This window comes from Diplotaxodon limnothrissa, linkage group LG20 (assembly GCF_057381915.1).
Source record: "Diplotaxodon limnothrissa isolate DT_005_m linkage group LG20, D_limnothrissa_male_GT1.1, whole genome shotgun sequence".
NCBI classification, from domain to species: domain Eukaryota; kingdom Metazoa; phylum Chordata; class Actinopteri; order Cichliformes; family Cichlidae; genus Diplotaxodon; species Diplotaxodon limnothrissa.
In genome coordinates, this window is record NC_140615.1 from 17,370,505 (window position 1) to 17,500,320 (window position 129,816).

The 129,816-nt window shown below is 41.4% G+C and overlaps 4 protein-coding genes across 7 annotated transcripts; 3 read left to right on the forward strand and 1 right to left on the reverse strand.

Moving 5' to 3' along the window:
• The first annotated feature begins 1,740 nt into the window (after nt 1–1,740).
• pard6b (par-6 partitioning defective 6 homolog beta (C. elegans)) lies at nt 1,741–22,071 on the forward strand. Its single transcript, XM_085344548.1, has 3 exons — nt 1,741–2,090; nt 3,368–3,590; nt 20,493–22,071. The coding sequence occupies exons 1-3, from the start codon at nt 2,028–2,030 to the stop codon at nt 21,410–21,412; spliced, it is 1,206 nt and encodes a 401-aa protein (XP_085200674.1). The 5' UTR covers nt 1,741–2,027; the 3' UTR covers nt 21,413–22,071.
• A 2,590-nt stretch (nt 22,072–24,661) lies between these two features.
• Nucleotides 24,662–49,105, forward strand: arfgef2 (ADP-ribosylation factor guanine nucleotide-exchange factor 2 (brefeldin A-inhibited)). The gene is made up of 39 exons (XM_085345533.1): nt 24,662–24,976; nt 27,338–27,368; nt 28,601–28,724; nt 30,455–30,601; nt 31,369–31,548; nt 32,394–32,703; nt 32,818–32,955; nt 33,077–33,204; nt 33,604–33,737; nt 34,155–34,389; nt 34,547–34,646; nt 35,021–35,160; nt 35,568–35,676; nt 35,766–35,955; nt 36,083–36,194; nt 36,284–36,489; nt 36,633–36,717; nt 37,818–37,989; nt 38,094–38,245; nt 38,455–38,583; nt 38,733–38,891; nt 39,010–39,157; nt 39,297–39,393; nt 39,479–39,519; nt 39,622–39,791; nt 40,604–40,755; nt 40,939–41,111; nt 41,281–41,441; nt 41,550–41,680; nt 42,462–42,591; nt 42,702–42,837; nt 44,389–44,527; nt 44,680–44,737; nt 44,937–45,045; nt 45,152–45,291; nt 45,657–45,825; nt 46,129–46,267; nt 46,702–46,819; nt 47,551–49,105. Exons 1-39 carry the CDS (start codon nt 24,808–24,810, stop codon nt 47,719–47,721), a joined length of 5,532 nt encoding a protein of 1,843 aa, XP_085201659.1. The 5' UTR covers nt 24,662–24,807; the 3' UTR covers nt 47,722–49,105.
• An 849-nt stretch (nt 49,106–49,954) lies between these two features.
• bcl2l1 (BCL2 like 1) lies at nt 49,955–83,168 on the forward strand. 4 transcript variants are annotated; one of them, XM_085344879.1, is made up of 4 exons: nt 49,955–50,038; nt 51,046–51,161; nt 53,795–54,567; nt 78,874–83,168. In XM_085344879.1, exons 3-4 carry the CDS (start codon nt 54,010–54,012, stop codon nt 79,015–79,017), a joined length of 702 nt encoding a protein of 233 aa, XP_085201005.1. In that variant the 5' UTR covers nt 49,955–50,038; nt 51,046–51,161; nt 53,795–54,009; the 3' UTR covers nt 79,018–83,168. The 4 variants fall into 4 exon arrangements, with proteins under 4 accessions (XP_085201005.1, XP_085201004.1, XP_085201006.1 ...); XM_085344878.1 differs by having other exon boundaries at nt 49,955–51,161; XM_085344880.1 differs by lacking the exon at nt 51,046–51,161.
• Nucleotides 83,169–85,315: 2,147 nt separating this feature from the next.
• On the reverse strand, nt 85,316–90,798 carry cox4i2 (cytochrome c oxidase subunit 4I2). Its single transcript, XM_085343828.1, has 5 exons — nt 90,637–90,798; nt 87,250–87,343; nt 86,312–86,476; nt 86,085–86,216; nt 85,316–85,709 (listed from the first exon to the last, which is right to left on the reverse strand). Exons 2-5 carry the CDS (start codon nt 87,341–87,343, stop codon nt 85,576–85,578), a joined length of 525 nt encoding a protein of 174 aa, XP_085199954.1. The 5' UTR covers nt 90,637–90,798; the 3' UTR covers nt 85,316–85,575.
• Nucleotides 90,799–129,816: the final 39,018 nt, after the last annotated feature.

The following is a 129,816-nucleotide window of genomic DNA, read 5'->3' on the forward strand; positions in this document are numbered from 1 at the left end:
TGGGAATATGTATATGGTTAAACCTATGATGGGTCCAATGAGGTTACAAGTGTGTAAAAGAAGAAAACCCATGTTTCAATAATTTTGATTTACAATTTTTTGTTGTTTTTAGTGGAACACCATCTGTACTGAAAAGCACATGACTGTATCAACACAAGCTACCCTGTATTTGCCTTCTGTTTTCCAGTCATGTGAAGAATCCTTTACCTACATGAAGCAGGTATTATACAGAAGGAGGAACTCCAACTATTTCTTACACACATATAAGCCTTGAAAAAAAAAGTTGTGTTTTGTGTCTTTCGGAGGACGATAAATCATTGCTGCTTTTTCCACTTAGTCAAATATGTGTATATTTCAGCTTCAAATCGAGACATTTGTAGTTTTAAAAACAAGGACATGCATCTCCCTTCGCAGTCTCTGTCTCCCTCTAGTGTCTACATGTAATATAGGAGCAAACGTCGAGATGCAAGTTTGTTATATGCTTAGTACAACTGTGCAAGTTATCATTTTTTTAATTTTCTGAACTAAAGTGAGTGCTTTTAGCTGAAAGCAGAATAGCAGAGGGAGGCATTTTTTCTTGTTATTTGATCAAGTACATGTGACTTCTAAAGTTGTTGTTGCTTTTTTGTTTGTTTGTTTGTTTTGAAATAGAGATGGATTTTAGGATTTTATTCATAGTCAAAATGTTACTCTGTAAAGTAACTTTAAAGGAATACTTTAGTCGTTTTCACTCACTGATAATAATCCTGCTAAGAATCATTTTGCTGTATTCAGCTAAAATAGTTCTTTAACTGTTTATACAATAAATTCCAAAAGTTCCAGAATGCCAGTTTCACTTTCAATTAAATATTTATTTCTAATACGTTTTTATGTCTTATGTAAAAAAAAAAAAAAAAGGGTGATGGCATTGCGTGATAATAGATGTCCTTCTCCAAAGATGAATGTTGTATAATGTAAAAGCTATGCTTTGTCTCGGAAACAATAATTAAGCATCACTAAGCCATGTAATAACGTCAGATGGGCTGTTTATACATTGTAAATTAATATGTCTACAACAACAAAACCTTGTAGACATTTATTATGATGGAATTCTTGGTCTGGGTCAAAACGGACCCGAAACATACCAGGCATGTATTTGCATTTACCGGGCAGGTAGCCAGCAGCTGCAGCAGGTACATATTGCTTTTGGCCATAAGATGTCACTATAAAATTAAAACAATCACAAGCCAGTGGCAGGAACTACAGTTTATTTTTTGTACCCATACTAATTTTACATACGCAGGTAACACTTCATTCAACTATCATAAAATCTCTGTTACACACTATCTATTAGTTTTTACCGAGTATAGTATAACTGTTTAAATGATTAATGCACACGATTTTAATTTAGGGTTTTTAGAGATATGGTCATCATTACGTTAATAGAGTGAGAAAGTGCAACATCAGTGCTTCAGTTAACATGATGGCAAAAAACCACGTAAAATGGGTATTTTGTTTATGAATGACATTAAAAACAAAAAATGAGGCATTACTGTTCATTATTGTTCGAGCTATTTGGAGCATGGTTGGCACACCGTGCCAGGACAGAGTGGGCTATTCCTGGTGAGGTGGAAGGTGCTCTTATTTTGAAGCCACAGAGTATTATAGAAACCATGCCTTTTATTTTGAAGTTCCGTATCTCCGGCTCTCCGGGCACGGGCAGGGAGAGAGAGTCGCAGGCAGAGGTAAGCCAGAGACGGTACGGTGTGGGGCTGTAGCTACGGTGTCAGCGGCAAGTATGAGAGGAGACAAGTTTACGAGCTGAAGCTGGCTGATTGACAGCCTCTGTCGCATTCTGTGGAGGGACCACTTGTACCGGCGGACGTCGAGAAGACGCGGTGTAGCCTGTGCGACTAAAAAAACCTAAACTAAACCTTTAAAAACAACTGGTGGACACACGGGGTTTGTGGATAGACGTTGGCAGCGGCGGCGGCAGGAGCAGGGAGAGAGTGTGAGTGCTTTGGCGGCGTTCCCGCTGCTAGAGAAACATGAACAAAAACCACCGAGTGCCGAGCAGCCGTTCTCTGAATGCAGTGGAGGTGAAGAGCAAGGTGGGTACGGACACTTATTTGTCAGGTATCCTTCCAGTGTTTGTACTCCAGACAACCTTCGTCCTCATTAAATCCACTCTTGCTAATTTAGCCTGCTAAAGAGGCTTGATAGCGGGTTATTATGAAGCAAGGCTTATAAACTTTAAGAGGAGCTAACAGTTTTGGTTTTTTTCCACTGTGACCACCCGAGAATTTGGTTACAATTCTTAAAACTTTATTGGTAACCGTGGCGTAGTTTTTTGGTCGTTTTACGTCTAAAGGCTAGCTAGTTTGTGACAAGGTGGAAGGTTTTTGTCAGCTGACTGCGCAGTGAGCCAGTGTCACCTGTCACAGCCTTCTCCGCCGTACTCTCCTGCTCGTTTACCGAGTACTGACTTCAAGTTTGACCCAACTCTTTAACTTAATCAAATCTGCGTGAAAAGTTTACTCAAATTACCAAAAGTTTATGTCAAATTACCTCGGTTAAAGGTGATAGTCGTTGCCTGTCGCGTTATTTGCCTGCGGTTACAGGTGTCACACGGCCTGCGTCAGGCTCGTGGCTCCATCCGCGCCCTGCTGAGGCTTGACCACACATAAGTGTAATGAATAATGACTATATTGTTCTAGAAGTTTTTGCACGCGTCGACACAAGCTGTCAAATATTTTCAGCTACAGCACTAATTTTGCCTCCCTACAGTAGTGCAATAACTATTGTTATTATTTACTCAGCTATCCCGGGTTATTTAAATTCTTTTGACTCTTCTGAGTTAAGATTGTCTTCCTTATGTCCCCAACCACTTATTAAATTAACTCTGCTTTGCACTGATGCATAAAATAACTGATTAAGCTGGGAGATCATCTTTTGTCAGCGCTGAGCAACAGTAACCACAACAGCTGGTACCTCTCACTAACGCTACCAATGAGGCATTGTGCTCTGTCTCAGCTACAGAGCTGCCTAAAGATTAGGCGTCCAGAGCCATTGATCCAGTCAGTCCACAGGCTTAAACAGGTAAACCAGCAACATGTTTGTGGGGATTGCTGAAAGCACACTGTCTTTGTAATAGCTGCAGGATAAATATTCTGTGAGGTAGCTTGATAAAAGCTTTATCTGCAAACCTAGAGATACACAAAACACGTGAATAATTTACCACACGTGGTGTGCTTTGGCTTACGCATCAGTACAAAGTAGGCTTATCAGGCACTGTTTCATACCCTGGTTTCGGCCATACGTCACACCTGTGTGTGTATTTTTGTGTTCATTTGCAATCACATGTGAACGCCTTTCTGTCCCATCCCAGTTTGGTGCAGAGTTTCGTCGGTTCTCTCTGGAACGGTCCAAGCCAGGCCGCTTCGATGAGTTCTACGGTCTCCTGCAGCACGTGCATCGCATCCCCAATGTGGAGCTGTTGGTGGGCTACGCTGACGTGCACGGTGACCTACTGCCCATCAACAATGACGACAATTACCACAAGGCCATCTCCACAGCCAACCCTCTACTCAGGCTGTTCCTCCAGAGGAAAGGTATGCACAGAGGAAGTGTTTGGACAAAGTGTCCCAAGTTTTCATTTGTTTGCTTGGTTACACCTGCTTTGCATTGGAAATGCAAATACAGTCATTAGCATTGAAAAGCACAGCTTAGAAATATGTGATAGGCTATTGACTATAGCTGTGACAGAGTTATAAAAACTTAAGTGTCACTTTACATTGTCAGTTTTTAGGCTACTTGTTGTATGTTTCCATGTTCAGCTAAACAAACTACTAAACCGCTGGCCTCTATTTTTTTCCTTATTGATTTCTAGTTAACTAAGGTTAGGGGCCTTTTCAATTCAATTCAATTTTATTTATATAGCGCCAAATCACAACAAAAGTTGAGAGGAAGAATGCACTTGAAATGAGGAGCTGAGCAAAACAACAAGAGTAGACGAATGGAGTTCACTTTGAGTTTGTCCAGTAGACTGTTCTGTATTGCAGCTTGGTAGCTGCATGGCAATTATTTTTTTACGTGTCTGACTGTTTTGGAAATACGGGTTTCAAGTATTTCGAGCAGTGTTTCTGTAAACACTGCTGCTGCAGTTTCTAACTTCCTTTGCTGGCTCTGGTGTAATCATTGCCAATATTTCTGCCATAATTGCTCTGCTTTTGCAGTTCCCCTTGTAGATAAGTTTTTTATCTTTTAGCTAATAAAGGAAGAAGTTGTGGCTGCTCTAAATTCATGCTCTCAAGTATGGCTTACCTTTATTTCATGTGTATGATTACTGCAGGTCTTACTATATCAACCTTGGTGTCTGATATTGGCATATTGCCAATTAACATGGCATTTACTGATGTCAGTGGTCGACATTAATATGTTCTGTCTCCAAGATTTCACACGAGCTAAGTGATTGTGTTACAAAAAACTGAAAGGGTCAGGGTTTTTTTTTTTTGTTGTTATCATGGAGTAAATGAGGTATAAGCAAGAGCAAAAGTAAAGTAAATAGATTTGAAAACAAAATGCTGCTGTTGGCCCATAATTTCACAATCAGTGTATCCATAGTGATTACATAAACATGTTTCTGTCAGAGTATGCGTACAAAGGTTTAACCTCTCCTTTGATTTTGGAGTGTATTCCGAATCACTAAGTTGCTAAATGTGACCTGTTGAATGTGGGGAGGACCACAGGGTCTGCCTGTGCCTGTTGTGTTTAAGCCTGTGCCATATGACCCTATAGAAGCTAAGCCACTTTGTCAGAAGAAGATTAGTGGGGTCAGTGTGTATCGCTGCATGGGACTGTGTTTCAATTACATGCTCCAGACACTAGCCCCACACTGGGCTCACTGCTGCTCACATGAAAAACGCATGAAAACACCGCCTCGGCAGGAATCCCAGCCAGAACAAAAACAGAAGACAGACGCATTAATGCAGTCATAACCCCCTGCAGACCCCCTGACCTGAAACCCTGGTTTCCCTCCTGATTTGTCAGCAGGGAAACCCCCTTACTTTACCGTTAAGCACCAGTTGGTCTGAACATATAAAGCCGTGCATTGTGTGGAAGCAGCAAATTCGCAGCTTATAGATAATTTATTAAATCATATATCTGCAGGCACTGGATCTCATCTCTGATGATGGCTCTATAACAGGTTAATGGCTTGTCCATGTTGGGGCCAATGCGGAAGCTTTTTAACACTCAGTGCTTGTTTATCTGGAAAGCTTCTTACATCTTTTAGAACCCCGATCTTTTTGAAATGAGATGTCTTGTGTTCCATTTTGGATAAATAGTATTACTGAACTTAATGATCTTGTTACCATATCTGCATGTGACCCAACAGCCAAATGAAAAATCTTCATATGAACAGGTAGTTATAAATAGCATAAGGATCATGAGGTCATGATCCCTACCACAGTGTTTAGTTGTGTTTGTGTTTAGTGTACCTCACTGCATCAGTTCAGAAGTTTAGCAGTCCAGTCATCAGTTCAATTCGAATGCTATTAGACTTCCGTGTCCTTTAAGACTGCAACTGAGTAATTATGTAAATGTCTCAGTCAGATGTGATGTGATTGGTCATTATTGCATAAGAGCAAGGCTTCAGACAAAGTAGCAGTGGGGGCCAAATTATGTTCCAACTAGGCTGGTGTGGAATAGTGCAGTGAAATCCTGCTGAACTTGGACTGGGAAAGAAAACTTGGAGCTAAAAGAACAAAAAACTGCCCACAATCTCCACATTCAGGGATTTGGATGATTTGTGTGTTTATTTTAAAAGTGTGTCTAGTCTGTGCACTGTAGAGCTCATGCGTATAATGAGGGTTATTTTTGGCACTGAATTTTATTTGTCTCAGAGACTAAATCTAGGCTGTGTATACCCTAGGCTGGGCGCTTTAGGTTTCATCCACTCGTCAGCGTGCAGATGGTTCGATGGATACTAGGCTGCAACTGTATGTAGTTGTCTGGTTGTTAAATAATGGCTACATTGTTGTTTTCTGCCTCTGTGCTATTCAGCCATTAATGTCTTATTGTTCACTGCTGAGAAATGGCTGAAATGTTTGTGCCTCTGTTTTTGACTACTGGTCATTTTTGAAATCGCTTCAACGCACAACAAATACAACCCAGCAGCACTGGGTATTCCCTGACACCCTCCACCCCCACCCCTCCATCTGTGAACAATGTGTTGATGACTGTTGGGCTGGCAGTGAGTTGTCCACTGTTTACTGGTTGTCATGGCACCCCTAAAGAGGCCTGCTCATAGGTGGATTAATGCTGCAAAGCATGCTGGGAGCATGATTGCTAGCATTTGCAAAGACTGTCTTTGTTGAGGTTTTTTGACGACTTCACTTGTTATTAATATATCTCATGCAGTTGTAACTACTTAGAGGTGTGTCTCTCTCTCTCAGAGACTATGTATAAATGATAATGGGTAAAGTTGGGTTAAAGTGAGTGAGTTAGTGATTAATGCTATTAGTTGTTCTCATGTAAGCACTTTCTGTCTTGGTTGCTGACAAAATGCAGCTTTTGGTTTCATTTAGGCTTTTTGTAGCATGTGCAGCCATGTAGGATGGTGCACTGTTCTGCTGGAGGAGACAGCTGCCATCAAGGAGTGTTGCTGCCATAAACAGGTGTGCCTGGTATGCACAATAATTAGATGGGTTGTATGTGCCAAATTAACAGTTTTATGAATGCCAGATTTCCCAGCAGAAACATTACACTCCAACCAGATAAGCAACAAGATAATCAGCCTGTTTCACATCACCTCTTAGTGGTTTTAATTCAGTGTGTAGCCTAGCCTGTACTACATTATTAACCTAATACCACCACTCTTATAAAGTAGTAAAACAAATTGTGCACTGATGTAGGTGTATTTGCAGTAAGACCGTTTTAGCCAGTACATCTGCCTGGATGCCTCATTATTGTAGCTCTGTTTTACATTTTCAGAAGCCCCAGGATGTTTCAGTCTTGAACTGCTCCAGTTTATAGTTGGGTTGCAACTTGCTCAACAAAATGATGTGCTATTTCAGTGGTTTTGTTGGCCTGTGTATATTGAGTTAGCATTATTATTAAATACTTCTTTTCAGGGAAACAGGAAAATGAGACACACGTTCAGCCTTGTGTTTAATTGTCTTTAAACATGGCTGACAGAAGAAGTTCTCCCTCAGTTTGACAACATGTTTGTCTGTATCAGTCATCCAGAACGCCTTTTGTGCTTGTATGCACACAACTTTCAGAGTGTCCAGGTCGTCATCCATGTAGCAGTAGCAGCTTTCAGGCAATCCCAGGGTGTGTGTTTGTTCAGTGATGTTGCTCACTGCTCTCACAGTTTCAGCTCCTAACTCTTATCCATTAACGTAAAGGGGAAAGGTATAGGGAGGGACAGAAATGACTGTATTTGTGTTTCCCAGCAGGGATTGCCTTTTAATTAGTAACCAGTGAATGAGTCACCCAGCCAGAGATGGAATATGTTCAGTGTGAAAGTACACCTAGCCTGCAAAACATGCAAAGTCTCTGAATATGATAAGAACTTGAACCTGAATCTGCTCGGCACTGACAGGGAGTGATAATGAAAGTGCACTGAGACAGACATGGAGTGGGAATGTGACATTCACAGAAGAAGAAAGGAGAGATAGACTAAGCATAGGATTTCAGATTAAGTAAGGACACCACAACTAAAGAGATGCACTTTTACTGTGGGTTTGAATAGAAAGGATATGCTGAAGAGAGATATGGTGGCAGGTGTGAAGGATGCCATTTCCCTGAGGAGCTCTTTCTGTAAAAATAACAGAAATTAGCCACCCTTGATCTGGATGTGAGGTTTTCTACAGTGCATGATGTATTCCCCAGGATGCTGTCTGTGATGAGTGAGGGGATGATGAATTTGTAGATCTTAAGGAAGAATGTGTGGAGGAGGAGCAGAACTTGAGCTTAATAAGAGATTGGAGGATGAAAGAGAGAGGGACAGTAAACAGTACTAAAGAGGGAGTAATGTATAAGGCTTTGTTTGGGCAATGCATGTAATTAGAGATGTGGGGAGATGAGAGGGAGTAGTGTTAGTGCGATCGGAATGCAACAAGAGGTAGCAAGAGAGGGAATAAGTGAGTGAGGGAAGAGGATAGCGGGAATAGTATTAGTGAGGGAGGAATGTAGAGTGAGGCCCACGCTGGGGAGGGTGGGCGAGAGAGAAAGAAATGGAAAGGAAGAAGGGAGGAAGATTGAACGGAGGGGGGTTTGGTGGAATGTGGCCAGCTTCTGATCACGTCTGCTGGCTAGATTAGACAGGACAGCAGGCCAGGCTGGACCCTCAGCTCCACAGCTCAGCTCAGTCAACAAGGTAGACAGAGGAAGAGCAGAGAAAGGATAAGGAGATCAAATAAAAGTAAGCAGGGACATGGAGGACAGAAATGAGAGAGGTGAGCCAGATCCCTGCTCGGTCTCTCCTTTGAAACCTGACTGAATGAGACTATGCAGGCTGCAAGCAGATGGAGGAAGAGCAGTGGTGACAGCAGGAGGCCAGGCTCTGTTATATAGAGGCTGTCAGAATTCTCAGCTTAGGGTTGGTTAAGGAAGATGAATGAATAAATGAATGGGTAGAAGGAGGGAAGGAAATGTGTTGACTGCATGAGAAATATGAAGAAGGGAGAAACCGCACATTCAATTAGGAGAAGGAGTTGGATGACGGGGAGGGTGAGGGTTGGGGAGTTGGGAAAAGTGGACTGTTTACTGTTACAAACCACAAAGAGTAAACTGATATGGAGAGGTTATAACTGAACTGTACTAGTCGGAGAAAAGATCAGGGAGATACGCACACTGTGTTATGAGATGTGATTGAACTTTGTCGGCTTGGCACATTTTAGAAGTACGTGATGATATGTTGTAGTTGTTCTCATGAGTTGAAACAGAAACTTCAGACACGCGTGTTTGTTTATGGTTTTCAAATAATTTACACAAAGAGAGAGCAGTTATTTTTGTTATAATGTGAATACCATGGATGTACTATGAAATATGTTGTTTTCCACTCAATGTCAAGATAATTTCCCGGATAATTTATGATCTTTAGACTTTTAGTTTCACTTGCAAGCAGAAAGATGTGCTTTCCCGATTTTTAATTAAGCCATGTGTCCCCCTGGGCTTTAAACTACAGAGATATTGATCTGAAGCGTGATAACCAATATGCTTATCTGTGATTATTATTATTATTTAAAATCTCACCATTGTAGCATATTTACCCTGGCTATGTTCTGACATGCAGCTCCCAAAAGCTGTTGCCTAACCACCTTCACTGTTTGTATTCTTTCTTTCTTTCTTTCTTTCTTTCTTTCTTTCTTTCTTTCTTTCTTTCTAACAGAGTTATATGGAAGTGTTGATATTATAGGATAGGTATGAGTTAGGGGTGGGCGATAGAAACGATATACGATAGAAACGATATAAATTTGGCCAACGATAGAGATTTTGACTATATCGCTCTATCGCGATAGCGCATGTTGATGATGTCATCAAGCTTCGCCTGTTTTGGCCGAAAGCATCGCAGCGGCTACAACCATTATCATCTGCAAATTATGGCGGGCGACAGTCATAGCAAAGAGATGAAGCACTTTTGAAATATGGGGAAAGCCAAAAACTGCGCTTCCTCCACTTCCGTAACATTGATTCATTAATGTTGAATTCTCTCGCAGCTGTTCTATTTCCATGTTTTTGCAGTATATTAATAACTAACCTCGTATTGTGGATGAATAATCTCAGTTGTTCTCCTGACTGAAGTTTGGCCCGTGTATAGCATCCTGCTATGCGATTGCATTTGTCCCTGACCACCAGAATCCCTCACGTTAACTTTTATGGAGTGGAAACAAAGTTGGCGTTCATCCTCCAGCTTCACTGTGCTAATGTTATACTAACATAGCTGTGTCGCAAGCAATCACGTAGCACAACATTATATACCAGGTAGTCCAACTTCAGTAACCCTGCAAACGCCACTGCTGTTTAGTTTTCTGTCTTCATTTATGTTGGAAGTGGTAGCAGAGCTGTACGTTTTATTTAGGTTCAAAAATCTCTCAGTCAGAACATGGTATGTCATGTTTAGGTGTAAACTAGCGAGCTAACTTCCTGTTAACTTTAACTCCGTTAAATGTAATAAATTCTGTTTTCATGGATGACTGGATGTTAAACTTAATTGTTACACCCGATAAAGCAGCAACACTGATCATTTTATTAAAGATGAAAGACTTTAGACCGTTTTTAACTCTCGGTGTTCGTTTGACTTTGGGACCTGAAGATGACGGAGTTTTGGACCCAGATTACTCCGCGAAGCTCCTCACTACGGCAGCCGTAATGCTCTGACAATCCATCAAAACATTTTTAACAGATTTCTGCACGCCAAAATCGGTTCGAGGTCAGTAAGCACAACCAGAATTCATACATAAGGCACACTCTCGATTTTTGAGGTTTTAAGTGTGCCTTATAGTGTGGAAAATACGTTATACAGAAGAAAAGAATATATCGTGATATATATCGTTACCGCACATGCTTCAAATTATATCGCGATATGAATTTTAGGTAATATCGCCCAGCCCTAGTATGAGTCTATCCTAAAATAACACTTGAATGACCATAACATAATGGAAGATTACATGTCATTTTTTCCCTGCACATGCTGACTGTAATGAGATCCCTTTGTAACATGATTCCAGCACAAACAATATTTCCCACAGATTGACTTTGAAAGGAGGTAGACTCACTTTTTTTATGTTATGAAATCATTCCATTTTTAAGTTTCTCTTTTAAGTAAATAGTCGCTAGATAACACTTTGTGAAACAACGAGCAGTGCAATCATCTGCTTCTCCAGTGAGTCTCTGACAAGCAAATTCCAAATCTCCACGTTTTGTCCTTGAAATGGTTTGTACTTTGTCACAGCATAGATTTTTGGCTTGTCATAGTAGAGAAAGTCAAATCATGACTAAAATTATTTGTGATTGGTCCCTTATTTTCATTTGAGCCAGCATAAACAGTCCCCAGACTCTGAAAGTGAATCAGCTGAATTCGTCACTTGTATTTTTCCTACAGTGAGATCTAAAACAGTCATCTGTAGAAAAAAGTCCCGTTTGAGGCCCTTATCTAATTTGATTCTAAGAATATATCCTGTTTATATGTTTATATATCCGGAACAGTCTGGACCTCCTCCACCCCACACCATTGAGGAACGCCGGTGGGGGAGGCGGCGGTGTCGGTCAGGACCGTATCCCAGCTGCCAGCTTCTCAATATGACGCTCAGTCTGGTCCTGCTTTTCTTCCCGCCGGCGACGTGACACCACCGCCTGCTCCTGTTGTGTGGCCGCGAGTTCAGCCACCATTCAGGCCAGCGCCTTCCCTGGCTGACCCAGTCCTGGGTCTGCCGTGCCCCCTTTCTATGTTTCGGCACCACTGTAACAATCACACGGCAGACATATCCATAGTTTCATGCTTTTCAGTGTCTTGCTTTTATTATCACTCACGGTTGCTTGTTTACACACTGGCTGTAGCTTTTTAGCTCACAGCCACACACTCCAACAACAACAATAACCAGACCTTTTATGCTGGTGAGGCACGTTTGCAGATGCCGTGCAGGTGTGTCCATCGCCCCTGCAGCAGCACCATGGCCCGCCACAGAGACAAAGAAGGACTCAAGCTGAGAGATGGGCCGCAGTGACTAAGAGACATGTTGAGTGAGGGTAACAGGAATAACATCTGGAGGACAAGGTCAGGAGGTATTACAGGAAAGAGAGAGGCATCTGTGCCAGCACAAAATAAATTGATGGAATTGCTGAATGCTGCAGGAACAAGACCAAAGCACGCATACATGCATACTGAGAGTGTGTGAGCTGGCAAATAAAGTGTGTTAATTCTGCATTAAACCTATTAGTTGTACAGGGTGTGGGCCATTTATATGGATACACCGTAATAACATGGGAATGGTTGGTGATATTAAAGTCCTGTTTGTGGCACATTAGTATATGTGAGGGGGCAAACTCCTCAAGATGGGCGGTGACCATGGTGGCCATTTAGAAGTCGGCCATCTTGGATACAACTTTTGTTTTTTTCAATAGGAAGAGGGCCATGTGACACATCAAACTTACTGGTAATGTCACAAGACAAACAATGGTGTGCTTGGTTTCAATGTAACTTTATTCTTTCATGAGTTATTTACAAGTTTATAAAATGTGTTCAATGTGCTGCCCATTGTGTTGGATTGTCAATGCAACCCTCTTCTCCCACTCTTCACACACTGATAGCAACACCGCAGGAGAAATGCCAGCACAGGCCATTCCCATTTTATTACGGTGTATCCATATAAATGGCCCACCCTGTACATTGCTTCATTACAGCTGATTCCCCCTCCAGTTTTGGTCTTTTTGATAAATGGCTGCTGTCAAGACAGGGTAATAAAGCAGGGCTGATGTGTGTAATGGAGAATTCATGACAGATCGTATGAAAAGGCTTAGGAGCAGGCAGTCATGTTCATGACTGGAGTCTTTTAAATAATGGATCTAATAAGCAATTACTCAAATTGACAACTCAATTCTACATGAAGACTTCCTTTGCTCAAGCTCGCCTCATACCTCTACAAGTCTGCACAGCCTCCCTCCTTCTATTTCTTTCTCCTTCCCTATCAGCAGAATTAAGGCACTTTTTATCTGAGCTGTGCCAGGAAGGTATGCTCACCACACCAGGAATAGCAACCCTCTGGGAATTTACTCCTTTGAAAGTATTTTTTTTATCACCTCCTGTCCTCTTTGTGTTTTTTCTTCTCTTTTTCTGCATTTTGTGTCTCTCCTTCCTGCTTCTTTTTTCTGTTTTTGGCACCATCCCTGTTTTTTCTCATCTGTCCAAGTTCACACTGACACACACATCATGTACTCCCCCTCTCCTCCCCCTCTCTTGTATCGTTCTGTGTCGGGAACAACGCAGCACCAGCTGTGTGGTGAACATCCAGGCTTGTCATCAACAAACCTGACTGTTTCCAGAACACCACAACCTTCACCTGCTCGTCTTTTTCTTTGCGCTATTCTTACTCCTATCCTTGAGACATGCCATACGTTTTATATGGAGGGTTGGCTTGATGGACAGCACTTGTTAAACAGTTTTACTCTCATCTGAACCACTGATGAGTGCACAACTATCCTTTTAAAAGAATATAAACATAGAGCCAAAAGTGTTGGCTACAGTAACTGGACTGATGATGGCAGCTCTTGTAGCTCCTTCCTGATCTTGTTCTTCCACCCGAACATGGTGTCAGGTTTCCCTGACGCTGCACCTGGGACAACTAATACAAGGAAGTAATGGATTTAATGTCACTGTTGTAGCAGGGAAAGCCTCTTGTCCTCCAATAATGCTGGATAATCATAAGTATAGTCACTACTGAACAGGTCAGCATCATTAGAATAAATGCAGTAATGCTTTACTAAAGACAGAAGTACATTAATGTCCATAGAAAAAGGTGCAGCTCAACAGATGCACCGATGCATAATTGTGTAATATAGCCTATTGTTTTTCACCTGTTAGAGTCTATAATAACAATAATAATAAAGCTGGAAATTCTGGTGTGAGCGGATATGGCATGTTGTGATTGCCCACACATATCACTTCTGTGCGAGTAATACGGTCAATTTGAGAGTACAAAGGTGGAGCATGATAGATCCAGGGCATTTAAAAGTAGAGTGTTAGGGCAATGATGCAGTTGACCTGTGCGTGCCATTTGAAATGAGTGACCTCCTCTCCGTAGGCAGAGATGTCATAGTTCTTTCAGTGTCAGGATGAAGATGCATTCGTTGTTCACCCTGTGCGTGCTTGTGTGCGTTAGTTACATGCTACGGAGAGGGGTGACTGAGCATCACTGCATGTGTCCTCACTTGTGGCTATGTGCTGCTGGGTTGTCATTTTCTCCTCCACTGCTTCGCTTCCTTTGCTCCTCACTAACTCCATTCAGAGTGTGGGAAATCAAAGCAGCCACTGCATATTTGAAATACCTAACCTGTTCAGAGCCATGCCAAGTGTGGGGATAGTGATTATGCTTTCTATTCAGAGTTTGTGAATCATATCTCAAATATGAGCGCTGATACCAGTTAAACTGCATGATTACTGAGCAAGGAATAAAGCTAGGATAGCACCGGTTTGAAATTCTGGACCGACACTTGTCATACATTTCTAGTTTTGAGCCAGGGGAAGCAAAGAAGCTAGTAAAGAGCTGTTTTAAAATCTTGAACTTGTCTATTTATTGTTTTTTGTTTTTGTTTTTTTTAATCATGTGTGACGAACCCAACTGTTACCTTATGTTATGGAGAGTAGCAAAAAGGACTTGGGAGGACATTAAAAGAAACATTTTGATAGCTTAGCGTTAGGGACTCAGTGATGACTTAACTGGAAGTCGACAAGCCTTCACAAAGCTTTGAGCTGATATTTTTCATAATGGAACCATAAGCAGCTATAACTGACATCTTCCAAACATTTTCCCAGTATGGTTAGTGTTGGAGTCTGTCTGTGTAGTTCTTTGGCTGAGAATAGGAGATTGTGGGAAACCAACCAGTGCAGAGGCTACAGAAGCCCATTTACACACAAAATCTTCCAAAATCTAATGGTGCAGCTCAGTGGCCATAATGTTAAGTGGAATGTTGATTGGTTTAAATGGCTGGCTTGAACAGAAAGTGGAGTTTACCACAAAAATGAAGAGTGTCCTCTCTGCCTACAGGACCACCAAATCACAAACATCCGAGTAGCTCACATTACTGGTTGTTCCATGTATTTGTCACACGGCCACAGATGACAGCACACAGCTGCGCATGTTGATGTGGGTCTGTATGGCTTTGTGTTGCACTATGTTGCAAGGACCTCAACTTGATGCAAAAAAGAGTGTAGTGCCTAGAATATCCTCGTAGTTGAAAGATCATTCAGTAAAAAGCTAATATTCCTAGAGCATGACTGATATCAAAGATTTTTATGCTCCATAATGATATCTGACGATTTAATAATCACCAAAATCCAATATGTCAGCCAATGTTTTTTTTCCCCCTTCTTCTTTCAAACATACCACAAAATCCCAAAACAAATTTCACTAACATTTTTTGTGTTTACTTTTTTAAGCCATATTAAGATAATATGAGGAGTTGCAATAGAGGGTGGCTCAAGAGTTGGGCAGGTCTACTTATCCGTGGCTCCTCCAACATCCATGCTGAAATGTCTTTGGGCAAAGTACTGAACCCTGAGTTGTCCCTGATGCATCTGTCAGAGCGTTTGAACGTTAAGTTAAAGGTGCTTAGTGTTGTATGAATGCGTGTGAATAGATGAAATTTGAAATCTAAGGCTCAAACCAAGAACCCAAATATTCAAAGTTTTGACTGCCAAATCATCTTTTCTCATCATTTTAAAAATGCATACCCGTGGTATGTGAAGACTGAAAACTTGATCAACTTGGCAATGAATATACTAGCATGTGTTTCTCATTCCTGGCTGCACTGATTTATTGCCAATGTGTCCATAAATTTTATGAGTTTAAACAGCAGCCTTGTGATAAATATCTTCAGAAATCTGAACATTATAAAATATTTCTGTTTCCTGCCCTTATAGTCCACCTCCAATGGTTTAATCATTAGCCAAATCAGTCACATACCTCTACGCACTGGACCACTGTCAAGCTCAAAGTGTTTACCAAGGACTGAGGGAATAAAAGTGATGTATGCTCAACATATGCAAACACACTCAACAGCAAACACAGAACTACCCTTCTGAATTTCTTAAATAAAGGAAGGAATGGAGAACTTTGGGATATGGGTGACAGACCCAAAATAGACCCAAACCCTTTGAAGCAGCTGTTCTAGACGTTGTCCTTCTTTAGGTATGCTCTAAATATTTAACTATACACTATTCCCCAAGCTCTGTGGTGAGTTGTTCTGGGCTAGCCAGTTGTAATTGTCGCTCAAGCTAATTATTATTATTTAAATTATTTCAACAGACATAAATATGATAACGCATTAGATTTTTAGATTTTTAATATACACCATATAACCCACTTAATATATGTATATACATAACATAATTTATTTTTTTTAAAAGTGTGGACATTTTGTAAAAAATGATTATTATGTTGACGTTATATCGGTATCTATGAGCTTATTTCCGAAGAATGCTCATTACCAGCTTTTTTTTCTTGAGCTCACAGTTAAAAACTATTCTTATATTTCTTATATGAGGGGAGTTATTATTTCATGTCAGTGCAAGCCTTAAAACATCAAACCCATCTGAGCCTAAACAGTAACACAGGAAATCACACACAATATTTTTTAAATACTTTTTAATAGTATTTTTTAATACTAATATCTGTACTTCTACTTAAGTACAGAATCTCTGTACTTTTTCCACCTCCGGTGACCTAATAATTTTAAAACTTGGTCATGTTTATTATAAACATCCACCTAATTGCTCGATTGAACAGTCTAAAACATGTTTTACCAAATCCTGATTTCTTGTTTTTTTTGCATATTTGTCACAATGAAACTTTCATGAAACTTAATTTTTTTTTTATATTAGATAGAGAACCTAAATAATACAAAATATGTTTTTTAAATGATGATTTCATTTTCATTTAAGTCGACAGGTTCTTTTTAAGTGATTTCTTGATACAGCAGGTCTGGCAGTAATCAGGCCTAGATCTGGCTAGTGAAATTGGTGGATAAGCTTTCCAAAAATATAGTTAATGACAGGTAATTCATCATTTAATAAAAGGGGGGAAATTACTTCTTTCACACAGAGCCATGTAGGTTTGGATAAAAACAAAATAGGACCTCCTTTTACCCCCATTACCTTATATATTATTGGTTTAGCAATACTCTATTAAAATTTGTTTTGATACCATCCATGTGGCATCAGGAAGTTTGTTCTTTTGAGTATTAAATTAGACTAATCTGGGAGTTTTACTCTAAAAATAAAAAGAACAATAGAAGATAAATTCCGTAAACATGAAATGCTGTGTAGTATATTGTCTTGCCTTTTGTGCCTGCTTGTGTTTTTGCAGATTCTTGCATATGTTGCATACTGGTGATCTCAGAAAGCGGTATGAGTGTCCACCATTTGATACCAAAATAGCGTTTCTTAGTTGTTCTGAGGGCCTGTGAGTGGCCCCGAGGGACCGCCATATTCTTTTTACTCAAATATAACTCTATTGTCAGGTCTGGTCCTTTCATATGGTGCAGATGGAGAGATGGTTTAGATGAAAAGAAGTCTAGAGAGAGTGAAATGAGATGTGGAGCTGCGCATGACTGCACTGCAAGAACAACCTCTGTGTCGGCTGTGCAGGGACGTGCATATATGCGCACGCGCAAGTGTTTCAAAACATCCATCTGTGCACTATTTGCATATTGCTCTTTGGAACAAGAACCTAGCACGCATGATGAAATGTGTTTTAGCATTTACCTAGTTCTTCGAAGAAAGCTGTATTTCTTCTTCATGTGGAAATGAGCCATAAGATCAAGCCTGGCAAAGATATAGTAAAAGTGTATACACTAACTCTTGCCTCATGGGAACTGAAACATAAGACAGCCACTCTTTCTCGGGACAGTCGATCCTTTGTTTTGGCTTTCGGGATGGAGAGGGGAGTGGTGAGGTGTGTACCTGTCAGAACCTGAGAAGCTGAATCCTTATCAGACACCCGAGTGGATTTTTTTCCCAGATTATTCAAATACATGTTCAGAGGGAGAAACAAACTGTGAGGGGAGAGGTATTCAGTGTAAGACTGACAGTTTTTTTCCCTTTTTTTTTCTTTTCTTTTATTAATAGCGCTCTTTTATCTAAAAGCAGAGTTTACAAAGTGCTGTCAAAACAGGAAAAAATTATGAATTTGGAAAAGGTGGGCAAGTTAAAGACTCATTCAAAATAGAGATGATAAAAATATCACCAGAAACAGACAAAAATAGGGACTGGAGAAGAGGCGAAAGAAGAGTATGAAAGATGTTAATGTTTAGCTTCTTGTATACTGGTTAACTATTCGAGAGCCAAGGGTCATATTTTTCCCTCTGTTACCTTGGCCAGCCTTGGGCCTTGTTGTAATGCCACCCATGTCGGGACTTTTACGAAAAGGCAAGCATAAATAGTGCCATTAATGTTATTGTTTGTATTGTTTTTATTTTAAAAAATAAAGCCTAAAATATTTTTTTGCCATCTTTTGCTCCCCACGGCATTCAAAATGGTACTGAGTATTTTACTGGTTATCAAGTTTGAAATTATAGTACTGTTAAAAAAAACCCTACTCCACAGATGCCAAACTTATTTTACATAGAGGTTCACATACAACCCACTTTGATCTTAAGTGGGCCAGACCTTTTAGTCTGTCACAAAGTTTAACCATGCATTTAACTCATTCACTGCCAGGGTTTTTGAGCATTTTTACTCATTTTTGAAGAGCCACAGAAAACTGTGTGTTATGATCACATAAACGCTGAACCTACCAAAATGAAGAACAGACTCTCTTCTTCCATCCAAAAAAAAAAAGCTTGTTTCTACCATTTTCCATTCTTTAGTAATCAGCTGTAGAAAAGAGGTGGGTTCCACCAAAAATGCCTGTTTTGACCAAAAAAAGGGAGAAAACGAGCTTTTTGTGAAAAATACATTTCAAGCAGTCTGATGTTCACTGACAAGCTGCCCGAGGTTGTATTCTAGCCCCTCCCATTGAAAACGTAATTGACGTCTATAGACGTCAATGGCAGTCAACGTAAGTTTTTCAATTGACGTCTATAGACGTCAATGGCAGTGAATGAGTTAACTACCCATTGTAAAAAATAAAACGACAACAAAAAAACAAACCTGAAATTTCTATTTCTTAATTGTTTTCTGTTATATAATATATTATTTACTTTTTAATTACTTTGGTGATTCTGGCCCCTGGGTCTTGTATTTAGCATCCCTGCCCTACTCATTCCTGGTTGTGATTTTAAAAGTGATAACTTACCAAATTGTATCAAAAGAAAAAAAAAAATTAATCTAGAGCTTGTCTAACATGCTAGTCTCCCATCAGTGTCCTTTCAAAGATCACAAGCATTTGCAGACAACCAGAAAAAGCTGCTGGCCTCAAAGCAAAGTTAAGCCTTCTTCCAAAGATAGTAGCTGACTGCAGTTACAGAATGGCAGTAGTTTAATGGATGGCACAAACAGGCAGAAAGGGAAGCTTATAGGTTGTAATGCTGTTTGCAATGCAAGGACAGTGATTGCTTTCACTTTGGTTTTAATTGAGCTCTGTTTTTAGATTTCATGAGGCAAGCAGTGCCTGTCTTGCTTGCCGTGGTGGAATTGTACTGCATTGTATGATGGTGACAGCCAAAACACAACAGTGTTTTTGTTTCAAATGTGACCTTTGTGTGTTAGACGGTCAGCATTTGCTTTTTTGTAAGTGACATGATAACATTGATATCATTTAAGCCAGGAGATGCTTAGCTCGTCTTAGCTCAGCCTTGCTTAGCTTAATAGTTAAATATGCAACCTAACAAAAATTTGCCTACTAGCACTTTTAAAGTTTGTTAATTAAGATGTAATATTTTTTAAATTTATTTTTTGAACTTTGGTATGGATTGGATGGAGTCCAGGAAGTCACCACAGCAAGTAATCCATAGTGTAGCACCCCATACAAATGTGTACTACAACTTTAAGTCCCCAGCCTTTGTTCTAAACTCGCTGTGGATCAGGGCCTAGCCTACTGCAGTGCACTGACAGGGTCATGGCTGCTATGACTCCTAAAGCATCTTTATCATAGCAGTGGTGTGTGCATAATGAAATTAATGCATCCATTAATATTATAATTATAATTTAGAATTGCATGTTCTCTTTGCAAATTAATACAATAATTATTACATTACTATGAAAATTAAATTTCTTCCCTCCAGTGGTGATAACAGCATAACTGAATGTAATGCTTTGTTGTATGCCTGTACTCTTCTTTGCTCATTTTAATAAGGGCACTCTATTTATTTATTTATTTTCAATGAAGATGCATATCCAAGGCTGAGAAAACAGATGCATGTTGACGATCTGATACCAAGAATATGCCGATTAAAATCTTGTGTGTAATATATTTTATCTACTCGGTTCATGAGATTGTATGCAGCATAAGTAAGCTCATTTGTGGGTGGCTGTGTGTCAGAGAGAGCTGATGGGAGTTGACTTGAGGTAGCTGGTGTGCCATTTTGCATCAGTACAACCTGAGGGGAGCTATAGGGATCAGTGTCTTGTGTATGTTTAGCACAGACGCCCTGCAGGTATGCCTCAGGCTGAGAGCAAATCATTATTCATTCTTCTAAACTGCATGATGCAACACTGTGTCAGCTTGAATAACAATTTGATGTGTAATGAGCCTAGTGTGGTATTACTGAAAAAATTAACCAGCTTTTATTAACATCCTCTTTGTTTCTCTGTTCCTCTTCTATTTCTCTACTTCCTGTCTTCTACTTAACAGAGGAAGCTGATCATGGAACATTTGGTACCGATTCCCTGACCAGGAAGAAGAACACTGTGCTTTCTGCGGTTCTTCTGCGGCCTGATCACAACAAGAAAAAACCTCCAGTGATAATCAGCCTCCCTAAAGACTTCCGGCCTGTATCGTCCATCATCGACGTCGACATCCTCCCAGAGACGCACCGACGTGTTCGTCTGTACAAGCACGGCCAGGAAAAACCACTGGGTTTCTACATCCGCGATGGTTCCAGTGTACGGGTCACCCCACAGGGCTTGGAGAAAGTCCCAGGAATATTCATCTCTCGCTTGGTGCCAGGCGGGCTTGCGGAGAGCACCGGCCTACTGGCGGTTAATGACGAAGTGCTGGAAGTGAATGGTATCGAGGTTGCTGGGAAGTCGCTGGATCAGGTGACAGACATGATGATCGCCAACAGCCACAACCTCATCATCACCGTAAAGCCTGCCAACCAGCGGAACAATATCGTTCGTAGTGGAGTAGGCGGAGGAGGGGGTGCAGCATCTGGTAGTTCAGGACGCTCATCAGACAGCGGCGCCAGTTACTACGGCTACTCGTCACACAGTGCTGCAGCCTCCATACCACCACACATCATCCAGAACTTCCCTGTTGGGGAGTTGGAGAGCGATGAAGATGAAGAGGACTTGGTAATCGAGGCTGGAGGCGAGGCTGAGCCAATCAGACATGTGGCCTCCAACCACAGCATGAGCTCACTGCCTCGTTACGAACCACACCTCAACCTCCGCACCGCCACCACTTCCACCTTCTCCATTAACACCAATGGGACCCTGCCCACCAGCGGCAGCAGTAGTTCCCTAAGCAACATCAAGGCTACAACGCCGTCCCCAGACAGAGCCATGGAGAGGGGGAGTTTGGAGGAGGACGGTACTGTTATAACGCTGTAGACTGGACATTCTGGACATTTTACACACTACACACTGGAGACCAGAGAAATAAACACTCTTGTACTTTAACACACATGGAGGGTTGATGGAGAAATCAAATAAAACCCAGGAACGTACAGTTCCATCTCACAGTGACTAAACCTGAGAAGCACAAACATACGTCTGCGTATTACATCTCGACCTACTAAATTTGTCCTTTCACATCAAACACTACACCCCCATACTTTGCTCTTCTGAATGCCAATGACCACATATTTGTGCCATAGCAGTGACAGCCCCCATTCCTGGTTCTGCAGCCACAAAAACAACAACAGAAAACCCCCTGAAAATGTCCACTGTTTCTGTTTATTCTAAACGCACCTGTTTTTAATCCCATAACTGTTATTCCGCCGAACTTCCTTTAGCGGGCAGAGATAGGAAGCCCATCCATACCCATTACATATTTCCTCTTTTTAAGTCGTGCTAACAAGCTAATATCACCCGTAAAGCAAAAACACTGTTTTTTCTTTTTCTCTTGTCACTCTGAAGCATGCTTTGATCGCCTGCCTTCTCCCAGGTAACCACAGCATGAGTGCAGAATTTTCCCTCACAAGGCACAGCAAACAACTATGCTGAGCTCTGGAAAAAAAAAATATACGCACGCACACACACACACACACACACACACACACATACACACACATATATATATATAAAATTATTTTTTTTGGGAGGAGAATCCCATATAGAAGAAGTATTGTTTTCTTTGTGCTGGCTCAGATGGCATTAAACACTGCTGTCTATACTTGATGTGACAATGACTGATAATGAAAGATTGGTGATTTTGATAAATATTTGCACATCTTGTCCTTGGGCTTTTCCTATCCTGTCTTTATTATTATTATTATTATTATTATTAATACTTGGATCCCGCAAGTGACAGTGCTGTTTTTTATTTGACCAGTTAGAAGTTGTTGGACTAGGAAATCTTCTAGTTAATTTCCCTGTTGTATTTCATTCATATTGAACTTTTCCTTATCACGACAAGGGCTATTTCCCCTGCTGCATGTATACAGAAGAAACGATGTGAATGGGATTTTTAATTTAGTTTGCAATAGTGTTCCCCTCTTCCTTCTTTTTGGACCATAACTCAGTACATCTAATCTCAGTGCCGTCTCATTGCAACATGTCTTGCTTTTCATTGTATTATTATTGAATTCAGTTAATCACTTAAGATAATGTAACTTAACAACTGTCTTTACAGTGGCTACTAAGGACCCCAAAGCACTTTACACAACCAGTCATCCACCCATTCACACACACATTCACACACTGGTGATGGCAAGCTACATTGTAGCCGCAGCTGCCCTGGGGCGCACTGACAGAGGCTGACATGAAGGAGTGGGTTAAAATGAATGGCTCACATAGTCAGAAGTGAAAAACTTCCTGGTTCCAAAGTACGCCCTTGTAGGACTGAGTCACGGTGAAACAAACACACACGCAAGGCAAAAGCTGATTCACTCTCTGTATTTGATAAAGGTGAGGCAGGGCTGGCTTGTGTACAGAATATCTTGGCCCTGACCTGCATTTTTGTGGTTTCAGTAGGATGATTTCTTGTCTGTAATGAACGTCCGTTTACTTTGATTTTTTTCTACCACTCAGACATTTCACAATGTCTGAGTGAAGAAGTAACTCTCACAGTTCCTGTTCATAAAGCAGATCCACAACATTTATTGAAAGCACACTATAGATCCACCATTACCATTACAAGCTGCTGCCTCCCTGAAGTGAGAGCAGATGGTCTATTATTTCTTTCATTGATTTTTTTTTTTCCTGTTAAAAGTTTTAACCCTGACTTTAGCATGGATTTTATCTCACCCACAATATCATGGCTGGCACACACTGCACTTCCAGTGAAACACCACTGCACTAATGTTTATCATTTATAGCTCTGTTTATTGTTTATTACACAGTGAATCATTGACTAGAAACCTTCACACAGGTTGTGTATAACCACCCACTTGTTTATTGTAACTTATATGTGTAAGGTACTGTGTTTTGGGCCTTTTTATGGTACAGCACATGCTGGTGGGACTTGTCTTCTTTCATTCCCGATCTTAAAGCACAGCGATGAGTCGTACTTTGGATGGAAGGCTTTTAGAAGTCACTGTTAATTTATTTCCTCTACTTTTACCACAGGACACTGGGATTGTAACCACAGCAACATTTTTATTTATTCTCTAATCAGATGTCGGCATATTTTTCTTTCTTTGTACACATTTTATGACTTTATTTTTATAACTGATATATTGATTATCTGTGATTGTTGTTTTTGGTCATAAATCTCACGGTACAGTAGATTTTTATTGTCCATTAGAGATGATTTCAGTAGGTGATTTTACGGTTCTGGCTGAAGCAACAGGAGAGTCTGTGCAAGACATGACACCATTATTGTTTTTGTTTTTTTTCATACTGTGAATTATGATTTCTGTGGAATAAAAACATGTATTAAAGCAACCTTGAAACAGGCTAAATGTTTTACTCTGTCAGAAATTTTTTAAGTGATCGAGCAATGATTGTTGCTTGCCAGATAAATTCTATGTTTTAGACTTGTAATGAAGATTGTCTGTCAGTATTTTTCATATTGATGCTTTTATTTATCTATATATATACCTGTAACTGCTGATTGGAGGAACTGGATAAAATATAAAATAAACTAATATGTAGCAATAGTCAGTGGTTGGATTTTGTTGCGGCCTAAATCAAGGTTATGGAAGCTGGGGGTCTGTCTACAAATAAAAACTGTTACAAGTGGCTGAATTTTTAACCAATTTGCAAGCAGGTCTTATTAAAAATTCAGTTGCTGTTACATCCTGCTTGGTTCTTGTTCCCTCCTGTGCTGCTCCAATTTAAAAAAAAAAATAAATAAATCCTGAAGATGCCACTGACCTGCTTTTCAGGTAGTATGTGCGGTAGATGAACTGAGTAGCATTCATATAAATACTTTGTGGAGTTTGGGCGCCATCTGCAGGATATTCCAGGACGTGAGCGAGCTTAATATTCAACATGAAAATGAGTATTTTAACTTAAGTTACAGAACTCGAAGTCTTTGAAAACGGAATGTTTATCATTTATTATGTCTGATTCGAACAATATACATTTTTCTTCCATTGATATAACTCTATTTAACTAGGTTTGAGCGATTACCTGAGGTGCCGTTGTCAAAATCCACACAGCTGAGAATCACGTGATGTGACATGACGTGTACCCAGCATGGCGGCGCTGAGTTGAGGTAGCAGCTCTACTGGACGTACTGTGATAGCCTGGTTTTCATTAGCTTTTCCTTGTCACCTGCTAATTCGCAGGACCAGGCCGAAGATGACGGCCTGAGAGAGGAGCGGCAACAAGATCGAGAGATGCAACAACACCGGCCACCGCAGCAGCAGCAGTACTCGCAGTCGAAGGCAGAAAACAGCAAAACCAAGAGCATGTTTCTGTCCAGGGCGCTGGAGAAAATCCTCTCGGATAAGGAGGTGAAGAGGAGCCAGCACAGCCAGCTGCGTAAAGCCTGCCAGGTGGCGCTAGGTAAGTGGGTTTGTTATGAACATTGGCTCGCCGAGCCTTATGTTTCTGTCGCGTTTCATTGAAACAGTTCGCTCTGAGGTCTGCCTTTATGGTAGAGATACCCAGTTAGCTAGCGTTAGCAACTGAATGGCCTTTATCGCCTGTTTGGTTCCCCGTTGATGTTTACAGACATATAATTATGTGTTGACACCATTCTCACTCCCAATTATAACCTTTGTTATGTTGATATCCGGCCACAGCCGCATTCTAAACGGGCATCGGCAGGGTAACATGCTAACGTAGCTAACTGACGTTAGCTAGTTGTAGCTAGGTTAGCTAGTTAAACAGACCAATCCCTGTGTTGTACGTAGCACTGTCAACTAGCCAGACAGCCTGGTCCGGCTCTACACGCACACACGCTACCTAACTCCAGGATATTCTGACGTTCGTTCTTTTCCATTCAACCCAGTCACAGATAGTGTTGCACACGCCGAGCTGTTTACTTAATTACGGCACTGCTGTGTGTATTTCAGCTCAGACTGCTCTGCCTGTTTGTGTGACAGTCAGCGACCAGTGTCTTATTGGACTTAAAGACATTAAAAGCTGCCCGGAGTGTGGTGTTGCTTTCTAAGGTGCTTGTCTCTGTCGGGTTTTTTTTTTGTTAGATCATTGAGAAATTGGGGAAACAACTTGTGCCACAATATTAGGGTGCAGGCAGTTTAAGGACGTGTTTGAGTGGTGGTGGGCGAGGCGGGGCTGCTCTGTGTGCTCTCTGTCCGTGTTTGACTCTCATATGTGACACTTGAACACAACACGTGTTCCCTCAACGCCTCACGGCTGTGTTTAGTGTGTTCCCGATATTCAGTCAATGTGGCCTTAGGCAAGTCTCATGAATACCTCAGTTTTTTCTCCCTCACTGCCACAAATACCTTGTTCAGAAAGCTAAGCTGTCTTGCATTAGTTTATACAGTACTGTGCAAAAGTCTCGAGCCACCCCTCATTTCTTTATGTTTTGCATGGGAAATGGGTGCAGCAATTTATTTAAACTTACACAAACATAAATAAAAACTACAGGATATAAGGTGGAAACAGAGTTTGTGCAACTCTCATGAGCTTAAAAGTCACTATTTGCTATGACCATCTTTATTTTTCCACGCTCTCTCAACTCTCTTAGACGAGCTTTCTTGGCATTTCTCTAACCAGTCTTTGGGAATAATTGTCCAGGCTTCTTGAAGCGTATTCCTAAGCTCTTCTTTGGATGTTGGCTGCCTTTTGATCTCTTCTCTGTCAAGATCATCCCACATTCCGAAAATAATGTTTAGGTCGGGTTTTGTGGAGGCCAGTCTGTGACTGATAGTGTTCCATTGTTTGTTTTTCTGTCCTGATATGGGTAATTTGGCAGCCTTTTCCACTTAAACCAATTCTAATGAGGCTTCAGCAAACAGTAGGTGGATTAACTGAAGGGTTGGGGTCAGGTGTATCTCTCAGGTCTTGTGTCAGGTCTGTGCTGCAATTTCTCATTTTCTTAAGGACATTATTGTCAGATACTGTTTATTTTTTAGCCCTCCCACTTCTTTTGTCCTCTACTTGTCAACTTTCCTCAAATCCTTTAAGGACACAATGCACAACATGGTGAAATATGCAAAGTTTTTGGGTTATAGTTCTGTGGGAATTCCATTGTTGGTGCAATAATTCTTTATGTCTGTCAAACTGTGGTATCATTGGCATTTTTCATAGATTCCCCTAAAGAAATGAAAACAAATTGTGTTTTTGGTCCAATTTAAAACCGGTTCTTTGCTAAGTTGTCATGTGTAGACAAAAAGCTAGTTCATCCCTTGAGTTAGGTGCCTTCTTATGCTTGAATAAGTCACTGGTCAGTGTTAAGTGTCTTAACAAACAAAGGGTTCAGTGGTGGCTCAAAACTTTTGCACGGTACTGTATTTAATGATGAACTAGGTATGCTGAAAGAGACGATCGTTGTCAGCAGCAGCCACGTGACTAAAAAAGCGTGTGAGTATTATTCATACCTTTTTATATATTTATGTGTAGTACTAATTTATACACTTTGGAGGAATGAACTGGCCTCACATCACATTCTTACTGTGTGAAAAGGAAGGAGAATCACATGTTTTTGTCACCATTTAAAGTATATTAGTCTAGAATAATGATTATGACATTTGTAGTGAGTGTTGCACATACTAATTTCCTGTGTGTAGCATATAATGCTACTACAATTTATGCTCAACTTAGTAACCCCTGGATCAAGAGTCACACTTATGTGCTGCGGCACGCAGCGGTGTGGTGTGGTGTGGTGTGGCAGCAGTGTGCTGCAGAGCGTTCAGACCTCAGTAACATTTAATCTCCTGTGCTTTCCTCTAACAGATGAAATCAAGGAAGAATTGGAGAAACAAAAGTGAGTATTCCTAAATACAAAGCTTTCTTTTTCTCTGAAAGTTTTTTTCCTCCTTCTTGGTATTTTGGGTAAGAACTTGAAATAAGGATTGCTTGTGAATTTCATTGTGATTTGACTGCAATAGTAGGACTGCTTGTAAACAATGTATTTAAAAAATCTATTCCTTATGGTAAAAAGGCAACATATCAAATGTTAAAAGATGACATTTTATTGAAAGAAATATGGGAAGTGACCAGTTGTTTTCCAGTTTTTGCTTGGTACAGACTTTCAGCTCCTCAGTTGTTCAGGATTAATCCAACTGCACTCCATCATTTTGAAAAATAACCTCCACATTGATTGATCAGATCACAGGATGGTTTACTATTTTGTCCTGTTTGTCTCAAAGTAGCTCAGCCAACATTTCTGTTTTACTTTCTGGAAAAGCCTGCAGCCATGTTCATTTTCAAAAAGAGTCCATGTTGTGATTTCCACTGCAGGATTTCTGACCTACAAGGTCACAGCAATTTAATATTGTTGCTAACAGACTTCTTTGGATTCTTTGAATCTGTTGTTAATATTTTGCACTGTAGACGAGAAAATCCATAAAGAAACGTTTACTTTAATTTAGCAGTAAATACGTGGAGCATTGGATCTCCCTCTGTATTTACTTTTAAATGAATCAGCCTTTGTGGGATCCTGTCTTTATACCTAATCAGTTTACTTATTGCAGTTAACACAATTACTCCATCAGGGAAGTTTTTTTCTAAAGATCTGTGGAACTTGTCCAGTCCTTTAATGGCTCCGTCTCAGTTTATTGAAACATATTGCTGACATGAAATTCAGAGCAAGGGTGTGTTGGGACAACAAATAAAATCCTTGTTGTGTGTTTGATATGATGTCTTTTTTGCAGCTTTTTTTAAATATAGAGTTTGAATGATTTAGAAATCATTGCATTCTATTTTTATTTAGATTATGGGATAGTGTTTGCAATGCAATGTGCCTTCTGCCGTAGACGAGCCACCTGTTCGACTGAATGTCGTTGTGCTGTGAGAGTTCTGGACTATGATAATAGGACTGCAGAATAAGAGATTTGACATAACATTTGAATTATTCACATAATCTGTGTCATTATCATGAAGTTGAGGATCTCCAGCTTACACAGCTTACACTCTATACATTGCGTGTATAGAAATCTGCTCTTGATGCAGCTTTGCCAGGTCTCTCAGCTGTTTGCTCTCCTTTCCTTCCTCCAGGGATGGTACCGTGGTCCCGCCCAGAGCCAACTACATCGAGGCTGATAAATATGTGCTGCCTTTTGAGTTGGCGTGTCAGTCTAAGTCCCCCCGGATAGTTAGCACCTCTTTGGATTGTCTGCAGGTTAAAGTTCACTCTCTCTCGCACACTCACACACACAAACACCTGTCACTCTCACTCTTCTTGTGCTTATGCATTCAGTAAGTAAAACACAGCAAGGTTTTTTTAATGATTATATAACCCAACTGGAGGTTGCAAGGTAAAATCTTGAAACACCTGTCTGACATTTACGCAGAACAATGGCTCTGCATTCCACGCACACATGCACATGTGCCACGGAGATGGCATGGTATTTGTATAGCGCTTTTACTAGTCTCTAAGGACCCCAAAGCGCTTTACAGAACCAGTCATCCACACATTCACACACTGGTGATGGCAAGCTACATTGTAGCCACAGCCACCCTGGCTACAATGGCGAGGCTGCCGGACACTGGCGCCACCGGGCCCTCTGACCACCAGTAGGCAACGGGTGAAGTGTCTCGCCCAAGGACACAACGACCGAGACTGTCCAAGCCGGGGCTCGAACTCCCAAGGCGAACTCCCAACTCTTGAGCCACAATCGGAGATGTCAGGAGATTTTCATAGTAGCTACACTTGTATTGTTGTGCCAGCTGTAACCTGTGAAGTACGTTTACTCTGCTTTTGTGGAACAAAGGTACTGACTTGCAACAGCCTAAGCAAGCAAACACAGACTTCCTTTCTTTTTCTTTTTCTTTAAACTTGTTATGTGCTCTGAGTTATTGAGGTGCTAACATCATGTGAGGTATTTGGGCTCATGGTTGTGTCCAAAATATGACCCTTCACTCGTACAGTGCTCGTACATACTGAGGTTTACTGCTTATTGATCAGTAACACAGGTTCTTAATTGCTACATTCAAATTAAATTGTGGACAGTAACGTGTAGATATAGAAGTGCTTAATGAACACAGACAGATTTTGAGAGAGAAAGGCATTTTGCTAGATAAACTGGTACTTTATTGATCCCAGGGGAAATTCCAGATTCTCCACAGCTCACATTTGACACAGGATCTCTGATCTATATTTATATATAGTTTAGAGTTCAAAGTGTGTGTAGATCTCTTTCAGTTGTAAACATTCATAGCTTCAGTCATTTTCAAATGTATTTGGAGCGTTACTGAGGAAAGGATGAACAGACCTGGGTTGATGTCTGTTCATCCGTCCATATACCAGTGGTTTGTATAAAGAGGTGGCTACATAAAGGTCCATATAGGGATCGAACTGTTCAATTCATGATAAATTAATGGTTAAATGAGAGATGGATAGATGGATATGTCTGCATTACAGAGCGACGCGCTATATCTACCTATTGGCAACCCAATTGATGGGGTAACGTTGTAGTTTTGGTGTTTTTGGTATTTAGAAAAAAAAGACAGTAGGAAAAAAGTAGATTTTGAAAACAAATAATTATCATTTCTAGCACAACTGCACTTCGTGCTTTCATAATAAATGATTAAATCCGTTTGTGAATATTTTAATCATTTAGCAAAAGAAAAACTACATTCGTTTGTGCCCCGCTGTCAGGATAGATTTTTAAATTCCACAATTTTCTTTTTTTTTTCTTTTATTTGTCTTTAGTTCAGTTTTGGTCAAACGTCCCACATATAACTTTTCATTTATATTTGCATACTATTTCAATGAGTCCTTGCACCCATTTCCCAATGAGGGGTGGCTCAAGACTTTTGGACAACACTGTATCCAAAAGGGGAATAACACTAACTCTAGCATTCCACACCCTGCTGCCCTGACCCACACACTCTCTCTCGCCACTGCAGAAGCTGATTGCTTACGGCCACATCACAGGCAACGCTCCGGACAGCAGAACTCCTGGGAAGAGGCTGATCGACCGACTGGTGGAAACCATCTGCAACTGCTTCCAGGGACCACAAACCGATGAGGGAGTCCAGCTACAGATCATCAAGGTATACCCAGTGCTTCACCTCACATCTGGCAGCCTTCAGATCATCCAGCTGTCGTTGTTGTTGTTTACTAACATGTCAGAGCCCAGACCGCCAAGCTCAAAGGCTTCTTTCTCTATGCTGTGTCTCTAATGTGAGTTAGGAGTAAGAGAGGATTGGTTATTGAGGTAAAACTGCAGACACATTTGTGTCTTCATCATTTCAGGATCAAAGAAAAGACAAAGATGAATAGAATACCTGCTGTTCCAAGTTTCCCCTAGCTTATTTAAACACTGTCAGATGTCTGTCATTATATTTTTTAAACTTATGTATCTGGACCGTTGTTATAGGAAAGATGATGTCAGCTCACCCATGATATGTCACACATCATTTTATATTTTCTCATCTTTCTTAATATTTGCGTTTTAGATGGTAGGTTATCATTGCTGCTGCTTGTTGAGGTTCCGCCCACCTCCTGAAATAAACATCCTGGTTGGTCATAAAGGACAAAGTCTACTGTAAGAAGGAATCTGTTTCATCACTGTTGACAAAAGGTTTATAGGACAGATTATCAGCATCTGTTTGCATAAACTGTAGAAGGAGCCTTGACCGTCATTACAGCCCATTTACACTGATCAAGTGAAACTGCCTTTAAAGATTTTAATTCTGCACCAAATATGGAGGAGACGAGTAGAGAAGCTGTAGTAGGGAAGTCCAGCGATGATTCAGCAGCATGGTCTGAATAAGACATCCTGTGTGATAAGTCTCAACTTCCTCTTCTGTCTGTGCAGGCCCTGCTGACAACGGTCACCTCCCCGCACATTGAGATCCACGAGGGCACAGTCCTCCTCACCGTCAGGACCTGCTACAACATCTACCTGGCCAGCCGCAACCTCATCAACCAGACGACGGCCAAGGCCACCCTCACCCAGATGCTCAACGTTATCTTCACCCGCATGGAAAACCAGGCTGTCAGTCTAACACTGTTACAAAGTGCTGCTGCTCATCATAAAACAGTTGCAGCCTGAAGTTCTAATCTTATTGTTCAAAAAGTAAAGTCTCTGTTAAACAGTGTAGGGCACTGTGTGCTTGCTTAAAGGATCACTGTACTGATTAGTGTTGGATTCACTGAAAATAAGTCATCATCACAGTTTTAATTATAGAAGCCTCAGCCTTACCTGCAGTAGTAACCAGAGTCCGTACAGTTAAGCCATGTGTACCTAATGAGCTGTAAACAGCTGTAACCTTGTCCTGTCTCAGGCAGGAACAGTAATTAGTCTGTAATAATTAGCTTCCAATTAGCTGCTCATTGGACAGGAAATTATATAGCACTTTTCTGGCCTTATTGACCACTCAAAGCACTTCAGACTACAAGCCACAGTGTAGAGTATTTTATTTATCCACTTTAACTACCTCAGATCCATTAAACTGCAGTCACAGGGAGAACATGAAAACTGAGCGCAGCCAGGAGATTTGAACATGGTCGCTGTGAGGGGACGGTGCAAACCGCTATACCACTGTACTGGCCAGAAAAACACGACCAAGACTTATACCATTACCCAAGCATTCATTTGTCCTACTTGTGGCAGACAGACAAAATAAACAATAAATATGAATATTAAATATATATATAAATAAATAAAATGTCACATCTACTTTGATAACACTACATTCAATGCATTTAGACTCGACCACCTGAGACTGTTGCAACAGTTACTCTGTGTCAAAATGTCTAAATGTCTTAGCTTATCCAACCCGAGGATTGATAAGCTTGTGTCACTGTAGGGAGTCCCTTCATCGTCTCCCTCCTCCACAGGCTTTGGAGGCTCAGGAGCAGGAGAAGGAGCGCCTACGTTTGCCCCAGCAAAATCCATCTCCTGTCCCAAGCAGCCGGAGGTCTGGCTCCCCCCGGTCTGACCATACGTCAACTCCTGAGCCACAGAACTCCCCATCCCCGGCAGCGAGTACTCCAGATCTCACCACCAATACCAGCAGCTCCACACACCCATCTCCAGCCCCTGATCTGGACCAGGACCAAGAGCCAGACACACCGTCAGTCAATGGAGAAGTCGAGAGTGAAAATACTCCACCTAATGGAGAAGCAGAGCAGGTCACACCATCAACAGGTTTGTGTAATAAAAGTCAAATCTAAGAAGCACTTCAAGAAAATCCTCAATGATTCAAACAGATTAGCTTCTTGAACCTTTGAATCTATAAATTCAGTTATCTCTTTATGTCAGATTCAGTGTTTGAGGAGGAGGGTGCTGAGACTTCTCCCACAGCAGCTCAGCAAGGTGACGAAGGGGACAAACCAGAGAGCAACTCGAACCCAGCAGAGAAGGGAGAGCAACAGCCAACACAGACCCATGTTGGAGCAGGTGGGATACTCCTCTAATATTCCTATTCTCTTTTTAGTGTATCCTGCATCTTCTGTTCTTCACAGTCTGCTCAGTTGTCATTGCAATGACCTGAAAACGTCTGTTCTGGCTTCTTCTCCAGGAGGCGAGCACCCACCGCACCCTGCCACCGAGCAGACAGAGGTGGCTCCCCCCAGAGTCAGAACAGAAGGTCAGCAGATGAATGGTATCATCGAGGACCGGTCTTCACTGTCCTCCACAGACATGCTGGTGAGCAGTGTCAGTGTCATCAGATGTTCATTAGTAGTGTGCAGTCTCGCTTAAAATCCGAGTGAATAGCATATTTCTTAATTCAGGAAAAAAAGTTAAGCAGTGTGACTGAAACAAACTAAATCGGAACCTCCATGTGTGCATTTACATCTTCTTAAAGCTTCTTGGGCCCTTTTCTCGACTTTGGGATTTTATTATGTTTCAGTTCGATTCTGCTTTTGGAGCTTTGTTTTAAAGTTGTTCCCTAAATGAAGCTATCATTTAAAACATTAATGTAGCATCTTGTGCTCTGCTTTGAGCCTCTTTTAGTATATAAAGGCTTGAGGCTAGACCAATTAGAGATTTTGTTGCCTTTAAGGTATGGTATAGAGTGTGATTAACTCTCTTCATCTGTCTCAGGATGCTGAGGGCCTGCAGGGACCCCACAACGCTGCTCGCTTCTCTCACATCCTGCAAAAAGATGCATTTCTGGTGTTCCGCTCTCTGTGTAAGCTTTCCATGAAGCCCCTTGCTGATGGCCCTCCAGACCCAAAGTGAGTCATTTTTATGACTTGACTGACATTGTCACATAATATTTTAACTTAACCTGGATGCTTGATTATGAATTTTAAGTTTATGTAATCCCCATGATGATATCATTAGATCCCCTGCCCTGACACTTTATTTAGCATCTACTTGCCACACTGTAGTTTGCCCAGAAAAATATCACCGCCTCTGGCTTCTGCAGAGTGAACTTACCCTTTTCCATCCTGCTGTGACCCTGTCTTCTCTAATTACTGTAACATTAGTTGCTGGGCCAGTCAGTGTGAATAGGGCAGAGTAAAATGAGCCCAGGTAGATTAAAGAGAAGGCGTCCTAGCCTTTATCAAATACCAGGTTGAGATGAACCCCTAAACTATACATCGTTTACGTGTATGAACTTGTGTCTTTACCCTTCCTCTAATCTGCAGGTCTCATGAGTTGCGGTCCAAGATTGTCTCCTTGCAGCTGCTGCTCTCCGTGCTGCAGGGCGCCGGGCCAGTGTTTCGCACCCACGAGATGTTTGTGAATGCCATCAAGCAGTATCTGTGTGTGGCACTGTCCAAAAATGGCGTCTCCTCTGTACCTGAGGTCTTCGAACTCTCATTGGCCATCTTCCTCACCCTGCTTTCCCACTTCAAAGTCCACTTGAAGATGCAGATTGAGGTAAAACACTTGGATAGTAATATGCATTGTCTCCTGGATTGAGTCGATTGGCACAAAAAATCTTCATTTAAAAGTTAATTTAATCACCTTGAAGGACATTTGTCCACAGCAGGTGCTATATCTTTAAAGCCTGAGTATCTCATTCTCCTCGATTCAGGTGTTTTTCCGAGAGATCTTTTTGACCATCCTGGAGACGTCGACCAGCTCCTTTGAGCACAAGTGGATGGTTATCCAGACGCTAACACGCATCTGTGCAGGTACAGGTCCACTGATACAAGTTCATTATACTTAAGTTCTATGACTAAGATGTAGTTGAAAGTCGCTTATTAACAAGAGCACAGGCTTGACATTTCTGTAACTGCAGAGAGCAGTAGGAAGTGGTAGCAGAAATGCAAGTCTCAAAATAGCCTTGATAAATGATGATTTGCCATTCTCTGGGTTTTTGTTACCTTTTCATCAAATGCAGAAATTTAGCTGCTATTTCAGTTGGCACTAATGAATTTAGCACAGCATTAGTTTAAGCATTTTATTGTAGCGAGGGGTTGCTCAAGGCAGTCCAGAATTTTTCAAGACATATGACATAAAAACCTTTTTGAAATGTTTTTCTTAATTCGTTTTGCCTTTCTCCCAGATGCTCAGTGTGTTGTTGACATATATGTAAACTACGACTGTGACCTGAATGCTGCCAACATTTTTGAGCGTCTTGTCAATGATCTGTCCAAGATCGCTCAGGGCAGGAGTGGTCAGGAGCTCGGGATGACACCCCTGCAGGTATGTGTGCACTGTGTTGCATTTCATTAGGATAATCTGTGCCAAAGTAGGATCTCTCTGCTTAGCAACACCTGAGTGTTTCAGAGTTATGTTTAACAGCCTAGTTATTAAAAATTTTAGTTGTAAGGAGGCAGAGCCATAGTGTTATTAGAGAAGAAGGATGTAGCCCATAGATGGCACCCATTGCGATGTAATGGATCAAGTGAAAAGTAGGGTCAGTTTCTCAAAGACTGTATTCACAGCTTGATTTGTCCCCTGCTGGCCATTAGTAAAATTGCAGGTATTTCAGACCCAGAAGCTTTATCCTCTGGACTTGGGTGTGTCCGGTCTATAGGATTTAGCTATAGCATTGCAGGCCATATTATATGAGTGTGTGACCATAATCATGAGCTTGTATTGTTCCACAGGAGCTGAGTCTACGTAAAAAGGGTTTGGAGTGTCTGGTGTCCATCCTTAAATGTATGGTGGAGTGGAGCAAAGACATGTATGTCAATCCAAACCTTCAAGCTAACTTGGGTAAGTGTTTTTTCCAAAGTGAATGTAGTAATAATGAAAATCAGAGTGGGTAGTTTAGATGCATTTATTCTTGTGCGTTGGGTTTGCAGGTCAGGAGCATCCGTCTGATAGCGAGGGGGCCGAGCTGAAGCTCCCAGAGCAGCTGGCGGGACGTCGGGACAGCATCAGCTCGCTGGATTCTACCATCTCTTCCAGTGTTGCTGTATCCCAGGCAGACCACCCAGAGCAGTACGAGGTCATAAAACAGCAGAAGGACATCATTGAGCACGGCATTGAACTGTGAGCTCTTTTTCTCAGCCTGCTTGTGGTTTAACATGCGAATGGACCTGCGTGCAATGTTTGCACTTCCCCTTGTTCTTGTCCACTCAAAAGTTTTGTTGATTTTTTTTATTTTATTTTCCTGCAGCTTCAACAAGAAGCCAAAGCGTGGTATCCAGTACCTGCAGGATCAGGGCATGCTGGGTCCTAAAGCTGAGGATATCGCCCAGTTCCTCCACCAGGAAGACAGACTGGACACAGTGAGGGTTACACAGATTTACAGACTTGCACACTTATTGCTGCATTCTTAATTCAAGTTAGTAAATCCCCATCGTCTGTGCATCCACAGACGCAGGTAGGCGAGTTCCTGGGAGAGAACATCAAGTTCAACAAAGAAGTGATGTACTGCTACGTGGACCAGCTGGATTTCTGTGGCCGGGACTTTGTCTCTGCACTTAGGATGTTCTTGGAAGGCTTCAGGCTGCCAGGGGAGGCCCAGAAGATCGACAGGCTGATGGAGAAGTTTGCTGCTCGGTACCTGGAGTGTAACCAGGGGTAAGAGCCACTGTTTCCTACTACTGTCACGGGTTGCTGTCAATATATTTGTGCTTGAAAGATTTACTTCTGTTTATTTCTGGAGTTTGCATTTAAATAGAACAGAGCAACCACTAAATGTTGGTATGCGTCCTCCTTTGCAGACAAACTCTGTTTGCCAGTGCCGACACTGCGTACGTGCTGGCATACTCAATCATTATGCTCACCACAGACCTGCATAGTCCTCAGGTGAGAACTGTTGATTCTTTTTGTGTCCTTGCACTCATATTATCACCAGTCATTGTCACACAGTCAATTTAACTGCTTGTGGTAAATGTTCATTAAGGACTTGGATCCCTTGTGTAGGCACTGAGGAGTAAGAGACAGTTTTGTGTTGTTGTTTATTGAAGGACAGCAAGGTTATCTGTGGAGAAAATGGAAGAAAAGAAGCATTACTCAACATTTTTAACATGTTATCAGGATTCAAAGCACAGAGGATCATGACCAGATTTTAAAACTCAAGCAAGCTTCACTGTGAGCTGTCCCATCAAGCAGAGCCCAATCCTTTAGCTCGCAGAGCTCCGTTGTGTCATTGTAGTAGCATCATTCAAATGAATGTGGGTGCTGTGCCAGGCAGTGTCTGGTTTAATGCTGCCTTCATTAAATAGCTACCGCCCCAAATTATTGCTGCTGACAGACCGCCGTAACAGAGGAAACTAGGTTTGAAATTTAAACTCTGAGAGAAGCAGGCGAGAAATATGGTGTGCAGTGATGCATGCAGACTGAAGACTGAGAGCCAGAGACTGTAATACAGCATCAGACAAAGAAAACAAAGGTGTATTGTGTTTCCTGCAGAATCTGCTATAACTTACTCTTTTTTTTTTTAAATACCCTAATTGCAGACGAAAAAGTTATTTTTTTTAACTTCAGCCATAAACAGTCCACCACAGTGTAATCACTAAAACGTAATATTGTTTAAAATATACAATAAGGTTCTATTATTTCGAGTTTCAAGTTTTTCAGTCACTCTGTTGATCTGACATTCTGACTATTTAATGTTTTCTTGTAGATATTCTCTAACTGGATGATCATTCTTAAAGTATCTTTTGCACTAATATTCAGACTGAATCTTTAGAAAGCACTTCCTCTAAGGTCACTGCTTCCAGATATGTATATGATGAAACTTGTTCATTTACATGAAAATTATTTTTGATGTTACATTTTAGTAACCGGTGACAGGCTTTGCAAATGTTCCCTGAAAAGTAGAAATGTTCTGTTTATATGCAATTAGATGTTCCTTTTAATGAATCCCTTCCTACTGTCTGCCCTGATCTTCTTTGTTTACATAGGTGAAGAACAAAATGACAAAAGAGCAGTACATTAAGATGAACCGAGGTATTAATGACAGTAAGGACCTGCCAGAGGAGTATCTGTCCTCCATATATGATGAAATTGCAGGCAAGAAGATAGCCATGAAGGAGAGCAAAGAGTTTTCAATCACTCCAAAGTCCACCAAGCAGAGTAAGTACTCCAGGATTACTCACCAAAATAGTAGAAACAGTAGTGACGCTTTATTGTTGTGCATTTTTAATCAGTCAGAAACATTAAAGTCGACCTTCCATCAGGTGTGGCCAGTGAGAAGCAGCGTCGTTTGCTCTACAACATGGAGATGGAACAGATGGCGAAGACCGCCAAAGCTCTAATGGAGGCGGTCAGCCATGCTCAGGCGCCCTTCTTCAGTGCTACACACCTGGAGCACGTCAGGCCCATGTTTAAGGTATTTCTAATTGATTCCTCATTTGCATAACCAAGGAAAAGTTGTCGTGTTGTTCTTGCTCAGTGGGAATATTCATTCAAGCATTCACATGCTGAGTTAGGAAATGAAATGTGGAACAGTTGACTTATAACATCAGCCAAAGCCAATCTAATCAATAAAGAATGAAGTTGTAACTTGTAAAATGAGATGATACTTTGTGTGTGTTCCAGCTGGCATGGACCCCACTGCTGGCTGCATTCAGCGTGGGCCTGCAGGACTGCGACGACCCTGAGGTAGCATCACTGTGTCTGGAGGGCATTCGGTGTGCCATCAGGATCGCATGCATCTTCAGTATGCAGGTCTGCTCATGTTTACACACAGTTTGTAGAAAACTGTTCCAACTGGTTATATTTCACGTATGATCATATCTCTAATATTTCCTTTGGAAGCAATTCAGTGCAGGCAGCGTGAAAACACGAGTATGTGTTCACTCCCTTTCTGTCTGCAGTTGGAGCGAGATGCGTACGTTCAGGCTTTGGCCAGATTCACCCTCCTGACAGCCAGTTCCAGCATCACAGAGATGAAGCAGAAGAACATTGACACTATTAAGACTCTGATCACTGTGGCCCACACTGATGGAAACTACCTGGGCAACTCCTGGCATGAGGTGCGAATTAAAATTTCTTAACAAGCGACAGATGTAATTTAATGTCTGCATGTAGGCTGTTTCTTCGTAAATGTCTCTATAATGGTGTATTTTTATTGTTTTAATGCCTGTTTTGTAGATCTTGAGGTGTATTAGTCAGCTGGAGCTTGCCCAGTTGATTGGGACAGGGGTGAAGACGCGCTACATCTCAGGGGTGGTCCGGGACAGGGAAGGTGGCATCAAAGGCTTACCCTCCGGCACAGAGGAGTTCATGCCCCTGGGCCTGGGTAGGATACAATGGATTACGTAGAACATATGCTGCATTCAAACTGGGTCTTTAAAACATATTTTGGTGTGTCTATGGGCTGCCTGTGCGTGCGTGTGTGTGTATATATAAGTATGTGTTAAATGTCTTTGTTGTTGCAGGTAACCTGGTGGGAAGTCAAGATAAGAGACAGATGGCTCATATTCAGGAGTCAGTAGGAGAGACCAGCTCTCAGAGTGTGGTGGTAGCTGTAGACAGGTGAGTCAGAGTCTTCAGACACTGCACACACACATCATTTGTCCATTATAACGATTGAATGTTAAAACTACTTTGATGTTTGCAGGATCTTTACTGGTTCCACCAGATTAGATGGAAATGCCATCGGTGAGTGTGTCTTACTTTGCTGTGTAAATGATCCCCGTTTGGTTTTTCATGTTTGATGTAAAGAAAATAATTCAAAGCACCTTCCCATTTAATTGTTTCCAGTGGACTTTGTGCGGTGGCTGTGTGCAGTGTCCATGGACGAGCTGGCCTCGGCACACCAGCCAAGGATGTTCAGCCTGCAGAAGATTGTGGAAATCTCCTACTACAACATGAACCGCATCAGGCTGCAGTGGTCCAGAATTTGGCAGGTCATAGGTGACCACTTCAACAAGGTCAGTGTCGCAAAGCATCCACAGAGCTGGAATTTCAAAATGTTTATCAAGTGCAGAGCCTTAAGGCTTGTCTTGAAGTGTCCTTTGGGTGGTGCTGCCATCATTCTGTGCACCGCCTTTTGTCCTGTATTGAACCCTTGATGACACAAATTTATTACCGCCACAGTTCTTGTTGTTTGCCTGCAAATTTTGTGTATCTACAGAATGTGCCGACAATGACGTTGTCTTTCGGTAGGACGGTTTTCAAGACTGACATTTGTCATTAATGACACTATGCACTGATATTACCCCCTAATCTCAGTCATTATATTAAGATCTGTTGCTTCAGAGTTGCACTCACAGCCACTTTATTAGGTACACCTGTTCAGTTGCTCGTTAATGCAAATAGCTAGGCAATCTCATGGCAGCAACTCAGTGGATTTAGATAACCCGCCGACATTCACAGCATCAGAATGGGAAGAAAGGTGATTTTAAGTGGCTTTCAGCAGGGCATTGTTGATGATGCCAGACAGCGTGGTCTCTAGGGTTTTAAGCTGAAAAAGAGGAAAATGTCCAGTGAGCGGTAGTTCTCTGGGTAAAAATGCCTTGATGATGATGATGATGATGTCAACGGTCAGAAAATGACCAGAGTAACTCAAACGTAACCACTTGCTACAACCGAGGTTTGCAGCAGAGCATCTCTAAATGCTCAACACATGAGACCTTGAAGTAGGTGGGTTCAGCAGCAGGTGCCAGTCCTGTCGTGTTTGCCACCATCAGTATTTTTGTAAAACATAACTGAACTGATAGCTATCTATGGTGTGTCCTTGTAGGTGGGCTGTAACCCTAATGAGGATGTTGCCATCTTTGCTGTGGACTCACTAAGACAGCTGTCCATGAAGTTCTTGGAGAAGGGAGAGCTGGCTAACTTCCGTTTCCAGAAAGATTTCCTGAGGCCTTTTGAGCACATCATGAAGAAAAACAGGTAGCGAATGCTTCTATGGAGTCATGTGAAACTGTACTTTCTCGTTTTCATAAAAGGTTATTGAAGTAAGAAGGGTTCAGAGTGGTTTACATGAACCTCTTATATTCATCAGATATTATGGATAAAAGAGGAGTAGCAGTTTGCTTACTTGCTGTGAGGCTAACAGCTCTAACCCCCCCTCAGATCCCCCACTATCAGAGACATGGTGATCAGGTGTGTGGCTCAGATGGTAAACTCCCAGGCGGCAAACATCCGTTCAGGCTGGAAGAACATCTTCTCAGTGTTTCATCAGGCAGCGTCGGACCATGATGAGACTATAGTGGAGTTGGCCTTCCAGACCACTGGCCACATTGTCTGTGAGTATGTTTACTCAATAATAATAACAAGGTAGCAGGATGTTAACCATCCAAGTGCTCATCTGACAGAGACATGAGGTGTAAGTGCTGCTTTGACTTTAGTTGGAGAAGAGGGATTTCAGATCAGGACCTTATCATTCTTACTTTGCATGCTTTTGTCTTTTATCAGTGAACACCTTCCGGGAGCACTTTGCAGCTGCTATCGACTCCTTCCAGGATGCAGTGAAGTGCCTGTCAGAGTTTGTGTGCAATGCGGCTTTTCCTGACACCAGCATGGAGGCCATCAGACTCATCCGACACTGTGCTAAATACGTCTCTGACAGACCACAGGTGCTCACCGCCCGAGCTGGGAAAACACCAGTTTTGGTTCTTGACTCTGTTGTTTTATTTTTCCTTTTTTCCCCTCATTTCTTGACTTCCTGCTGTGTCCATGTGCAGGCCCTGAGGGAATACACGAGTGACGACATGAATGTTGCCCCTGGCGACCGGGTTTGGGTTCGCGGCTGGTTCCCTATCCTGTTTGAACTTTCTTGCATCATCAACCGCTGCAAGCTGGATGTCCGCACCAGGTCGTAGAGTTTGACCCAACTATAAAACGCACCCATAAATCTGTGCAGAGATCATGAAGATAAAATGCTCACTTTAACTCGACACCGAGCCCAGTCATACAAAAAAGAAAAAGAAAAAATTAATATAGCTGGCTGTTTTTCAGTGGTTACAATGCAATACTCTGTGTGCTAGTTGCTAAGGAAACAAGGCTTTTCACAGTCATACATTTTCCAAATGGTAAACAAATATAGACTAAAAATACAGTGCTCAGGGTGTAACGCACAGCTAACAGATCCACCCCAAACCTCCAGGAGTCAGAGCTGAATACTCGCTCTTTGGGCTTACAAAAACACACAAGACACTGCCAGGATTGTCACATGAATACAGACAAACCTTGAAGTCTATCGGGTACTTTTCTTTCTTTTTTAAATAACCAAATAAACATAGAGCCTCATTCCACCAGTGACTTCTATTCTTTCGATAACTTGAGCCTACCAGTGAACAATACCCACACAGTTTTCAAGTAATGTGATGAAACATGAAGGAACACATGTGACTGTCAGACTGTCCATCAGATGGAGGTCATATATTTGCAAAGTACTTTAGATGTATAAATAAATGCTAAATGGAACAAACCAAGCCAAGTATTATTCTTTCTGTCACACTGCAGACCTTTACATAAAGACTCACAATGTTGGATCAGCTGTTTTAATGCATCTTTTGCACTTTATAGACAGTAACAGTTCTGTTCTGGTTGCGCCATGATGCAGTAAAACTGACGTTTACCGTTTCTCCCGACAGAGGTCTCACAGTCATGTTTGAGATTATGAAGAGTTACGGTCACACCTTCGAGAAGCACTGGTGGCACGACCTCTTCCGAATTGTCTTTCGCATCTTCGACAACATGAAGCTTCCCGAACAGCAGACAGAGGTCAGTGCTGTGTGTGATTTCAGCTGTTCAGCTATTTATGTACAGAGGAATTAAAGCAATAAAAAAAGTAAAAAAACAAAAACCCCTGCTCCTCTATTGTTTGCTTCCAGAAAACTGAGTGGATGACGACAACGTGTAACCATGCCCTGTATGCCATCTGTGACGTGTTCACACAGTTTTATGAGCCTCTCAGTGAAATCCTACTGGCTGACATTTTCACCCAACTCCAGTGGTGTGTCAGGCAAGGTAGGTGTTCATCATAGTCATCGCTCATTACACGCCTCTGTCCTGACAAACAACCTTTAAATGAGGCAGAGCGCTAACACCTGTTCTATTTTAGGTGTACAGGCTGGTGTCCTGATGATATATCTCACATGTTGGAAGAATACTAAGCGGTCAGAACATCTCTGCCCTCTGAAACAACATTTATTTTCTTTGGATTATTTTATTGATGAGGAAAAAAACTCTCCTAAAGCATACAAATACCAATCCATCTTCCAAGTTTTATCAACCATTTAAGAGTCACAAGGGGGCTGCAGCTTATCCCAGCTGTCATAGAGCGGCAGGGGGAACATTAATGAGTTGAACCTGTTTGGTTTGTCAGTATTATCCCCACCCTAAACTCCAACTAACTGAGAGTTCTGGGACTACACCCATAAAAATATAAAATTTTCAAGCTCTTCTACTCATGTACCTCTGCAAACGTTTCCAATAAGCTACCATCTCTGTCCAATTGATAGTTAGTAAACATCATCTGTTTCTGACCTGACCTTCAGGTCAACAGTGGTTACTTGTGATCAGAGCCAGGTCCAGCTGCAACCAGTAATGAGTTCTACTGTTAAAGTTCTGAGTTCTCCTGAACAGTAGAAAAGACACAAGGTGTATTTTGGCCACACCAACACAATCTCCATTCACTATGTGCCACTTGTTCATCAGATTAGGTTCCCTGTCTCTGTTCTCTTCCCTATGATTAAAATTTACCTTGAAGGGATTGCTGCTTTTTGGGAAATAGTGTTGGGATAGTGGTTAGCACTGTGGACACATAACAAAGTCAGTGGTTCAAGTCAGGGCAGTGGAGTTTGCATGTTCTCCCTGTGTCTCTGTGGGGGGTTCAGTGACATGCAGTTAGCGAGGACTGTCAAGACTGTAGCCTGCTTCTCACCCTACAGCAGCTGGGATAGACTCTCCAGAAATCCCGCGACCCAGAATTGGATAAGTGGAAGAGGATGGCTAGCAGTTTCAACTTAACAGGGATACAGTAGACTTTACAGAGGCATAAAGTGTAAAGGGTCAGAGTAGGACTTGCAGAAAGATGCCTGAAAACTAGCAGAGCTGCTGAAAGGCATCCATAGGTGCCAAAGAGAGTCTGCAAATCACATGGTTTTGAATTAATATAGTTTTGCGTTTTTTTTCTCTCTAATGGACAGAGACTCAGAATTTTATGTTCACAGCCCAGAGTTAGAGCAGGTGATATTTCAGTTATGTGTATGAACATGAATAAATGAAATAAAAGTGAGTCTTCTTTTTTGTATTTTGGGATTTTTTTATTTATTTATTTATTTTTTATTAAAGAAAACTCATAAAAATGGTGGCACATAAAGAGGTGAGATGCAAACAAAGCTCCCCAGCCAGGCTCAAACTACAGTTGTCAACCTCTTAGGCCGCACAGGTTCACCTTGGAGCGGGCAGAATTTTCTCCTCAGTTTTTACTTCATGCACAGCTTTAAGGTTTTGACAGGCAGCGCACCAGTGTGTGTGAAGCACATGCGTTCTGAAGTTGTTCTGTCTTTTCTGCAGACAACGAGCAGCTGGCTCGGTCCGGGACAAACTGCCTGGAGAACCTGGTGATCCTGAATGGGGAGAAGTTCAGCCCTGAGGTGTGGGACATCACATGCTCCTGTATGCTGGAGATCTTCCAAAACACCAGCCCTCAAGCGTGAGTGCTGGTCCTCTATACTCAAGTTCAGTTGAAGTGTCAAAGATGGCATCACTGAGTTAATGGGGATTCACAACTTGGTGTATGTAAAAGTTACTCTTGTGTTTATGCTGTCACATGTTTGTGGTTTTTTGTTTTGCTTTCCAAACCAGTTTGTTGACTTGGCGACCGGCTGGACAGGATGAGGAAGCAGCTGACGCAAAACACTTTGTAAGAGGAAACAAAAAACCTCATCAAGTTCACCCTGTGACTAAACGATGACTATGCACAGCAGCAGCTCTGCGCATGCTTCATACAGTTTACTTTTAACCAATGAAAAGAACTCTCCTTTACACACAGTTTCCACTATATCAGACACTAACCTGTGTCTGTGTTCATGGTGTATTTTGTCGCTCCTGTACATTTCCAGGATGCTGATTTCGACACTCAGTCACAGAGCAGCTACGACCGAGCGCTCTCCGAGAGAGGACACAGCCAGATGTCCAGTGACGACACCTGGAAAGGCAGAAGCAATGCCAGTGAGCACACGAGCGCATGCTTTTTTATTCAATCTGTAAAATGAATAATCGCAGCATGAATTCCAGTGCTCATATCTCCACACCTTTATACTTTTCTCTGCTGCAGGAGTTTCAGACCAGAGGCTGTTTGCAGGCCTGCTGATCAAATGTGTCGTGCAGCTTGAATTAATACAGACCGTCGACAACATTGTCTTCTACCCAGCCACCAGCAAGAAGGAGGATGCTGATAATATGGCTGCTGCGCAGGTAAAGCTTGGCACCTCACCCACTCTATCAATGTGTCACTTTTTGGCGTAATCACAAAATCATAACCCGGAATGAGCTGAAGAGGTGAACCAAAGAAAAGAGAGTGAAAATGCATTACTGCTCTTCACCTTTACAATTTTAATATAAGGTGGAGCAGCCACAGACAAATGTTTCAGGAAAAAAATTGTTTTGTTAAAAATTTGTAGTTAGCTCGAATTCATCCAATTAAGTGTCTACGTAGTCCCAGATGGTTTCAGTAGGCCGCCAGTGGCCTAGGGACAAGAAATGACCAGTGTCCCCTTGTACAGCCTTATTTTTAAAACTATTATAAAATCATATATGCTAAAGTCTTTTCCTCCTGCCAGCGGGATGCTCTGGAGGAGTCGGAGGCTGAGTCGGGTCCAGATCAGGGCATGTACAGACACATGACGTCCGCACACCTCTTCAAGCTGCTGGACTGCCTGCTGGAGTCACACACCTTTGCTAAGGACTTCAACTCCAATAACGAACAGAGGACGGCACTCTGGAGGGCAGGTAAAAACCAAGGGAAAGCCCCCAGGATTCTCTGTCCTGTGCACGTTAGAGTTCAGAAGGTTCTTTGTTTATAGCTTTACATTAAATAGAGGAGAACTATCAGTAAATTGTGGGAAGAGTAATGTTATATCCAGCCCAGTGTTATTTTCACTTCCTTTGTTTTTTTTTTTTTGATAAACAATAGATATACAGAAAGGAAAGGCAGTGTGGAGGAAACCGTGATATGCAGTGAAATGGGACACGTCTTAACTACAAGCCTCTGTTACCGCTTTAACAGCTGTCATTTCTCTGGTGACCTTTCAGGGTTTAAAGGGAAATCTAAGCCCAACTTACTGAAGCAGGAGACCAGCAGTCTGGCCTGCAGCCTCAGGATCTTGTTCAGGATGTACTCGGACCCTCAGCTGCAGGACTCGTGGCCTGACATCCAGACACGCCTGCTGCTGTGAGTGAAGCACTCTCCTGCACTTTCTCACAGTGTTTCCTGTGTGTCATCACCGGTTAAATGTTAAACCTTGGATAAATAAGCACCGAGTGTGTCACTGGCAGAAAGGGCAGCGCTGCTGTTTGTTCCTGTGTTTTGACACACAGCTCATACCTCATTATAAATTTATGAATGTACTCTGCGTGCGCATTTCGTGTAATATATTGGCACGCTAAAGCCGGGCACATATCACCTCGTCGTGTTTGTCGCTGTAAGAGATGACTCATGTATTGCATCAAGAACACACATGTGAGACGTTTATCATCATGATATAGCTGCTTCTACGATAAAGATGATGCGGATTGATAATCAGTTTCGTGTAGCAACGCTGATACTGACAGCTTTGTGTTTGTCATAATCGTCTATGTGCGTCTGTGTTGTGTCATCTCTCTCAGGGTGTGTAATGAAGCTCTGGGCTACTTCATCAGTCTGACCTCAGAGAGCCACAGAGAGGCTTGGAACAGCCTGCTGATGCTGCTGCTCACCAGGACTCTGCGGCTGCCCGATGACAAGGCAGGAACGCGCGCGCACACACACACACACACACACACACACACACACACAGAGTACACCTCCAAATACACAATAGTAACAACTTGGGGAAAGAGTATTAGTAGTAGTTTAGTGTTAGATAAAGTATTTGTTCAGTAAAGCTTTACCTGTGCTACACTCCAACTCACGCTGCGTCCTCCCCACTGAATTGAATAACAATAAAAGTACAAAAAAAAGATCAGTTCTTCCCAAGCAAAAATATGTTATTAGTTCAATCCTTTTGAATTCATGTCATTTTTGTGAGTACATATGAATTATGTATTTAGAGAATGTGCACAACGATTCATGGCAGCGCATGACTTGAGGTGCCTTTCCAGGTCATTTTAGACCAAAACCAGAACCGTGCAGCCACAAGTAGTAGGAAATGTTGGCGCCGTGCAGCCAGCCAACAAACCACTGCATCAACAAAAACTAGACCAGTATTGTTACAGTGGATTGGCCGGCACCGCTTTCTTATGCAATCCCTACTTTGCGTTTTGGGAAAGTTTCATAATTCCGTGAAATTGTTGTTAAAGGCAGGAAAAAACCAGGAACAAACATGCATCACTGTCGACATATTAATTAAACAGCCTGCTGTGAACGTAGTGGTCAGCAACCACCCCTCCTTTTGTATATTTTTCCAAATACACTTTTTTTTGGTTGGTTTTTTTGGTCATTTAGTCTTTAGTTAAATGTTCTCCTGTTTGTTCCAGTTCAAGCCTCACGCTTCCTGCTACTACCCCCACCTGTGTGAGATGATGCAGTTTGACCTGATCCCTGAGCTGCGGGCCGTCCTCAGGCGCTTCTTCCTGCGCATCGGCTCCGTCTTCCACATCGCTGCTGCTCATCCAGAGGGCGCGCCGGCCCGGACTCCCGCATCCTAAGAAGGCAGGTGAATAGGGAAACGGCGAGTGCTGGTGAGAAGGTGGACACAGCTCCCGAGAGACACTATACCTCTGATTGGATCGGATCACAGATGGCTGATAAAGACAAGCTTTCCTGCTGGGACTCTGCATTGAGTGTTCCTGTTTTTGGCTGCGCTCGGCAGCCAGAAACGCCTTCGCCCGGACCCCTGGCCGTCCTCTTTATCTCGGAAATGAACAGCACTGTGACCGGCACTCTCTGCTGACTGTAGTCATTTATCATCCCCCTGACTCTCATCTCGAAAAAACTGTAAACAAATAATTTATTGATATTATTGCAAACCCTTTCACAGATTTTGAGCGTTTTTTTTTCCTGCCTAATTTTTTAAATACTTTAAAACAAAAAGAAAAATGTCTATATGCTGAAAGGAAATGAAAAATCTCATTGAATTTGATTTCCTTGCATTTGTTCTAGTAAAAGATGAAATCTGGCCACCTGTGCCTGTTTGGGGAAAAGAAAAAAAGGTGATCTAATCAAAATAAGTTCCTTGTGTTAATGTCAATCCTGAAGCATTATTGAACTCTCATATCTGTGTTAATATCAAGGAGGTTGTTGAAAAGGCTGAACCTCACAGCTGCAGGAAAAACCCATCTGCGCCTCTTATAACACTATCAGCGTTCTTTAATTGGGAGATCTGTGTGACACGGCCATCCCGTCACGTTTGTCACCTCTTGCCTATCAATGAGATTTTACATATTTATTTGGCTCACTTTCTTTAGTTATTGTTTGGATAATTGCTGGTTTACAGTGTACGGATGGTTGATATACTGGCTGCTTCCCTCTGCTGTGCATTCCCTCGTGTGTTGACCCAGTCAGCCTTACACTGGGGTCGACTTCTCCTGGCTGTACAGTGGACTCATAAAACCTCCACACATCCATCAGTTGGACTAGAATACTAGAGTTGTCCATATCTTTATTTTTTACAGTGTGTTCAGGTATTAACATGACACAGTGTAACGACTTGCACTGGATGCCTAGAACTCCCTTTAGTGTTGACCCTCTTCCACATTAGTTTGACAGAGCAAAACCAAAACTTGCATCCACAGAGGCTCCAGCATCTCTGCATCCGGGATCATTTCGAGTTTGTTCCATGCCTTGTTTTTTAAAAGAAGGATGTATGTAATTATTTAAAGTGCATTTAAATATTTTTTGAAAAGCATTCCTTCCCTCGCAACTATGGATGTCTACTTCCCTAAATCTAGGGAATATATAAATATATATAAATATATACAGTAAATGAAAAAAAAAAATACAGACTGTAAAGTTTTCAATGTAAGATACATAGAAATGAAAGTGATCTACGGTTCTATACATAATATTGTGATGTAATCTTCTAAGCATTTGGTGACGTAATCAATAAACCTGAGTTCTGATCTACTCCAGTGTCTGTTGCTGCAGTTTTAAAGCTGTTTAGAGGGTGACCAACACAGGTGGTACCACCTAACATTAAGCGCTGAGTTTGCTGACCTCCAGTTCTAATGGTAAGGGAAGCTGGTAATGCGGTGTGGAATGGAGTCGTCATTAAATTTGCTGTTATTGCACGTGCTTTTTATGATATGACCAAATAAAGCCAATTTAAACACTAAATGTTTAAAAACGTAGAAGTGTGTGGGTATATCAAGATGTCCACAGGGTGGCACTGCAATCAAACTGGTAGTCACCTTGAAGCCTGCTAGGCTTTGGGGTAACAAAGGTTACTATGGAGACCTCTCACGTCTTTTGTTATCTAAAGTGTAAAATGCCAAACAGCTGCTACATGGGCCCTTTTATGAAAAACAAAAAACAAAGTAAAAAGAAATGAACCTTAAAGTTAATATGTAAACAATGAAATGTGTGATAGTTGCCATAAATAGTCGACTTAAATAATTTATGTCTGTGTGTCAGATGTGACGCTTCAGCAATACAACTAGCGCAGTTTTAGCAAGTTAGCGCTAATATTAGCCGGCTAGCGTTAGCTGATGCTTCCTACAAGCTAGCCTTGGCTAGCTCGTAGTTCACGCTGGGAAGCACTCGAAAATCTCAGCGACACTGGCACGGCTCAGTTAATGCATTTGTGGCGGAGTGTTGACGTTAGAAAAAAGCAATGATCCCGCTAGTTGTAGTGAGGCTTGACTGGCACCGGTTACGTAGAAAGCGTAGCTGTGGGCGGATCTGCGGTAACCAGTAGCTGAGCTGGACCTCCTCCGCAAGACGGGCCAGCAATGACGGATAGGGTTGATCCAGCCGGGGTTTGGATTCTGAGCCACCAGACATGATTTTATGAAGACCACCCTACAAGTAAGAGTTCCTGCTCGATGTACAAGTGTAATTCTGATCCCTCTGCTGATGGCGTCGGTGAAATAACGTGAGGAGGAATGGCAGAGGGTGGATTTTCCTATCTGAATCCTGCGAGAGGAAAGAGGTCGACAGATTAGGGAAAAAACGCGCAGCGATACTTTCGTTCCCTCCACAAAGCTTTCGGGGTCAAATGTAATTCTGCTTTGTGCAAACTATACGTGTTCATTGTAGTAAAAGGGTTTGCCTCGGAAAATATATGTTTTTCAATCTTGCAGTCTGCGAATGTGCGACTACATGTATATGACAGTGACAGCCATGTTCACAAGCTGGCTACAGCCGCGTTAGTACAGGCGGAGCAGTCTCTGTCATAATGGCTTACTTAGGAATTTTAGTGTTGCAATGCTAATTGCGGGGGTGGTGTCGTCTATATAAAGCAGGGTGTTGTCGCAAAGTGGCATTTTTTCTAACGAGACGCGATTAAAGGTCTTGGAATGGAATTGTGTTGCGTTCACGGGATCCCCTACAGTTTTCATTAGAAACATCAAAATGTATGCGGAATACAGAGACAGAGTGGAGTTTATTTAAACTACGGTGAAAACCGGTACTTCAGGTTTGTTATTTATATGTAATTTATTGTGCTAAACGCGTTAAGGCAGATACATGAACAACTAGTGACAGTGCAAAGAAACGTCCCTTTCAATTGAATCGAATTGAAAAATGTAATAAATTGCATCGATCTTTCTAACGTGTTGTTAGCTGTTAACATTTAAAATATCTAACGCCTGGATTATCTCTAAGAGGTTACTGGAGCGAGTAATAGCATACGTGTACTGTTTTTAAGTCGTGCACGTACGAGAATTTTCGACACGATCGTGAACAGGCATCCATAAAAGCGTCGGTGTTACGCAATCGGGGGAGGGCTGTCCATGCAAAGAGAGGAGGGGGACGTAGGAGGATACGTGCAAATACAGTCCTGAGCACAAAGTACCTATCTTGTGTTCTGACAGCTTTTGTACACGTAAAGCGACAGACGGGCTTGTCTGACTGATTCGGGACGTTTTCACCGAGAGGATCCGTGTACGGAGAAGAGCACTCCCCCCGGGTTTGATATCAAGAGTTGCTGGTAAGACGCTCGGGAATGATCTTTAATTATTATATTTACATCTTTGACGGTGTTAAAACGCCACTTAATAATAAAAATGTAAATAATAATCAATATCCTGACGGTGGGGGAATTGACACAAGCTTTAAGTGCGCCACCAGAGGGAGTAGCATGTTTCAACACTGCTCTGACTGGTTAATGTGTAAAAGGACAGTTTAAATTCCACCGTAAAAACATCAGCAGTTTAACTGAAACAAGTTAATGTTTGAGTTAATGTCGCGTTCGGGCGCTACATTTGGTCACGACTCGCTGGTATTCCTTGAGGAGCTGTGTGGTGTTTACATCAGTGCTGGCCCATTAAAACCCGAGCCACGTGTAGGTAGCTGGGGACCATGTGGCCATTGTAAACACTGCTGCCTTGTGGGTCTTTATGTGCTGTAACGGGCTCTTTCTGTTACTTTTACCACCCAAATGCGGACTAAGTAGTCAGCTGGGTGTATTTCAGTGAGTTTTTTTTTGTGTATGTGTGTGTGTGGGGGGGCAGTTTCTGCCATAGCTCGGAGCCAGCTGACACTGTATCGTGCTTCTATTGTGCTGTTAGGAGTATATTGTATTATGTAATGACACCAGCGCTATTTGCATGGAACTCCTTCCCAGCGGTCGGCCACCCTGATTATTAGGTTCCGCCACGTATCAACGTAAATGTCAGTATTGCTACAGGAAAGGTCAGACTCCCTCACGATAAGCAGACAGTTTGGGATCACCGGCGGGTCACGTCCCTCCCACGTCTTTTTGTGTGTACCAGTGAGTGTGGTACGGTGACAGCAGAATACAGAAGGGGCTGACCAGTCAACTGCTCTCAGAGTCTTTATTTCAGGGACCTAAACTCAATTTAGAGGCTTCAGGACGGGAACGGAAATAATTAATAAAGCAGTTTGTATTACTGAACATCGCTAATGTTATTAGGCTGCTGTCAGGGATGTGAAAGTAATAACTGAGGCTGCAGGAGCTTTTCTCCACGGACTTTCTTATTCACATATGAATTGTGATTTATTTATTTATTTCTGTTAATGTAACCTGACAAAAAAGCTGATATATCCTTGCCAGACTGTATTTTCCACAACCCAAATGTTTTTATTTGGAACAACTCCAGATATATTCAAATTTCTGTTATACATGTGAATAATAAAACATTCATTCCCCACATTATTGTTGCTGGAAATCGGTTTTGCCTAAAATGTTAACTGGAGAAGATTTGATTTGATAGAAACGGATGTTCATTTCCTCCTAACTTGGATATATTTCTAATCAAAGCTGCTTCTTCTTTTTTCTTTTTTTTTGGGGGGGGGGGGGGGGGGGGGCTGTTACTCTTTAATATGGCTGATACTAATGTTTGAAATAAAATTTTGGCTGATAGCTAATACAAATATTTTGTTATTATTATTGTAACTTTTTGTTTGCATTTTGTTCCAGAAACACAAATTAATTTATCTTAATTTTTAAACTTAACGTTAACATAAAAAAAACAACAACAACAAAACGCATGTTTTAAGGTTTGTCAGCTAAAGATAAGTATCGATATTGATATCTGTAAACTGATATGAGTCAACAAGGCCAATTCAAATATGAAGCTGATCTGTGGGTGCGTACCTGTTCGGTATGCTGACCTTTCTCCTCGGTGGTAGTTCACATGTTTTAAAAATTCCTTCGCTGACAAAGTAACCAAACATGTGTTTGACCTGTGCGTAACCTATCTGAGCAGAATGTTTTAAGTAAGAGCAGTTTGATACATCACTGCTTAAAAGAACCAAATTACTGAGGTTATTGCTGCATGTGTTTGCTAATAGTTTCCCAGAATTTGAGTTCAGAGGAAGTTTATGACATTTTGTATATTTAACAACGCTCAGGCTGTTTTTAATCAGCCGCTGAAACATAAACGTAAGTTAACTTGATGAGAACAAACCTGCCGGCGGAGAGTGGCAGCACGGCATCTCCCATACAGTTTTTATTACCACATTTTATTTTGCAGTTCAACACTGTCACCACACGTTCATGCTAAAGCTGTCAGAAGAGCCCATAATGCAAGCTCATATACATGCATCGTTAATGCTTTCTGCAACCTCCAATGCCAGTAATGAGGAGGAGGCTGGAAATATGACAGAGTCAGTTTTGTGTGAAGATTTAAGGGCACGTGTGTGAGCGAGAGAATAACGGAGTACTTGGAGATGGGATAAACAAGATGTGTGAAAGCTTCCCTCAGAGGTCAGAGGTCACTGATTAGGATGTCTACGTGGAGCTTCAAGCCAGACTGTCGTTCTGATCTCGCTTCACCTTCCTCACACCTCCTTTAACTTTGTCTCTCTCTTTCTCTCTCTGACACACGCGCACACACACACACACACATGTGTGTGTACACACACATTCTCTCTGCTGTCGTCTCATTAATATCATCGCCATCTGCTTCATATGTAACAGCCCAATTAGAGAGACGCACTTTGACCCTACCTGTCCAAATTTAATTTGAAGGTTCACAGTCGTCCCTACGCTCTCCACTCTCCTTACACGGTCTCACACACACACACACGCGCGCACACACACGTAATCCTGGATATAAGCAATCCAGACTTTGACCTTTCATCGTTGTGTCTCTGCAGGGCCTGAGCTGTGCAGCCTTGTATAGGTTTGGTTTTCACCCCCCAAGTGTCCCGTGGATATCAGCTGACCATGGTGGTCTGAGCAGAGAAAACGGGAGGAAAAAAAAAAGCCTGGCGCAGTGTGTGTACACTCTAACACAGCGAGGCTTGACCAGCAGAGAGAAGAGCCGGAGCAAAGAGGAGGGGAAAACAAAAAAAGCACATTTAAATACAAAATGTCTCAAAACAGAGAACTTGTGCTTTTCTACATAAGGTATAAACTCTCCCAGAGAAACTATCCTCTCAACCACATAGTACTCAACGAGCCTTCGAACAGGACTGATGGGGGGGCAGCGGGGTTGGATGAGGAACAGCGAATAGACACACACGCCAATGGGACTTTTAATGGCACGAGTCCCGGGACCCCACCGGCATCCCCGCAGCGGCGGCAGCAGCAGCCGCCATCAACGACGGACCTCGACGCAGTGAAGGAGGCGCTCCGGGACACGGCCAATGAGTTCGAGCTGCGATACGCTCGTGCCTTCAGCGACCTTCACAGCCAGCTGCACATCACGCCGGCCACGGCCTACCAAAGCTTCGAGAACGTGATGGACGAGGTGTTCCGGGACGGCGTTAACTGGGGCCGCATCGTAGGGCTTTTCGCGTTCGGCGGGGCACTGTGTGTCGAGTGCGTCGAGAAGGAGATGAGCCCCTTGGTGGGCAGGATCGTAGAGTGGATGACGGTCTACCTAGACAACCACATTCAGCCCTGGATCCAGAGCCAAGGAGGATGGGTGAGTCACACACACAGAAGCGCGCATGCCATTTGCTTGTATAGCCTCTTTCATATAAGGGCTCTTTAACATTGCGGCCTTTAATTACACAGGCAAGGTAAGCTCAGGTCGCCAGCATGGAAAATTTCCTTGCTGCCACTTTTACTATGCAGTCAGGTGGAAAATAAGGTTAAAACCTGCCCTTACTTTTCCCATCTACGCCTGCTTTTGTTGCTATAGTGATAGCGGTGTTTTTGATCATATGTGCCGTTTCCCTGTCAAGAGCAGATTTGCTCCATTGTGCTAGTTGTGAGGCTTTCCTGCCTGTGTGGCTTGACCTCTAGAGGATCGTTTTGTTGTGTCTCGGTAATCTAACAAGTCGACATGAGACAGTGGCTGGCTCCATAACCTGCCAAGAAGAGACTTGAGATTGGATCTGATGAAGATGGAAATTGGAACACACGTGGCTTCAAGAAACATCTGTCTTTAAAAGCAGTAAAAACAAGCGTGCCTGTGTGGTCAGCAGCTAGTGCAGCTGTTTTCTAATTGATCAGCATCACGCTGCTCAATGAGCTGAATCGAAGTGGGAGATTAACAGCCTAAATCAGGGTTCTGGGAGTCTCCTGCTGCCTGCCTGGGGATCGAAGTTCTGTCATCACAGGGCAGGATAAAGTCCAAGGCTTTTACAGATAGCCCTTTTGTTTTGCTCTGGTCAGTTTATCGGCTCTGTGCTTTGTTTTTTTTTGTTTTCTTTTTCGTTCTTCCACTCTCTGATCATTTTATCTGTGCAATTTTTTTTTTCTTCAGTTGTCTTTCACCGAGGCAGCTGCATGCAGATGAAAGCTCAGGTTCCCCCCCCTCCCTCCTCCTCGGGTTAGTTTTAAAGTCAGCCACACTGGTACGGACAGTACCAGCGTGTGTTTGTGTGTGCTCGTGCACACTTTGAGGACAGATAAGGTCAGCTCTTTCCCTTTGTCTCAGCTATTTGATGGTATGTAATAGAGCGGGAGAAGAGGGGCTGATTATATTTATACCAGTGCTCTATAACACCAGGTCAAAGGTCGACTCTATAAAAACCAACATCCCTGTGGCTGAAAAGCTTCCAAAAAAAACAACATGAAAGATCATTGCTCTGCTGTTTATACTGTAGATGTTAAAATATGCATTTCTTTCACCACCTTATCAAGTGGTGTCAGGTTATGGAAGCGACTGACAAGGATCTGATTTGTAAGAGCTTTGCTGCTTTTAAATGCTAATAATGCAATTATTTGACTATCTGCTGAGAGATCCAATGACAAAGCACCTGTAGGTCTGAGCTCAAAATGACACCTTTTTTTGTTTTGTTTTTTGTTTGTAGCCACGTGGTGTGGCACAATATCTCATTAGCTTCTTGATTGAGTGCTATGAAGTTTTCCGCACTCACTTCTTGCTCCCTGTCAAACTGCAATAATGTCGCAATATCCGATTTTATTTGACAGTTATAGCCAAACTCAGTCATGGAAACATTACTGTTTTTGTATCTATAGCTGAATGACACAGTGACCACTTGGACATTACGGTAGTTAATACAACGTCTAAGTGCGATCACTATTAACAACTGTTTTTCTCCAAATATGTAATCAAGTGTTAGTGGCTACTCGGTACGTGTTAGACGTTTATGGTGACGATAGATGAGCCGAGAGCTTACAGGTTAATCTGATGCTTCATCCGATTTTCACATCCTGACCGCAAATGGATGTTTTCAGTGTTGTCATCGCAGTCTTATCAACACATATGTCATGATCTCCATGATCTCATAGTCGAAATGATCCAGGCACCCCACGCTCACACTCTCAAACACGAAGGCATTTTGCTTAGCAACAAGTTAGACTAATTAGTTAAGATGCTGAAGATAGAAGCTTGCGGTTAGTGGCCTGCGTGTCAGTGTAACCTAGACTCGGAGATATGAATGACTTCATCTGAAATGTTCAATGGATGTCATCTGCCAGCACGGTTTCACTTCTGCCTGATGTTGAGCACATGATGCCACTTCCTTCCCTCTGTTCCCCCTTCTCTTCCATTTCTATAAGTCACTTTCATAATGGTGCTCCACTGGCTCGTTTAAGGGGGAAAAGAGCTGCTTTTGACGTGTCCTGTGTAAGTTGCTTGTGAGCTGACACACTTTGAGTCGAGGTATTCATACTAAAACAAACTTCAGGAGGTGGTTTACCACTGCAGTTCTATCTTTTATGCCTCCCCCCTCCCTTTGTCACAGTGTCATTGCCTTCTTTTTGTGGGTTTGTCTGTTCAAAGACAGCCTACACTTTCCCTGAAACGCACCAGAGTCTCTGAGTAAAACCCACATGAGACTTTGTTTTTTTTTGTTTTTTTTTTTGGTCTTTCATTTCCCTCTTTTCTTCCTTTCCTCCCCTGACGCCTCCTCACAGGGATGAAGCACAAAACCGTTGGCAGATGTGGGTATAGCTGTGAGGCAGGTGTGCCCTTAGTGTTAGCTGATGAAATATTAGTCCGCCCTAAGCAGCAGCAAGGTCACTGTTTCAGTTTCACTCAGCAATCACTCTTTCTCATTATCTTATTATCGCACGTTTTTACTGTTTGGGAAGAACCAAACGGCTCAGGGTAGTTTCCCAAAAGTTGGGAATTTACAGCAGGTTTTAAAGCTTCAGAAACAGTCTCGCATTCATAAGACTAAACACTTATTATCAAAGCAGCTTGTTTTCCAGTAGTACTGTGCAGAAATGCAGCACAGTTTTGTGGATGGTCTATGATTTACACAGATTGTTTCAGTTTTTTTCCAAGAAAAATACTCAGTGACTTAAATATCAGTAGGGCTACTACAAAGAAAGTTCAGTATAGCCCGTCTCTTATCAGTGATAAGGTTTGTTTTTTGTTTTTTTTTTATCACCCAGGATTTCTTTATCAGGCGACGTGTGCACTCCCATGAAAGGGGATTTCTGATCAGTAGTTTGACTCTTCTGCATAAAATAAAAAGCCAGCTAATTCAGACAGGTGACAGAGAGCTGTTAAGCAGGGTTTTTACTGCATATAAAAATTTAGTGACAACAAACCCAGGAGTGTTTTTAAAGTACTGTGAATTTCAAGTTGGATTTTAGTCACTCGAGCTTTAATGCATTTAAAAAAAAATCCATCTATGTAATGTCCAGTTTTGTGCTACGTTAGGTAACAGAAGTTATGTGCAGACTAATCCTGGCTATGACCACAGTCACCGTGTCGAGCCCATTTTGAGCCGGACAAACCAAGTTGGTGTGCAAACCAGGATCGCTCTCAGAAAATTGTAAAAGCACAAGTTAATATATAAACCTGACACATTTTGAAATAAACGAGATGTCACGCATGTCACACTGAGTGAAAATTAAACACTCCACCATCATTAGAGAGAAATCTTAGCAAGAATTGTTCTTTTTGCTTAAAAAAGTGAATAAATAAAATAATATCTTCAGCTTTGGTTCTGTGAAATAAGAAGTAGTAATTTTATAGACTGAAGTGTGAGAGTTGGAATCTGAATCGCTGCTTTTTAAAACGTTGATGCGAAGAAAACCTGTGACATTGTTTTGACCTGGTGGAATCAGCCGAGGTGCCAGTTTAAATATTGTAAAGTGAACGGTGTTTTGATCAAGTGTCGCTGTCATAAAAGCTGATAAAGCCTCAGCCTAAATGATCCCGCCGGAGCTTATTTTGGAGCCTCCTGTGTGGTTTTTAAAGAACAACAGGAGCAGAGCCATATATTGTCTGATAATAAACCTCCTTGGCAGACAGCAGCAGTAGAGACAGTGCTATCGACCTAATAATGCTGTTTCCAGCAGAGCAGGCAGTGGCAGTGATTACTCAGTGGAGATTGAGCCGCCTCAGGGTGGGGGTACAGGGTTATTACCAATTATAGATGAATAATATCTCAACCTGCTACTGGGGGAAACAATGTTTTTTTTTTTTCTTTCTTTTTTTTTCCCTCCCTGACAGACTAATAAAGCCTAAACTCATTTAGAAGAACCATGTTGCCACAGTCTGGGGATGCTTGGCTGGAGCTGGATGGGTCGAGTGGGGGTGTATGCAGAGAAACTAAGGAAGCCCATTAGTCCAGTTGTTGTGCTTTGTACTTTTGACGTTTTTGCTAAGGTGAAGGAAAAGTTAACTACAAGAAAAATGAGCAGTGAAATCCTTACTTCAGCTTTGCTTTTTCTTTTTTTTAATCAGCCACTTATGGCTGTGCACACTATATGCCACGTTTTTCACTCGCACTTAAATGAAAGTCTGGCTTTTCTTATTGTGAACAAACCTCATCAGATCCTACTAACAAGAACCTAGTTTGTATCTACAGCCTGATGTAACGTGTAACCTCAGTGTTGTAAAGCTCTGTAATTGGACAAAAACAGTTATACACTGTTACAATTCTTACAGCTACTGTAGAAGTTCTTTGCCACAAATGTGTAGTATTACACTCAGTATATCACTCCCTCCACAATGAGCTGATGGTAAGTGACTTTTGTTAGAAACGTCAGCAGCCTTTTGTTTTAGAAATTTTTCTGGTAGCTATATATTTATTTATTTTAAGCAGCACAGAGACAGCAAAAAAACCCAGAACATAAAATGTAATAAATGTCGACCTTTGGAAGCAAAGGACAGATAATGAACTGCATGTTTTATGACAAAAAACTATTCTGAACTATCTCTTTTCTCAATTTTCTGTCAGAGCTGCCCGAATTATTCAGAAAAGGTCCTCAAGTAATTTCAGTCAGCTTTTCTTTGTCCTGAAGTGTTTATGTAATTATTTCTAGTTGTAGGGTTAGAATTTCTATTAGTTTTTTGGCACTAAAACAAACAAACTGACTTTCTTACAGTTTGTTTCTTTGTTATCATAAAAGTGGCCTTCTGAATACAAAAGCAGAAATAGCAGGGAGTTACAGGAAGGATATTCCTGTGCAGAAGTTTCTCTGTACGTGGTGGGATTGTCCCGAAACCTACAGACAGTCAAGACGTCGTTGTGTTTTTCTTTATTTTTCAGCCTCTTGATGAGAGATTGTTAATCACACACACAGTGTTGATGTATGTGATTATGAATGTAGGCTGTTGTAGAGTGGTTAGACACCGAGGCTGTAATTAAGGGTCCACAGAAGGTAAGCGCATTGACTTGTTTTGACTAGGGAAACACCTGAGTTGCCTTTGTGCTGCTCTCTCCTCTGCAGACTTACTTAACCCTCGGTCTCTCTCTCTGTAATTAACATGCACATAGGATACACAGTTACATCCACAGAGTCGTCTGTCAGACTGTCCTAATGTATTGGAGCAGGAAATCGCACCCTTGGGACCTAAGCTGGCTGCTTCAAAACCCCCAACCCCTCATCCACCCCCACCGCCACCCCCCCTTCCAACCTTGAGTATCTGTACCCTCCCTCTGTTTCCCTCCCGTGTCCTTCGTTCTCCTTTAAATGCACAGCTCCTTACGACAATTGAACTTTTTTTTTGTCCCATATTTTTCCATCTGTGCCCTTTCTCCCCTTTTTGTCCTCCTTTTCACTCCTTTCCCTCCTCCTCGGCACCCAGCTACGTCCAGTCCAAAGACCACAGCAGCTAAACGTGTTCCAGCTCGCACATTGCCGCAAACCTCGTCAATCTCGCCATTAACCCTGTGCACCCGTGTTCCCGTGCTCGTCCTCCACATCACCCATAACATCATCATCAACACTATCGATTCCCTCCCACTTGATCCCGACTCACTCCCACCCCCTCCCACGCAGCTGCCACCGTTCCTTCATCTTCCTTCTTCTTTAACATCTCCCTCCACATCATCCTCCTCCTCCTCTCTGCTTTATCACTAATAGCTCACATGCGGCCAATTAAGAGACACGTTTTTATATTTTCGTGGCGCTTTCTTTGTTTTTTTGCATTAAGGATGGCGTTCTGCTCACGAAGCAAAGTTTCCAGGGACTGATGGGGTGTTTGTTTGTAAGCACACGTGTAGCGTGGGTGGTTGTTGTCTCATATATCGTATCGTTTTTATTGTATGGTGGCGCACTGCAGAGGGGAGGGGACGGCGCCAAGTCAGACTGGTCATGTGACTACCTCAGACAAAGAACCTGTGGCCACATAGACACAAACACAGAGGAAAATGGGCTATACTGGCTTTTTAGTTGTGCCCACAGGTACAGCGTTGCATCGCAGACAAAGCCTTCGCTGATATGAAAGCAACTTTGTCATTGTCACATTCTTTGACTTGTGACACACACAGAGACACCCCCCCCCTCCTTTTTTTGGATCAATGGCGGGCACTTTTGTTGGACCGGCATCAATAACTGGCTTTTTGCAGTGGGCGGCTTTATGCAGATTGATCTCTGAATGTAGCTGCTCACCCGTGGACATGTCTCTATTGTTTCTGTGTGCATACGTTAAAGCTCGCGCATTAGTTTTTCATGATCTGTGACACCGGACGTGTGTGTTAGCGCGCGTGCTCGTAGTCAGTGGTGGGTGTCAGAATCACAGCTTGAGGATGGCAGCAAACAGATTGTATGATTCAGGCGCCACCAGCTCCATGACAGGAACATCAGACAGGGACCAGTTGTGTGTTTTTTGTTTTTTTTTAAAGTTGTCTGGCGCTTATGTTCGTGTGTGTATATTTAGAGGACAATGGGGGAGCCGAAGCCAACAATCAGCCAACACCTCAGTGAAGCAGTAAAAAACACTCCCCGGGTTCAACTATGGAAAGACTTTTACTTCTTCTAGAACATAAGTGTCAAACTCTGGCCCGCGGGCTAAATTTGGCCTGCAGCCTAATTACATTTGGCCCGCGAAGCCATTATAACTGGCCTGATGGTATTATACAGCTAATATATATATTGTCTAGTATTAAGCTTTGCTTGTTCCATATTCAGTTTTTCAGCAAAACTTGTTTCAATTCAATTCAATTTTATTTATATAGCGCCAAATCACAACATAAGTCGCCTCAAGGCGCTTCATAGATACAGAGAAAAAAACCCAACAATCATATGACCCCCTATGAGCAAGCACTTTGGCAACAGTGGGAAGGAAAAACTCCCTTTTAACAGGAAGAAACCTCCGGCAGAACCAGGCTCAGAGAGGGGCGGCCATCTGCTGCGACCGGGTCCATAAGAAAAGATTCATTCTTATATCTGGAGGAAGATTTTGTTTTTTCAATAAATATTAATGTTAGACCGCGACTTTGTTCCAGTTTTGAATTTTGGCCCACTGTGTATTTGAGTTTGACAATCCTGCTCTGGAAGGTTCTTGTTGACCAAAAGCTCTTTTTTTTTTCTTTTTTTTTTTCATCAGCTTAAAATGTGAGATTCACAAAAAGAACTTCATACGAGCAATAAATCATTCAAAAAGTCATCTTTTATGGACGTTTTCTTGCTTTGCTTTGCTTTATTGTTGAAATCCAAGCCTGGGCTGTACCGTTGCTAATGCTTTTTGTGTTAGCTATCGTGTCTGAGTATTGATGGATATTTACCTCAGTTTGTGGAAGAGTGATAATTTCAGGCTTTCTACTTTCTCATCGTCTAACTAAGGAAAGAGAAAATATTTGAAAATTCTTCTTTGATTATTTTTATATAAACACACAGTGGCTATTTCATTAGCTACTCCTTGCTAGTACTAAGCTTTCAGAACTGCTTTAATCCTTCATGCAGAGATTCAACAAGGTGCTGAAAACATTGCTCAGATATTTTGCTCAATGTTGACGTGATAGTGCCACAGAGTTGCTGCAGATAGGTCAGCTGCACATCTTCGATTCCACCACATCCGAGAGGTGCTCAGTAAAGCCTAGAGACGGTTGAGTGGGAAAATCCTGGTAGATTGGGAGTTTCTAAAAAGCTCAGAGCAGCCTGCTTTGAGCTTCAGTAGATCCTCTTTACCATATCTACATCACAGCCCTCAAATTTCCAGAGTCACATTAACAATCTGCTACCACTGCAGTGGTTGTTTATTTATTTATTCATTTATTTTGCTGGGGAAAAAAATCAAAATAGAACAGAAAACCTAGTCAACAGCCACCAATCAAGGATTCTGGTTTAGATTCTTAAAAGCTATCTGATTGGTGGTTTAAGTATTTACTTTAACAAGCAGTTGAACAGATATACCTAATGAAATGGCTTTATAATAGCTGAAAGAGCTAGTCTTTAAGTGTGTGTGTGTGTGTGTGTGTGTGTGTGTGTGTGTGTGTGTGTGTGTGTGTAACATCGGTTGGTCATGTGAGAGACGAGACCTGTGGCCCCGAAGCGTCTCACACACACACAGGAAAACACAGCAGTGAGATATCAATACATGCTCCTAATGAATACACGTGCTGCATCTAGACTGCATCTGATTCTCTTTATCAGCGTCTTCTCTCTCTGATTTCGAAACCCAGACTGGTGTCACAGCAGCGAGGCATCTGTGCGTTCCATATCCAGACGCTGTTTATGTACACAGGACGGATATCCAGCTGTGTAATAGACGTGTGTGTGCGTGCGTCTATACTGCCAGCACTCTGCGGCACGCCGGGCTGTTAGAGCGGTTTTGCCAGACTGGTAGACATCAGACTGCCACTGTAGTGTGTCTCCAACTACCCACGCACCCCCCACCCAAAACGCTGGCAGAATGAAGAAGCATGGACTTCTAGAGAGGCAAATGCAGACAGAGAGGAACATGAGGCTTGTGACTCAGCAAGACAAGGATGCGCATGAGATGCATGTAGGTCAGTAAGTTAAACGGGCTTTGTGGTGCAGTCTGTGCGCACCGTGATGGTTCTACACATGCACTTCGAGTGCATACGAGCAGAACAGCTGGATGTTTGCAGCGCTCGGTGGAGATGCTACATTCAGTTGCTCTACGTGCTGCTCCACTTCTGAGTGGCTTAGTGGGGAAATCAGGTCACAAGCAAACCCCCCCCCCCCCCCCCCCCCTTCTCCCTACATCTTTCTCTCCAGTCTCCCCTCTCCTGCTGTCTGCTTGCCCCCTCAATTTGTAGGCCACTCTTCGTCTTATGTCAAACATATGTATATGAGAGAGAGAGACAGAGAGAGATGCATGGATGTATCTTATGTCTTTACATAGATCTAATATCTGCCTGCCTCTCTTCTCTCATTGCATTTCATCCCTCACCACCCTCCTCTCTTACTGCCTTTTTCCCCATTTCTCCCTCTCTCCGCTCATATCTGTGATGAGATTATGAGGCATATCATGGGATTAGCGAGACTCGTGGCATGTATTAAAGTGGGAGAGCTGAGGGACAGATAGCGAGGGTTGATGACTATTTCATGGTAATGTGGCACCCAATCTCATATAAGGCTAAATGATGATAAAGAGCATCAAGGCCATCGTCATTGTATTCATCACAGGTTTGTTTGAATGGCCTCAGGGGCTTAAAGCAATAGAGACGAAACCGTATCTGCATCAGCTCCGAAATATTAAAGAAAAAGGAGGAAAAAAATAAGAGGGAACAAAAACTTGGAGGCTTGGAGATATTCATCTCCAGGTTTCTTTCATGTAGGCAAACTTTCTGAAAGTGAGCAGTAAGTGATAGGAAGTGTGGTTTAAAGGAAAGCTGCCTCTGCCGCCACTTTCTCCTCTCTCCACATTCTTTTCTCATCATGGGTTTCCCATTTTTCTGTTTCCAGTCATTTTCATCAGCCTTTTTTCCCCCCTGCAGCCTGCTTCACCCTTGTTCGTGTGTTCTACTTTCCTGTTCTCTTATTTAGTTCTCTCCCACCCCCTGACTCCCTTTTTTGTCTTTTTGTTCCGTCTCAGTCTGTTACCTCCCTCGATTTCTGTCTCTTCCAGCTCTTCCGGACAGATGGCAGGTCTCAGGGTTACGGTGTGTTGTCTGGGTGGGGTGACGGCCTACAGGGCAGTGGGTTATATCAGCGAAGACATCCTGCCACGCCGTCTTTGCTTCCCTTACATCCTCTATCTCTGCCTTTACACTCTGCCAACCTTGCGTTCTCTCTGTCAGATGTACACACAAACGTTCTCGAGTCCTTGGCCTTCCTGTTGGGTCTCAGCGGTGTATACGTACAGTATGTGTATGCGTCTGCTGACAGAATGAGGTTTTGTGGAGAGAGACGGCCCCCAGAGTGGGGCAGGGAACAGATTGGAGTCTGAGCCTGCATGTCCTGACTCATTAATCTCTTCTTTAATTCATGGTCTCACCGCCGGCTCAACACGTGCGCACACATTTACAGACACGCACACACAGTGTCAGCTCCAAGGACCAAAAGAAGAAGGAAAAGTACATACAAGCACACTGGAGCTGGCACAACACCAGCGAGTGTCACGGCTAAAGGGTGCTTTAATGATTTAATTTCCTCATTTTTCTTGCTTGCTTCCTTTTTTGCTTGGAAATAATCCAGTACACCCCCCTCTCCCCAATTTAAACACTGCCACTGATGTCACATTGCAGCCAAGAACTTGAAGTTCAGTGGCTGAATCACTTCAGGAAGCTAAACATCCGTGCAGGTTACTCTCACTCTGGGACTGCTTTGTGTAAGCTGAGCATCAGTTTTCCGTAAGGCAGTGAAGAAAGAGTTTCTCTGTTAAACCTGACTTGCTTCAGAGCCTCGACAGTCATTTCCTGTCAAGCCATTGTTAAAAATGTTTCATTGCCTCAGAAAACAGAGTAGAGGGGAAACCACATCCAGAGCTGCTTAAGAAATCAAGAACAGATCCAGCCATATGAAACATCACGATTCGAATGGATGCGCCATTCCTCAGGAATCAGCAAGTGCAGCATATATTTTTCATATTTTCCTCTCACAGTGGGTCCATTTTCACGGTCTTGACTGTTAGCTCGAGAGGTCTATCTTTTTGGATTAAGATTGATTCCCTATTTCCTTGAATTATGCCTGTACTTTTTAGTATTATCCAGCTTCCTTGCTTGTGGAAACTGTGAGCTTCTGGCACCAGGCGTGAACTAAATCCCTAAGATCTAAATGCGTTTGGCTCTACAATAAAGCTTCCTGGTCATGTGGAATTTTTGGCAGCTGACCTGACTTTCTTATTCCTTGAAATGCCTTAGCAACTGTGATAAGGATGAAAACGGGAACGGAAGGCCTTGAGGAGGAACAGGAACTCATCGTGAGATGATGAAGACATTGATAAGGAGAAAGGAACAAGCAGTCACATTGTTGACTTTTTTCCCCTTAACTGGACTCTCATTGCTGAGTATAAAGGTTCAAACTGACGGGATAAAAGTAGTATTCGCAATAATAAATGAACAGTCTAATCATATGATGATGATGTTGGGATGTTATGCTGAGTTTTAACTGTGAGATAATTTTTTATTTTGATAATACTGATAATGAATCAAATTGTAGATTTGTTGAAAGTGACGTAAGCACTGTGTGAAAAAGGACAGCACCCTCACTCTTTTCAATGGGCCACTGTGCTGATACAGAGGGGTCATAAAGGCAGCAGCCTACGAGAAAGAGGGAGATTTTCTGTTTGAGCACTACGCTTCCGTTCGCAGTACAAAATTGTAGCCAACAGGCTGTGAAAATCGGTGCTTTCAGTCCTTCACTGGTGAAATCATTTGCAAAACACTGTGTTATGGGTCTGCTTCCTGATAGGCTCAAAATGTCAGCACACAAAGTGCACACGCCTTGAACGTCAGAGATTTGCCAATACAGAGTACTGATCCAATAACAAGGGTTATTCTGTATTTGTAACTCAGAGGAATAAAAAGTCAAATCTGTTCAGTTTTGTCCATATGACTCCAAATCACAACAATATTTGGCTCAAGGTGCTTTTTATTGTAAGGCAAAGACCCTACAATAATAGGGAGAAAAAACCCAATAATCACATGACCCCCTATGAGCAGGCACTTGGCGACAGTGGGAAGGAAAACCTCCCTTTTAACAGGAAGAAACTTCCAGCAGAACCAGGCTCAGGGAGGGGCAGCCATCTGCCATGACTAATTACGGGGTGAGGGGAGGGAGATGAGTGTATACACACAGAGAGTGAACAGAGGTGAGTGAGGAAGCATAACTAAGAGGAGGTTCAGGTCACCTGATCCAGTTCTGAGTAGATGCTTTATCAAAAAGGAAAGTTTGAAACCTAATCTTAAAAATAGAGAGATGGTCTTTCTACTGAATCCGAACTGGGAGGCGGTTCCTAGGAAGAGTGTCCTGAAATCTGAAGACTCTGCCTCCCATTCTACTTTTAGAAACTCTAGGAACAGCAGGTAAGATACCATTCTGAGAGCCAAGGGCTGTATTGGGGTGATACAGTACTACAAGGTCTTTTGGATAAGATGGGGCCTGGTTAGCAGGATTTTAAGTTTTATTCTGAGTTTAACAGGGAGCAAATGAAAAGCGGCCAATATGGGCCAAATCCATTCTCTCTTTCTGCAGTGGAGCTTTTCAGTCATGTCACACTTGGCATCATTATGCTTAACTTTTGCAAACATACAAAGAAAAGCTGTAAGCATCACAGCTGTGAAATCCCTCCAAACTGCTGACCCTTTCCTGTTAGCCTTTTGCATGTAAGCTGTGGTTGTAACAGTCCGTGGACTAGTGCGAGCACAGCACAGAGCTGAGAACTGAATTGTTAAACTAGTTGTCCCTGTAGTATAGTTAGCTAAATCCATTTACTGGATTGGTGCATCCCTTTTTTAAACATCATTTGAAATGAGGACCTGGCAGAGGTCGATCCTGATACTATATCTTTAACCTTTGGTCTGGTCACTGCTGCACAAACTGTGGTGAGCAGCTTTGAACACTTCATTTCTGAGAATTTGTATTGTTCATCTTTTCAGTGGTTAAAAGAGCCAGCGTGTCACACTGTAGTCCAGCACTTTTTGACTTAATAATTCGAACACAAAAATGTTCCATCTTAAGTTAGCTCAGTTCCAAAATGTTTTAGGCTTTCCTTAATAGAGCCATTCAGAGCAAAGTCACTCTAGTGTTATCTTACCTGTATGCTTAAGCATGCGTTTTTCGCATGTGCTACGTAGATGATAAGCAGGTGGTGTAGATTTCTCTTACTCTACACCTTTTAATCAAGAATATTGGGAATGGGCACTGCTTGTGTCATGTTCTTCCATCTCTGCAGAGGACTGTTTAAAATCTTTTTGCACATAGGTTTTTCTAGGAGAATGTCCTGGCAAAGGCCCCTTCCTAGCTGCTCTCTGAGCCTTTGCCCTGTGATGAAACGGATGTTTCAAAGGTTTTAGTTGCCAGAATAATGGACTGTGCTCTGGCAAACATTCACAGCTTAGAAGTACATTGAATTCAGGAGGTTTATCTGGCTCTTAGTTAATTTAGTGCTCTTTTTGATCTTGCCCAGTCACAGTGATTCTCTGATCCGCTCTGGGACGGTTTGTCACTAAGGCAGAGGTCCACTTTCACTTCCTGTACGTCAATCTGATGTAAACAATGTTAATGACATCATTCTGTTTCATCAGTACGAACAGCATGTCACATTTTAGTTGCCCTGTAAACAGCATTTCATCAGTCAGATCTGTCCAACAGTGACTTTACTCAATAAACAAAAACACATGAAAAAATGTGTTGCTGTACTCTGAGCCCAGAGAAATTGCAGTGTGTGTGTGTGTGTGTGTGTGTGTGCGTGTGCGCGCACGCATGTGCGCTCAAGGCCACACATTCGCGTGTCCGCATTCCAACTTTTGCAACTTACAGGATGTGTTGCTCAGCTACAGCCAAGACCAGATGACTTCTTAAAGAGCATTAAGAGGCAGCTCTGCCTGTCTGTGACTCAGAGAGATCACCAGTCTGTTGCTCTGTAAGCTCTAAACAGTAATCCGGCTTTTGTTTTTCCCTTTTCAGCATATTCAGTCACCACTCACTTGTCACTTTTACATTTCTCAGCTTTTCTGTTTTATGAATCACGTGATTCACTCATTAATGTTTCACGTGGAAACACGCCTCTTAAAGATGCGTCAGCCTCTGATTTAATGCAGCCTTTAAAAAAAGATCTGGTCTCTGTTTCCTTAACTTTCAATCTGCCTATTCATGTAAAGACTTCTGTTGATGTGCCCAGGAAGTAGGGCTGTGCGATATGACCAAAGTCTCATATCCCGAATTCTATCGTCCCAATAACGATATAAATCACAAAAATGTAACATTTTTTGTAAATTCTGTGAATCTCGGGCAGCTCGTCTTGCAGGAAGTGTTTCCAGCTGCGCGTCATGTAGCTGGAGTCGAGTGTTTTAACCGATGCATGAAACTATACATTTTTAGACATAAGTTGTAACAGCCGCCGTTTTCTTTGTGAGTATTTATTACACAGCGTGCTGCGGGGAAAAGCCTGTTCTAACGTTTGAGTCTAAGGTTTATTTTTTAGCACCTGGCGGTTCTTTTTTAATTCTCATCCGTAAATAATCTGCTCTTTCACGTGATTCAGTTTATTTTGAAAAGTCTCAACAAGATCTTGAGCTTTATTGTGAAAGGTTTATGTGGAACATAAGCAAGCGGACACGTGATGCTGTTACCGTCGTTGTTGCTAACCACAACGCATAAAAACAGGCGCTTGTCCGTCCATAGTGTGGTTATATAAGAGAAAGAGAGAACTTTGAGAAATGAATATAGCCACTACAGTGACCATCAAAACGATGAAAATATATTGCCGTAAACAGTTTATTGTGCGACACCACGAAACAAACGATAGCGTAAAATGAAACATAGACGTTTTTATATCGTCATCCGATATATATCGTCATATCGAACAGCCCTACCAGGAAGCACTCCTCACTTTTATTCTCACACTGACAAGCCTTTCTTAACACATGCTTGAAGAATTCTAAACATGCTCAGAGCAGTGCATAGTTATGTGTGTATGTATATCAGATATGTTTCTCAGGGTTTTGTTTTGAAGATGAGACTTGAATCCCAAATATTTTACATCAGGATTTTTAACAAACAAAACCAAAAAAACAATAAAAAAAAAAATCTACCCACATGTTCAGTCTCAAAAATGTTGCTGCGACAGGTTTTTCTCTTTTGCTATGATGCCCGGTTCCCCACAGAGTATGACCTTCTACAGATCCTGTAACTTTCCACTTTGGCTTATGTGCTTGTTTGTTCCATATCTCTGGGTGCTGCAAAGCTGGCTAATCTGAACTGTTTTTGTCCACACATTGCTTTCACAAACACTGCAACAGCACATATTTGTGTTTGTGTCTTTGTCAGCTTTCTGTCATAATAGAGAATTTTCCAGTTTGGCAAAGTGCACTCCGTGGATTCCTCAATGCATGTGAATTGCACCTTCAGTCTTTTCTAGCGTCAGCATACTTTCGTCACAGTGGCCTTCTGTTCGTGCGTCAACCAATTGTGGTCAGTGTGGCGTGGATATCATGTGCTCTGTAGGTTACTAGAAAGTGCACCTTGCCAGATGAGTGAGCTGTCTAGATCAGAGGTTTAATCCACACTCACAGATGACCTGCTTGTTGTATTGAGATTGAACACATGGAGTTACAGGGTTATATTTATAAAACCAATAGTAGTATATAGTAATTAGGATAGTGATTTATAAAGTGTCAAAGAAGGTTCAGAATAGCATCACAGCAGTAATTTCCATGATATAGCAACACTGCACAATGGGTTCTCTGCATTTCCACTTCCAAACCATTAAAGCTCCATATATCCCAACACTTTCTACTGGGATTCATCTTCTTTTACTTCCTGAACCTGATAAAGTAACCGCACTCAGAAATAATTAATCTTTTTGGCTGTATCGCTATTCATTAACAGCCCTATTCTTTAAAAGCAGATTGCAGTTAACCGAAGTCTGTTTTCTTACTCCTCCTGATTCAAGTGCGTAATCCTAGCTACCATGGCCACTGTAAGACAAACAACTTTGGGTGCCATTGATCTGTAGTGAGTGTAGGCTGTCAGTCCATTCTTTACCCCAGCTGTCAATATGTGTCCACATCTATTTAGTCTGAAGGAGGCTGTAAAACTTTGCGATAGGAGTCCGATATGAGTCAATGAGTCTGTGAAGCTCACTTCTATTTGATGATATCGACACTGAGGAGAGAGAATGGTGGAGGAGAGCAGGTAAAATGAGAATGAGATGATAAAAATATACATGTGATGATGTTAGATGATCATATATGGCTTGAAAGAGCTATTTTATGATCTTTAGGTTAAAAGTAACTTATAAGACATACTATGCACGTGGTCGGTTTCTAGCCACAAATATAAAACGGTGATGGGCAAAACAGAAATGTCCATCTTGGCCACTGTATCAAGATGCTGGGGCAACATGGGGGGCTTCCACAAACCAGCGCCCACTCTGTGTATTTTGAATGCATTAATCCTAAATTCATGCGAATTAGTTTGTTAAAAGACATAATTACATACCAATCAATGTATATAGTTATTAATACATAATCTTTTTTGCTATTAAATAATCTAAAAAAATACTTACTTTACCTATAAATTAGGATCCCTTATTATATTTTGCATAGCACAAGATTTTCTTTTAGTGACTGGACTGCACTTTGTATTGGGAAATATCAGAAAAAGTTTGAGAACCACTGCTTTCAGGCAGCTTTCTTATGATTGATCACCCCTTGCAAACAGAAGTCAACAAGTCGGTGGGGCTGCAGTTCTTCCCTGTGCTTGAGTTAACATGTAAGAGAATCTGCTTCTTATGACATCATTAAGATATCTTTTCCTGTAGTTTAAGCATTTATAAATACCTTCTATTACTGTAAATAGTTGAGGTTTTAACACTTTCTGATAATATAACTTTGATATGGATATGAATGTATCACACAGTGATGCTATCGGCATTCAGTGTGACAGAATGATTAAACACGGGTCTGCTGATATTAAAACTAGATTTTTTTTTTTTCCAGTCCCCCCCAAGTTATTGTATTTCCATCTGTCTTCCGCCCTATTTTGTATAAAAAGGAAGTGAGTGTGAGGTGTTAATGTGCATCTGGTGTGTGTATGTTTATGCATGTGTGTCATGGTCAGGAGGTTTCGCCATCAGGGGATTTGAGCGTTGCAACTTGTTATGGTGCAACATCAGAGCAACCGACAAGTCAGAGCTGATGAATGGGAAGCTACTGCTAATGATCGGTAAAATGCTCCTTTCTCCACATGTAGTATTGGACCATTTATCAACTACAGAAGTGGACCTGCAGGTCCAGACACACTCACATATCACACACACTAATCAGCTGCTTCCCAGTAGCCTTGGTAACCAACTGCAGAATCTCTCTCTCCCTGTGATTCTTCACTTTGCCCTCCTTTTCTCTCTCTTATATCCAACCTTTTTTGCTTTCATGAGCTAATCCCCCCCATCCTTTCTTCCCAGCTAACGAAGAAAGGCAAAGTTAAAGACACAGGAAAAAGAAAGGGGGGGGGGGGGAACACAGACGAGGCCTGAAAGTACTCTGCAGGCCGCTGCCTAGCACCTGATTTCCTCCGGGAGCCACACAGAGATAAAGAAATAAAGGCGTGACCGTGTGAAAAGGAAAAAGGGGAGAGCAGATAAAGACAGGGTTTACCTGCCAGGTGGGACTTTAGGAGATTGAGTGTATCAAACCAGCAGCCCTGTCTTGACATGTGCACAGTAAATTGCATGATAATTCTGGTATAGAGATAAATCTGGACCCCCTCAGGCATTCAGTTGATGGCGTTTTAAAAGTAAAACGAGGATCTGCTCGCAGATGGAGCTAATGGAAAAGTCATGCTTTGAATTATGTGTTTGAATGCAAAGGTGTAGAGCAGCAGCTACAGCTGCAGGTGATTTATATTTGAATTGCGTGACCGCAGCATCCAGGTCCCTCTGATACCACTGCCACCCGTAGTAAGGCTGTGTTGTTGCTTGTGATTTATAGCATCACAGTCACTGTCTACAGTGGTTGGCCCGTACCCAGTGGTCCAGTGTCAGAGCACTAGTAGCTTGTTTTTTGTGTCAGTGTCAATGTATAAAAAAGGCATGTTTGGACCCACTTTTAAGAGTTTTTACAGGTACAGCAAGGATCACAAATTCTGAATTTACACTGCTACAGTAGAAAAATAAGAAGGGTTTTTACGTGTCTGTCCGTGTCCTTGTTTATCGCTTCTGAATCACTGATGACCAACCTGTCACCATCACTTCGAGAACACGTAAAGGTTTTTTTCTCTGGAAATGCAAATTATAGCTAAAGATCATCTGTACCACTTGATCTGACTCTTTTCCCAAGCCTGTAAGCACATCTCCCTGCATGCTGAACATGGTAGATTCAATTAGAGCCACCCCCGCGCTTGTTTTCCTCTGCTTTTGTGCTACGTCTGGTTATGATCTACATTTCTTTTATTGTCAGCAACTTCCATAAAAAGCAAACAACTGGCAATGAAATGATCTTGCTCCTCTGTCCCACAGGGGCCCATTGTTGTCCAAAAACTATAAAAATCATATCAGTCAGTGACACACGGTTGTACTGGCTGACATGTTCCTTCATTACTATGAACACACACATTGTGTTTTATTTTGGGTGAGTTTCACATGTGCAGCACATAACTTCTCAACTGAAAATAGTCCCCAACAATTGTGCTATTTTATTTTAAAAATAGCCAATTGCTTTTAGTACTGTTGCTGTATGTTTGCAGCAACAGTACCCATGCATTTTGGATTTTTAAATTCATGCCATTGCATTGTGTAGTCTTTAAACTAAGAGTTTTGTATGACATCCAGATATTGGCAACTTATGTTAGTGAAGACAAAGAGACAAAGGGAGGAGTTTAAATTTCTAGAGATGTGAAGATGGGACGAATATTTCCAAGTGATATGAGATGTATTATTAAAAAGTGGGCCAAAGACTGAGGCGTGGCACATATGATTGGAGTTGGCCATGCGTTTGTCATGCGTTTGGTGTGGTTTACGTAGACGGTGGTTTACGACACCAACTCTCTGCCATCTATAATCCAGTTTTGAGATCCCTTCCCAGACGCCTTAATGCCCACTCACATCCTGGGCCATCTGATCTCAGGAATTCGCATGATAAGGTGGGGCCAGGTTTCACAATGAACTCACCCGAAACTCTGGCTGATTGGGACCCACACCCAGTTTCACACCTTGGCTCAGGTGATTAGAGGATCATCAGGGGGTCCTTTTGTCCCTCTGTGGGGGGATACTCCCACTAGGTTTATATCTGGGACTCTCCACCATTTGACCTTAGAACTGAAGAAGCTTCTCGGATGAGAGGTGAAACGTCTTCAAGTAACTTAAAGAAGTCCAGACGCTTTTCTTTGCAAGCTCCTTTGAGTACTGAAAGGTTGTTGGTTTGATCCCTGGCTGGCTGTATAAAAAGGTACTTGCATGTAGAAAAAAGTGTTTGTATGAATGTGTCAATGAGACATGTTTAAGTGCTAAAGTAGAGTAGAAAAGCACTATACAAGAACCTATCCATTTACCATCTTCCACTTTGATGTTTTACATAGCCTTTGTCAATGAAGCAAAGTCCAATTTAGCCCATCTGCAACTTTTTCTACCCATTATTGATCAGTGAAACAGTTTTTAAAAAAAAATATTGAACATCAATGTCCGACTGGAGTGAAACAGCTGCAGTAGAACAATCAACCATAACTGAAGAAAAAACTGTAAATGTACTAATGCTGAGTGTAAGGCTGAATGTAACTAATGCTGAGTAATACTGAGAGAAACTACACAATCAGTCCAGATTATTTCGTCAGGCACTCCCTGCACAGTGACTGGCATGTCTTGATGGCAGCTGTCATCAAAAGGTACAGCATTGTTCTCTACACCCACATTCTTCTCATTGTTCTGAGAGGCTTGACAGTAAGGGATGTGAAATGGCCAGACTGACCCATTCTTAAGAACGAATGAAAAGGCTCCAATAAAACTCTTGCACATATTACATGATGTATCCCACTGTAATTACACTACGTCATTATTGACCCAAGTAGCATATATCACTCCCTCGTGGCCACTTTGCTTTACTTTTAAAGTAGCTCAGAGTGCTGAAGATCAACTTTGCTCGAGTGCACATTTTAGCCCAGCCCCTTGTATCTGTCCATGCTGTTATCTGTGGTTTGCGTTCTTGCTAACAGAAGGTCAGTTTTTTTTTTGTTTTTGTTTTTAATCTTTTCTAAAAATGCGTCATATCAAGGCCTGTAGGAAGTCCTGGGTGAGGTCAGAAACAAGTATTTCATTCTTCTTGGCATGTTTTTCCGTCCCTAAAGAAGGTAGAGAGGGTGATACTGTTGGTATGCAGAGCTGTTTCAGTTGGTAACACATGACGAATGAGGCAGGTAGGATTCCAGTGAGCCTTTTAAACCTGCTTCTATTACAAATAGTTACACTTTTTATTTTTCAAATTCCACACATCATAGATCATTGTAACTGTGGTTCTATGCTGTGTGTTTATTTAGAGCAAAAGTATCAATGAAAATAGCTAACGTGAGCTGGGAATCGCACTCTCAGAGACCACAAACCACAGTGGTCCAATGTAAATAAATAGCACTGGTTACTTTCTGTACTGTTCAGATTTGTAACCCCAAAAAAAGTTTGTCTAGAATGTTTAAATTTGTGGAATAATTTTGTTGTTTACCTGGTCAGTTTAAGCAGTTAGCCTGCACAGCGTCATACTCCACCATATTGTACTCTGACTAATTCGGGAGTTTAATCTAGTTCGACTTGCTCTCTGAAAAGCTTTTTTTTTATGGTATCTGGCCTGCTGCTTTACTTCACTTTTGTTATTGTTAACAAATCCTATCTAAAAGAGCAAAACAAACAATGTGTTAGTAGGTAATGCTTTGACTCTTTATCATGCTTTCTGGGTTCTCCCTCAAGCCTGTTTAATGAATAGACTTTAAGTACTTCACACCAGATATACAATGATGAGTCATTTATCGTGAAAACTGTGCCCTGCAGGTTTTTTTTTCTTTTTTTAGCAAATATTGAGAAACATATCTTTTTTTACTGGACTCGCTTTTTAAATTGTTATTTGTAGCAAACTTGTTTACATGTGCTTTTGATGTTATAATACAACCTGTAGAAATCTACCAGTTATGCACACTTTTCCTATGGGATCAGTTTCAGGTCCACTAGTTTATTATACATCTCCTTTCCCTTGGACATATTGTCCATCTCATTTGAGAATACACTTTGATTGCTAATGGTGATGATGCCAAACATTTACATTTTTAGACAGATTTGATTTCATCCACTTGTACTCCAACAATATCTGGACAAAGGCTTTCCAAAGATCTTGTAAATACCAAACATCTCAAATAGAGCATTCACTTTGTAGCATCCAGCCTCAGGATGCTCAGCTATGGTCAACTGCCACTTCAACACAGTTTGACCACTGTTTATAGAATTTATATCACTGGCTGATCGAAAGTGATGCTGTGCCTTTCAATGAATGTGTTAAGGTAGAGTAGTTAAAATGAAGTGTCTCAATTATGAAGTTTACATAAGGTTTGGAGCCAAAATGGAGAAAGCACTTAATACATGTCAATAGTAAAACATATAAATATTATCTATTGTCACACTGCATACTGTTGGAAATGGCTGCAAACCAGATTTTTTTCCTCCTGGAAACCTTCTGTTACATTTGTAGCAGACAGGACAAAGTCCCCGCTCCAGTGAATGACTTCATCGTAGAAACGTTTGGGCTATTTCAATAATGTGATTTCCTTGTTAATGTTACTTAAAACTTTTGGACCTCTGAGTTCCTTTTTTTGTTTGTTTGTAATGGTTCATCAGTGATGCATCATACACCAGACAGCAGTCCACGGGGCTCGCGATCAAACAGAATAGAAACTCAATGAATGACTCAGGATCTCTTCCTTCCCCTCCACTGCTCTCCATCACTCTCTACATTAGCCCATCCCTTCCTGGTTTCACTCTGATCCATATGATCTCTGATCCAGAAAGTGAAAGGGCTTCGGGGCATCAGCCTTAAAGGATTAAGGAGCTTTCAGACATGCATCTTCATTACCTTTATTGATCCAGTTGATATCAGATTTAATGAATTAACTTTGGTAGAGAGAGCTCTAAATCCCAGCTGATATCAACTCACTGCCCGAGAATAGTCTTTACTATTATCTGTTCAGTGAACCGCCTCTTCAAATAATGATCTGTTCGTTCACATTCAAACGTCACGAATTGAGATTAAAATACAACATTTTCCATATAACACAACATATAACCTTCTTCTGTTCTTGTTTAGATTTGTTGTTTCTATTTGGGGTTTTTTGTGGTGGTTTAGCAGTGCTACACCAGGACATGCCATTTTACTGAAAGGTTTACTGAAGATGAATAATAAATGGCTCAATGCTCAGCTTTATACACATAACCGCACTGTTAATGAATGTGTAGTGATCTCATATAGTGTAATCAGTGCACTGATATAATGGTCCTGTCATAGATGCATTATAGTGGAGATTAAATGAAAATACCTTTGCTTTGAGCATGCCCAGTGTGGCTATGTTGCCTCTTAAAAACAGAAGGCACAAACAAAAGCTGTAGTAAATGTAAAGCAGGTGGTTTTAATATTGGCTTGAGCATTGAGCAGTCCTTTTTATAGCATTAGTCTTAGTGACATTTTGTCTGTAATTTAGACTAAGTAGCAAAGAAACAATTGTCCAACAAGCAGCCTGACTCTATGAATATCCAGTTTACTGTTAACTACTTTGATTGCTGCTTTTCTTTTATATTTATCTGCAATCAGATATGATCATTAAACGCTGTCCAGCTAAAAGTTATTCTATAAACAGAGTGAATCAAATCTGGTGAATGATGCAGGTTTTTTTTTTAAATCTTAAAGTCACACTTTACTGTGTGTGTGTGAACACCGTTCCGCTTATATTACATGTACAATACTGATAATAAATAAATGAATAAATAAAAATATACATATATAATCAAAGATACAATTTTGTTTTTGTAGGTTTTTAATTACTTTGATGCATTTCTCCATGCCTATGTGCATTTTATGCACATAAATTAGGCCATGTATAAGTCAAGGACTTTTATTATGAAAGGAAGTAACAGGAAGAAGTCCTTTCCAAGTATGTGTGGAACAAATCAGGTTTCCGGTACAGCTCAGGCAACGATGGGCATCTCATCAATCAGCCTGGAAAATGTTTGGCTTTAGAGCAGTCTGGCTCTGCAAGCTTCACTTTTTATCCTTCTTGGATTTGTTTGTACTGGTATGTAAATACCTTATAGGTGCAGTACTGCCACCTCCTGGAAGTAGTGGTGGGTTACATCAAGTCAGGCACTGATAAATAAGAGAGAAACTATATATTTTATAGCCTCTTAAATCCTGCATTCTGGTCCTCTTAGGTGTAAACTCATCTCGTCACTCCCTCTGAGGATTCCGTTTGTTTTAGAGATTTGTAAATTACTTTTCTACGTGCCACCGTGTGCCTGGCGTGTTCAGAAATTCAGAGAGTTGCTCTTTCAGTATGGTACAAAAACACCCTCCGTTTCCAGTGACAACACAAACTCTCTTATTTCACCTTAATAGTCTTTGTGTGTCACTGACTACATACAGAGTTTCCAGTAACAGCACCCCACACGCCACCCACCCAACCAACCACTCGCTGAATAGAGACCCCGTGTGCTGCCTTTCGTATTTACCTCTGACTAAGAATCAGACATATGAATGAGTCATTTTCACTTTTTCTCATTGAGTGCTCGCAATTTGGTCTTTGGCCTCTCATATCGTGCTTATTGAGGTGAAACACTGATGCTTCTGAACTGTGAACAACATGTAGCATCATCACCAGTGAGTCAGCTGAGAGGGATGAGGAATACTGATGGCTGTTATGGTTTGGATTAGAGCCTGACTGGCGCCTCCCTGTGGCAAGAAACCAGAAATTGTATGCTCCGGAGCAGCTCAATTCCAGGAAATGATTTCAGTGGGCGGCAATGTAGGCATGGCAGTCTGAGGACAACAGTGGGAAAGAATGTCAGTAACAACAACAGTGGTTCTGAGGGGATGCCAGAAAAGAGTGGACGACTTTGGGGGGAGGGGGGTTGTGGTTTATTTCCTTTTTTTTTTTTTTTTTTTTTTTTTTAAATGTGGCATTACAGGTGTCTTTTAGGTTTTTTTTTTTCTGTTGACCTACCTGTATGGAAATTTCCACATATGAGCGTGTGGGTGGTGATAGTCATAGCCAGCATTGGATGTCTCTGCAGCTTTTTGAGGCTGAGGGACCTTTATCAAAGGGAATTCACCTGATACTGTAGGGGTTTTTTTGTTTTGTTTTGTTTTTTAAATGGGGCATTTTTAGGAAGTGTGCATACTTGTCGGTTTTTCCACATGCATGTCACAGAGTGCATCAGATGCCCTGCCATTAACCCTTTACACTCCGTCTTTGTCTCTCTTTCCAGGAGCACTTCGCTGAAATCTTCGGGCAGGATGCGGCGGCTGAAAGCCGGAGGTCTCAGGAGAGTTTCAAGAAGTGGCTGCTGGTGGGGATGACGGTGGTGACAGGCGTTGTGGCGGGTGCGCTTATCGCGCAAAAACGCCTGTGAGCCCTCTCGCTCTCCAGTCGTCTCCTTCACAACCCTCAACATTTAGATGAAGGTCCAGTTCGTCTGATCATAGCTGCTGACGATGTTTACTCCCCTAACCCCTACCATCCTGCATCCCTCCCCCCCATCCGCTCCCACAGTGGACTAAGAATCCTCAAATGTTGAGAAGAAGAAAGAAGACAGATATTGAAAGACGTTTCGTTTTCCATTCTCCGAAACCAGTTGTTCCTTTCATTCCATTCTTCACTCGTTCCTACACCTTGTTTATATGTAATAGTTTTAACAAATTTGTTTCTCCATTTTCATCAACAGAACAAGCTGAAACCGATTCTAGTCTTACAGTTTAACCCAGACTTATCTAATGGCTCCAGATGTGTTGCTGTTGAAGCTTGTTTTTCCTACAGACGCCACAATCACAGCTCTGTAAAGCTCTGTATGTGCCATATGGAGAGCAAAGTCAGGGGAAAGTTTACTGTAAGTCTTTCGTAGTTTCCTGCAAGCCATCCTGATCACCGTCACATACAGCAACATAACCCATCACTTCACACATTGGGTTTTTTGGGGGGGGTTTCCCCCTTTCATGCCGGTTGGCTTGTGTATGAGCGCTAGATTAAACTGACTCATGCAGATTAGCGTCCACTAGTTTGTTGATGCGTGGTTTTTTGTTTTTGTGTGTTTTGTTTGTTTTGTTTTTTCTTTATTTCTCAACTATTAAAATCCCACCCCGACTGGTCTGTGCTTTATGGTCATAGTTGGCCTCAGTTCAACCATCGCGTGTGGCAGGTTGTCAGAATCAGTTCAACCACAGTTCATAGGAGCAGGGTGCCATGGCTCAGACGCTCAATGTTCACCATACAGTAGCTGAAGAATGCAGCCATTACTGTAGCAATTCATGCAATAGCTAGAGCTTCATTGTTTCCAGGCATGCTTTGGCTACACTGAAAGAAGTGTCTTTAATCTCACAGGGGACCTATCATGCATATGTCCTGTGGTGGTGCTCATATTAAATGGGGCTTCAAATTTAAGTGTGCGGAGTTTCAGAACATTTCGTCATCAGCTGACGCGATCAACATCTGTGCTCCTCCCACCATGAAAAATCAAAACACCAACATCTTTGCTATGATAGAGAAGTGGCCGACACCGCACAGTGAAAATGTTTCGAAACTCTTTCTCTCTGATGCGTGTAAACACATGATTGGCTAATAATTCTCCAGTTTCAGCTGCTGATTGGCTTTTTGGCGAGAGAGCCAGGGAAACAACATTAGCATCTCAGAATTCTCCCACAGATTTTTATCTGGGAATCTTTGAGTGCCATATCTCCTCCTCCATATAATGTTGCTGCTATTAGCACAGCAGCCACTCACATTCGCTGTTTAAACCTTGTGTTTACAAGAGGCAGCCAATCATAAAACTTCCCTGAAAGGAAGTGTAAGGGGGCTAAAATGGCATCAAAGCCCAGTATACGATCTAAAGACTGTGAGTCATGCCCTTAATAGGTCCACTTCAAGATTGTCATTGGGTGATATGTTTGGTACTACTTTGTTTGAACACCCCCTCCTCTATAAACAGTATAAAAAACGTCATATATTCTAACACTGCTGCAGTGTAATTCCTATGAGGCATCAGTAACAGGTGTATGAACAGTTAATCAGTAACTGACAATGTAACAGCTCACATGAACAAATCCTGTATGAATGAGTGCGACTGGCCTCATTCATACATGATCAAGATCCACTTACAAGGTTTCAACTACACTTCATGGCCGTCATCACATAGAGCAAAGATGGATTCGGCAGTTCAAAAATAATCATGTGGTAAGAGCTTAAATAACAAAAGTGTTGATATAAATGACCAAAAGCTCTGTATTTGACTTAATGACCCCTGCACAACACTGCTGGAGGTCTACCAGAATTGTTGACGCAGTTATCAGCGTGGCTCTAATAGCAGTCGTCTATTGCCTGTTCATACTCCAGGTGCAGATGCTTCACAGGATTTACAGCTACTTTATATTACTATAAAATTATGAATCAATTAAGGTGCAACTGGTTTGATGATTGTTACTGATCTAAAAGTCATTGGGTCCAACTTCTATAATGCTGCTTTTAATTAACTGACAATGAAAACAGCCCCTAGATGCAGCCATAACTTCTTAAAAATAGACCATTCGTTTAAGATTTATTTTTTTGGGAGGGGTGTAGATGAAAGTGTTTGAGTCATTTTCACAGATTATTTTGCAATAAAATCCTAATCATGAGCTGCACTGTTCAAACACACAGCTGTTTGTTTTTTTCCTCCCTATAGTTTATTTTCCCCACTGTGTCCTAATCAATTTTTATTTTTGAGCCTTTAGTCACATCTGACACTGATCGGTGACACACTTCATGCTTCGTGTTATCGTCACTGGAGCAAGCAGATTTATGTAGCAAACTGATGAAGCAGCTGTCCTTCAGGAGACGATGCGGTTCTGCTTCGCATCGTCTGCGAGCTAAAGAAATGTGTCTCACTTCGTGTTTGTGTACCATCTTGAGCAAATCAGCAGCTGTCAGCGGCTGTAGGAGCATGAAACTCAAAATCTAAACATTCATATCTCATCTCGCTCAATTCCAGTTATCCACAAACCCCTCCCACCCCTCTTTTTCCACCTCCTTCGTCCTCCCCAGATGCTTCAGAGCTGTCAAACCGCCATCCGTCTCTTCTCTTCCCCTCGCCATCCAGCTCCACCTCTTCCTCCCGCGGTCCCCCAGCTGTCACTGCACTTAGTCACGTGTGTCAGTCACAGCTGGCCCACCTGCTGCTTCGCAGACACATGCACGCACGTGCCAATCAGAGCCGGTCCACAGGAGATGGAGGAAGGGAAGGAGACACCTATCCATCTTTAATTTGAAGCTGAAGTCAGAAGAGTGTTTGTCGCCTGGCGTGTTGTGCACTAACAACTGCTCGATTAATTTACTGGGAAGGATGGGGTTGGGGTGGTGGTGGAGAAGGGAGTACACTCATTCCCGTTCCCAGAATCTTCCCACTGCTTCCAAATTTGATCTTATTCCAAACAGCCTCTCCCTCTCTCTGCTGAACAGTATGTCCTACAGCACAATAAAGCACTGTGGAGCTTTACAGGCGAGTGCTGTTTTCTCATCGAGGCACTACACTCAGCCACACCTAGTAAACATTAAAGGAACAGAGTGTAATGCAAACAAGAGGAAAAAAGGATTTGTGGTTGAGACATCCATCATGGTGTCCAGCTACCAGCTTTGCCTCCATGTTCAAAACAAGGACTCATCACTCACGTCACATATTGGCTCCTTTATGTTACCGTCCACATATTTTTCCTGTTAATGCCCTGATTTTTGACCTGGTTATGAATATTTCACCAAAATCACACAAAACGCATAGCCTGAATAATCAGTATCGTTTGGTTTGCTCGTGTTCTCCTCACCGCCTTGTTAGCCAGGGTATGTTCTCAAACATTCCAGTACAGTATATATCTATTTTTTTAGCCCCATCAAAAGCTCCTCACAGGCTTGTCCCTGCTGTCCGGGCCCCTGACTCTAACGAGCTCTTTTCTTACCCATTTATAGATGTGTGTGCGTGTGTGCGTGCGTGTGTGCGGGAGCATGTGTGTGAATTTCTTTCTGGCAGAAGGGAGGCACAAATGAAGGAAGTGTGACAGCATTGGCACGACCCCCCCACATATATATGCTAGTTATTTAAGCTGATTAGAATAGTATTAGCTTAGTGAAATATTTAAAACAGACCTGATGGCTTTCAACTTTATTTATATTTGGTGTCAAAAAATAGAAAAAGGAAAAAAAAAAGCATAACTGTGCTCCTTCAAATGGCCTTAAATTCCATCGTTGCATCCATGTGCACTGTCAGTCGTGTTTTTTTTTCTTTTCTTTAGGACTGTTGGACTGCTAGTAGATGAAAAGAAATGCAAACAAATCAAGAAAACATTTTCAAAAAAAGTTATCCGGTGTGTTCCTGTTGGGTCTAAATTAAAGTTTGCTGTCATGTCCAATGGTCACTTTGTATGTCTTTAGAATGCCAATGTAAAATTTGAAATGACACTGAACCTAATAAAGCCCGTTGTTGGAAGATATGCCGAGTCTCTTTTTCTGATGTCTTGGATAGTGGTGGGGAGTGTTGGAGCAGAGATGCCCGTGAACATATGCTGTTAAATATTCAGGGTATTTGCCAGAAGCTGAAATCAGCCAGAAGAAAGTTAATTTTATGCCACAAAAGACTGCTTAGTGGATGGGAGGAAATGGGAGTTGCGAAAATAAAGGTCAACCATGATGTACTGAGGCAATGGAGATTTCAGTCAAGCTTTTAGATCAACAGTGCTAAACTTCTAATATTAACTTTATTCACTAGCTAAATAGAAAGCTATGGTTTCAAATGAGTCATTGCAATAGAAGAATATAATAATATATATGTGTAGTCATCAGAGGGGCTGATGGCGCGATATGGCAGCCCCGCTTCTGTCAGTCTGCGCCAGGGCAGCTGTGACTACAACTGTAGCTTGCCTCCACCAGTGTGTGAATGTGACAGTGAATTGTAAAGCGCTTTGAGGGTCTTGAAAAGCGCTATATAAATGTAATCCATTATTATTATTATTATTATTATCAGTTGAGTTAAATAGTAAAACTTGGTATTTTGCCTGTGGACACTGACATGAGTCACGTTGTTCTCTCAGAGCCTGCAGGTGGATGCTGGGGTGGTGAAGGGGCTGACACAGCAGGCAGTGATAATATCTCAGATAAGAGATGCAAACTTCTGCTGCATAAATAGACAGCCGAGTCAGGGGAGTGCGTTGGTTATCTAATAAAACGAATATTACTGTTATTACTGTTATATTACTGTGTTAACTCAGATACGGTTAACCCCAAAGTTGTGAAACTCCTGTGTTACAGGTGCCGAAACATTAACCCTGTAATGCCATGTGTATCATATTTGCTACATGAGTTTCTGAGACTTCTGTCTCATCAACATGATACTTGCCTTAAAAACCTTAAAAAACATTTTGTCTAAAATGAACACTGTTGTTAACAAAAAGTTGCCAACAAAAACAAAACACCCAATGTATCAAATGCGATACAAAAAATATGTCATACATAACATGATATAGCAAAAAAAGAGGATTTTGTTACAAGGGTTAATAAACATTTCAGTTCCAAAAAAATAGAATTTTCTTGCTATGTTTTGATGGGTTGGGTCTTAGAGGGGTAAAGACAATCTGTAATAGAGTATAGCTCAATAAAATACATTACGAAATAGTTCAACAAAATCACATAAACTACAAATGTTAAAAGGGAAAAATATAAAAGAGTTTAGTGAGCCTGCTTGAACAAGGACAAACACGAACAGACAGCGCGTGATTAACACAGGTGAGAACAATCAGGGAATCAGGGGAAAACAGACAGACAGGAAGTAAAACTAATACCAGCCGTGAAAAAAAAGTAACCTTCCATAACAGGCACCATCACAAAGAGCAGACAGAGGGAGGAAGAAACAGAACAAACTGAAGGAACTAAAGGTACTAAAAATCAAAAGACAGAATTGCAAAACTGAACGCATCACTAGAATAACCGTACAGCAAAATCAGGCATCATGACTCATTCATGAACTAAAACTCACCACAGGGAAATGATCTGAAAGTCAAACACGAGAAACCAAATTTCAAACAGAACAGCAATGAGCACGCACACAGTCAACTATCCAATAATTCAAACATGAACCACACAAAACCGGAAGACTCTGACAAGTCTGCTGTCAGGAAAAGCATATTGTGTTATTTCCTTAAACTGTAGCATCATGCCCAACATCCATGTATTCTTCAAGTATTGTTTTTGTTATGCAGAATCTCCATAGAAGAACTTACTAAAAGTACTTTTACCATATTTTAAACTGATGTGCAGTCTACATTTGCGAACGCAGCCTTCTAGAGCATTTTCTTAGCCAGCCTGATTGCCTGCATCTTTACAAGTTAGACAAAAGGCTCTCAAATACTGAGAATTTAGGCTTTTTGTTTTCATATTTGTCAAAATAAGTGAGTCTGCCAGTAGTCTTGCCTTATAAAAACAATCCTTTAAAACAATTATTGGACCCAGATTTACTTAAAGTCATTTCCTTTTAAAATGATTTCCACTGCTGGCAAAAACTGAAATCAGTCCATACCTTTAAGAATCTATTCATATCCCATAACCTCCGTGGTGGAGGTAAATATTCTTAGATGTTAATGGCACAGTTAAGTACTTACTATACACAGGACTCCACAATAAACACACCTGACACATGACAGACAAAAGCCAAGCTTTATTTTGTTACATCAGGACGGACAGAGTTATCCCTGTGACTGAAGGCTAAAGTGGCTTTAGAGGAAGATACTGTTTGGAAAGCTAGAGGTAACAGAGTACAATTCCCTAGAGAGGCTCCATCTTTCTAGTGGTTTTGACAGTTGTAACAGCATTCAAAAGCAATAGCAGCTTCCTATAGTCAAACTGAGCCACACTCAGGTAAAAGGTCCAGACTGTGCTACCTCAGCCCCCTGCCTAGCCCTCTTTATTTCCACTGGCCTTTTTCATAGTCCCACTTGGCAGAGATGCCCTGGATGGGGTTGATCTTCATGTCCAACATCCTCTTCAGCTGCTGGGACTTCCATTCGTCATCAAAGGTCCTGGGACGTGGAGGGTAGACTACAAGGACAAAAGAATGCAACTCACATGATGCTCCACACTCCAGTATCACCTGTAATTAACTTGCCAAACAAACTTGCCAACTAAACAGTTGCATTATTAAAGCCTGATGTTCATCTAGCTGTGCCAGGCTCTGTTCAGGTCCTTTCTGGCCCAGCTGGTTTGACTCACTGGGAGATTAGAAAAGAGCCAGAGCCATCTTTAATGCTATTAGTTATTTCCTTAATGAAAGTCTGCTGAGAGAAAAAAAAAAATGACACTGAAGTGTGTGATGTTGACAAGAAAGGTTTGGTGTTCTCAGCCACAGGCATTGCTTGTGTTACGTTGCGAGAGAGACTGGTTTAACTTTTTCAGACCACAAAAGTCAGATTTTACCGTAGACACTCTGCCACCAGATCACTATGCCTGTGAAGCCCAGGAAGAAGAAAATGCCCCCAATGACCGTCTTCCACTCTGCTGTCTGCTGCTTCATCTCTGGGTAGGTCTTGCAGAACGTCAGCCGATACACTGCAGCAGGGGAGGAGGGGGGTAAGATGAGTGCATCAATAACACAGCACCCCCCCCCTTCTACTGAGCATAATGAGCTAAACTAAAGAACCTACAGGCAATCTTTTCTTCTTTAGTCAGCTGACCCCAGGGTCCTTTCTCCTTCTGCTTCAGGCTCTTGTCAGCATCAGTCAGGACATCTTTGTAGGGTTTGTCAGGCAGTGGGATGTCCACACGGTCCCAGTACATTGGCTGAGACATGTCCACTGACTCGGACACCTCTGGAGGCACAGATACAAAGATACTCAGCAGTGTACATTTGTCCCCCCTCACAACCCACTCCATCATTGATAAGCCCAGGTACCATCTTGTCTAGATGAGTGTGTAGTTATGAAAGTACATAAGCGCCATCTGCTGTTTAACTCAGTATACTGCATGATGGGAAACCCCCCACTAACAAATCACATTACTTGACTTAAATCCATAATTCCTTTGGATCACGTCTTTTCTATGGTGGCGATCTTCGTCAGTTTCGGCCATTACTAATATTAACAATATAAACTGCAGCCATTTTAGCATGAAATTTGTAAATTTTTGTAAATTTTTGTAGTAAATTGTAAATATTGTAAAACTTTTCTTCTGTCATTTAATGGTCGGGCATTGTACAGCTACAAGCATTTCACCCCCATGTCATACTGTGTATGGTTGTGTGTGTGTGTGTGTGACAAATAAAATTTGAATTTGAATTTGAAATTGTTGGTAAACACTTCAGTTTTTATCAATAACTCTAAGCCTTAATTTACACCTGTGTTTGCCTACTTTTCAAATTCCACATCTCTGCCGTGATAGAAACTTCATATCTCCATGTTAGCTTAATATGTCTGAAATTGTTCTTTTTAAGTTTATGCTCTGAAAATTTAAGGTCTTGTCAGTATTTACCGTTTTTTGTGAGACAGAAAAAACTTTAGAGATGCCATTTTACTTATACTATTAAATAAAAGTAAGATTAAAATATTTATAGTGGACCTATAAATCCCCTTTGAACGATCTTCACCTTTGCTCGCCATCCTCGTGCTGCTGGTAGTCACGGCAGCTGTCGCGCGCCTGGCCAGGAGGCATCCCACGCGCCCAGTAGTCAAACGCAGCATCTAGAAACAGGTAAATGTACATTAACATCATTATGACTTTACCGGCATATAGTCATAGACACCGTAGAGACAAACCTCAGCGGTAACTTGAGTTACAGGTCAGTGACGGTTAAACACTGGAGTCTTTAGAGAGAAGAAAACACTCAGCAGGAGCCGTACAAACGCAGGGTGAACACGGGTGTAATTGATAAATACAATTAGGCGCTGCACTGTGTAGTGTCACCGTCACTGCAGTGAGCCACGATGCACAGCACTAATACAATAAGGCCATAATTAGTGTTCTTAATTATGTTTACTCTGCAATGTCGCATTAACATCACTGCTATAAAACCTGGAAAAGAAAGAGTTTCATCTCTCTTTCCGACACAATATTTTTAACATTCGAGGGTACTAGTTAGTCTTACCCCCCAGCACCTGTCTAAACTAACCTATCTACCTACATAAAAACGTTTTTCTTAGAAGACATAATAACAATAAATATTTTTAAAGTTCTTTTGTGGATATTTTGTTGAGTCCATTTACATATAGGGGATTTTCACATACTTCACTGAGTTGACTGACTTGCCCCCCCAATGTAAAATTTTCTAGATCTGATACTAGAGTAATAGTAAGAAGCAGTATTAATTGTCATATAAGATAAGATAGCCTTTACTAGTCCCAGAGATGGGAAATTCACATTGTTACAGCAGCAGTGGTGGACGTGGCAGGAATAAATAAATAGATGCAGTATACCTAAGAACAACTATACTATGCAAACATAGAAGAAACTATACACTATACAAGGCAGAAGAAATATAATTTAGATATAAATAAATGTATTTATATGTATATATGATACAATAGTACAGTATGCTAATAGCAGCGGAACAGAATGTTTCACAGTGCGGTGGTTGGATGTCAGTGGCAGCAGGTATTGAATATTGCACACTAAAATCCAGGTAACTTCAGGATTAACTCTGGGTTTCCACTACTACCAGGGTGGCTCTCTTCTTACCTGGGAACATCACTGTGGTAACTGGGTTTTCAGTACTACCAAAGTGGTTCACTTGGGAACATCGCTATAGTAACGTAGGGTGCAAACCCAACCTGCTCCAGAGCATGTTAGGTTCTAGATCAGAGATTGGCAGATAAGAAATCAGTCTATTGACTAATCACTTCTCTTGTCATGGATGATCCCTCTGACCTATGTGCATTGATGATAGGAGAGTTTAAGCTTTTCAAGAGCATATAAAATCTTTGTGCATGCCTGATGAACAGTGGTATTGTAGATTATTAGATGCAGCTTTATTCCTTTATCTTGTCTGCATCAAACAATTTTACATCAGTTTTATTGTTCTGTAAGTATTTATGCATGATTCCTCATGACCGTTATTCAATAAAGACAGTGAAAAAACACCCTGACAGTCGATACACCTGGACATATGAATAGCAATATCTAAATTGAATACAGACTGCTGCTGTCCATTGATGGGCAACATTTTTTTCACTTGCTGTTACCTGGCACTAGAGCTGTACCATAAACAAATAATGAAGCCCAATTTTCCAGAACAGGGACAGAACTTTTAACTAACTAAAATAATAAAGTACATCCAACTTAGCTAATAATCTCTAGTGATCTAGCCTACATTAGCTAACATTTCTGACACTGTTTAGAAAGCAAAAATACACAGACACAGCAATGTCCCCACATTATCAGAGCACTTTGAAATGTTTGCTGTATTTCATGTAAAGTGTGTTTTAAATCTGCACCAGTGATTTAGGTCATGAAATTACCTCATCATCTTCTTTTTGCCACTGCAACAGAAGTCTTATTTATTAATGACAAGCCACACTGTTGAAGCAACAACACCTGTGTGACTGTGTGACTGCACTGTAACATCATGACAACAAGAACACAGAAGGGTTAAATCTGTTTTCATTCTATCCTGTACCATCTCTAGGAATGCAAAATGTCATAAAATATCAAAATAACACTTTGTTGTTAGTACTTTTACTATATCCCAAAAGGTTGATTTTTTTTCATCTGGATGTAGCATTTTCAGTGGGAGAAACATTTCGTCAGTCGTTCACCTGCAGGTTGGGGAAGCCTGTGTAAAAGGTTAACATATGTTAACCTCTGGATTACACTAATAGTTAAAAAGTTAAGAGATAAAAAGACTTATGGGGATGTTAGTTCAGTTTATGTCTTCATACAAGGAAAAAGGGAACACCCCAGTTATATTTTGGTCTTTGTTATATCGTTCAGTGTTAAATCAGTATTTTCTAATTACACTTTACATCTTCCATGGCATTACTTGATAGTTAAAGTTCACCTAAACAAACTGTTACCTGGTATTATTTGCAGGGTCCATACCAGTGGCCTAGTTCATTTCAGATAATAACTACCTTTTAGAAGTATCTGTCCAATGAATTACATGTTTCTAAAATCTCTGTTAGGTGGCAAAGTCCCTACAAAGTATGTACCAAGTATGTCTGCACAGCATACACCCTCAATTTACACGTTTATCTTTTTGAGGATTTTCACAGAGGAAATTCATTCCATAGCCCCTTATCATAACCATCACAATTACATCCCTACCCCTTACCCCAGCCTTTTCTCATTTCTAAACTGAACTCTAAACCAAATTGTAACACTCAAATAATGCATTGAAAGTCCGTGCCAAAGTGAGGTCGTGCCGCACTTTCCTAAAAACGCCCTCACTCTAATGGTATGTAATTTAAACTGGTCCTCACTCATATTGGCAAACCACTACTCAACACCCCCCCCCCCCCCCCCCCCCCCCATACACAGCAAGTGAAAATGGTGGAAATTGGCCATGAGTCCGTTGAAGTGTCTGAGCTGACCTTCTGCAAGGGCAGAGGTAAATGGAAACATTTAAACCGTGTTACAAACACATATTTGGAAAGAAATAAGAGACTCGGTTTTGCCTTTACAACACCGTTTCTTTCTGCAGAATAAAACTGACTCAAAGACCCACTGGCAAACAAAAAATTATACAGTTGCATCAACAAATCTTGAAGTTCAGTTTTTATTCTGCAAAAATAACCAGTAGTGCTGACTTACTTTAATTTGCATTAAAAGTGTGGGTTTTTTAGGCTGTTCATTTTGACACACTTCTAGAAATCTCTCAGCTCAATCTATGTTGCTTTTCTGCACGTCCGCCTCCTCTCCCTTGCAGTTTGGGGTTGTGTGAGCAGGGAGACTCGTCTATTATTTCATCTATTTCCTAAAGTGTTCCTTGCCAAACAACACTACAGCCTGTTTATTGGATCGGGCAAAGAAAGATACTCACAGTAGATGAATTAAAGCTGCAGCAGCAAAAAGCCAAATCTTGAGAGAAAAGGTCTCTTTAGAGCTTTCTTTCCCGTTTCGTCTCTGCCCTTATCGCCACATAACACTAAGCAGGAATCAGCTGGTGTGTGGGTGAGAGAGGCTGGATGGAAAGAAGAGTGTAGAGAGAAAGAGAGGGAGGGAGCTTAGACTGAGAGTGACCAAACTAGTGCAAGTAAACAATCGAGCAAAGCATGTGATAGGACTAGCAAAGAAGGGAGCCAGGCAGAGTTTAGACTGCAGAACAAAGGCAATACAAGGGCACATTACACTTCTGTTACTGACCCATCTCCATGTGCTTTCTTCACTGCTTACATTAAGCCAGAGTGGAGACTTTGGGCTCACATTTGTGGAGGTTACATTAGGACACACAGTGGGCTATCTTTTACAGTACAAAATGAGAGATGAGTGCTTGTATATGAACAGTCAGACAGAGATTTCGGGAAATAAAGGGTAAAGTTTCCACGATTTACCCCTAATTCATGCACAAGTGCATGCTGGCACCAGGTCCTCATTAATCTCATAGCTGTGACCAACTGCTACTGGGTTATATGTGGTGCACAAGCTGGTCAACAGTCTCCTATGTGCAGGCAGGAGGATAGGGGTCAAATAAGGACAGACTTTTCATAGTAACCTCACACTGCTCAGTTGTGTGAGTCTGCCAAAATACCTAGAACCCAAAATTCAGTTAAGGTGGTATTAACCTTTTAAACATTTCTTCATGAGGGGGTGGGGACATAAAAAGCACTTTTCAGTTAAACTCGACTTAAAAAAAGGAAAATAAAGCAGACATGTTGTTATTAAAAAGCAAGGGAGCTAGTCGGGAATGTTTCTTTCACTCATGTTGTTTTATATAACCCTAAGATTATACGCTTTGGTTCACTGACACTATCTGAGTTTATAGTCTGGGAAATGCAGGAAAAGCTGGCTGATAATGTAAGCCAGCCAGCATGGGTCAAAGTACAGCTAGAGTTATTTGCTAAGAAAGGAAATCTTGTCATAAATTATTATCCCATCTTTGTTTAGTGTTCCATCTAAGTAGATAAAGAATTTTAAATGCACTTTCCAGAGCGAAATCAAAAAGATAAACAAAGTAAAAAAGTGCCATTTTTCTCCTAAGTTTTGGAATTCAGCCAGGTGGTAGTGTGAGGCAGGAATGCAGAGTTGGGGGAACGTCCTGCCCATGCTGCTTCCTTCCCTACCATCTGTAGTCATAATCAAAGTACACTGTCTGTCAGTTCTAGAGTTTTGCATATCTGGACACAATAAAAAAGATCTAGTCGTTATCAAGTCTTAAAATTAGATAAATACAACATGAGATGAACAACAGCACATGCCACATTACACTGTGTCATCACTTAACAATAACTGAGCCAAAATGACAAAGCAGTGTGTGGAAAACCTGAGCACACTTAGTACAATAACTTTTAGAACAATAATTTTATGTAATTGTCTTTTGTATGACACTATCAGTCACTCAATTGAGTTAACTGAGTTATGCTCCACTTTCTTTAAGCCTCGCCACAATCAATGGCGGTCTGGACTTTCACTTGGCCACTGCAAGAAAAAAAGAAAGAAAAAAATAATATATACTGCTACCTTTTCAGTAGCAGTAGTTGCCTTCACAAGCAAATTTCAACACACAGTGTGGTTCCTAACATTCATCAACAAAACAGTTTAAAACATAAATAGAAAAGTCATATATTATTAAAGTGGGTGGCATTGTGGTTAGCACTGTTCTTTACAGAAAGAAGATCCTGAGTTCAATTCCACCATCAGGCCGGGCTCTTTCTGTGTGGAGTTTGCATGTTCTCCCCGTGTTTGTGTGGGTTCTGTCGGGGTACTCTGGCTTCCTCCCACAGTTCAAAGATATGCAGTTAGTTTAACTGGAAATCTAAATTGCCCTTAGGTGTGAGTGATTGTCTATGTGTTAGCCCTGTGACAGACTGGCGACCTGTCCAGGATGTAGTCTAAGGAGTTTGGAAAGAAAAGCCTCTGGACTTCTTTAAGTTGCTTGAAGACGTTTTACCTCTCATCCGAGAAGTTTCTTCAGTTCTAGGGTCCAATGGTGAAGAGTCCAAGTTGGGATAGGCTCCCACCCGCGACCCTGAAAAAGGATTAGCGGCAGAGAATGGATAGATGGATATTATTGAAGTAATCAGTATAGAACCTTAAAAACAAGAAGAGACTTTAAAGGGTTTTATTCTTAAAAAAAATGATAATGGTAAATAAAAAACTGTAGTTGCAAATGATGGACTAACCTTTTACCCTTTTTGCTTTTAGGGGTAATACCAGATACACCCACTAGACAGCAGTACCACACAAACATCCTTAGACTAACGAACTGATCTCTTTATTTGTAACCATAGGTGAGTTTGAGCACCCATAAAAAGAGTCTAAACACCCCTAGGTTTCTTCATAGCACCACTAAAAACATAATAATCATAATAATGCATGTAGTATTAGTTTATGCCATTGTTTTTAACGGATTCATTATTGAATAAGACTTTTGTTGCTGTTGTTGTTTGCTATGTTTCATCAACTGAAACATAGCAAAAGTGCAAACTGTTCTGAACGTGGAGGTATTGCTGTGACTTATAAAGTGTCTACTTATTTATATTTGACTTTAGCTAGATCACTAGACATTAGTAGCATATTCTGTTTCATTGTTACATTAAACTTTTGGGTGGCAACACAAAGACTGAGAGGAGGATAGAGAGGGAGCAAAAAGAAACGAATGGACATGTCACATTCAAGAAATTATGTTTGTCCACATTCATGTGACAGACTACAATCTATTCTCCACTCTTGAAATTTTGAATACACAATGCTCTGTGTTGAGTCTGGACAATACAGGTTTGTATGAATTACAAAACATTTGTGTAAAACCGACTCTGTTACCAGTTCGCTCCTTGTCCAGCTGTGTGGAGAGGCAGGGTGATTTCCCACTGTCTTTGCTGAATAATGGTGCTGTAAGTGCTTAATGATTTGGTGGACTGCCTCTGCTGTATGTGGTTAAGAGACTGAAACAATGCTGTGTATGTTTGTCCTCTTTTCTTTCCTTGTTCTTTAACTTACTTTGGAAAATTCTAAAGGGCCCATCCTAAATCTAGTGAATAATATTGATTACTTACTATGAATTATTCTAAGACACTACAGTAGACCATCCAGCTAATTGGGTTGCTTCTAAATTTTGTATTTTGGGGCTTCGCCTTAAAATATAAAGTGCAACTGTTGTTGTAATATCAATCTATATAAATAAAATTGAATGGCGTTGAAGCCAACAATGTAATCTGTATGCAACTGAATCGAGATCTAAAGAGATTTGCAAACATAGTCTGTTAATATTAAGTTCAAAGCACTGTATGTGCAACATTATGGTTGATCCTAGAATCGACCCTGCTTGCATCATAATTACAAAATGAAAGCATTAAAAAAAGGCACATTTGTCAGTTAGAGTTGAAACAAAGCCAAGTATTTATCTTGCTGGAACTGATCCAGGCCGTATTTCACTGGTGTATATAAGTTCCTTTTCAACCATTTAAAGCATTCAGCATTTGAGAATTCAGTCACAGCGTTTCGAGTTTCTGATTTAGCTGAATAAAAACAGGAATACTATTTTTAGAACTGGATGTGACAGAGATGAAGATGTTGACTGAAACATTTATGCCTGTAGCATAACTACAAGAAAAACCATCTGCACAGTCGTTCAGAACACCACATATGTAACCAGTTAAGTTCTCTTAAAGTAACTTTTGAATGCGTGACAAAACCTTTATTTTATGGTTTCATAATTCATGAACTCCAACGCAGCTTAAAAATACTGCTTATTTCCCTGAAGCTCATTGCCTGTCCTGTTTTTCTACATCAGTGTAATAGCTAACGCAGATGCGCCTGTGAGCGTTCAAGCTTCTCGTGTTGTCTGTCAGTGTCATTAAGCAGCCACATGCTGCCCGACCAGTAGGTTTCAGCTTTCAGTTCTCGAGAAGTATTTGAATCAAAGAAACGCATAAGTTTCAGATTTTCCATTTTTCAGCCAAAGCAACCTCACGGATGATGAAACTCTCGAAAATCAAGCTTGTGAGATGCATTTATCTCAGCAGACACAAAGCAGCTCTCTCAGTGACATTTAGCGAGGGTGCTGCGTCTGTCAAACGAAGGCAGCAGCTGGCAGTACAACACAAACACAGTAGGGCACGCGTCCCTGATTTAGTTATGGAAATGAGATGAGGACCGTGACGGGGCAGATATCCCCAAGCCTACCCCTTCGTTCCTACTCAAACACTTGTGCTTTATTTCCTTTGGGGTTTCACCTTGTTTTGACCCCCCCAACCCCACCCAGCCACCCTCTGCTGTCCCATTAGAATTGGAGATGTTGCTCCATCTCTCATGAGAAGCATTTGCCATCAGTCATTTCTTCTCTCCCCTTTGTCCACCACTAAGCCATCGTGCCTTTTTAGGACAATAAAGCAGCAGAAATCAGGGCTGAAGGGAGGGAATCAGCTTGGAGTCAATCTGGCACATTAACACACACAGACATCAACACGCCTCCTTAAAAACGGGCCTAACGGCAGATCTCTCAGCTGCCTACTCAAACATGTTTCCCATCTGATGTCCTGACAAAAGCCACACTCAGCACACTGATCTCAGACGGTAGCACTGACGCTCTTTGGAATTGATGGCAAGTGCCTTGTCATCAGTTATCATCTCCGTTTGTCAAGATGAGGGCTTCATCACATCTTTTTAATCAACTGAGTTTGCCCTGCAGGAAAGTGATTCTGGGAGTCACTCGCACCCTGTGATTCCTGCACTCTGTAAGTTATTTTGTTATTTTGACTTTTTTCTTTCATTTCCTCATCTGCTATTGATCATATGTTATTGTGCGGAGCCGCAGGGCAGAGACCCACAAGGATCGAGGACTGAGCGTCTGCTCGTCAGTCACGAGCCACAAATGCGTCTACAACAAACTCTTAATTCCTTTAACACGGTGTATGTAGGTCACAGAAAGCAAGAACTCATTCTGATTCCGTGTGGCCTCAGATCTTTCTGCCGCTGCCTGCCCTCGTGCTCTGTGTGTGTGCGAAAGCCTCAGACTCGTGCCTGGCTCTGTCTGTCACAGCTTACCCTCAGCGTGTCTCAACGTGTTTTATTTGGCCTTGTTCTTCCTGTATAACTTGTCTGGACCTTGGCAAAATATCACAGCGTGCGTTGGCACGTGAGTCTGCACGACTGTCCCCTCCACTTCTGCCCTTGCAACATTGTACATAACTGGGGCATACTCCCAATTGCCCCCACACTAGCAATATTGCTCGTGCTCGCTTTCACTTCCCAGTCCCTTCTGTAATATTGAGCCTTGCTGCTTTGGGTTGTATCGGTGAGCAGTGTGCCATCGCCCCCTCGTTGGCATCCCCTCAAAGAGAACACCAAAGCATGACTAAGGATGAAAGGGACTGGGATCAAGTGCTCGTTCTGCATGCATAATCCACATTAGTAGCCAAACATACGAGCTACATTTGATTTTTGGATCATTTACTGCAGTGCGTGCTGAGCTTAATTCTATATATTGCATCTGTTCATTTGCTACTCTTTAATTGGGTTGGAGTAAGCAAAATGGCCCTTTAGTCCTTCTCTCTCGCCGGATGTCTCAGCTCAGCCCTGCGGGAATGCATATGTTTCCAGACTAAATGGGGTATATAATCCCTCCACATTCTGGGTGTTGGACATGCTTAGAATATATCAACATTAGGCATCCAGCCAGCATGCCCGAACCACCTCAACTGACCCCTTTCAACACAAAGAAATAGACCCATTCTGAGTTACCTTATGACATGAGCTCCTCACACTCACATCTCTCCTGGTAAATAGGATGCAGCATCATGAAAATCTGTTATTATGACCTATATTTATATTTTGGAGTTAAATCAGCTCTAGCAGCAGTATGAATAATTGCAGGCAAAATTCTGTGAAATACATTTGACTGCTTGATTGATTATCTGTCCCCATCAGTCACTTGTCAGCTACAGTGGGGCAAAAAAGTATTTAGTCAGCCACCGATTGTGCAAGTTCCCCCACCTAAAATGATGACAGAGGTCAGTAATTTGCACCAGAGGTACACTTCAACTGTGAGAGACAGAATGTGAAAAAAAAATCCATGAATCCACATGGTAGGATTTGTAAAGAATTTATTCGTAAATTAGGGTGGAAAATAAGTATTTGGTCACCTCAAACAAGGAAAATCTCTGGCTCTCACAGACCTGTAACGTCTTCTGTAAGAAGGTTTTCTGTCCCCCACTCGTTACCTGTATGAATGGCACCTGTTTGAACTCATCATCTGTATAAAAGACACCTGTCCACAGCCTCAAACAGTCAGACTCCAAACTCCGCCATGGCCAAGACCAAAGAGCTTTCGAAGGACACCAGGAAAAGTATTGTAGACCTGCACCAGACTGGGAAGAGTGAATCTACAATAGGCAAGCAGCTTGGTGTGAAAAAATCAACTGTGGGAGCAATCATCAGAAAATGGAAGACATACAAGACCACTGATAATCTCCCTCGATCTGGGGCTCCACGCAAGATCTCATCCCGTGGGGTCAAAATGATCATGAGAACGGTGAGCAAAGATCCCAGAACCACACGGGGGGACCTGGTGAATGACCTGCAGAGAGCTGGGACCAAAGTAACAAAGGTCACCATCAGTAACACACTACAACGGCAGGGAATCAAATCCCGCAGTGCCAGACGTGTTCCGCTGCTGAAGACAGTGCATGTCCAGGCCCGTCTGAAGTTTGCCAGAGAGCACATGGATGATACAGCAGAGGATTGGGAGAATGTCATGTGGTCAGATGAAACCAAAGTAGAACTTTTTGGTATAAACTCAACTCGTCGTGTTTGGAGGAAGAAGAATACTGAGTTGCATCCCAAGAACACCATACCTACTGTGAAGCATGGGGGTGGAAACATCATGCTATGGGGCTGTTTTTCTGCCAAGGGGACAGGACGACTGATCCGTGTTAAGGACAGAATGAATGGGGCCATGTATCGTGAGATTTTGAGCCAAAACCTCCTTCCATCAGTGAGAACTTTGAAGATGAAACGAGGCTGGGTCTTCCAACATGACAATGATCCAAAACACACCGCCCGGGCAACAAAGGAGTGGCTCCGTAAGAAGCATTTGAAAGTCCTGGAGTGGCCTAGCCAGTCTCCAGACCTCAACCCCATAGAAAATCTGTGGCGGGAGTTGAAAGTCCGTGTTGCTCGGCGACAGCCCCAAAACATCACTGCTCTCGAGAAGATCTGCATGGAGGAATGGGCCAAAATACCAACTACTGTGTGTGCAAACCTGGTAAAGACCTATAGTAAACGTTATTGCCAACAAAGGTTATGTTACAAAGTATTGGGTTGTATTTTTGTTATTGACCAAATACTTATTTTCCACCCTGATTTACGAATAAATTCTTTACAAATCCTACCATGTGGATTCATGGATTTTTTTTTTCACATTCTGTCTCTCACAGTTGAAGTGTACCTCTGGTGCAAATTACTGACCTCTGTCATCATTTTAGGTGGGGGAACTTGCACAATCGGTGGCTGACTAAATACTTTTTTGCCCCACTGTATATATATGCATTAATTAGGTAGCAATGGATACAGACTTTGGCTTCAGGAAAAGGTCATATATTTAGCTTAGTCTAAGAAGCTTGACATATTTAGTTTAGCCTCACTGAGCTCAGAACTCAATAAGAATTCTAGTCTTTCAGTTTCTACACTTCTCTCTGTGCTTTTATAAGGCAGATTCACATAAAACCTGCCTTTTCACTGACCTTGTACACAATTGTGACTCCTCTAAAGTTTGGTCTTTTGTTGCCTGAAACTTTGTAAATCCTCTCAGGGAAACTAGACTCCTTCTGTGTGTATTGTATCCTCTCGGCCTTGTCATAACGTTTCATCATAGATGAACATGTACACTGACAAATATCTTTGCTTCAGGGTCAGATTCCTCCTCAGGGCCATAGATTCGGAGGCCCCTGACCTCATCTCTTCTGCTTCCCAATGAACTGCAAAGCTTCACATTGGAAACAGCAGCAACATCTGAAAATAAAATGATCCTGAGGTCACTTTGCTCTTCACGTATACATTTCATACTTTGGCTGTATTCTTCAGTCCATAAAGAATAGACTTGACTTCCAGCTCAATGTCACCACATTCCCTGCTTACACTTTATCTCCTAAAATACATTGGCGACATGATCATGAGTTGTCTTACAGCCCGTACAGCATGATGACCCAGGACAGATTCTACATTTGACCCTGAGAGTTTCTTGTCCCTCTCAGTCCTAGGGAGGAGTTTCATTTTAACAGCATGTTTTAGTTTGAAATGAAAAAGATAATTTGATTCGTTTTAACTTAGAAATCAAACTCATCAGTAGCTTGTTCAGTAATGTGCTCCTCTCAGTTCGCTCCCAAATTTCTAAAGTTAGTTCTGGTGTAGTGCGATAACATTGTTTCTGCAGACTTTGTGCTGTCTTGATTTCATTGGGCAAGATCTCTCACCCACATTTTGTGGTTTGGCTATTTTCTCTCATCCAGGAAAGCTGATCCAGATTTGCTGTTTGTTTGTCCAAAAGGAAATCACACTGAGAGAATTCAAGTTACAGGAGCACATTCAAGTCGCCTTGAAATATATTTAAGTTACTACAAAAATCATCAAATGGAGGTGTTCTGTGAGTGTTCAGTCCCCAAGATATTACTGCCTGATGATAATTAATTTAATTAAACATGCTCATTGCGATTAGTTCAAATGCAACCAAAGCAACAGGGTTAATGGAATGCTAATATTCAGCACAATGCTTTAAACTCATAAGCATAGATTCATTCTTCTTTATAGGAAGTTTCTTAGAAGACTTTTATAAGAAGTACAGGTATGGAAAAATGCCAAATCTTCCCATAACTATTTATACTTGTACTGAGGCATACTCAACGTGCTGCAGTCCTCTGGTAGTCCCAGCTCAGAAAAAAATCACATTTGGAACATGAATACAAACCAAAACAGGAAACAAAGCAATTGCTGAGGTTTTTCACATTTTTTTGCAAAACCAACCGAGGCAGCAGTCTCCCTCGCTCAGCAGTCATGACCTCATGTTAGCATGTATGTGCAAGGACGATCATATGAACTGGTGTTTAAGTCTGGCCAAACAAGCAACCTTGCTCTCTTGACTTTCTTTGTGTGATACATAAAGGGTTGTCTACACTCCAAGACACTCATTCATTGTGCATCTCTGATGGTTGGTTGTTAGCAGACATTTTGGTATGAAGTTGCCTACAATGTAATATTTATCACCTTGCCAAAAGGCTGATTCTGTTCATCTGGGCGTAGCGTTTTCAGTGGAAAAACTCTTCAGTCTCAGCTGACTGCAGGTTTCCCCAACCTTATAAACGGTACATTGCACAGTGACTGAAACTAGCAGCACTGGGCTTTGATCGGTAGTTGTTGATCAATGGTCATGAGAATTTGCATATTAATGATTAAGGAACTGACCTCACAGCCCATTGTTCAGTCAGTTGTGCTAGTTTACTTACCTGGATGACTGAGCATGCATCACGACATTTATCACGGGGGCAGCACGGTGGCACGGTGGTTAGCACTGTTGCTGCACAGCAAGAAGGTCCTGAGTTCAATTCCAACATCAGGCCGGGGTCTTTCTGTGTGGAGTTTGCATGTTCTCCCCGTGTTTGCGTGGGTTCTCTCCGGGTACTCCGGCTTCCTCCCACCGTCCAAAGACATGCAGCTTGTGGGGATAGGTTAATTGGATAATCCAAATTGTCACTAGGTGTGAATGTGCGAATGAATGTGAGTGCGAATGATTGTCTGTCCCTGTGTGTTGGCCCTGCGACAGACTGGCGACCTGTCCAGGGTGTACCCCGCCTCTTGCCCTATGACAGCTGGGATAGGCTCCAGCGCCCCCCGCGACCCTGAAAAGGACAAGCGGAAGCGAATGGATGGATGGATGGATGGATATAAGTCAGTGACCGTTATCCTTTGGTCTCAAATTAGTAGTTCCTCTTTCCTCAGAGTTGATTAAGTTTAACTCAGGACCTGACCACTTTGTCACCACTTGTTGTTTCTCCTGTCGCTGCTTGAAGTCGCGGAATTGCTTTCCTTACTCGATTAGGTAATCCAAATTGGCATTATTTTAATTTATGTTACTATATTACTATCTGATAGTTTAGCATGACTGATAGATCATACCACTAGAACATTTGATTAATTAGCTAAGAGTCTCGCTGTGTTGAGCAGTTTTTAAAAATACTGGCGGTGGCCAGGAGCAACCCTCAGTAGATGCACCTGCAGTATAAATGTCAAAATCCTACATGGCTTTGTGAATGCGATAACTTGAGAACAAACTCGGATGTTCAAGTAAGCCGATACCTCATCAGCCTTTTACGATTGAGAGGTAAAAACCTATGATGTGAACTTTCCTTAACTCTTTACCCCAACAAAGCTAGTGAATCAACTGACCTATAATTCAGTTTGTCAACACATGTTGACAAACAACGAGAGGCGAAAATGTTGGACCTGCCAGGCCTGGGAGCTGCTGCTGGTCCTCAGTGAAACTTTCCCCAAACTGCAGCCTCCGGCCTAGCTCACAGCTTTGCTATAAATAAGTTTGCCATTTACTTTTTTGTGTTGGAGTCTTTGCTGATGAAATGACTGGAAAATTTGACCTAATTCCCATCATGATATCAGGAATTGAAATCAAATAAATGTATCAATAGTGTTTCTCTTAGAAATCTGAATCCTGTCGCAATTAATACATCTAAACAGCATCACTGTTATTTACTGCTGACTAATGTGCTGTGAAGAAGAAGTAAAAGGAGAAGTAAAACTTGTGCATAGCCTTTTGATGTAAGTGGGTCACACAAACAAAATAATGACTAGTGGAGCTTGTGAAGATTCAGAGTCTGGTTAGATGTTGTTAAGACTCTGAACTAGTTGGTTTTCATGGCCTTACTCTGTTAATATGCTTGTGGGGTTGTTGTGTGGCTTGGTTACCGTGGCAGTGGTGGCCCGGTTTTTGTCTATGTCCTGAAAGCTGAAAGCCTCTGTGTCAGGAAACCTTTGGTTCCCATGATTGATCACCTGTGGACACAATACCAGGGTCCTGACCCAATGGGGTTCCTATCTACGCAGTAATTAACTTAATACCAATTAATCTACAGACTCTGCTGTCTTCTGTCAACTCTGGCTATTTTGTGAAGGGGCATGGATGTGCAGGACCTCGGGTAAATGTGACAGGAATAAAACGGCTCCAAGCTGATGCAATTAGTGCTAATGGGTTTTCTTTTACAGACGGACAAGAAAAAGAGCTTGGGACTGAACCTATGCAACCCACTCACCTGTTAGTTTCTCTGATGAAGAGCTACTAGATGAGGTTAAAGTATCAAAGAATATGAGATGATATTTAACGTTAAATCATGATCATCTGTTTATTTAAAAGATAATTATTCATGTGTCCTGCTGCTGTTTCTGTGATGAAATATTGCTCAAATGAAAGAGAGGGTGGCATTTACGGTAACATGTGCTGGGCTTACTGTTGCCAAGTAACAAAATGAGAACCAGACTAAATGAACTGGCTTCATAATATGTCGTTTGTCTTCAACCTCAGATGTTAAATCACAGTTTCAGCAGTGAAACAAGTCCACTGTTGACACTTTATTAGGGTTCTGCTGATGGATGATGATCTTGGGGATAGCGTGATCATCGCTTATTAAAATTTAAGATTCCTCGTTTATGGTGTCACTTGCACTTAGAATAGCGGCATGTGGGCGTGCACGCTCATGCACATACACACTGCCACTGCTCACAAGTGTGCACACTTTAACTTTTGACTTAGCTTCACTGCTCCATCATCATCACAAAAAACGTAGTTTATCCCCTCAGCTCCTGGTTTCCTCGTGCGCGTGTGTTTATGTAAAAGCGAAAGTGAATTTCAGGCGTGCAGTGATCATATCAACCAACAAGCTACAGCCTGAACAATACGGTTGACTTATTCCTAGGACTTGCATGGTAACCGTATAAGCACACCTTGACATGCTTCCAGGGATGTGATTGTGGAACAAATAAATTAAAGAATTTGTTTGTTAACACAGTTTGAAATATTCCACCATGAATACACTTTCAAATAACTAGCACAATCACAGCAGTGTGGCATGCAATCACTTCATCTTTCGTGTTTTTGCATGTTTACAAGTCACTGTCAAATCATTTGAATATGCCACGAACACTCAATAAGATAAAGTTCCTGTTCAAGTGTTTTTTTGGGTTTTTTTGTTTAGCACAGCCAGTCATGTGTAGCACTCTACATAAACAGTTTCTCAAAACCAACTGGACCAACTGGATTTCCACTCTCCATTGTACCTGCTCTCACTTCGTAGTTCTTTCATTTAAAGTCCCTGCTCTCACCTCCTAACACTCCCCCCCTCTTTCCTTTGCCTTTGTCTTCAGCCAGCAGTAGCACAGTTTCCACTGGCACCCTGTTGGTCAACAGTACTGGAAGTGGTTTTATTAACATCCGTCCATCCAATCCAGTATGAAAATCTCATTCTCGATGAGCTGAATGTTTGATTTGGCAGAAATTTTATGCTGAATGCCCTTCCTGAAACAACACTCCCCATTATTTGGGCTTGGGACCGGCACTAGTAGTACATTGGCTTGCAGCCTCCGTGGCTGGTTAGTCTCTAAAAAGAAATGCTTTTGTATCCAGGTTGCCAAGCAGGTGACCTGGAGAGATGCTAATGTGAACTGGGCCTGAGGTCGTTTGAGTATGTTGCAGGGTTTTTGACTCATATACGATACATATATCGTACATTATGGATACATACAGATAGCGTGCCAGATATCGTGTAGCTCTGAAGTGTGTTGTACCACTGTGTGTTATAAAATTTCTTTTAAGACTAAAGGAAATGAGAATAGGTATAACAGAGAATGTAACTGGACTTTTGATTATAAAAATAGTTTGTTGTCTTCCTGTTAACTAAAATAGTTTTTCTGTACAGGTTTTCCCATGTTTTGACTTTCAGTGACCTGGTGCTTTATTTAAATTCATTCCTGCTTCTGTCATTTTTTCCCTCATTCTTTTTCCCTTTTTTTTGCACTTGCCCAGTTATTTTCAATGGTGGCTTGTTTGCTCTGCAGTCACTGTAGCAATGTAAAATACACATCCAAAATACAGAAAACTGGAGGAGTTTTCACTTCGTTTTAGCAGCATTTAATTTTTTTAATGTTTTTTTTCCCCCGCTTCTAACTAGTGGCTTAATCTCTGTGAATCTGACTATTATAAATGAAAAATAATATGTTGCCATATGAACCACAAACATTGGGACCTTGCAAGCTTCTCCCACCAGCTATGCATATCATTTTCTTTTCATTATTCATTTTCATATGATCCATAATTCATGTCTTGTTGAAGTGACTCTATATGCAGTTTTGGTGAATCTGCAAGTCAGTGCCTTTGTTTTCTGTTCTCGGTTAGCAAGGAAGGAAAGCGCATGGTTTTCTGCTGTTTAAGCCTATTTCTACTCGATCCTGACATACTTTTCTGCTTTTAAGAGTTGTGAAGACGTATCCAGTAGATCAGAAGGTCCAGAAATAAGCCAAACTGTCTGCCAACCGACAAACATGGCAAAATCCCAGAGGCCTTGTTAACGACTAGCATTACATGCCTCTCGAGGAATCCGATCATAAGTGAGCAATTCATAGTAGATCAGTTCACATCTGTCATTAGCTCTCACAGCCCGAGTCTATATCTGTCAGCCAAAGTATTTGTTTAAGTCTTCATTGTGCCCCCCAAAATAGAGGTCTTCTTAGGTGTCCTATGGTTTATTGACTCCAGAACATTGGCTGCAGATACTTTTGAGTCTTTGGGATGCAGGTGCGGGCCTCTGACACAATGAATACAATGAATGCTCATTTGGTTTTGAACAAACAAACAAAACAAACCAACTCACATTATCTGTGTTTCCAAATTTGTGTTTTCCAAATGTGTTAGAATAAGAGTGTGCTTCTGTTCGGCTTCAATCTGGCCAAACACACATCTGCATACACACCGCTAACAGACATCTGATCACTCAGGCCAGAAAATCTTTGACCCAACTTGGACTCATTCACACTTATGGTGAGATCACCCAGAAGCATCTTAATGTCGAATCTAAACAGGATTTTGTTTGGTTTCCGATACTTAATGGGAACGTCGATGCTGCTGACCTGTAGCCACAGTATTTCTTCTTCTGTGCTGCTGCAGCATGATTGGATAAGTTCATGAATGTGCAGGTGTACATGTTTTCCTGAGATTACAATGAGTAACCTGCACTTCCATGCTCAGTGCTGCTTACACATGCTTTTTTTTTTTTTTTTTTTGAAAAGGTCTGACTGTTGAGAAATACACTGCTTGCTTCATATCTAGCAAACAAACATGATGAGGTATTAACTTGGATGGGAATGATGGAGTAACAGATGGAGCATGACTGGCACATTGGTGATGGCTGAGGTTTCCTGTTCTCATTTGCCTGCAATGTGTCCATCATCAGACATTTGTCATCCAGCCAAAGTTCCCTTGAGAATAAAAACTTGGCCTCTTTTAAAGGCAATTACACACCTCAAAGAGCGTTCACACTTCTACCCTAAGCCCTCTTTTTGTCCCACCAAACAGCAATCTTGCTCCATTACCCTTTTCCCAGAAGTACAAGTTTATTGCAGTGTTATGGAAATTTTTAGAAAGTGTGTCAAGCATTTTGCATTTTTAGTGTTTGCTAATGGCAGCCGCCTGGCTGCCGAGTAGAAACCAATTGAAGTTGTGTGACCTGATTTTCTTTAATTAAGAAAAAGGTGTTTGAGGCAGCACTTTTCTTCAAAACTTTTAAAGAGGTGACAGCAAAGGCAGAGAATGAGTATTATTCCAGGTGGAAGGTGACTGGAGAAAGAGGGAGATGAAATATTGGAGTGATTATGACTTATCTCTTCAGGGTGTGTGTATTTGTCTTAAAGGTGGTGGATGGGGTTAGGAAATCTCCCTCGACTCCCCTGGGCTCTGACCCTCAATCTGCTGTTAAGCTAAACCCCGTATCCTGCATCCAGGGTTAAAAATCCCCAAGTGTGCAAGTGGGGAGGTCTGTTGAATGTGGATCCCCATAAAGCCTTTAGAAGCCTGTGTGTGTGTGTGTGTGTGTGTGTGTGTGTGTGTGTGTGTGTGTGTGTGTGTGTGTCAGACCTCCAGAGATGTGTGGGGGTCTTCAGGACATGTGTCAGCACACAAGCACATGCAGGCCTGACCTATAACCCAGAGCGTCTAGTCTCACCCATCCATTCCCTCCCTCTATCCTGCTCATCCTTCCACCCTCTCCTCTTTTCCTCTCTGGGGATGATTCCTCGCTCTGGTGGAGGTGTCGAGCAGCAGCTGTTTGTCTGCAAAGAAGAGTTAAGTGGAGCTGGTCAAGGGATAGATATATGGGAGAAGGAGGGGAGCAAAGAATAATAGAAAAATTGATCTTATTTATGAGTTTTCAGTAACCTTTGGCACAGATTGCATTGTTGTCAGATATCCTTGACTTCAGTAGCCCCTATAGCAAATTAGTTATAGATTTACTACCATTTGCTTCAAATGTGAAATGCTGTTTTTAATAATCGAAAACAGGGATAATCTTTAGGAATCATCAAAGTTCTCTTACTTACAGGAATAGTCGTCATGTTTTGGGGTAATTTGTTTTTAACTAGCTAAGGAGCAACCCTGGTTAAATTATCTTTAACCAAAGAGTGGAAATGGAGAAATGGATAACCAAGCACAGGAAAAGAAAAATCATCAAACCAGCGGTTTGAAAGATGACTTCTTGTTTGTGTGATCCGTTCTGAAGCTGAGGCATAAAAAAACAGCAAGTTGTGGTTGTGTGCCCACCTGTTCTTCATAACTCCAGGAAGGAAAGGCTTTTAAATAAAACATTTCCATTACCTTATAACTCCCTATTACACCAAATGTTCATTTTACAGTGACATGTAAGGGAATCATTAGTAAGTTTTAGGTCACATTCAAACCTGCATTAGTTTGTATTGTTGTTCTGTGTGACTCGTTTTAGAACAACAAACAAACTTTATTATTTGTCACATACAGTATTATCATACAGGGTACAATGTGTAGTGAAATGCTCTTGTGTCCGTGCTGTGGACAGGCTGTGGACAGGCTGCAGACATAGCTGCGCCGTCCCAGGGATTTTTTATTTTTTTTGTGGTTAGCATGAGGGATCTAGCCAGGACCCTTACTGGATACTGGGTGGGAATCAAACTTGTGACTCCTGTTCCAAGACATGTAGTCTTACCACTACACTATCCAGCTGCCAGAAGATAGTTTGGTGTGGACTCGAGCAATCACCTTAAGACCCTTTAGGTAGAGACGACTCAGGGTGATCCCAGTGAGCTGGAGTGTAGTCAGATACACTACATATAAAGTTATACTATGTTAGACAACACATTCTCAGGGACACATTAAACCTTCCAGTTTTTGAACCAGGTCTACTTCCACGTTATACTCTATGCTGTTTACAATATTGTATAAATATCTTGCTTGTGTTAACCGTCACCAATCTAACTATAACTCATTCATACAGTCATTCAGCATTCTGTCTTTAGGCATATGGGACCCCCTGGGCATCTGTGATGTCCCAGAAGGAATCTGCCACCCTAACCCTAGGAAATCACCTTGGATCACCTGACCTGAAATGGTCAACCTTGACCTTTACCCCTCCACTCCTTCACACGTGCCTGCTGAGCCTGCACACACACAAGAACTACCTAACTGTGTCATTTAACTCAGTGAACTTGAAAGTGCAGCACAAAGGATGTGGATGCAAACACCAGATTGTATCAAATCCTCTCACTTCAATTAGAAGATTTTAAATCGGAATGAAAAAGATGTGCACTTGTAACCCAATGAATGTAAAAAACAGTCAATCTTATAATAACAGTCAATGTCTGTTTTGCTACAGTCACACTGGAGGAAACAGTTCGAAATCAAAATTATTTTAATCATGTGCAAGGAATTAGTATTTTATTGATTTTTAAATGGTTGCTTCCATGGGGACAAGATCTGCGAACACTTGTAGTCAGTTGCCATAATGAAAGTGACTTTGTTGCAAAAAAATGACGATAAAATGCAGATAAAACAGAATCAGTCTGCTATCAGGTTGCGATTGAATGGGGTCAAGTTAGCAATGTCATGCGTTCTTTTGTGATAATATGCAACAAACTATGATAAAATCTGCAAAAATCTCTTATGGGATCTACATACAGAGAATCTTACATTAAACGGAAATTTACATTAACTACTTACTTGCTTAAGTAGTTAATGTAACTTCAGAATCACAAATAATGACATATTTGTTACATCAAGACAGACCTTATGACTGCAAATTAAATTTGCTGGTTCCAGAAACAAAATTAGCTCAGATTCAGAACTCATCAGAACTTATTTATTGCAATGTGTTAGCAGTCTGCCTGTGTTTACAAATTAGACAGCAATTATTTGCAAATGTCAGAGGTGATTGCAAGGTGATTCCTGTGCAATCACCTTGCAATTGATTGTAAAGTGGTTGCCCATGATTTGAGTGTGCAACACACCCTCAGCTGCTGAGATCGCTGTAAATACTTGCAACTAGTTTCCAAATGTGAAAAAAAAAAATCTGTGTAATAACCTGGCAACCACCATTTGTTTTTGTTTTTTTAAAATTTTTGTTATGAGGAGGTTTCCATCATATTTTTAGTGACTGGGAACACGATGGAGAAAAAGTCCCAGGACAACAAAATTAAATAATTTCCTGAAATTATTTAAATGGAGGAGGAAATGAGCAGTATTCTGTTATTACAAGTCTAACTAATCTGTACAGTGTAGATAAATCCAAGTTTATGCAACAATATTATTCTAACTCTGCTTAGTTTCCTTCATTTTCTTTTCTACACCTTATATTATAATCTGACCCTCTGAGACACAAACATGGGACTTAAAAAGGATGACCCATTCCCAACAAACTAAACGCAGAGAGATGACACTAAAAGACAAACTGAAACTAAAGAGTTGCCTTTTTGCTTTCGAATGCATCTTCACCAACTCTTACAAGTGTAAAAGGAAGTTACAGTTGGCTGTATGCAATAGTCTCCTTACAGTCTTTTTACTGTTATTTATTGCCATACAATAAAGTTTGTGTCTGTATCACAAACTGCTGTGATCCAGGTTTGTATTTACAGAAAACATGCGGAATATGTTGATGGTCATTTATGTAACAACCCAGTGTTGCGTGTCTGTCTTTCAGACCGCATACAGTTCCAGCCAAGAAGACGGGGCAGCTTGTAATATTGGCTCAGGGGCATAAAGTCTCCAAAACAAAGTGCTGTGTTGAAGCTTATTGCCTAGAGTACAAAGCAATAATTGAGATGATTGTATCAACATGTTTATCTTCTCTCATCTGGACTTTAGGTAAGACGACACAAAGAGATTGCAGTGTTCCTGCATCCCCAGTGGAAATTATACCCTTCAGAAAAGGCACATTTTGTTTTTGTCATTTTTCACTGTCTTCTAGTGGTATCTCAGACACAGGGCCAATAAAACCCAAAACTATCTGCACAGCGAGATACCACAAAAAGTAAGAGAGACAGAGGCGTTTTGCAGTCACGGTCTGGACGAAACGCACTGAAAGAAAGTTTTCTTTGAGTGACTTTGACTTGTAACGACGTCTTCATCCTGTGTGCTGTTTACAGTGAACAAATAACGGCAACCGTGTGAGCACGTGTTAGCGGCTGCTGCCACATCTGTGTAGAAATTTGTTGACTTTACCATGAGCTCACAGAGGGGCTGAATGTAATTTAGCAACTGGTGTTTTATATGCATGTGTCAGTTTTTCCGTTTTTCTCACATTCCTGTTGGTGGGGGTAACACAGCTGTACACTGCCATTATAAAACCAGGAGGAACGCTGTGGTTGGCCCTGCTGGAAGTCTTGTCTGCTGCCGGGGCAATTGCTCTGTCCGCAACTCACGTTTTAACCAGAGCGCCAAGGCAAATCAGACTCCTGCTTGCTGCTGCTCGAGACTTCACCCCATCGAGCTTCTCTGTTTCCCTGCTTTTGCTGTCTGTTTAGTGATATTTTCTCCACCTTTTGGGCTCACTGTCGTACTTGGCTTGAAGTTAAGCAGCCAAAGGAGTAGAAATCCATGTCAGATAATTACCCTAGTCTGTGCGTGATTGATGGTGTGTCGGAGAAACAACAACAGGCCAGTGCCAAAAATTAAAATAAAATAATGATTAGAGTTCTGATAAGTAAACAGAAGAATTTTATTTTTAAACACCTACTTCCTTTGCAGCTCCATAAATAGCTTTGTGATGGAAACTGTGAAGTGTCGATGAGAAGTGACATAACTGGTTGGATGAATCGAGCGGAAAACTTTAAAGAGAGAAGCTGTCAGCAGTGATGGACTACCTGTATATGAGCCAAGCCTTTCTTCAGCAGTAGCCTCTCTGCCTCTGAATAGCAGGAAACTGGCCATATAAACAGCTACAGTTGATGGAGGGAGCTGAAGCAACACAAATCAACATAAATGCTCAAAGTGAGAGGGAAAACAATCTGAACATTTCCAGGTACAATGGAAAAAAAAAAAACCCCAACATGACGTGAATAATCTTCATTTTTTTTCTTTTGATCCTGATGTTTACATAAACACAGACTGATTTTACTTGTACTGCAGGAAAAAATGTGCATCTGGGCCAACTTCTTTGGAAAAAGATGCTTATCAGGCTCCAGCCCACTCAGCAAAATCATGTCATTCCTGACTCGAAGGAATTTACAAGTGGGAGTAAAGGTTTTCCAAGGAACTTCCAGAGCAAGTAGTATGTTGCAGTGAAGACCACGACATCATTGTTCTTGACAAACAACAAAACTATTGGGTGGGGGAGTGGCACGTCGACTGTATGAACTTCCTTTTGTTGGCACACACTAATGTCAGTTGCTCTATTTGGTTAGGAATTCTAGAGGAGGCTGATTTTTAAGTGTATTTCCCGTTTAAAGGATAAAACACTTTATCTTAGGTTATACATATTAACCATTAAGTTAACCATTAACTATATTTATTTTTAGCTTATATCAGTAGGATGTTGGATACATATTAGCTATTATAAAGCACTTATTAACATCTTATTGTCTATATTTACCAGCTTTCCCCCCACAATAACCACTTGTTTAAGTATCGTGATTTTGGCAGTATTAACTGCTGCATTTTGGAATAAGATACACTTTAGCCCTTTTATACTATAAATCTGAATGAAACTTTTCCTGCTTCCGAGTACATTTGAGTTTTTGCGAGCCTGCATGCTTCCCCCCTCACAATAGAGACAACGAGACTTTATAACTTGAGGTATTTTCTCCTATTGTCATATAAAGTGTTACTTTGTGAAAGATGTAACAATAGGAACTATTCATTATCTATATTATACATAACCTTACTGTAGCCCCTGACTGCCTAAAAAAGCTTTTTTAGCTACTTCCTTAAGCCAGCTTTCCACTGAGTAGCTGCCTCTCATAAACAAGATGGTTTTTACATCCACTCTTACTGACAATATCTAATATACAAAATTAAAGAAAAGCATGCCAGGTCCCCTTTAAAAGAGTTTATGTGAACAGAAATTTAAATTCATTCTCTAACATTCATCTATCCATGTTTTTTAACCACTGTGCCAGTCCATAGGCACTGAGGGGCTGGGTCCTGTCACAGCTGTCAAACAGGGTGTATACCCTGCACAGGCTGTTAGTTGATACAGGCTTATACAGTGCTGTGGAAAAGTATTTGCTCCTTTCTGATTTCTTATTTTTGCATATTTGTCAAACTTGGAGGTTTCAGTTACAGAATTCAGTTTACCCAAGCAAAATTACTGACAGATCTTTGGAATCAAGAAATCACTTATGGGAAGGGAAGAAGGCTAAAAGATCTCAACACCCTGCTACACCCCATGTGACCAAAAACAGACACCACCAATGGCGATGAAATACCTTTCAGGAAACTCTCCTAAAAGGTAAGGAGCGTGAGTCCTCATGAGCTTCCTGATTATTCCCTGGAAGTCATTGAAAATACAATCAGCCAGCATAGGCTGTAAACAATAGTCATCCTGCTGTTTAACTGGATCTTTCTATCTAACGTTGTCACTGTTGCTCCATGGAGGAAATGGTTCTTGTGTTACATAAGATTTGAAACAGTCTTATATATGAAACTAATGTAAGTGTTCTGGCAAATGATTAGAAAATATATACTATTTATATGAATTGGGAAGCTCACTTTATGAATGTGTGTGGTCTGATAGTTGTTTTTTCAGGAGTGGGTACATAGTGGTGTATTTTGATGCAGGCCTCAGGTGGCAAATATAAAACAGTTATATAATCAGAAAAGCCTCTAATAAATAAAGGCACAATCACACAACCTGATACCAAAACTCCTGTTTATGAAAAATAAAGAGTCACAGAAAAAGATTTCATGACATGTCTGATATCAAACTCACACAACACTCCTTCTATCACTAGAAAAGCAAAACAGTTCTGGAGCTTTCATTTTAACCCCTTTGGCCATATTTATATACAAAACCTCAAAGACGCTCTACTGACTTTGTATCTATTTATTTGATGTCTTTTATCAGTTAATTTGAACTGAATAAAGCTATTTCAAGACATAACAGCACCTCCTGGCTCTGACTCTCCCGAGTGTTTTTGTTTTTTAACCATAAAAAAGAAAAGTTGTGTTGTTTTCACATCATCTGTATGGGTGTATGCAAGTCATTTGGGTGTAATAGTGTTATATGAAAGTTTTTAGGTCTGCAGGGTAAAGGTCAATGGTACCTCACGCCATCAGGGAATTTCGATTCCATGAAAGGGTGTACATGGTCTGCAACAACACTTAGCTAAGTAGTACTTTTCAAAGTAGCATCCACATGGTTTGGCAGAGCCCAAGGTTTTCCAGCAGAGAATTTGCCAAAGTATCACACTGCCTCCGCCAGCTTGCCTTCTTTATCTGGAGCATCCTGATGGTAGGTGTTCCACAGGTAAGTGGATCTGGCCAGCCACATGATGTAAAAGAAAATGTAATTCTTCAGTCCAGAACACCTTCTTCCATTGCTCCGTGGTCTAGTTCTGACGCTCACATTCCCATTGTTGATACTTTCAGCAGTGGACAGGGGTCAGCATGCGCACCCACATACACAACAAACTGCAAGTCACTGTGTTTTCTGACACCTTTCTATCAGAATCAGCATTACCTTTTTTGGCAAGTTGAACTACAGTAGCTTGTCTGTTGGATCAGACCACATGTGCCAAACATGCCTCCTCGCGCGCCAATGGTGATAGATACTGGCTACTGCAGGCTGGAAACACGCCACAAGAACTGCAATTTTGGAGATGCTCTGACCCAGTTGTCAAGCCATCACCATTTGGTCCTTGTTAAATGAGCTCAAATCCTTACACTTGCCCATTTTTCCTGCTTCTAACACATCAACTTTAAGGACAAAATGTTCACTTGCTCCCTAATATATCCCACCCACTAACAGGTGATGGCTTTAATCATAAAAGTCTAGTTGGTGAGTGGTTGGCAACCATTGGTGAAATGTGAGTATGCCAGATGGGCAGTGGTTGCTGCCTGTCTGTAGGTGACTATTCAGTGCTGCATCGAAAACCTTGTTCCGACTGCTTTAGTTGCTAGCAGATTAAGTAGTTGGCAAGCGTCTGCAGATAAGTTGGCATTTTCTGTGCAATCTACAGAAACCACAGCAAAGTGTTACACAAACAAGAATCAAAGAACCTTCAAAATAAAAGTTGTGCCTTAGTGCTGAAACCAGAACATTTCAAAAGCCAGTCTTTTCAGGTTCAATAGTTCTTGAAATCTGTTATGATGTGTAACATTATATTGTTCTTGACTGGATCCTACTTTGAAAACCAAACAAGCTTACACACTGAAACAGGTGGTGTAATGTGTGTAATGATGTGTGCTGTTAGGTCAGGAAAGGAAAGGTCATGCTGCCCATCAAGTGTTACTCTCTTTCTCCACCCTTTTATTTTTTTTAAATAAAGAGAACAAGAAGAAATCCTGTTTTTCACATCACCACATTTCTAGAAACATTTCATGGAAACTAACCATCCACCATCATACACCCTCACTTATATTGTGATTGTGCTATGATCGCCTCACATTTAGCTCTTGGCTGCTCTTTGATGTGTGCTAAGTATAATCATTGCATCACTCTCATTCTTATCAACACTTATCCAGACGTTTAGCCTTGCCTCTTTAACTCAAAGGATGATGCAGGGAGGAATAAAATGAGGAGAAGAAAACAAAGATTCTCCTCGTGGGAACTGGTGCGGTAAGTGATACATCCTCCTCTGCACGTATGTGAGGAGAGAGGCAAGAGAAGGACTCCTCTCTTCTTGAAGCTGAGGTCATCCTAAATTAGTTAATTAAAGCAGTTTGTTGCCAAAACATTAGATCATCCCCCAGCTTGTTTTGTCATTAGCTGAACTTGTGTCCCTGCATTAGTCTCCTCTCAGTGGGAAGAACATGAAGGACAGTTTGTGTTTCCAGTGGGAGAGAGCTGCTAGTTGTAACCTTACTAATGTCCAACTTTCAACTCCCCCCGACTTTACGTTATTACAACCTATATTGTTTTGTTCTTGCATATAGTCACACTAGCGGTCATATAGCAATCCCGTCATTTTGATTCCATGTTAGTGTAGGATTAAGCATATTATCCCTTAAAATATATAGAATATAATGATATATTTGGGGATTGTACAGCTGCTTGATTACAGAGCCCTTAGAAAAACATTTCTATTTTCAGGCATGTTCGACATTTCTCATACATATTCCTTTTTTAATATATAGAATAGCATTGAAAAATGCGTATTTCCACAATTTTGCTCATGAATATAATGGAACACAACGGCTGCTGGAAAATCTGCTCTGCCTCTGCCTCAAAATTCGGTTCTGAGCCTGTTTTTTATTCTCGCGAGAGCAATGGGGTTACCAAGGTACCGGGCACGCAGCGTCCTCCAAAAATTGCAAATGCCTCCGGCTAGCCAATGAGGGGAGCTCGGACCGTACCAAAGTGGGAACCGGTTTAGGGGTGCTCCTTAAAGCTTTCTCAAAGAAACTTGGCAATATTAAAGGAACTCGGAATTTCACAACATGAAAGGGACAACAGTGTAAACGCATTATTACAGTGCTATTGGAGAGACTGCAAAGCTTTAAATGTGCCCTTTTACAAAAGCCCAAATGTAACCGTGTGTTCAGAGTTAATTAATGGATTCGTCCGCGCCAACATTGAAAGTTTCGTGAAAGTGAACTCCAATGCCGTTAGCTTGCTGTTGGTTTACTTGTGTTTAAATGCTTTGACACAGCTGTTTGAACGTCGAACTGTATTTGCTTTACTCAGTTGGTTTTGCAGGTGAGTAATCTTTTTGAACTGCTCATTTGTATAGGTTAATGTTACGCACCTGTATGAGGAATACACCTTTGCCACAGTGTATTGGCTAGTGGAGTCGCATCTAAGGAAGATGGACATCTTTTTGCATTGTGTTAAGGGGACCTTGAGATACGAATTAGTTTTACTATTGAAGATATTGACTGTGGATCTGTAGGTTCGCGATTGTAGAGTCTGAAATGGCCCACTGAGCTTGCAGCAGGCCTCAAATGTTGCGGAGAACACCATGCTGGAAAATGTGCTCTTTAACTGGAAATGTGCACAAAAGAAGTGTTGCATAAGAAGAGGAAGTCGTGTAAAAGGATGTGAGTCTGGTTTAAAGGTCATGCAGAGCTTCACTGTGCTCGGGATGTTGATGTATTGAAGCTCAGGTTTTTGCCAGGGGGGAGGAAAACGGTTCCCTTTTGTGTGTCAAAGGAGGAAGTTACGGCCCTAAATGCATTGCTGTTGAATTGGAGGTCCCTTCCTGTATTGACACTAGCAGCCTTCTCTTCAGCTGATTAAGTTTTTTTTTTTTTTTTTTTTAAACCTTTCAATCTATATAGTCTATTTTATCTAATCTATCTATGTCAAACGCATGTCTAGACAAAGTGAGTTGTTTTGTATGTGATGTAAGCTCTGAATCATGTTGGGTAATTTCTCTGTCCACTCCTCCAGGGTCAAAAGGTCAGCTGAGTTATCTTTAAGATACCACAATGGGACCTGATTACAAAATTCTGCGCGTGAGGTAGGCAGGTAAAAGATTGCAGTAATGGGCACGAGGTGAGGTAAATGCCTTGCAACACTTTTCACCTGGGGCGACAGTCACAAACGCACCCTTGTAATTTCCATTCTTAATAATTTCCAGGATAGGAATGTGTGTCTTGCAGCCTAGAAAAGTCACTCACTTGCCACTTTTTTGTTGTTGCTGTGGCTTGTAATTGAGCTAATGTAGATGGGACTGCTTCTTACATCTATACTGGAAAAACATTACTACTATTCAAACATGTTTATAGCAGTGGTGAAGCTCTGGCCTACTGGTATTCGCATTTGACTGCTGAAGAATTTGCAAAGACTTTGTTTCTGAAGAGAGGAAACATCAAATAGTAGCAGGAGTGTGGGTTAGTGTTGTCTGGAAAGAAGCTTATGGGGCTTTTAGACGGAGACCCACCACAGCCCGAGGGTGTATTTTCACTGTTTTTGAAGCAATAGACGAGATCCTGCTCTTCTAATGTGATTGGAAGATGTTGCGTTAACATTGATAACAGCCTTTTGTCTAGTTCAGAAACTTTGCATGCTACTTGGTACCAGCAGTGCCAAAATAGTGGTGGAAATGACAAGGGCTGTTTGGTTTTGTTTTAATTCATTGAAGAGCGTGTCACTGAATAGCACTCGCGAAAACCGTGCTTGTGTACAGTGGGGCAAAAAAGTATTTACTCAGCCACCGATTGTGCAAGTTCCCTCACCTAAAATGATGACAGAGGTCAGTAATTTGCACCAGAGGTACACTTCAACTGTGAGAGACAGAATGTGAAAAAATAATCCATGAATTCACATGGTAGGATTTGTAAAGAATTTATTCGTAAATCAGGGTGGAAAATAAGTATTTGGTCAATAACAAAAATACAACTCAATACTTTGTAACACAACCTTTGTTGGCAATAACAGAGGTCAAACGTTTACTATAGGTCTTTACCAGGTTTGCACACACAGTAGCTGGTATTTTGGCCCATTCCTCCATGCAGATCTTCTCGAGAGCAGTGATGTTTTGGGGCTGTCGCCGAGCAACACGGACTTTCAACTCCCGCCACAGATTTTCTATGGGGTTGAGGTCTGGAGACTGGCTAGGCCACTCCAGGACTTTCAAATGCTTCTTACGGAGCCACTCCTTTGTTGCCCGGGCGGTGTGTTTTGGATCATTGTCATGTTGGAAGACCCAGCCTCGTTTCATCTTCAAAGTTCTCACTGATGGAAGGAGGTTTTGGCTCAAAATCTCACGATACATGGCCCCATTCATTCTGTCCTTAACACGGATCAGTCGTCCTGTCCCCTTGGCAGAAAAACAGCCCCATAGCATGATGTTTCCACCCCCATGCTTCACAGTAGGTATGGTGTTCTTGGGATGCAACTCAGTATTCTTCTTCCTCCAAACACGACGAGTTGAGTTTATACCAAAAAGTTCTACTTTGGTTTCATCTGACCACATGACATTCTCCCAATCCTCTGCTGTATCATCCATGTGCTCTCTGGCAAACTTCAGACGGGCCTGGACATGCACTGGCTTCAGCAGCGGAACACGTCTGGCACTGCGGGATTTGATTCCCTGCCGTTGTAGTGTGTTACTGATGGTGACCTTTGTTACTTTGGTCCCAGCTCTCTGCAGGTCATTCACCAGGTCCCCCCGTGTGGTTCTGGGATCTTTGCTCACCGTTCTCATGATCATTTTGACCCCACGGGATGAGATCTTGCGTGGAGCCCCAGATCGAGGGAGATTATCAGTGGTCTTGTATGTCTTCCATTTTCTGATGATTGCTCCCACAGTTGATTTTTTCACACCAAGCTGCTTGCCTATTGTAGATTCACTCTTCCCAGTCTGGTGCAGGTCTACAATACTTTTCCTGGTGTCCTTCGAAAGCTCTTTGGTCTTGGCCATGGCGGAGTTTGGAGTCTGACTGTTTGAGGCTGTGGACAGGTGTCTTTTATACAGATGATGAGTTCAAACAGGTGCCATTCATACAGGTAACGAGTGGGGGACAGAAAACCTTCTTACAGAAGACGTTACAGGTCTGTGAGAGCCAGAGATTTTCCTTGTTTGAGGTGACCAAATACTTATTTTCCACCCTGATTTACAAATAAATTCTTTACAAATCCTACCATGTGAATTCATGGATTTTTTTTTTTTTTCACATTCTGTCTCTCACAGTTGAAGTGTACCTCTGGTGCAAATTACTGACCTCTGTCATCATTTTAAGTGGGGGAACTTGCACAATCGGTGGCTGGCTAAATACTTTTTTGCCCCACTGTATAAGGGTGCATGGTTAGACGTAGCAATCCACTGTTTTCTTATGAACCTCCTCTCCCCTCTAAAGACGTGTTGACTCGGTCTTTTAGGTTATCTGATGCATCCTGAAGCAGAAGTGAATATCTAATATTGTAGATGACTGTAGTTATGATTTTGTGCTCGTATAAATAATATAAATGCTCGCTTTGAACTTCAGCAGGTTGTGTTGACCATGTTGACTTGGATAAATGGACTGGGCTGCAGCTATGTGATTGGTTGATTAGGTGTCTATGTTGGCGAACAATTAAACAGGTGTACCTAACAAAGTGGCCAGTTGCGTAGTAGCGTTTAACACGGGACTGTAAATCTTTATAAATCTGCTTTAAATGAGCAAGGTTTTTCTTGTTTAAAAAAAATTCTTTTTGCACAACATATTTCATAATATTTGCCCAAATATAAAAGACATGTTTGATCATCAAAATGTCAGGTGTGAAAAGATAAGACGATGGATATATTTGTCACAGTAAAGTATCAGACTCATGGACTTTAATGTAAGAGGAGGGGATGTATGTCATTCTGAACCAGCAGAAACCCAGAATGATGCTTTGCTGTCCCAGAATCTCTCAGAGCATCTTTTTAAGAACAAAAAAATCTTTCTTGTTGTTTACTTTTCAGTATTTTGGTCCTTCTGGTGGTGCCTCATCTTAATTTTAGCCTTTCTGGGAAGGGGGGGGAGCAATCCTTTTTAGTCAGTGACTGTAATGTCACAGTTTGTGCCCAACATAGCTGCCACACAGACACACACATGCTGGAACATCTCATCTGAAAAGTTACCCCAGATGGCACTCATAATAGTTTGGCTCACCGCTGGAGTCTAGTCGTGTTCCGTTTTCTCTCAGCTTATCCACACTGTTTATGTGGCAGCAAGCCTGTGATTAGCTGCAAAATATCATATTTTCCATTGAAACCTACACACAATCCATCACAACAAATAGCCACCAAAATAATAGTGTGGCTTAAGCTATGTAATGCTCCACTAGCTGTAGACTGTAATATAGCCAACAACAAGGGAAAATGTTTTTCTTTGCAGAGTGCACGCTGGGTTTCCGTGTGTGTATGTGTGTGTTTACATGTAAACACTCATCTTTGAGAGAAACTACAATGAGTTCTGTTTTAGTCGAGTTTAGCCAAGATTAACAAAGGGAGAGTTTGGAGTGGTGTGTTCGTAGGAGGCACAAAGACTCCCACTACGCTTGTTGCAACAGTCGGTATTATTCATCGTGTCACATGGACTGACTCAGAGGCTTGCGTTTTCACACTTGCTGCCTGGAAGCTGTCAGCGTTGCGTTGTTTTGCTGAGTTTGCCAAGTCCTGCTTGTTGTCTCTTTCTCTTCTTCTCCTCTTTTGTGTATTTGTAGCTTCCTGACTTGTCTCTGGCTCTCATCTGTTCCATGGTGCCACCTGTGTTTTGAATTTTATCTTCGTCCTGTCCTGCAGTTTATCTGCACTGACATGGCGATGAGGTCATCTTACACTGACACTGTTATTCAGACTGGGGAGGGTAATCTGCTCCATTTGGCCAGAGTATACAGCGCAGCCACAGCTACAGTTGGGCGTTATGCAACACTGTTCCACGAACTACTTTACGTTGGATGAACCAGATTAGTATCAGATTTATTTACTCACATGTCACTAAATATGATGTTCATTTTGATTGCAAGTAAATGGTAAATGGACTTGTGAAGGGCTTTTTGAGTCTAAGCCCTCAAAGCACTTTTTCATAGCACTTTCTAACGATCACACAGACTCCGTCGTCTGCTGAGTCACAGCCATCCAAATGTGCTGGCGATTAGAGGTCAAGCATCTTTTCTTGTGCCCATATATACAGTACTGTGCAAAAGTCTTGACCCACCCATTATTTCCTGATATTTTTGTTAAGAAAATGGGAAATGGGTGCAGAGTGTGCACTGGCTGAAATGCAGCCCCAGACAATAATAATAATAATAATAATAATATAATGGATTGGATTTATATAGCGCTTTTCAAGGCACCCAAAGCGCTTTACAATGCCACTATTCATTCACTCTCGCATTCACACACTGGTGGAGGCAAGCTACGGTTGTAGCCACAGCTGCCCTGGGGCAGACTGACAGAAGTGAGGCTGCCATATCGTGCCATCGGCCCCTCTGGCCATCACCAGTAGGCGGTAGGGTAAAGTGTCTTGCCCAAGGACACAACGACCAGGGTGGAGAGCCCGGGGATCGACCTGGGCTCTCTGTTAAAATGGTTGACAGAGCCTCAACCATTTTTCACTAACGGCTGTAGACACTGTTGTACATCTCTCATCTGCAATTAATGACAGTTTGAACCAAATATTTCATTATATTTCATTTGGATCGATCACCCAGAGTCCAGTCCTGGTCCTCAGAATGACCTCGTTTCTTGTTTTTTACGCACATGGCTTTCGGATACCGTTCACACTGTGTAACCATCTTTTCATAGATTCAACTAAAGAAATTTGAAATTTAGCTTCTTTGCTAAATTCTCTGTTGTGTAGACACAACACTGGTTTACCCCTTTAGTTATGTGTGTTTTTATGCTTGAATGACTCACAGGTCTGTGTTAAGTGGGTTAGCAAAGAAAGCATTCCTCTGAAAATGATCAGGTACAAAGTGTGGACTGAAAATGAGTGAAAAGAACAGCCAATGTTTAAACTTTGAAAGCCTTTCAGAAAAGCCTGGTTAACTATTGCTCAAGACCACTTTAAAAATGACAAAGTCCTCCTTGGAAGCAAAATAAATCAAATGAGGGGTGACTTAAAGTGTTTGCACAATACTGTACATTGAAATGAGTTTACTGAACTCATTCCTTGGCCATTAAAAGAAACCTATTCTGCTTGTTTTCAACTCCCGGACAGTTAAAAAATAATCCTTACTTATTGTTACTAGGCCTTCGTGTAGCTCTTCAGTTCCTCTTTCAGAAACGAGCTCTGCTCCCTTTGAGGCAACTTTTTTTTTTCTGATTGGCTGTCCATTACAGTAGACTTGAAATGTAGCTATGCAGGACTGCTGTGTTCACAGGTGGGACTGCCTAAAGCAAAGGTGTCCAACTCCAGGCCTCAAGAGCCGGTGTCCTGCAGGTTATAGATATCATCCTGGGTCAACACACCTGAATCAAATGATTCAGGCCTCTGGAAAATTTCAAGACATGTTGATGAGGTAATTTAGCCATTTAATCAGCTGTGTTGGATCAAGGACGCGTCTAAAACCTTCAGGACACCGGCCCTCGAGACCTGGAGTTGGACACCCCTAGCCCTAAAGCAAAACATGAGGAGCAGTCTGAAGTCTGAGCTTTTTATGCTTGCAGAGATTACATGCACTCACTGATCTTGATGAGCTTTTAGACATTGATCATGTTTTAATATTTTATATTAAATATATTTTATATATTCAGTAGGGGTGGGGAAAAAAATCGATATTGTGTAGTATCGTGATATTTTGTTTGTTAATAATGTATCGATACAGGGACAGCAGAAATCGATATTTTGTTACAAAAAAAGTTTTTGTGGACTGGAACTCTGACTTCAGAGCATGTTGATCCTTTTTCTGAGCAAGAATCCTGACATTCCTTCACTGTCCAAATGTGTTTAACTTTTTTTATGGCAGCAATAAACATGACAGTTTACTTATTTTAATTTAAGACATGTTTTATTTTAATTAAGTTTAAAACTTTTTTATTTAATGTAAAATTATATTTTGTTTTAATTTACTTTCAAATGCTTCAGTTGCTGAAGGGGCTGCATAGTTTTCACAAATTGCATAGTTCAGAATAGCTATAATTTTACCAGATGGTTGCATTCAGTTAAGTTGGCCTAGACTGTAATACAAACAATAAAACTGACTGAAATGAGAGAAAGAGAAAGACTTTGATATTAGATAAAATGAATATTGATAAAGTTTACCTTTATGTACAGAATCTGAATATCGCAAAATATTTTAAAAAAAATATTGCAATAATATCGTATTGTGCATTAAGTATTGTGATAATATCGTATCGTGGGATGTATGGTGATTCCCACCTCTAGTATTTAGTATATCTACGGAACAATTATAGGTCTACTTTAAGAAAGTCCTTCATTGCAATATTTTAATGTCATGAGATAAAAGCAGGAACTCGTAAGTGAAGGTTAATGTGAGGTTGTTGAATTTTTTATGGTCTAGTGGATATATTAACTTATTCAACAACCTTCATAAAGTGTTAATAGGGGAATATTTAAGATTCATTTCAGTGTACTGCAGCTGGCTATGGTGGTGAGGATCGGCTGAAGGCTTTAAGGACACTTGAGCCTAAAGCAAGTGGAGAATTGCTTTATGTGTCTCTACGATGGGCTTACTGGGCTGCAGTGACTCCCAGCTGCACTCACCAGAGGAGGAGCTGGTTATAATGCTTCATTATATAAGAAAATACTTGCAGAGATTGTTTAGTGTCTCCTTTCAGTTGCAGATTGATCATTCTTTTTTGTCTTTTCCAATTATTATTTTTGAATAGCTGAGCAAAGCAGATTTTCTGCCCCCAGTGTCTGAGAAGTGTTATTTAGAACCAAAGGCTCAAAAAACTGATCAAAAAAAACATTTTTACATGTTTATTTTTTTTTCGTGTTCATGCTGTTTTTTTGTTTGTTTTTTACAGAGAGAATTCTTTGAATTTCCCAGTCAGGTTAAGCCCTCTCTGGTCCAAATATCCCAGATGGTAGGAGTCATGCGGCTGTACTTACAGTTTAGTCAAGTCTCCTCCTAAGAAATGAGGTCAGTGTGACTTCTGGTCCAGGCAATCTGTGCCTCTGTATCTCCTGACTTCTCGAGGTCAGCAGCTCGGGGCTCTCATGTTGGTGTAGTGACTAAGAGATGCTGTATAGCACAGAGAGGAACTTGACCTATTAAAAGGAAAACCCATGATTTTTTTTTTAAATTTATTTTTTAATTGTTTTTAGTTTTATTTTCAGTGGAGTTGCTAGCTGAGCGAGCCTCCACAAGAGGAAAACAAGTTTCTGAAAGTGTTACTCGAGCATTTATTTACTAAAAAAGGTATTTTGTTCCCAGTATCTACAGTTAATGGTGTTTTTGTTTGGCGCTATTATATACAAGCAGCCTCCACACACGCGCGCACACGCGCACACACACAGAACCACATTTTGAGACTCAAAAAGGCCTTCAAACTTGTGAGGACCGGTGAGTGTGTCCTCACAAGTGACTCTTGGTTCTCACAAGTATAGTAGAATGCAGATTTCAGTCCTCACAAAGATAGCTAGACAGGAACACACACGCACACACACAGGGCCATTAATCATAGTTGGATCAGATACTGGGATCTAGACAGTTAACACTGAAGTAGTTGCAACGACAGAAGTAGAAATATCTGGTTTGGTGAGTCTGTGCTTAGCTTTGACGTGTCACTGACTGCTTGCTCATCAGTTCTTGGATTCTACACACATGACTGCGCCTGTTGGTGAGTGAGTGGGTGAGTGGATGGATGGATGGATGGATGGATGGATGGATAGATAGTGTTCGCGCTTCTGTATTTTGTTTTATTTTGCGAGGATCTTCCATGCGGTGCCTCTGGCTGTTTTGAGGTCATTATTTGGAAACGGGCTTCTAGTTAACCATTATTTACCCTGCCCCCTCTACACAGGGGCTACTGACCTACTAACTAAATAAACAGCTTTTAACATGTCGCTATGCTATAGATCTCTGCTGCTGTGTCATGTTAGTATCACTTTTGCAATGCTGTCTTCATGTAGATGCAAATTGTTTGTAGTGTTGTACAGAGTCCATTTCATGAGGAAGGACCGATCGTGATTATCAGTTAGTTTTTGAGTTGGAAAGAAATGCATACGTGAGACGATAAATGGCAAAGAATTCAATGAGAAGTTGATATTTGAAGGGAAGTTTAAGAAAGTGTCAGATTTGACTGTTTATTCTATAAATGCAGTTTTATTCACTGGTGACTACTGAAAGTAAAGTTACTTAACATGGTGCTTTAAAATAAGTACATGCAGGTTGTCGGGTTATTTATGTCATATTGTTAGATTTGTGGTTATATTGTTAGGGGTAGCTTACCATAGTGGGAAAACATAGTTATTATCAGCATACGTGAGTAAGACGGGTAAATGAGCTATATTCTGGGAAACTGTTATCCACATGTTGTTTGAACAAAGCACACGGTCTTTTAAGGGCAATTTTGTTTCTGACTTCAAAACAAGTCAGAAAATGACTTTCCAACTCTGTAGGAGGGGCTCTCCTAAGAGCAAATAAATGCAGGTTTACTCCTGAGCTGCCTTTCCCAGCTCGCTGAAACAGTGTGCGGATTGATGTAAGCTTAAGTAAACGGTGTTCTTAATGAGCACAGATGTAATCTGGTACACAGTCATTAGTGTTCTTCCAACTAATTCCATAATGGACCTGTAGCATCCAGTTACTGTTGTTAAACAAGGCGTGATGCACCATTAGCAAAGTTATGTGCAGGGTTGTAGTGAGTAGTCTTGCTTTGAGGCACAGCATTGGTACGTGTTGTGTTGCTGGGTTTTTAGAGCTTGAGTGGTTGCAGGTCAAGTAAAAATGTAATTAACCAGCAAAGAATTCATAGCGGCATCATTCTTCTTTATGCTGCCATTTTTTTTTCTCTCTCTCTCGCTCTCTCTCTCTTTAAGAATTTGGGATCATAGCTTGACTCTGACATCACAGGATTTGCACTGAGGAGTTTGGATGTTAAAGGCCACTTGTTGGGTGAAAAGTGTAGTTTTAGTTTTGAAACACTCATATTGTTGCCGGAGCTTCAACCTTTTTTTTTCAGGTGTTCAGATATAAAAATTAGCTGCATTTATTTGTTTTGTTTACAATTTGTTTAAATAATTTGCTTAGGGATTATTAAAGGATTCTGATTTAGATTTTATATTGCACCAATATAGCTATTGAGGAGTATTTATGCCTGGGAAATGGTTGAATGTACAATTGTTTAAATAAATAACCAAACGATGGAAAAAGTATTCATGAGATGAACCTTTGAGGGAAGTGTAGAATCCAGTGTATACCTATTTCAACCAGTGACCAATCATATGTTTCCTTACTGTGTGTTTTGTATATGCTGGGGGTGAGGGAGGCAATCAGAAGAAAGTTCACTTGAGTACCTTTTAACACAATTCATGTGTCACAGTCACGGTCAAGTCCTGGAATTTAAAATGTGGATGTGCACGTGAACAGAACAGGACTGCTTTAAAATCTGCCTCCTGTGAATTCTCCTACTTAAACGGCATTACTGAATCTCTGGAGTACCTTTTTAATAGAGTAGAGTAGAAGTGGGCAGTATGAATAAAATCCTCTTCCTGGGTTAGTGGGGACGTACAATTTCATTTACAGCAGTGCCTGCAAAAATCTAATAAAACCTGAAATGTTCAATGAGTAACTGCCTCAGTAAGAACTGTGTGGTGAAGAGTCCTTGAGTATCATGTTGCTCTGTGTTGGTCAACACTTTAGGTGCATCCACACAGAAAGCAGTTTGCTCTTTGTGCAGCACTTTGTTGTGTATGGGGATGTCCATTTACCGCCCTGTCATATGTCAATCAATGGTAACCTTCGCTCTTTGGTAATTGCTTCAGTTTAACTTGGGACCTGCCCACTTAAATAACTGCTGGAAACATGAAGTTTAAAGTTGTCCAGTGTCACTGAAATTCTGTGGTCTCTGAATGCAAATGCCCTTCACTGTGCGAACTAGCAGGAGTATCTATAGAGAAACTTGGACCACAGGAACGTAACTTCTTGTGCTTTTCATCCAAGCTCTTACAGCAGTGCTTTTGAGAAGTTTTCTGTGAGTTATGTGAACACTCCTACTCTGTTACCTCAGTTTGATTCCTGCAGGATGACAGACACTGGGCCTGCTTGGACATGCCAGCATGTAACGGGAAGAGTAATGTGACATGTTAGCCCAGCAAGTCCCTGCATTTGTGAAGTGTATCTGGGTGTGTGCATCAAGTGACAGAGATTATAGTTGTGGTATGAGAGAAAGTGGGTGGAGCTGTAACTTTATCCCCCCTCACACTCTTTCGGTGGTCTCGGAATCAAAAAGTGTGTGTGTGTGTGTGGGGGGGGACTTCCAGTGGGTTGTCAATATTGACTCAACATTGTATGAGAGCCTGTGTCTGCATCTGTGTATCATAGATCAGAGTATTTGCCAAATGAGAAGGCACCACACATTCACACTAATACATTTAATCCACCTGCCTCCTCTGAGTCTCAGAGCACAGTCATGTGTGTTAATGGAAGACGTTCAGGGAACGCTCTCTGACTGCTTTAGATACTTAGAGCACCATGTCTCTGTCTCAGTCATGAATTTAAATATATGAGAAAATTCCGCATTTGCAAAGAAGTATGATCCTGTCTTGGTGCTTCAGCATCCTTTTTACACGATATAGGATCCTAATATAATTTCATAATAAAATCTGGTATTTAGTTTTACATCGTTGTTTAGGTTCAGAGTTACAGAGGTATCGTTCTGAAATATGTCAGCTCTAGATTTTATGGCTGGCTTGTAACTCCACTAAACCTTCTAAATGATCTTTTCTGTAAATGCTGGGATATTTGACCTGTCTCCCCAATGTGATGCTCGGTTGTGGGCAAAAGACCTGCAACTGACAAATAAAGGCTATCTCATCATCATCTCTCATCTCATCATTGATCATTATATTTGTTTGTTTGGGGGGTTTTTTTGGGCTTGAGATGGCTAATGATGTCAGTCTGAAGTAGCCAATTGCTGACTCTACCCTAAAATAGTAAACTTTTGTTGTTGTTTTTGCTCAGCTGATCTGCAGTTTTATGGTGTGGCAATCATAAAAATAAATATAATGATTTAGCTTAACTTCCCAAATAAATGCACAGAAGTTATTAGCTAATGCTAGCAAGCTGGGTTAGCAATCTTGCTAGCATCAGTTAGTCAAATAAACTATACAGGTGCATTACAGAGAACTGGATAACTGCTTATATATAAAGTAATAATTCTCTTAAGCTGGGTATTTTAAAATGGGATCCCTCTGAGATTGACTCACCTTTTAAAGCCAAACTCAAGTGACCATGAAAGAAATTGCAGTTTTTGTCACATCTCTGGTTTCTTTTTTTTTTTCTGCCTGGAGGGTGTTCACAATTGCTTCTTGTTCACTAGCACTGCCTCTACTCTACTCTACTCTACTCTACTGGGTTTCGGTCATTTTTCCATTACATTTGAGAACCAACATAATGCGCGTGGGGTGTCGTTATATATACCTGCTGCTAAACCAATAGTAAACACCTCATTATTGGACCATGGTGTCAGTTTGTGTTTAGCCATTTCACTTGTTGTGGGTTTCAAAAATGGCGGGTTTGATTCTTGTGAAGGAGTTGCTGTCATGACTCATCCATTGATGTCACTCCCCCCTTCATCTCGACCTGCTTACGTCAAGTAGGTACTAAAAAGTACCTGGTACCTGTCCTACCACCTAATTGAAAACCCTAATGGTCTGGTCAAGCCGAGAAGGTAGTAGTGGGGAAAAGAGGCTAATATGTCATACTGGTCAGAGATCATGTAGCTCTACATGCGTGACGAGAGAATGTGGAACAGAAAGGGAGAGGCTAAAAGGGGAAAATTTTTGACACAGGATAAAAGTTAGCAGATTATGCGCAGGGGGAATAGAGAAGTTTTTGTGATGAAGTGGAAGGGAGGAGAGGAAGGAAGGGAGGGAGGAGAGCCTAAGTGGAGGTAGAGAAGGTGTTGGAATGTGTCAACCCAGCTGAACTATTTATTGTCCTATCTAACCTACTCCCGTTGTGTTAATGCAGAGCCGTCGACAGCGTTTCCTCTGCAGCATGGAGTGAAAGTCCCCTCCTACTGCTGCTGCCTCAGAAGAATGACTGACCGCTGTGTTCATGTGTGTCGGACTCAGACCTGTGACTGTGAGCACCTGAATCTGTGTATGTGTTTGTTGGTCTGGTGCAGCCTGCCCTGACTGCTCCTTTAAACAAGCGCCGCTGTGTGTTCAGACTGTAATGAGCAAGAGCAGCTCAGCCACAGTGTGGAAGATGTTAACAAAAAAAAAAATATTGAATGTAGAAGACAAGTAAGTTTTGCTTTTTTGTGTCCTTTAAATATAGTACACAGAGCTTTATATATAGTATTCCAGGAATCCTGTCGAGGTATTCCAGTAGTAAGGCTTCTCCTGAACTGCTGTTTTACTGCCTTCAGTGACAGGATATCCTCAGCCACACCTCTTTGATAATAATATTTGCTTTCTTGAATTCGCCCACTGTCTGTTAAGCCACTCCCCTTCCTGACTTTCTCACTTACTAGCATACATCGTTATCTCTGGATCTGTTGGAGAGGAAAAGGGTAATATTTCACTTGAAGAAAGCCACGAGTGTTTTTATTTGGACGTTGTCACAGATGGTAAATTAAATGGAACCCACCTGGAAAATTGTAGTCCTCTCAACTCTACCATTAAAATGGTTTGGAGGTTGACACCAAACGAAGCCCTTATGATTAGGGATGCCACGTTTCCATTTGGGATTAGATGCACATGTTGGCTTTGGGTACCGATACTGAACACTGACCTAGCACCTAATCATTTTTTTATTTATTTTTTATTAGTAAGTCAACATCAGGGTGGACTTTGCTTCAACTTTGCAAATAAATCCAGTAATATAAATGTACTAAATCTGTATTTAACATTTAGGAAAATGTCAAATCAAATTAGGCCTGAGATGGGCAATATTTATCTAAGGCACAAATCTAATTTAAGCTCTGCGTGAGAGTCATTACTCTGCTGCATGAAACTGTTATTTACAGTTTAGTTTCTCCTTTTCCGGACCCTCGCCCCCACCCGCCCTCCACCCGTCTGTAGAGCTGCAAAAAACGGCAGGAAGTGAAATAACAATAATTGAGTTGATGACAACACTTAAGTGTTACACAAACAAATGCCCTGCTAGTTTCTACCTTTATATAATGTCTCTCTGAATAAAGATAACAAGTGAAAGTAGATAAGAGATGGAGGCCAAGGCGTCTTCTTGCTGGAACTTTCCAGTCAAACCAACTTGGTGTGACCACAGTTGACCAACTTTACATTTAAGTAAAGGGAGACTGTGTCGCAGGCATTTTTGGGAGTACATTAGCTCTCCTGCTAGCTGCTGCTGTCCCATCAGCTGTTGTCACTCATATCTGCTGCAGCTTTTTAAGTCAAGATCAGAATTCTGTACAGTCCACATGTTAGATGAGTGCATCTCTGCTCCGGAGGGACTGGCCGTTTATCTCTACAGTGTTAAGATGAGATGATAAAATAGAATCCACAGAGTTAAGTTTAGATTTATTTATTTGCTCTGAAAAGTCTTCATGGGGACGAGAGGGTCAAGAGGTAAAAACTAGTAATTCAGTGTTTGCAAAGTAATCTGCTTGGAGTGCAACACATACAGTTTACATACTGCTTCCACTAGATGCTGATTACCGAAGTGTTTCAATGACCTACAATGTTTCTTTACCATTTTTTTTTCCCCCTGAGACTGATAATTCTGCTAAAGCTGTTAAAGAAACTGCTTTATTCTTCTCGGATTTT

Excerpts from the sequence above, each read along its gene's own strand:
- bcl2l1 (XM_085344878.1), top strand. The coding sequence starts at position 54,010 with ATGTCTCAAAACAGAGAACTTGTGCTTTTCTACATAAGGTATAAACTC. Across the intron at positions 54,568-78,873 it reads TCCAGAGCCAAGGAGGATGG|GAGCACTTCGCTGAAATCTT; the intron begins GTGAGTCACACA and ends CTCTCTTTCCAG.
- pard6b (XM_085344548.1), top strand. The coding sequence starts at position 2,028 with ATGAACAAAAACCACCGAGTGCCGAGCAGCCGTTCTCTGAATGCAGTG. Across the intron at positions 2,091-3,367 it reads CAGTGGAGGTGAAGAGCAAG|TTTGGTGCAGAGTTTCGTCG; the intron begins GTGGGTACGGAC and ends GTCCCATCCCAG. Across the intron at positions 3,591-20,492 it reads GCTGTTCCTCCAGAGGAAAG|AGGAAGCTGATCATGGAACA; the intron begins GTATGCACAGAG and ends TCTACTTAACAG.
- cox4i2 (XM_085343828.1), bottom strand. The coding sequence starts at position 87,343 with ATGCTGCGTTTGACTACTGGGCGCGTGGGATGCCTCCTGGCCAGGCGC. Across the intron at positions 86,217-86,311 it reads TAAAGAAGAAAAGATTGCCT|TGTATCGGCTGACGTTCTGC; the intron begins GTAGGTTCTTTA and ends CCCCTGCTGCAG. Across the intron at positions 85,710-86,084 it reads CTGGTGGCAGAGTGTCTACG|TCTACCCTCCACGTCCCAGG; the intron begins GTAAAATCTGAC and ends TTGTCCTTGTAG.
- arfgef2 (XM_085345533.1), top strand. The coding sequence starts at position 24,808 with ATGCAACAACACCGGCCACCGCAGCAGCAGCAGTACTCGCAGTCGAAG. Across the intron at positions 34,647-35,020 it reads GCTAACACGCATCTGTGCAG|ATGCTCAGTGTGTTGTTGAC; the intron begins GTACAGGTCCAC and ends CCTTTCTCCCAG. Across the intron at positions 41,442-41,549 it reads ACGTCTCTGACAGACCACAG|GCCCTGAGGGAATACACGAG; the intron begins GTGCTCACCGCC and ends GTCCATGTGCAG.